This window comes from Numenius arquata, chromosome 5 (genome assembly GCF_964106895.1).
Source record: "Numenius arquata chromosome 5, bNumArq3.hap1.1, whole genome shotgun sequence".
NCBI lineage: Eukaryota > Metazoa > Chordata > Aves > Charadriiformes > Scolopacidae > Numenius > Numenius arquata.
Window position 1 is genome coordinate 61,452,859 of NC_133580.1, and position 144,179 is coordinate 61,597,037.

A 144,179-nucleotide genomic window follows, 5' to 3' on the forward strand; every position below is an offset into this window, starting at 1 on the left:
TCCGGTTCGCTCCACAGACCTAAGGGGATGCGAGACCCTTGTAAAACACACTGATTTTCACCTCCTTTCGTCCTTCCTTATTTCACTTTCTCTTCCGTGCTCCCCTCCCGATGTCCTGTTCAGGGAATACTGTTTCATCCCTGCTTCTCTAAGGCACCACTATCATCTTACTTACGCCTCTCGTGGAAATCCTCTTGGGACAGAACATTTGCAAGGAGTGAGTTCATGTTCACTTTCATACTGGGAAAGAAACTACCACCTTCTGCATCACTGGGGGTCTGTGCTTTTACTGACCTTTCTGTGGCCCCCTCCACTCTGCTTGTCCTATTTATTCGTCCCGATGAGGCTGCCAAGGCTTGCTGAAAGGAGGCTTGACATTTACTTGTCTTTGGCATTCCTTACGTAGTTCGAGGTGTTACAAAAATCAGCAGCGAGGACACCTTCCAGAGCCACTGAGTCTGCACTCACCTTATTTATTTATTCTTGATGAATCAACGTCATATCCGAACAGAAGAAAAAAGTTTTCAGACGTCAGGTTACTGAAAAATAGTGGGTTTTAAAGCTTTTGAATTACTATTCCATTGTTCCACTCTAAAAGTGACTCTTAGCCTTACTGAAGATATGTATCTTCAATACCCAGTGCAAGCAGAGATTGCAGTTTTACTGCATAAACTGCTCGGGATAACTAGTTGGGGTTTTTTTCGGATGTGGTATTCGCTTAGTTAATGAAACTAAAGAGCAGCAAGTTGAAAACATATGCAAACAAACATTAAGGGAAAAATAAACCAAATTCAATAATCTCTCTTGTGTATAATAAAAGATCACAAAACTCAGCTGTGAATACCTTGCATTCGTATTTACAGGATGATGAAAACAAGGAACAAATAAAGAACAATCATCCGAGCCTGCCAAGGCAAACCCCGCTTGCTTACCGAAAGGATTATGGTTAAAAACTTCCTTTATGAGCTAATTCTTACTGAATTGTCTCCTACAGAGCTTCCTACGCTTTTTGCAGAGCCTACGATGGGGACCACTGAGGGGACTCAAGCAGTGTCACGAAGAGAGGAGACTGTTACCTCTCTTAGGAAGAGATGACACTGTTAGGAATAGACTAGACTAGACTAGACTAGAATCATTTCAGTTGGAAGGGACCTGCAACGATCAGCTAGTCCAACAGCCTGACCACTTCAGGGCTGACAGCCTGATCTGCCATTCCAAAAGCGAGGCTTCAGTTCTGAGCAAAACCCTCCCAAAAGTTTCCATCATTTTTCGGAAAACAGGATCAGAAAAATTCAGATTATCTGCTTAAAATATTGCTTCCCAGTGAAGGCTTTGGTCAGAGCACCGCATTTCTCAGGTCTTTCAGAACTGTAGTCCTAACTGAGGTGTGTTGCAAACGCCCTTTCTTGGAGTCAACCTGTTAAAGACACACACTTGGTAAGCAATTATTAACACTTATATTAATAATTTGTAGTTAACCATTATTCTGACATTGCATAGCTTCTTTGTTTACATTTTGAGATTTGAGTCTTATTTTATGTTGACTTTTGGCTAAGGATTGCCCCATTTGGAGAGGGGAATGAGGAACTACCTTCCCCCTTGCAGAGAACGCTTAATGCTTCGTTAGGTGATTGCACACAGCCTCAGCCACCCACAATTCACACGCTAGTCCTAGAAATTCATGTGACAACTACTCCAAGCCTATCTGCAAGGGAGAGAAATAAAATACCCCATTGTGTGATGATGAGTTGAACTGAGTTGAACGGTATTTTGATGACTACTGCAAACTTCCTGATTGCATTTGGTAAAGTCGGATTCAACACCTATCGTTTAAAAACAAGTTAATTTAGAGAAAACAGACGGGGCTCATCTGAATTCAGCTTTTTCTCACGCATTAGCTGGAGCACGTCGCTGCAATGGGATCTTTATCTGAAAAAAGGCTTTGGGAGTTTTACAAGTAATTTCCTGAAATTCACTTTTGTGAGTTTGTCCCTGAATTAAACTTCGCAAAGTTTAACTCGGGGGGTGGGGGGGTGGCCAAGCGAGAAGCAGAAGGCAGCCGGCAGCGAGGCTCCCGTCTTCCCGAGTCGAGCCCCGAAAAACCATTGTTTGGCTTTAAAAACGACTGGATTGGCCCGAGCCCGCTGGGAAGGGGGGGTGAGGGGGATGGAAAGTCCCTGCTCTGGACTAACCGGCCAGTCCCATCCCCGGTTCCCCCCGCAGCCGAGCGCTCCCCGCCGGGGCGGCTCCGGGGCGGGCGGGGGGTCAGCCCGGGGCGGAGGAGGAGGAGGAGGAGGATGGGGGAGGCGCAGGGTGGCACGTTGTAACGCTATTTATTTTCTCTTTTGCGCCGGGAGAGCAGTTGCAGCTGCTCTTCGCCGAGTCCCCCGCAGGATGCCGTTCCAGCAGGGCTCTGCCCGGACGCGGCAGCGCACCGTCCTTCTGGTGGGGATCGTGGTCCTCCTGGTCGCCCTCGTCCTCGCCGTCGTGCTGGCCTCTCTCCTGACTCACGGAAAGCCAGAGGTCAGTCCCAAAATGATGAAGTGGAAGGACAGGGGGACCACTAAGAACCTGCAAGAAGTCATCCTGGGGAGATGCTACAACTACGTCATGGCGCGGTACCCTGAGCTGGGGTGAGTAGAAGGCCTGGTCATGCATCAGGTGTGTGAAGTGAACGGAAGAGAGCTGCCTCGCGCCTCCACCCGGGCCTGTCCACCAGGTTTGAGGTGCCAGAGAGAAATCAGGGGGGTGAGACCCCCTCCTCTATAGAAAAACGTACAAATTCAGACAGCAAATGTCGGTGGCCCAGAGGTGGCTTTTTAAAGAATCTACCTGCGGAGCCAATAAAAGTAATACTAATCCTAGGTCAAAGCGTCATCATAAATGGATTTTGCAACTTCCTTAAAGTCAGCTGAAATAAGAGCTGGATTCTAACAGGTCTGAGGTGGAGGTGAAGCAATTTGCTGTAAAGCTGATCTGCCAAAAATCCTGTAACGTGTGACACTGCATTCATGGAACCGAAACTACACTGGAGGGAGGAAAAGAGGCACAGATTTATAGGACGGACAAAGATGTTAGAAAAGCATTGAGAAGTATCTTGGGGCTATCCAAACCAGATGTTTTTAGTGTGTGGGTAAGACGTTGCACAGACAGCTTGCGTGGAGGGGTACAGACAGGGCCAGCACGGCAGTCTCGGGCAAAATCTTCACCCAGTGGTGGTCCCTGCTCAGCCCATCACAGCAGGCAGCACTACAACACCCTGAGCAGCCCGCCGCTCCTCTGCTGCAGAAGAGGGCTCCCCAGGCCCAGTCTGCAATAGCATATTAGCGCTGAGAACCGATTTTCTCATCCCTGGCCCCATAGGGAAAAGCAGAGTACAATATAAGGAGTGTCCCGGCTCCCCCTGCGGGTATTGGGGACACCCAGCTCCTCAGGACAGGATCCAGGGCAGCCAGAATCTCTCAGCAGGGACCCATCCATCACTTCTGTGGCACAAGCCACCTTGTGTCCTCAGGAAGCCTCTGGCAGACACTTCCACCACCCCGGGCAGAGCGCCATGGGGCTGCCCCGCACCTCATCCAGGGGACAGAACCATCCTGCTCTTTGTCTTCAAAAAGACAATTGCCACCTCTCGTTCCCATGACACTGAGCTGACGAGAACAAAGCTGCACATAGTTTGCTTGCATTTGGATTTCTCTCGGCCTCGGATGTTTGGTGCTGGATGAAAAAGCTGATTTGCAGCATTTGAAGGGAAATGAGCACGAGGAAAATCATGGCCTGAGTGTGCAGAGAGTTAAGTTCATGCTTTACATTACCCACGAAGCGGGTTTAGTGAAGAGAAGGGGGATTCTCTTACAGATAAAATTTCAATGCTCCTGAATCTTTTGCAAAATCATGTACATGTTTCTAAAAGAACACATTAATTTATTAATGAAGTATACATTCAATATTTAAATCTGAAATGATTTTGAAGCCTAATAGCCTTTATTACTTATGCTTGTTTTGTTCAAATTGGGGTGCTGAAGATGTAAAAACCACTTTTGTGTGAATATGTGTCCAGTCAATCTCACATATGTTTTCATTCACAACACAGTCCGAATCTCAGCTGGGAGTATCTTTATAAGCACTTATTTCAAGGACACTTTTTAAAAAAATCACAAATTCGTGATTCCATAAGTTTTCTAAAAGGTTTTTTTTACAAGGCATAACATTTTGTGCTATTCTTAATCCGACAATGTTTAATAGCTTCATGGCTGTGAGCTCATCTTCTTCCAGAGGAAATGACTTCTGTACAGTAGGACCCTTTTACGTTTTATTTTATGCCAGAAAGAATATGAAAGTTATCCAAGGCTGAGCATACCGAAAAAGGAGAAATATGTTCATTTACCTGAAATGTTCAGGAGGTTCCTGAACAGAGAATTAAACCTGGGTGCTTTCCTGGGAATCCAGCCTGAGATAACTCGTTTCTGATCCGGCTGAGCTCGGTGCAGTTTGTGGTGTAACCAACCGCTTCTGTCGCTGGCACTTTCTGATAACGAAGCGGGTGCCTTCAGGACACATCAGGGTGCCCTGTGTCTTTCATCCTGTGCTCTTTCGTCATTAATGTAGGTCTTGGATCTTGCGTCGCGTGAGTTCTTTGGTGCGCTTTGTCAAAGAAAAGGAGCAGGAATGGGGAACTGCAAAAACTCGGGCAGGCTTATGAGCTGAGCAAGCACTGTCCTGTACTCAGTTAGGACCTTTGTTTCCACTACTCCCACCATGGGAACCTTGCCTCTTTGGTTAGAAATCTTTTCATTTCCTCATAAATTTGTCCATAGTCTGCTCTTGCCCTTTTAACCTCAGAGCAGCACGTTGCATTTGTTTAAAAAGCCTTGCTTTTTGTAAACTCATGGCCATTTCCTCGTATTTTTACTTTTTTGTATCAGAGCCACTAAGTTCGGTCTTCAACAATATTTTTCCTTTTTTTGAAACTAGCAATCTATTCGCTGCAGTAGTTAGTGAGTGTGACTACTTACTACATTTTGGCATGCTGTACTTCAAATCGGAATAGCTGGCAGGTTTTGGAAAAAGGGGGGATTGTTGACATACGAATATGGACTTTATAATGTTTCCAGATATCACAGATGGATTTAACAGGGGCCACAAGCCCCCATTTAGCTCTGCTTTTGCAACTGCCTGCTGTAAATCATGTGAGAAGGCTGCGGACGTGCTAATGTACACCTTCACCATCACGGCTGCTTCTTACCCAAGAGGGTACCTCCTTGTGCTCTCCTTCCTTTCGCTGGAGCCCGTACGCAGGCAGCACTCCTGGTCACGCTCTCATCTTTCCCAGTACGAACTGTGGGCTGAACCCAAGCCCAGCCAGGCCACCGGAGAGACTTCTGCTGCCTGCGGTGGAGTTTTGCAAGCGCCTCATGCCGTCAGGGTTTATCCAGTTGATTTGCTCATTCTCCAAAATCATGAAAATGTTCAGGTGCTGTATGGAGCTCGCTCGCTAAAGAACAGTTCTCAGGTACCGTATGCAGCAGCTGCTGGTAATAATTCTCTTTAACCGCCTGTGTGCAGTACAATCCGTGGTTTTATTTCTGCTGCTGGCTGGATGACTCTTATCATTTTTACACGTACGGTTTCCTCAGTTAGTCTTCCACGTAGGACTATCATCATGCCAATTTTGAGGAGAAACAAGCAGGGAATACCAAATGCTTCAAATAATGTCTTTTCAATATTAGCCCCATTTTTAGGAAAAGATGCGGATGATGTAACAGCTGGCTTTAGGGGTTTCATTCCCTGCACCCCATCCCTAGATGCACACATTAAAGAGTAGTATTTCATTTTGGCTTCCCTGGAAAGTACTGGCTGTTGCCAGAAGGCACAGCTGAAGCAATAGAGCAATAGTTTGTCACAGCTCAGTAGTATTTTCCTTTTTTTCTTTTTCTTTTTTTCTTTTTCTTTTTTCTTTTTCTTTTTTTCTTTTTCTTTTTTTCTTTTTCTTTTTTCTTTTTCTTTTTCTCTTTTTTTTTCTTTTTTCTTTTTTCTTTTTTTCTTTTTTCTTTCTTCTTTTTCTTTTTTTTTTCTTTTTTCTTTTTCTTTTTTTCTTTCTCTTTCTCTTTTTCTTTCCCAATATTAACAAAAGCTGCAAGTTCTGCTTTCACTAGCCTTGCAAAAATTCCGTACTCATCAACCACGGCCATTAGTATGCATTGCAGTTTTGTCTGAATAAATAAAGGTCAAAGGCAGTTTGGGCTGAAGGAAGGATTTGACCTCGAATTACTTCGTCACCTCTTTCCCAGGAATACGGCCTCCCTCTTGTGGCTAAAGAAGCACTTGCAATTCTCATCCTCTAGGCCTCATGCAATGGCAAATTGAAGTTTAGGAGAGGTTATCCCTGGTATAATCAGAGGAGGGCAGTGGGATGGGGAGTGCAGAGCCAGGCTTGTGCAGGGCCAGGTCAGTGCCAGCTCTTTCAGGAAAGCAACGCTGGTCAAGACCAGCTGCGGAGACCCGATAATTTAGCAGTCGCTTGGAGGATGTTGTTTATGATGGTTTTGCACCTTGATTGATGCCTGCTGGGGAAGAACAGGTAGTAACAGATGTAGCATGAAACCTGTTGATACGAAGGTGACTGGTTTAGTTTTCCTCTTCACCATCTTCGACTTGGGAGGCTGAGGTCAGATATGATCAACACTTTGTCACCTGGGGAAGGAAGGGAAAAGACACAGTATCTAAAAGATCATAATTACTGGTCCCCAAAACACAACAGTGCTTTTTTTTTTTTCAATCAACATTTTCCATGCAGTGTTGTGTCAACATGCAACGTAGATTTCCCCCTTAAATACAATTGGACCAAGTAATGTTATTTCTATTTAGTGGCAAATTCCCATTATAACAGATGTTAAGTCTATAGTTCCATTAAATTTAGTAAAAGTTGGTGCACATTCAGGAGAGCTTTGTCTCCTGACTTCATGAGCATGAATGTATTTTGTCTTTCCACTCCTTTGCAGCCTGTGGGGATGGAGATGTGTTTTGTCAAAAAGAACATATGGAACGTGATTTTATGTGAGATACTATTGTACTTGCAGCATAATTTCTTCCGGAAAGAAATTTGGGAGTTTGTTGTTGTATGCTTACTTTTGCGTTTTGCCTTCATGCTTTGCTAGACATTTTTAATTTCATTTCCTTGTATTTGTTCACTGATTGTTAACACCTTCACATCAAGCATAGCACTAAACAACTGCCATGATTTGTTTCAGTGTCACAAAAACCTTAGCTTTATTTTATATATCCATGACTATGCTCAAACTTATCTGAGATATGTGTTTTTGGGAGGAAAAAATGCCTTGCATAAGAGAAACTTTTACTGAATCACAGTCTTCTGAAGAGTATGGTGTTACTACCAAATGATAACGGAATTATAATGGAATTGTTACACCACCTCTTGTGGTTCCAGAGCAAACAAATGGCTTTATTTGCACTATCTATCTCTGGAAAAAGTCATGGGGGCCAGGTGGACAAACTGAACATGAGCCACCAGTGTGCCCTTGCGGCAAAGGCCAATGGTATCTTGGGCTGCACAAGGAGTGTTGGCAGCAGGTGGAAGGAGGTGATTCTGCTTCTCTTCTCGGCACTGGTGAGACACATCCGGAGTGCTGGCTCCAATTCTGAGCTCCCCAGTACAAGGGAGTCATGGACATACTTGGGGCACATCTAGTGAAGGGCCACAAAGGTGATTGATGTGGCTGACATACAGGGGAGGCTGAGAGAGCTGAGACTGCCCAGCCTTGAGAAGAGATGGCTCAGGAGGATCTTATCAGTGTGTATAAATACCTTACTGGGGGAGTAAAGAGGAGCATTTCTCAGTGGTATCCAGTTGCAGGACAAGAGGCATTGGGCACTGAATAAAATATAGGAAATTCCATTTAAACATAAGAAAAAAATCACTTTTTTTTTAATGTGGGGGTGATCAAAAAGTGGAACGGGTTGCCTGGAGAGGTTGTGGTCGCTTCATCCTTGGAGATATTAAAAACCTGACTGCTTATGGCCCTGAGCAACCTGCTCTGAGCCGAGGGCTGGGCTAGATGATCTCCAGACGTGTCTTCCTATTCTTCCATTTCCTAGAAAATGCTTTTAGACTTGCAAGAGGTCCTTTGGGTAGCTAGGTAACTGGGTCACTAGGATAAACTGTGATGCAGAAACTTTTTGGCTTATCTGGAGCGGCAATGGTGTTGATATCTGTTCCTATGTTCTGTTTGTCTTTTGGTATTAAGATGGGCACTGTACCACTGTACCACTAAGCACACACTGCTTATTAAAATGCCCATTTGTTGCAATGCTTCAGTGCATACTCTTAGTATTTCCCTCCACGTTTCATGTGCCAACGTGTTGACTTTTAATACCTTTTCTGTATTAGCCTTTAATATAGGAAACATGTATAGTTCTGGTTTTCATTTCTTCTGCACTTCAATATTTATAACAAGATTTTCTTTTACGATTGTTGTTCCCTAACTTGTATATGAGTAACTTTGACCATTCTTGTAATTTCTTCATAACTAAGATATAATAATTATAAACATTAACAGTTGTTTGAGTCTTACTCAGAGGTGTGCTTCCACTGAAATATGCGGTGCTGAGCTTTGAAAAGGAACTGGAATATAACATTTAGTAGGCACAAATAGTTATTAGCACTTTAGAATGTAGAGGCAGGGCTACTGGTTCTATAGTTAGTCCTTCAAATGAGTCCTCATGCTGTTTAAGTCAGGTTCCCATAACTATTCTGGGCTATAAGATAGGGCTCCATTTGTGTTTTATTGCCATCTTTTTCTAGAAGCAGTTCATTATAAAGAAAGAATTTTCTCTTTAGCAAGAGATAGGTTCATATGGCAGTGAGTAGCTATTGTTTATTTGTCCTTGAAATAATTAATCGCCAACATATTTATTTCTGCTCTTCTTGGGTATGAACATCAATGCTAGACTGTGAACGGCCATCCAATTCTGTGCAAAGCTCATACTCGGTTCTGTGCAGAAAGTTTACCCTCCCAGGCTGTAACTCCGCTGACAACAGCAACCCAAAGGCTGAGAGTGTCTGAAGATTTAAGGGGGTGATGTCAAAAGGTGCATTGTCTTTCCTCCATGGCCAACATCAATGTACTTCTGAGGGACAGAAATGCTGTTGACATCTGAATTTATCCCTCACTTTGGCAGCTATATGTCAGCTTGTCTGTCTGTTTTCTATATTGAGTCATAATCATATAAAAATTGTTATGAAATGACTATATATTTCTCATATACTCAAACTTCTTACATTTATTTAACAGCAGTTAGATATTTAATGGTTCTTACTGCGAGATTATGTAGGAATTCAAATAATTTTTCACATTTGGGTTAGCCTATGTGTACTGCATCCTGATTACACTACCATCATATATTAAAATCTCCTTGCAGTGAAAGTCTTAATCCCAGACACCAGAGAGAATATCATTCTGTCCATATTGGTCTTCTACACATTAATCAGAAGTATTTGTCAATGAAATACAGTTGAACTTAGTTTTCTACTGCAATTTTATGCAGTCATGCACAGTCAGTTAGCTGCCTGTTCTTTGCCTTCTCTCTTGCTTATTGGCTTTATAGAATTGGCTATACAGAACCATGGCTGGTGGCTCTCTTAAGTTATAGTACCACCCTAGGGCTGAAATCTAAGAGCCTCTTGTTGCTGAAAGGGAGAATCCTGTTCCCTCCCACCTCTCCCTGCTTCAGTTCTTGTGTAACATCTGTGGAGATGTCCGTGCTCAGAGGTGGCTCGCTGATGGTGCCGCTCAGCTGTCATCTCTTGCTAAGGTATGGTGAAAGTTAGAGAACTGTTTAACAGCCCAGAACACCGTGGGGAAATACCACTTTGCTTATCCATACGGATAGGAGGAATAGATCCTTTTTCCCTCTAGGACCTAATGAAAATCTCCCTCAAGTGTCCAAGGGTAAAAACAGATGCAGTCTATCATCCCAGGAGACGACACCAAAATAAGGTATTAGCAAGGAGCTCACTCACAGTCATACTAAATCTCCGGTCTGTTCCCTTGTCCTTGTCCTGCTGCCACCTGCCACCCTTGAAGCAGGGACTTCTCCTGACTTCCTGCATTTATGCCACATCCCAGCAGTTTTAGTTCTACAATGTACTGCAAATTCATGTTCTGGGGAAAAAAAAATATCTGCAGCTGCACTAAGCCATTGAGCAATAACATACTTTCATTTAGATCATTCTTCTAGAAGTGTTTTTCCAAGTTTAATATTAAAAAGAAAACAATACTAAAAATACACTTTCTAATCAAAGGGTAAGATGCCAGCTTAAATTGGTTCACTCTGTTGAAGACATGGCTCTCACTTGGAAGCTTACACTGTACAGCAACTATGAACCCTCTGTCAAAACGCAGTCCAGGTGAGACTGCTGCCCTTCTAGAGGCTGTGTCCCACTTACAGACCGTCGCTGAAAACACCATCTGCTTAAGCAGCTTGGTTTTTCACCCGGGAAAGCTGAAATCCAGCCAGCAAAAAAATCTGCTTACACAGGTGAACTCTTCCCTGGTTTATAGCTGCCACCTCTTGGCTCAGCCCTTCCAGGAAGGGTGATAAGGCTTAGTGTTTTCCTGGAGCACCGATTTGTAACTCACATAAAATACTCCAGGAGCTATAAACCAAAGCCACAGATACAACTGCCCTTATAATCCTCTCATGCCTGCCAAGGAAGAAGGACTGGTGTGACAAGGAGCTATCGTCTGTTCCAGGTCATCCCTCGTACATGAACACACACAGCCCTGAATTGCACCCAGGGGAAACCTCACCTTGTACTTCTTTTTCCAGACCTCCAGACTCCTCACCTCTGACGTGGGGAATTTAATTGCTCTGCCTACAGGCAACCTTTGCAAAAGTCATCTTCCTCTGAGGCAGAGATCTCTGTCTCTGTCAGTTCCTGTGATGCTTTCCTTACTGGCTTTTGAACTATTTAATTAACAGAGAGCAGTACTTACAAAATCAAGCTGCCAAAAAACCCAAGTATGTCATTCTCATATTGAGAAAAAGTCAGTTACCATAAATGTTATGGTGGCAGACACTTTGCAATAATTAAACTAAGTGGGTAGTGAGAGGCTAGTGCTCATTGAAGGCGTTGAGATTGACAGCTCTTCCACGATTTTTTTACTTCATCCTTTCACTTGGTAATTTTTCCCCTCTCTATTATCCTAATGCTAAAAGCAGCAGACAGTAGTCTCCTCAAATCCTCATGGATGACAGTATATTGGCCGACCTCTCTTAATTCACATCCCTCTGATTTTTAGCACAAAGATACCTGATGGGAGGTTTTAGGTGCCTGAATCATAGGACCGAAGCCGCACGTACCCATTTTCTGACTCAGTGGTCTGGAGATGGGTCGGGCCATCAGCCGGCATGAAGAACTGTACGCCTTTGGGGTTGACCTCAGCTGCTGCTCCTGAGAAGTCCCTTCTCCCGCCTGATGGCAGTGTTCTCCTCGGGTTCCTCTCCTCCAGCCCGCTGCTCTCCTTTACTGCAGACGATTCCAACTACAGCTGCCCGGGCTGGGCTTGGCAGCGGCTCCAAAAAAGCTGCTCCAAAACAGCAGGGAGACACGGCGAGGCTGGAAGAAGGGAAAGGGCAGCAGAAGGAAGCCCAAAAATATTTAGGGTGAAAACGTAGCAAAAGGATTCAGGGTTGCAGAGGGCTTCCCCTCAGCACAGGCATAAAGGTTATTGTTCATTGCATAATTTTTTCACAATGTAAAGGAATGGCTACTCATAAGCTCACATGAAAAAAACCAAATTGAATATGGATGTATAAATTGCACTGCTGCTTGCAGCCATCAGAGTGTACCTAAAAGAGGCAGATAAACTGATACACAGGCAAACATGGGTCTGTTAGATGCAGGAACATCGCCACACCATTCCGATCCTTTGATATGCATTCTTCTTCTGAGACTCTGGTCCTTCGCAGGTCCAGAGAATGACTTAGACACCCAGCAGAGTGTGAATTGGTCTTACGCCTTCAAGGAGCTTTGTTATAACCACAAACTTCTCACTGACTTTTTAAAGGCCCAGATTTCTGAGCGCGTTGGCGCATATCCGCATTACTGTTTTGGCTAACGGTGGGAGCAAACGAGAAGGATTTTCTTATATAAATTGCAACCGCTGCCGAGGTTTGATCCCTGCAAAGGCCAGTTACATAGAGGGCTCTGGGGACTGTTTCCAGCTCTAACTTCAGAGCCCCACCACAGAGCCACAATTAAAATCTCAGTGTGGCATTGTCATGTTTTAGAAAGAAAACTTGGGAGCTTGGAAAAGCCACTATTGACTGCAGGGGAGACCACGTCTCTGCTTGGTAGAGTGATTTGAACAAGATGGGCAGAGTTGACTGAGTTCTCCAGGACGAAGCCTGTAAATCCTTTTTGCTTGCAAATCTAAAACGGGTGCCATACTTGAAGCACCTCTCTCAAATTTCTGAGTAAAAAAGCTAGAGGCAACACGGCCCGAGGAAATGCTGCCCTTCTTAAGATGTTTTTAGCATCCAACGTCAGTCCAGTGCCAAACTGAAAGCAAGATATTGTTCATGGTGTAACTGAAATCAGCAGGGAGGAAACTTGTCCTTGATATTATACCAATTAAGTCCATTTCAATTGGGGATGAATTTGCTCCGTCATGTCCAGATAAAGAAAAAAAAAAAAAGAATTACGAAGTAAAGAAAAAGAAGATTTATATTAGTAGTGATTTTCCAGGTAGCTCAATGCCATCCCATTCCTTTAAGTGAGAGGATACTCTTTTCAAGGTTAGCCAGACCAGTGTACTGATGTGCAAGAGAAGCTGTCCATTTTTCTAATATGCACATTAAAGTTTGGCTGCTAGGATTGCTGCTAATGGAAATACTCTTGGCCCCGGCTTCCGTTTGATAGATTCATGTGATATTCATAAAAAAGGTAAATGGATAGAAATACTCAAATTCATTGGCAAATGCAACTTCTACCCAAACATAAGGACAAATGCAGGATATGCTTTGCAGTGTCTATAATATTTGGATTTAATAAGGAAATGTAGTTTGAATGGTTGTTTGTATCCCAGCCCTTATTCGATGCTATACTGTATGCAGTATATATAGTCTCTGTCTCCAGATGGTCATAAGGCGAGCTCTGCAACCCTCGCTTTCCAGAGAAAGGGTGGCAGGTTCAGTTCCTGTGTTTACAGCATGTTTCACAGCATTCCTTCTAGTCTGTTAGTTGCTATTTCACATTTAACAGCATTTCCCAAACTCTATTCCATTTAAAAAAAAAAAAAAAAGGGTTGAAAAAGTTAAACGTAAAATTAGAGTATATTTATTTTACGTGTCACTGAATTTGGGTTAAATATTTCAGATTCTGTAGTAGAATAAAAGGCCTTAAATATTTCAGCATAAACAAAGTTAGCCTCAAAGGAGGAAATCCATTGTGCATAAAGGTGTGATAATTGCAGATACAATGCAGAATTAATCCGCAGCCCAAAAAAAACCCAGAAAAGGAGAGCACAGGAGGCCCACAGCAGTGTGATACATAAGCCTATTCACCATGGACTTTGACTTTTGATACTGTCCTTTGACAGTGGCTTTTGATGCTGTCTCCCCTCACAGCCCTATGTGAGGGGATGGAGTCTCCTTCTCTGGAGATACTCAAAACCCACCTGGACACGTTCCTGTCCAACCTGCTCTAGGTGAACCTGCTTTAGCAGGGAGGTTGGTCTAGGTGATCTCTGAAGGTCTTTCCCAACCCTTACCATTCTGTCATTCCGTGATTCAGTGACTTCCGTATATGAATTAGATAAATTTAACTGGTAGACTGAGGATCTCTTTCTCTCCCTTCCTTCTGTAAATGAGCAAAGAAAACAAACATTCTGTGACTGAGAACTTCCCAATAAGAAGTTTGGAGCAGACTTAGGAGGACAGTTTGTTTCTCAGGCCTTTTTTGGCAAGGCATATGTGCTTGTTTCAACCTGAAACTGTTCTTGCTGGAATTTTTACCATACCAAGTGCCAGCGAACTTCTCATATTGTTCTCAGGAGGCCCAGAGCTACAGCACCTCTCTGCCACTACTTCAGCTCCATGTGAGTTGAATGCTGCACATCAGACAAATGTTTTCTTGTTGTGCTGGAAAAAGGGACAGATGAAACTTTATTACTAGTGCCTACCTCAACAGTAAGGCTGGAAGGAGTGGCGTATCTTCCTGGAGCTGGGATTAAAAAGTGCTAAAGTTTTTTCACTGCTTATTTTTTCATATATCAACCAAAATTAAAGTTCTGTGTGACTGGTAACCTCTTTGAGATGTGAGGCAAAAACCTGTATTTCACAGAGAAATATTTCATATCAGAGAAATAGCTTTCCAATGGCAAATCAATGAATTATTTTTATTCAGTTGTAAAAATATACATGTTGATAGGTGAGGAAAGCAAAAATGAAATAGTGTTTAGCTTTTGCAGTTATTTTTTTACATTGAAGGTCTGTATTGTGATTTCTAACATGCTGCTGAAATTGCCCAGTTTCTATAAAAGCCCCTCTTCATGCCTTATAATTCTTCTGTGCGGTGCAACTAAAAGTACCACATTGATTACCAGCTGTAGAAGAGCTTCCCCCATTTGAAGGCCACTTCTATGACGTTAAACATATAGTTCTGCTCAGCTCCGCCAGGACTGTGGATGAAGACTGTTCTCTCAGATAGAAGAGACATCCATGCACATCATCAAGTGCTGAGCTTGGTGTCTTGAGATGCCAGAAGGCTGATGCTTTGAATTCGTGGCTCAGCAAGCTGTCTCGGCAGGATTCTGAATCACCTCGGTGGTTGTTGGTTCGTACTTCTCGTGGCCGTGACTTGAGTCCAGCAGCAGAAATGCTTTGTACTGTGTCTGTCACTTACCTCTCTGCTTTGGGAATAAAACCTAAGGTTTTCTTCTGATTCCTTGAAAAATATTTTTGTCTTCTGAGAGCAAGCTTAAACACTTTGCAATATGAAAGGATAAATGAGCAGGTAACCAATTGTCACCTATGGCTGTTAACATTGCTATATATATAACAGATTTCAGGAGCAGCTCACAAAAAATAAAAATGAAAAAAAAAAAGAATCCTGCCAGGAGGACAAATCTTTGGACAGATTAAAAACTGTGAGCCATATAAACGTCTTTGAGATGTATTGATGCTTACAGCCAAGCCCTACAAATTCTCTTTATGATACCGTTGACTGTGCAAAGCCAAGGGGACATCTGCACTGCTCTTTTTAAGGGACAAAAACATAGAGGGCATTCAGATATTGCAATTAACAGTAATTTAAAATGCAGGAGAGAGAAAGAGATATGTTTTAGAATGCTTATTCCTCAGTTTGTGTTCAATTTGCTGAAGATACTCTGCATTTTGTAATGGATAATGTATTTTGGTGCCTGAGCATGGTCAGAACTCTTTTAAAATCTGATCTCTAGTGGTTGACCATAACAGGAGATCCTTTCACTGTCATAAATATTCATAAATACTAACTAGCTATGTTTTAATCTTTCGGCAGAGATAAGGATTGCCTAAAAATATGGGAATCACTAAAACATGCGTTCATTTACAAGAATCCCTGTAACAGTACCTCAGAAGATTATCAGCCTTTAATGGAGTTAGCGAGCCATCCTATACCCTGTAACAAGGTAACCCCACAGCGCACGGTGGGCTGCGTGGGGCGGATTGTGGTGGGACTGTGTGTCTGTGCAGTGCTCCCAGTGATGGATATTGTCCCTAGTCACTTGTGAGTGTCTGTAGGTCGACGAGGATGATATTTTGCTCTGTTCTTACTGCAAAAGCATTATCACCTTTGGACCCCAGTGGCCCTGTTTGTTCTCTGTGGCTGGAAATCATCCCTGTGTAAAGTTTGCCTCAGACCTCAGTCCTGGGATTGTGCTGGTGAAGTGATGGAGATGTCCCTGTTCCCTGAGCATACAGCTCTCTGTAAGGAGCATGCTGTCGTGGAGTTAGAGGCACAGTGCTTCCAAGAAGCTGCTCTTCCATGTGCAGTTGAAAAGCACGCAGCAAATTAGGTATATATCCTATGAGAACTAGTCAAAACCTTTCTTTCAAAATGGTGTACAGGCTGAAGATGTCCATTCCCACAAAAAATAACCACCCAAAAATATTTCGGAAATGGGACTGTGGGCTGCAGAAATAATAACTGACCCACTAAAACTCAGACTCCCTCATTATCATGAAAAATTTTTGCTTTTCTCCAGGAAAATTTCCTGACCAGCTCTAGTATAAGTATCACTTATTAGATGTTCTACCTTATTTCACAGTCACTGTTTTGGAGCAAGACAAAGGACCTGGCTCATCGTTACACAAAATCCAATCAAAATTTCCTTACCTTGGAGGACACCTTGTTGGGTTATATGGCTGATACGGTTTCATGGTGTGGAGACCCCTCTGCCCCAGGTAATAAGTCCTATTTTTTGCAAAACAAATCAGAACACTGGAATTTCAGTTTATTCTTTTCTCTTGTATATCTAGACCTAAAAACAGCCCTTTTCACTTATTCTTTTCTTTAAATTAGTTTAAAACCTTAACTATATTTCTGTCCCATGTTACAGAAGAATGAAAATAATACTTATATCTCAGATTAATTTTAAAACCCACAATTTTTTGGCTACTATTAAAACAGCAGCTTGCTTCTTGGACTAATGGTCGTATCTCACCTTCGTTATCGAGGTTACTTGGTTCCTTCCTGTGACTTCTGCAGGACAAATTGCAAAATAAGAATGCCATTCAAGAAGGTCCTGGCCATAGGCCAGTCAAAGTGGCGGGGGCGATATGTAGGTATCCTGGGGTTATTGATGCCCCCAGGGCTGCTGGGTTGGTGCTTAAAGCTAGCAACCTCTCAAATGGGCTGGAATTACTGCAAACGTTGGGCGAAGTTTAATTTTTCAATGCAGTCAGACAGCATTGTCAAGAGCCAACCTGTTTCTTACCTTTAGGACTACATGTTTTCTCTTCTTAGTTTTCTGAGAATTATTTGCATACAGGGCCTGGAGCTGCCTCCCTGTAACGTGTGTCAGCAAACAGGAAAACCTGCGAACACGTTGTCCTGGGTTGAGAGACACAGGACTAACTTTTCTTTTAATGCTGGGGAAAATTACACTTTTAGAAGACTCTAGTGTCTGAATTTGTGAAAATATTTACTTTATAGCCAGCCAGGCTCTGTGGGATTCAAGGTTAGTGTTTTCAAGCCTTGCCAGGTGCAGGGACAAGGAGGAGCAAGGCCTGGGCATTTGGCCCAGGCTGGCCAACAGGAGTATTTCATACCATGAACGTCATATCCAATATAAATTAGAAAAGTTTGCTGCGTAGCGGGCTCTCTCCCTGATGGCGGCGGTCCAGACAACTCCTTGCGCCGGTGCCGGAGCCCTGAGGCCTTCCCTTCCTCCTGAAGCCATTGCGCTCCCAGTGTCCGACATTTGCTGTCCACTGCTGGGAGTGCACGGCTTCTTACTGATATAATCGGCTGAGTATAATTCCTGTATATCTTATATCAGTATCGGGATTAATACTGGTTCTTTAGTATTATTGTTAATTATTTAGTCTTAGTCTATTAAATCTATTTACACTTCAACCCTTGTGTTTTCTTTGTGTTCCCCGATTCCCCTTTCCGGGTGGGGAGGGGTCATCAGGTGATAGAATAATTGTCTAACGACAATAGATTGTTATGGGTTCTCTCAAACCATAACACACATGCAGATTCCTTTTCCTCTTAGAACCCTTTCCTCATGTAGCCTTTTGCTTTGGCAGGAGGCAAATCTTTTTGACATCATTAATCGGCTGTCAAAGACACATTAACATTGCAACAATATTCACTCTAACCTTAGCAGATCTATAAAATTTATTTCTTCTCAGGAATCAACTATGAATCTTGTCCAAAACGAAGCGAATGTGAGAGCAACCCTACCTCTGTGTTCTGGAAAATGGCATCCAAGATGGTAAGAGCTAGAATAAACCTCCCTGAATCCGAGAATGTTGGAAGGCACTAAGTTCCTGACACTGCCAAAATGCGAGCTTGAAGATTGGACTTAAAACAAGGAATAGCAAAAGTTCGCACAAGTTTTAGCCTTAGGTGCTAAAAGTCGTGGGTTTGGAAATTTGTATTTGTACAATATTTAATGTCACTGTAGTTTGGGCATTCTTATTTGTGGACAGAGACTGTGTGCCAGTGTCTAGAACAACCCTTGGCAGGCAGCTGGAGCTTTGCAAATGGTATTTACAGTAATAATAATCACCACCTTGATTAAATCACAGGACTGAAATTGTTAAAAATAAAATACATTTTAGTATGTTAACGTTGAGAGCAGTGCCCAAATTAGCACAGAAATTTTCCAAGCAGCTGAGAACCCCCTTGCACCTTCCCGGCATAACCCTGAAGAGCACATCCTGCCACCACGGTATCTGGTGAGGTTCCTACGAGATACCCACCCATACGCACATGCCAACTCCCAGCACATGAATGAGAGACCCTGCTGGTTCAAGTTAAGCAGTTAGCCTGGCTTTACTGAATCAGCACTTTACAGGAAAAAAAAAAAGCAAGCCAGAAAAAACCCTGCTCTCCTGTATCAGTTTAATTTTACATGTCTCAAGACGAGTATTAGTAGGTGATTGCCCAGGTGGAAAATAAGCATTCCTGTACGCTTCAGCTTCAGTATGTAAGAAAAAGCTTACTGACCATAAAAAAAATTGTTTTGTGGGTAAGCTAGTGTACATAAATTTTCCAAGCTCAAAACAGTTTCGGTGTTTTTATTGATCCCCCCAGTTCCAGGGACTGGGAGGGATAAACCGCCGCAGAGTCAGGCTTGCTCGACTGCAGGCTTTCTAGTCCTAATAAATTTAAGATCTACTAAAACTCATGCTTATTGCATTAGAAAGTTACACCTAATGAATGTGTCCTGCAACTTCACAGCTCTCGAGAGCTGAGTTTGAGCCACATTTTTTAGACGTAAGAGGACTTGGAAGATCTGTTAAGTACAGTCATCTGTGGTAAGCTTTTTAGAAATTCTTTGTTTTACCGATGGATTATATAACTAGAGTGGGTACTTTATCTTGTAACCTTAGTAGCCTTCAAATATTTGGACAAGAGCAGTGGTTACACGGTCCAGAAATTTAAAAATCAAATCAAACAAAACTCAGTGATGAGTTTCACTAAAACCACCGAGGAGAAAAAAAAAAAAAGCCACAAAAGAACACAGAATATGAGTCACAAGGTAACGAATACGCGATGGTTTGCGTGTCCTTAAGCTTGGGGTACCTCTCTTCTGGCTCGTCCTCACCACCTGAGTTAAAGCAGTCTGAGGGTTACGCCAAGTTGACTGAGGGAGGGAGCAGCCCCATCAGAGAGCTGTAGCTGCTGGGGCTCTGGGAAGTTGCATCCCCCTGCGAAAAGAGCATCCCCCTGTGAAAGCTGAAAACAGCAGTGGCAGCAAAGTTTCTATACCAATCCCATCGAACCTCCAACTGCCAATTGATAGCTGGCTATTGCAGCTTTATGACAGTTTTGTCGTAGCCTTTAGAGGCTTTTGTTTTGCACTGACGTGTTTTGTTAGAATGTTGGCCAGATCCTCTGCTTGTGTAAGTCAGTCCTGGTGACATCAAAGAAGTCACAGTGATTTCTACTAGCCCCGAGTCTGACGTGGCACGGCGTGTAGTGTATATATACAGAGTATATACACAGAGTATAACGCCCATTTGTTTTGTTCAGTTTGCAGAAGCAGCCTGTGGTGTGGTTCAGGTGATGCTCAATGGATCCATAGAAGCTGGAGCTTTCAGGAGCAGCAGGTATCTACAGAGCACGCTACCACCGCTGTTTGTGTGCGGCCTGCATGCTGGTGAACGTGTCTTTGCCAGTGAGTCCCAGTGCAGAATGGATTTTGGTAAACTCATGTAGAAGTCTAAACCATTTGGTGTAGAAGAGAGGATTCTCTTAACTCCTCCTAGATTGTGACTGCAATTTAAATCCTTCTGAGGGTATGAGGGTGGGATATCTGGCTATCCAGTATGCTCTTACTGCATAAAGTAAATTTATTATTACAGTTTATTTATTCACTATACATGAATGACACGTTTCTAATTGTTGATGGAGCTGACTGGATTTTCCCCCCTCCAGACTGCGCTTCCTTGCGTTACCCGGTTGGAAGTGCAGTCTTGAATAATATTGAAAGATGAAGAATGTGCTGCTTGGGAGGACAGACACCTTCATTTCCCTTGCACCAAATCAAACCAGTAGCCAGTAAACCAAACAGGAGAAAAGGCACTAAGTATGGAAAAACTTCAACTTGTTTCAGTCTGCAGGCAGTTTCAAAAGTTCTTGTGAAAGTGATATAAGAACGGGGAGAAGATCTTTTGCCACAAGGTAATCAGATAGTCTGTGAAAATCCATTGGCAAGATAACATTCTTACAGTGAGAATAATAGCAGCACTAATAAGCACTGGTATTTGGGGAACATACTCTGTATATCTTACTTAGATAATTAAGAATGTTTTGCTTTTTCATGTCCCATTCCTACAGCATTTTTGGAAGTATTGAGGTCTTTAACTTAAATCCAGACAAAGTCTCTGCAGTACACATTTGGCTTATGCATGACATCGGTGGGCCTCAAAGGTAAGTCACGCTGGTAAAAAAACCAATAATTGGTGTGTAGAAGGCAGAGGGTGCAGCTCCGTTCTGACCAGTGACTGGCTAACAGCGACACTCTCTTAAACCTGCTCACGAAACCTGCTCCACGTTCACTCTCCTAGTTGCTTACTTTACTGGAACAAATAACGTTTTTACTGTTGTTTTCTTCGGTATGTTTTGTAGGTGCTGCTGAACAGTTATAGCTAAGACATAATGACATTTTCTTTGCTTTCAAGAGGTCTCATGACCTTTAAATTCCTCCCAGACCCACTGAGCTCTACAGGCCCTCATTATGGGTGCAGCACTGAAGTCACAGAGCAGGCTGCGTGTGCAAGGGTGAAGAGCTGGAAAATATGTTTTTCCACAGGAATAGGAGGCCTCAGCCTTTCTGAGTGAGCTTTTCCATCCCGATCAGATTTCTTTGCTGACCTATCGCATTTCAAGCATTGAGCATGAGGGTCAATGCCTTTGACCCCTATCTTCAGAGCCAGTTCACATGGTTATAATGCATTGCCATGGTTTCTCCCGTTCCTAAGGAGCCCACACGCCAGAGGCAGCAGCTTTGATGCTCTGGGTCAGGAAGGAGACCGTGATGATGCAGTGCAACTCAGGAATGAGTGTGAACCCAGCAGAGACCCTTGCTCAGACAGCCTCACTCTCTGACACAGTGCCAGCTCCAGTGTTCCAACCCCTCCTCTAGCCCTGACACTCAGAAATGTCTTTTTACCACGTAAAGAGACATATTTCACTGAATTTCACTGAATTTTTTTTAGAGTTGGAAGGGACCATATAGATCATCTAGTCCAACTCCCCTGCTGAAGCAGGATTGCTTAGAGAATGATATTAGACAATATCTACCACAGCTCACAGGCATGCATCTACCCTGTGGTCAGCATGCCAGACATATTCTTGTCCCCATTGCATAGAGGTTTGCTGAAAAAAAAAGGACGTTGGGCAATCCGTACATTACTTCCCCCAAACAAGGCACTTGATCTTTTCTCCCATGATTTCCCAACATCAGAAAAGCCATTGTGTTCCTCCTCAACATCTTCAACAACCTGGTGCCCTGCCAGCCTTCCTGACACATCCTTCTCCTGTGCCAAGTTCACACCAGTTTCCTTTTTATTTTCTACTTGCTTCCAAGGAGAAAGAGGAAGGGCAGCTCCGATATGTATTCCTTTTATCTTCTGATTTGTATCCCATGTTGAATCATTGATAACATCTGGTAAGTCTTGTGAACAAGGAAGAGCTGGCTTTGCTTCCCACTAATGCCATATGTTAGGAACTGGATTTGCCCTCATGTGTGTCCCATGCTCTGAACCAGGAGATGATTTTTATCCCGAGGTAACAAGTCTTTTGCAGTGCCTGTGTCTCTGAGATTTGTCAATCCTCTCACTATAGCTTTGGGGACCCTTGGGCAATTTTAGGTAAATTGAGCACAGAGATAAAGTTCTCAAAGGTATGACATTGCTACTTGCTTCATGAAACCATTAGCTACATGGAAAATAAATGTAAAAGTTAGGGCTTCTACTAATGGAAAAGTGATTGAAACAGCCCCTTGTCAAAACAGAGTAGCAGTAGCCACAGACTGAGTCAAACAGATAGGAGATGCTTATACTCTGCTTCCTCCTGTGTTTTCCGTCTGCTTCCTATTGTATGTCCAACCTGTTTCCATGGTTGGCCCTTTCTTATCACACAGAGGACTTGATCACTTTGTCCTTCCACAGATTTGAATGAGCCTTATACCATGCTCCTGTGAATGGAGGCAACCAGCGGCTCTGGAGCAATTCTAGAGCACATTGAACTGTGAATGGAATTGAGTTAATTCCTACAGACACCTTCCTGCACAAAGTTCTTGTGCAAGATACACAGTTGAACATCACATAATTTCTACCAGCAAAGGCCCAACCCATAGCCAAAACTCCCCAAACCCAGTGGACTTTACAGCACATCAGCAAACAAGCTTTTAAAGAATCTTACCTGAAATAAGGCAAAGTGACACAGTGTGGAATTTAGCTGAGCTGCTTGTACGCACAGGGAACACAAGTAATGAAAGACTTTTCTTTCTAGTGAATCCTGCTCAGGTCATTCCATAATGAGGTTAAAAAGCATCTTAGAAGAGCGAAACTTTACTTTCACCTGTGAAGACAATTACAGGTAATTACCTGCTTTTATTGGTGTCAACTTGCTAACATAAAACTAATAGTGCACCTCCCTCTTGATTTAATATAAGTTTCCTGGTTTAGAGCAGACTCCCCTCTTATTGCCATCACATCCCTTCGATGTGGCTGTGTGCTTCTTGGGGGCTTCCATCCATGTTGGCTGGATCTGGGGCTTGCCCTCTGCCCAGCAGTCCAGGAGGTCACCTCCATTGCACGTGTTCAGTTGCCTTCAGGGAAGGAGGAATCCAGCCTCTCTCAGCAGATTTTTAATCTGACCGGGATTTTACCTACGATAATCACGGTCAATAGGCAGCTCCCCTCCCAGCTGCACGCAGATAACGCAGTATATCAGGGATGGTCCTTACTTCCTTCACTATAGTTTGAACTTACTTTCCATCCAGCTGCTTTGTCAGGGAGTGAGGCATGAGAAATAAGTATTATGAATTACTATAATTCCCCATTGTCATGATAAAAACAAGAGTCTGGGAAGCGTAACAGCCCAAGTTCTGACTTGCCTGAAATCTCTATCTGCCTGCTGAGGAGATAAGAAAAGCCTGAGACCCATTATCCCCCTGTGTGGGTTCAGAGACCTTCACACAGAGCAAAAGTGTTCTTTAGTGACATTAAAAAAGCAACAAGGGTTCAATATTACTCATATCTTATCTGTCAGGAACAGCTTTTCAGAGTGAAGGACTCATACTGGGATAAGTAAACATTTCTATGAACTACTGAGTTTGTGACATTAGTTTTAAATAAGGAAAAGTTGGTCTGCAAAGGAGAGAAATACCTTATCTGTTGCTAGGATTTTCATCTTGAAGGCAGAGCAATATATTGCTGTTTAGATATTGCTAAAACTGATGAATGGGTACTCTGCAGATTGTGAAGAAATTAACACTGGTGTGGTGAATAAATCTGCCAAATGGTGATGCTCGTGTTCTTGCTTTCTCTTTGGGAAACTGCAGCCTTTAACCAATACTGCCAGGACCTGTAAGTAGGGACGAGTTATTTCAGCCTATGGCGAAATAAGCTAAGGGGCCGGGAGGGAAGGGGAAATAGGTAGTAGCTTAGATCCCTCCTGGCTCAGCACAAGGAGAAACCTGTAACAACATCATGAAGGGTTGTTGACTTGCTCATTGCTGTTAGCTGACTAAGATAGATAACAAGTGGGGCTCAACTAACACATACATAAATGACTGTGTGATTAATTTAAATGTTTTATATACAGAGAAATTAAGCGATTTACATGCGCAGTAAAACTCTTGAGGGTAGACCCTGTGAGCTAGCTTCGCTCCCCTGAAGTCGCTGCAGACAGAACTCTGTGGGTCTGTACCAGTGGAGCATCTGGCTTTTCATGCCATGTAGCAATTGATGCTGATCATTTTCTCCTGCTTTGGTCAGCAGTGTCTTCCAGAGGTAACTGATTCACTGGATGTACTTCTAGCAAAAAAATGTAATAACATCTGACATTATTAGCAACAGCTTTACGTTGTAGCTGGAGGGGTTACCCCTGGGTGAGCAAGATGGGTGAGCTCCAGCACGGCAGCAGCTCTGTCGTCAGCGCAAGAGATCGCACTTCTTTTTCATAATTAGTTTTGTTATCACAGAGGAGCTGACATGCTGCGAGTTCACATCCTACTTTATTTCGTACTCACTTGCTCTTGTCCCAAACCCCTATAAACATCAAAGCTATCTTTCTGTGGGAATATCTAATAAAAAATTATCCTAAGAAAAGACATCCGCTTGATAAGCGCAGGTGTAACATGCACTTTGACTTTGACATTGCATTTGCTAACTGTGGATTTTTATTCTGTTGTACTTGCCAAGTGATTACTAAATATTTGTTTGGTTTTCTGCCTTACCACAGGCCAGTTCAGCTCCTTCAGTGTGTGCAGAACCCTGACCACACGGACTGCTGGCCCTGCACCAACACCACGGCAGCTCCGTGAAGCGCAGCGCTCGGCGCCATGGAAGACTTGCCTTGTTTGTGTGTAAAGCTGGAAAAGACGTGGCTGCCTAGCTTAGAGTGATAAAAGAGTAGCGTGGTGTGTGCTGAGTCCATAACCACAAACCCTTGCTGTGATACTAACAGCCAAGGAGCGGGAGATGGTGTTTTAGGTGTGAGAACTGTACACACACACACACGTGCGCGCACTCAAACATATTATTTCAGAGGGGCCAGGGGCATGTTCAGTGGTTGAGGGCAGAGTCTTTGCCCTGGTTTGCTCCTCCTATACAGCTCCCCTTGTGTCCAGAGCATCAGAGCAGCGATTCCCAGGGCCTGCAGAGAAAAGAAAGGGACTTTCCAGGGGAGGGAGGACTTGCCTGGATCAGCGCTCGGCTTCCTCCCTGCTGGAAGGCTGGATGGGAAACGACCAGGGCACGCTGCTCTCCTTGCATCCCAGTGCAAGTGCCCAGTGGCACATGATATAAATTGTGTTTCTCCCAGGGACTGTGGCATCTCTGAGCAGGTAAAGCAAGTGATGGAGGAGGCGGAGCGGTTCTTACCTTTTAATGGGCATCGCAGTAAGCGGCTGGTGGGGAAATGGCTGAGCTGAGCCAAGACCAGAAACCGCTCAGAGGGTTGCCAGCATCTGTATGAACGTGTCGAGTGTGTAGCTGGGGAGATAAAATAGCCATACTGACTCAGCCAGCCCCATTAAAATCCTACTGGAAACACCACTGCAGTTCAGATTACATTTAATTCTTAATATAGCAGTAAGTGTAAGCCTTCCAGCTTTCATGAAAGGTCCCTCAGGCCACAACTTGGCCATCCACTGGAGCAGAGACAAACATCAAAAGTTTGCCACAATAAGGAGCCTCCCCTGAACCGCCATCTCTGAGGTGAAATGTGGTGCCTCGCTGTGTGTAACCCACAAGTGCGGACATGCGTGGTGCACCGAAGCAGCAGGTTTCATTGATTCCCTTTGATTTCCACTTTGCCGGTCTCATACGCATATTCAAGCGCGGTGTTTATAACAAAATAAAGATCTGAGGCCAGCTTGTGGCCTCCGCTGTAGTGCCTCTGTGCGGTGCCATCGACACTACGAGAGCAAGCAGGTTGTGCTACAGATGACGCTCCTGGGTGTCACAGAGCCAGCGTAACCAGCCATGGCCAATCCATGGGGCAGACCCAGGTTTCCATGGCCCAGAAGGTTATAGCCCTGTAGGTTTTAGCAGTGACAAGCCAGAGTGCAAAGCGTCCTTATGGAGCAACACAAGCGCGTGTAATTTCGAGCATCTTTAGATGAACCTTTGCTCTGTAACGCATAGGCCTGCACTGAGCACAGTTGGACCACATCCAAGACCTCACCCAAAATGTTTACATTAAGTGAAATGTATTTTTATTTGCAGCCTGTTATGTAAGTACTTAGATGCGTCAAAGCAGATACATACCAACACTTTCAAATAGGGTATTTCTGACTATAGGTCAAGAACTTGTCTTCACGCTTGCTTTTGTACCTCTTCTTTTGTAATATAAAACGTTGGCTGTAACATCGAGAGCTATAATAAAATTGCTGATGGCAAACGTTGTTAATTCTGTTTCACATTCTACTTAACCTTAGACTGAACACAAAAATAAGCCACTTCCTAAAAATAATTTAGAAATTCATTCAACGTATGAAACTCCGCATATACCCACCCAGGAAAGCAGAGGAAGGTCACAGCACCTATCTGCCCAGGGAAGTGGCTGAGGCACCATCCCTGGAGGTATTTAAAAGATGGGTAGACATAATGCTTAGTGACACGGTTTAGTGATGTTTTTTTATCAGAGTTAGGTTGATGGTTGGACTAGATGATCTTAAAGGTCCCTTCCAACCTAGACAATTCTATGATTCTATGATCTTCCTCAGACCGTACTCGTCCCACTTCACTCTCTGTCTTCTATAGAAAAGTCATCATCTCTGTAGGTGGCTGGAAGTGGCACATCCTGTCTTTATCTTGAATGCAGACATGCAGATATGTATGTTGTTGTCAGCCGTATTAGTCAAGAAAGATGACTCTTCTTATCAGCAGTTACATAGTAAAATGCTATAGAAGGAAACCTGTGTTTTTGAAAGCTGAGGTGCACACTTAATACAGGTGACTCTGCTGGAGTAAATGACAGCTCTGTAACACAGATGCTTTGCATGAACATTGCCCCAGAAAAAAAGACTTAATTTTAAAGATATGTAAAAATGACAGACCTTTATAGGGAAACTTGGCAATAATCACAGTAAACATTAGGGAAATTATTTAACTTGTCATTGCGTGGTTTCATTCTGACCAGTTACTCTGCTGCCAAGAAGGGCTGCAAGTTTTCTGGATCTGCAGGTGGATGTGCTGTGGGCAGGGGGGGTGCAGGACACTCATTTGCTTTTCCCCTCATTAGCACTTGTTGCAAAGGGAGAAGAGGCAGCACAGGTACTGTGGCTGTCATACACTCTGGATGCGCCTCAGGCCCTTTTCCCAACACTGCTCTCGAAGTCCACAGCATGGTGTCATCTACTGTGTCCTGCTGCTAGCCCTTAAGGAGGGACCATTAACATTGTCCCCTAATGTGAGGGTCTGTGAGGGTGGTGAGACACTGGAACAGGTTGCCCAGAGAAGTTGTGGATGCCCCATCCCTGGAGGTGTTCAAGACCAGGTTGGATGGGGCTTTGAGCAAGCTGATCTGGTGGGAGGTGTCCCTGCCCATGGCAGGGGGGATGGAACTCGATGGTCTTTAAGGTCCTTTCCAACTCTAACCATTCTATGATTCTAATAAATACTATTTATTCGTACAGATGCACTGTAGGTGTACATCTGGCCCACTAACGCAGATTCAGGTCTGTGCTGCCCAAATTACATACATAACTAGAACCTGACTGAACCCGACCTAATTTCCAACAAGCGAGGAGAAGCATTTTTTGCTATCCATGATCACACATTTGACATGCCATGCAGACATGCCCCACCAGACATGTATGATTCCAAATCTTATTGCTCTGCTGAAAATTTATAAACCAAAAAAAACCTCCCAGATCAATACGAAATCCCAAATTCACAGAAAAATGAAAAAAAAAGACAACTCTGTGTGGTTTTTTTCACTACATGGAAGAAATGTTTCTTATACAGTTTGAAACACGCTGGGTTTAAAAATAGACTTTCAGTCTGATGGAGCTAACCTCTGCCATGAGTTGTTCAAGATAAATGGGCTAGTTTGTGCCCCAGGCCCATAGCAAACACCGCCGAAGAGCACTGCTCAGAAACCCAACAGGAATCTGAGTTATTGTGTGATAAGGTGATATCAACATCATGCACTTCCAGAGCCACACGGCGCTGGGAAAGCTACTTCTATGACCCTGTTATCACAGTATCACTGCTCCCCCAGGCTTTGATGTACTTAACCTGACGAGAGCCTGCAATTATTAAACTTATTTTTGAGATTAGGAAACGGAAAGATTTGTTCTCCTTGCAAGCCATCTCTTGGCCTTGCGTGTTTACCACGAATCACAGTGTTTGATTTAAAACGCCAGCCTCTCCTAGGGTCAGGAGGCTGAGTATACAAACAGCCTGGGTTCCACGTAGGTCCCTGCACATCGTGTTTCTTCTTGGCTGCCCCCACATGTCACTTTGGTCTCCGAATCTCCCTGCGGTCACCCTTCAGTGGCCACTAGCTCTCTCTGTTGCTTATGTGTAGGGTTGTGGGTGAAATTGATGACTGTAACTTCAGGCTTTCATTTAAAATAAAAAGCCTTATGATCCTAGAGGAAAATGTGCAGACTAGAAACAAAGATTTAAACTTGTGAAGGGCAACAAACCTTACCCTCAGCATCTTTTTTTTTTTTTTTAATTGCTTTTTTAAGCTATTGCACTGCTTTTTTTTTTTTTTTTTGGAGTCCAAAATTCTTAGTGCAGCGCCCACAACATAATCTATGGGGAAAAGTCTTCAGCGAGGGGGTTTCGATTCTGTTTATGTGTGTATTGGCAGCGTGTAATGCAGTGGATCTGGGTCCCACAGGACACTGGTAGTAGTGGGGTGGGTTTGGATGGGTCTCGACGTAGATGCAGCACTGCAGAGTCTATCAGGCAGAGGCAGAGGTTTCACCTTGCTTGATTCGGGCTGCCCCTCATGCGTGCACCTGGGAAGACGTCCCCTGATGCTCCAAACTCAGACAGTGTACTGCATAAACCAGCCCAGTAGAAAGAACAGAAAAGTAAGATGAGGTGGGAAGCCCTGCAAACAGGCTGCATCGCAGAATCCCTTTCTTAATAACAATGTCATTTACAGGCTTAAGATAACAATTAAATGCTGTAAGAGGCTGATCCTCCCTATTAAATGGTTTGAAAGGAGTAGTGTACTGGCTAATCCAAAGAAAACACTTTGCCTGTAAAACATGAAGGCTGGTGAAAAGATAAAAAACAAACAGCATGGCTGAATGACAGAGGTAAAAACACCGGCAGTGCAACAGGAGCTGCAGTAGTGGAAGAAAAAGACATATAAAAGATCTAGCAATGTAGTTGGATCATACCTGTGACCACGGGATGTATGTCTACTTGTCCTCAAAATCAAAGGGCTGGAGTAAGTCCAGTTGAAGAGGCTTAAGCTGTCCCCATGCAGCCTTTCCAGTTCGCTCCTGTATCTTGCAGAAGCATCATCCCTCTGTTCTGCCAGCACAAATGTGTCCTGAAACTCCTCATCAACCAGGACAGGCACATGGTTTGGAACAATATTTTTTTTTCCCTGCTTGGAAAAATAAAAACTTAAATCTAGCTGGAAAAATGTGAATCAATGGGAGTTTTTTTTGTTTCGAACCGTAGGTTTATTCTCGTCACTGTTTTGTGCAGAGTAGAGTGGAGATGGTTAAAATCCATACTAAATACTTTAGATAGGAGTCATATCATTTAAGGTTAGTCACCTGAGGGTGGAGGCTTTATCTATAGTCAAAGGGACAAACTGGGCACTTCCTGAAAGTGGTTATCCCACTCTGCTTTCTGTCTGTAAGACAGAAAGGAGGGTGTGCACTCTATTATCTCTCTCCACTGACTGTGAAAGTTACCTAGATCATTAGCTCAAATTTATAAAATTAGCCTCCAGGTGGCTAAAGTTGCATAAAATGAATCCCAAACATAAAACGTTTCCCTGTGAGGAATATTGCTAAACAGAAAAGGACATTTAAACATCCTTTCACATAAAGTAGATGAAAGGTTTTTGCAAAATATTTAAAATTCTAATTTCACAATTCATTTTCTGAGTATGTAGAGCCACGGTTCCAAAATCTGCTGACCATTTCAGGAGCTGACTGTGTGATACCGCAGTCTTTCAAGCACATCGGAGGCTGTCAGTTAGGAAATCCAGTCTAGTGCCAGGAAAAAAAATGCTGTTATTATTCTGCTGCCTCCATTTCATAGGTTGAGTTCTGTTAGCTGCCTCCGTTTTCAAACTGAGACCACATCTGCTTGCTTTGGGGCTTTCTTTTCATGCGTATACCATACTTAGATTTTTTTTTTTGCCAATTTAGTTACAGAAGCACAGCCGTAGTTGCTTTATGCCACAATGGCAAAAAGCTTACAATTTCTTTCCTATTTCCTAATGGAGTAAAAATGCAGCAGGTATAAATTATATTTACACCTTAGTTTAAAGGGTAGCTTAAATGTTTTTTTCTCTTATTGAAATTGAAAATCTAGAAATAAGTTAATATAGGAGACTTACACTAATGGTTTGCATGGGACTGGGACAAACTCCAGGGCAAAACTTTTTTCCATTCCTACCTTTAGAATCATAGAATGGTTAGAGTTGGAAGGGACCTTAAAGATCATCGAGTTCCAAACTCCTTCTTCTTGAAATACTAATCAAATTAACAGCACTGCATTGCAATTAGACCTGGGACTTCTGCAACTGAAGTCTGAACCTTAGGAGCTTGGGCAAAAGGTCTCCTCTCTGAGAACATTACCAAAATTACATTCTCTGTGGGTCAGACCCCGAGGGGATGTATAATTCACTAAGCAGTCAGTTGGAGCTGCACTGGGAGAGCTAATAAACTTCTTGATGACGAGGCCCTATGCAGAGCCATATTTTTGTGCTATAATATGCTACGTAGAACATTGGGTGACCAGAAGGAGCCAGCTCTGCTTCCCCTGAAGTCAGGCTTTCAACAATGTCAGTATGTGGCTGTGTGTTTGGCTTACAGAGGGAAAACATTAAGAAAAGACTAAGAAGTGACCTAGACAGACATAAATTACGGAAATAAACAAAATAGTAGTATGGATAATATAGCTCATTCCTTATACTAAGATTATTACTAAAAACAGGACGCAGGAAGACAGTGAAAGTTTACACAATTTTTTATCAGAGGCTCATAACTTTCATGAGTAATATCAGACATTTCTGATATGTGATATGTGGAGCTGCCTCACATGAAGAAGTAAAAGAGTAACATGTGGCCTGATAAGTTTAAAGAAGTCCTGGGATGCTCGAATCCTTTTGACATTAATCAACTACATTTTTCTTTGAGCTGTAGCTGTATTTTTTTTTTAAGGTTGGACTGGATGATCTTAAGGGTCCCTTCCAACCTAGGCGATTCTGTGATTCTGTATTGAATGCATTGTATAGGTAGGGATTCATTTCTAGGTCCACTAGGAACTCGCTATGTGAGACTGGGCAAACAATTTAATCTCCAAATTTGAGATTTCTTGCCTGAATGGGAGGGACAATAAGTTGATATGTTAAAATGTTAAGATCATAAGCATGTTCTAGCAACTTGTTCTTCTTCTTGTATCCTGTGCTAAATCTCTTTTGTCATGTAGGGAAGGGTAGGTTCTCCTCCTGAAAGAAATCCTTAATCCAGCCACTTCTTGCTCTCTGTTGTTGGTGAATTATAGACATCAAGCTTTGTAAACATTTCAGGGTGATACACATGCTAGAATCTGTGACTTTTTACCTCACCCCTCCCATTTTTTATTATTCTTGTAGTGCAGACATCTTATATCCTCTGTGGCATGTTGATTGTAGGATGATTGACATAGTTAGACTGAAATTCAATCCCTGCTTTTATTGTGTTTATCGCTGATGAGTCATAGTAAAATGATTTCAGAAAGGACTCACAGGTTTGTTGGAGCAAAGTCAAGAGGCAGATTCTCTACTACTGAAAATCAACTCAGTTGTTACTCTAACAAGCAGAAGTGGGTGGACATTGTGGTCAAAATACTTAGCTGCAAGAAAGTTTTTCATTTAACCTATTTTACATATCATTTTTCATAACATAACATCATGGCATTAATTAACAAACTACGGTAGGCAAGATTTTTTTCAGACTTTCACCAAAATACTTTCTTATCATTCTACCATGGTTAATTGATTACAACATGAGCTTTTCCTTTAATTATTAGCCCAAACATTCTATCTTCACAGAACTATAACAAGTTGATTTTTCTTTTCTAGTCCAGTAAGTGGCACAGAGACGATGTACTGGGAGATGGCTGATTTTGATCTGGGGATGTACAGCATGACAAATTGCGTCAGTGCAAAAGTAATTGCTTTATAATTACAATGTCAAAAATTATAGAGTCTCACAGCAGAAATATACCATTCTGCATTTCTTAAATTGCCACTCTTTTCATTGACATTATGTTCAATTAGCTCAGGCAAGGTTACTCTGGCCAAGTCTCAGCATGATAAAACTTGACGCAGTAAATTAAAAACGGATAGGAAATTGTTTCTGTATCTCCTCCAGTACTATTTTCAGGAGTGGGTGAGTTGTACTAAATATTAATGTCAGCAAAAGCAGAAAGCACCTGGGCTGTCCCATGAGTTGACAGGCACCTACGGGTCAATAAACCCATGGTTAGGGTCTGTTGCAAAACGTCCCTGGCCAGAGATAAGAACGCCGTTATTATTACCTGCATTCAGTTGACAGTCTGCTTAGTATTGACAGGGATATTCCAGTTAATCATTACTGAGACAGAACCCAGCCTTTTGTGCAGCTTTGTCCCCACTTCTGAGTCCAACCAGGAAAGAGTCCAGCTCCCACATGTGTGGATGGAGTGGGATCTTTGATGCAGTGACTGTGCTACCAGAGTTCCTGATGGACACCATGTCGAAGACCGGTGCTTGCAGTGGCAGACTACCCAGAGGAGGAGAACATTAGGTGTTCCCTGGGCCTGCTCAAGCATCTCAGACCTGAGGAAGGGCAAACAGGGATCTCCGCAGGGAAAAATTCCCCCAGGGGCTGGGTAGGAGCTCTGTGACCAGACACCCAACATTTCCCAGAAACAAAATGCTGGAGGAAAAATGAAGAAATACGATGCATCATTGATAGTGGTGAATTTTTCTTCCTGGTGTGATTGTCAGGATTTCCAGTTACCTCTAAGAATACGTTAGCCTCAGAAAAGGTTAATGCTTGGAAAAGAGTATGTAATCTCTGGAAGGTTTCACGCTGCAGCCGTAACTGCAGTCAGAAGAGAGTGGGATTAGCCAGCTTCTCTGACTACTTTCCCATTTAGCACCCAGTGATGCCCTCCGAACACCCACATTTTCGTGAGGCTCAGCAAACTGGCAGATGCACAGAATTTAAATCCAAAATCAGTCCTTGAATGAAATATTACAGATTTATTGGTAATATGCAATCATTACCCATTATGATGACAGAATAGCATAATCAAGATATAAAGAAATTGTATTATGGTAATTATAGCTTTCCCTGGATATAGTACCTCAACACAGGTCTCAACAAAACTACAGCTCTTGTTACCAACTGAAAAAGAACAAACTGTTCCCTTACAGAAAACATTTTTTATTGGGATATTTCTGCCTGTAAAATTCATAAGATAGCCTCAGGTAAGGGCTCTTTTCCGGCAAATACCGCCAGCAATTTTCTGGCAATAGTACTAAGCAAGTAAAGGGTGAGTGATGTTGGATTTTGACCTGTCAGCTTCAGCTTTAACTTCTTAATTTTCTGCAGGCAGTATCAACATCAGCAGGCTCTGTGCACAATATTCTGCTTTTAAGCCATGGGGTTATTTTAAGTGCTTTGGGTAAGTCTTTTATGGACATAGCACAGGAATAACAGAAACTTGATCTGTGACCTATAGGACCTTGCACACATCAAAGGTACGTGCCTAAATTGCAAGTAGCACAAATAAGATTAGCATTGCTGTCACAGATTCCTGAAGCCGCTTCAGGCTTGTCACTACTCTCTAATAAATAAGTTTCCTCTAATAAAACTTCCGTACTTGACTCTGGTTGCAGACAGCATGTGAAATGACACCAGTACGTCCAGAATTTATTAAGATACTGTGCATGTGCTGTTTTCCTGAGGCTCTGTTTAAACTACTAGATGTCCAGAATCCTAGGTAAATGCCTGAAGTCCTCAGAGAAATCCAGGACAACACTTGATAAAAAAAGAGATGAAGTTCAGACATGGCCATGCACATTGCTTTTTAGTTTATTTCCCCAAAGGAAAATCAGACTGCAACATATATTTCTTTTCCCCTAACTCCATAGTATTTATTATAACAGGTTTCTGCTCTGTTCCTAGTGAATAAGGTATTCACCATCATCATATAGCCCTTGTGGTTGAGAATGTCCGTGCAGGATTGCTGGTGACTAAAACACATGCCTTCCTCAACGCTGCTCAGCATCACCATTGCTGTAGCTCTGCTGCTGCTGCTGGTTATTTATTTCCCACCTTATTCCTGTCCTGGCTCCTGCCACTGCTGATCCAAAATGGCAACAACTTTCCCGAGCAGGGTGCTCTGTACGGCCGCTTGTAACTAAGCACTGCAAAGATTTGGTTAGTGCGTTACATGCAGTCAAACACGTCCCTCATATCCTGAGGCACTTTGTCTTTCCTCATTACCAGATGATTTATAATGAATGAATAATGAATAAGGATAGGCTTTTTGACTAAACTGAAGTCTTAGGCATGACTCTGTGAATATTTCATTCCACGTTTGATCCACCTCTTCATATGAATGGCCATTAAATAAAATGTCTAGCAACAGGTACCATTACAGGATCTTATTTTTGTATTATTACTGCTTTCTGCTTTTTCCAAGATTTTGGGCAAAGGCTGAATTTTTCATATGTACAATTTTGTCATAACTGTGGCGTATTCCAACAACATTTAACCTGAATTCGTGTCTTCCCCACAGTGGCAAGCATGAGTAAAGTTGAGCTCCAAGGCATATACAGGGCCTCACCTCCATCTGCGGGAGCTTCCTTGGGGTGTTTTGTCTCTAGGGCAGGATGGACACTGCAGACCTGCTCAGCTTGGAGCATTGTCTAGAAGTCTAAAGCAATGGTGGGGCCAAGGAATTAATTTCTTTGGTGCAACATACAGATTTGAGTGATTTAAATGTGGATGTAGAAGACAAAACTTTTTGAGTTGTGCATAAAATTCAAGGCATTGCATGTGCATTTTAAAAGTCTTCACACAATGGTGGCCAGCTTGTTTCATCTGTTGCACCTATTGCCCGTAGATTTTGAGATGCTGACCACAAAAGAGGCACGCAAATTTCCTCGTGGGTGAAAAAGAGTATTTTTCAAACTCTTTTCCAAGCTGAATCTTACCTGGCAGCTCACCAGTAATGATGCCTTCATCAGATAGACTTCACTGCATGCTAGCATCTCAGTGGGAGGTCTTCTCAAATCTTAGTGAAGCAAACTGGTTTCTGGAAAGAGCAAAGAAAGCATTGTTCGTATGTGCTGCTTGTTGCCAGACAGATGCATATCCAACACGCAATAAATCAACTTGGTACAAAAGGAGCACTGGTAGTTGCTTTTCTACAATGATTTTCAAAGGAGATTTCTTTTATACTTCCAGTCTGGAGCCCCTGAGGCCCCTGAATGGTCTGCACTGCACTGCACTGCACCACTCAGGTTGTGCCCATCATTTGCTGTTTCCTGTGCCCCAGCAGTATGTCTCTTTGGTGATTTAGTACCGTACGACAAAACAGCACACAGTAGAAAGAAAGAGCGCTACACATCCTCCACCACAGCTCTGAAGCATAATTCAGCTACCTCTAACTCATCCGATGAGATGAGTTAGATCTAACTGATCCGATGAATCAAACCCAAAGACTCCCCCATTCCATGAAAATATCTTCTCTGATGACATTCGGAGTTCAGAGGTCAAGTTTTAGATGCTGTTGATTGACTTCTGAGGACCAGAGGCATTTGGAAACACTTATCGCCCCAAAAAAGGAGAGAAAACAGGACCATAAGATTGTCTGGGCTCAAAGATGTTTCTAACAAACAGCAGATACACTGCAGTCTCTTGCAGGTCTGCAATTGGTAGATGAAATCTGAGGTGACTGTGACGAGCAGTAACTCATCATAGTGGGTTGCAGTAACGAGAACATTTAAACTAGTAGGAACACGCCTAAAGAAAACAAACATTTCAAGCATTACTACAAACAGTGAAGTCTGTTTCTTTCTGTACACAAAATTAGGAAGGATATTGTGACATAATAGCAGCCACTGGGTGAGACTGTTGCTCACTACCCACCGTCGGCGTGAGCTCTGGGTTACAAGGGAACGGCACCCTTAAGAACTTCCTCTCATCAACAAAAAGCAGGAGCAACCAGCCCGAGCGAGGGAATAACACTCCATGATAACTGGGTGTCCCAGTCACAATATCAGCCAGAATGAATACAATTGGATGTTTTTAGGCACACCAGCACTTTATGTAATGTATATGGTTTATGTGAGCACATAGTTTTAAGTCGCCTTTTTCCATACATTTCTATTCACATGACTGGTTATACAATATAATATAATATAATATAATATAATATAATATAATATAATATAATATAATATAATATAATATAATATAATATAATATAATATAATATAATAAAAATGTTTTTAAGATGCCCAGAATTTTAAGGTGATTTCTTTTTCTTATAAATTAAATCTATTTGGTTGATTTAGTGAATAGAGTAGATTGTCCACTAGACTGACAATTTTACCAGGGGAGTTGGATTAAGTTTATAAAGTGGCTTTGCATTACATACCAGTTCTTCCAGAATCTAGGAACTGGCTGGATTCCCACCTCATGATTGTTCATATTCCTTATATTCAGTCATACACCCACATAAACACTTCCAGTTTCTGGAGGAACTGAGAAGCCGCTGCAAGTGTTGACATTTTGAGCTCTTGGAGAGTGTAGGTGCAGGTGGAAGTCATCAAGGATTTAGAAGAGTGCTGTTACATTCAGTCAGACTAATCAGAAGTTACAGTGACATTGCTAGCTCCTGGTGACTTGGCATCATGGTGTTCCCAAGTACCATTCTCTGGTGACCCAAAGCAATGAACACTCAATCCGTAAATTCTGAAGTCAAATTAATACTTATGATAAATCCAGAAACTTGAACACACTTGAACTAGGAACAGATTTAGCTTACAGATTCTACCAGTACATTGACATACAGTCTGAGTTATTTCAGTCTTCTGTCTCCACTCTCCTATTTGTAAAACAGAAACAATCTCAGTAATATACAAGTAACCACTCATTAATCAGCTCTGCCCTCTGTTCTCCAAAAATGCAAATTCTTCCTTCTGAACCATGCAACTACGAAAGCAAGAAAAATCTATCTATCTACTGAATAAAAGACTTCTAGAATATAATTTTAACAAGATGTGTGACACTGTAAAACTTTTAATTGTGTGATTTTTTTTTTCCCCTCAACTCTAGCTTCAAGTACGTTCAGTCCTGCATGAATACATAAATGCATCTGTCGCACTTGTAAGAGTCAAAGAAATAGATAAACTTGTTATTTTTTCTGCCTGTATACCACATTACATTAATTTCTATGTTGATTACTGGATTTTGCTAATCATAAGTTTTCATGTCTACACAGAGGATGAGTTCTCATCTACCTGACTTAGTGTCAGTGGTGAGTATTTCAATAATTCAGACTTAAAGAAAACTACCCAGACCAGCCTTTCAACGTCCTCCCAAACAGAATGCAAAAGCAAAAGGGTTTATAATCATAGAATCATCATTTGGGTTGGAAGGGACCTCCCAAGATCACCTAGTCCAGCCCCCCTGCAATGAGCAGGGACATCTTCAAATAGATCAGGTTGCTTATTCTGAAGGTCTTAAGATGGACTCATTGAGCTGGGCCTTTTCTCGTTTCCCTGCACAGAGGTGGATTTCTCTCCATATGAATGAAAGTCTTCGGCATTGTTTTGTTTCTTTTGCATTCTGCTGACTTCAACTAATGGTAGTAAAGCAGAAAAAATATTTAATTGCAGCACCTGGCTAGCATTCTGCAGATATGTGAAACGTGGCTAGTTTTTGTTTAGAACGTTCTAAGAAAGCAAATCTTTCTGATTTGATATGTAGCAGAACCTATTTCAGCTCTACAGGAATCATGAAAGGCAATTATCTTTAGAACTGCCAAGGACACTTACAGACACATGATGGCTTCATCTGCTTTCCAGGGTTTTGATCTTGTCTGTTGCTTATATCACACCCTGAAGAGCTCTCAACTTTCTCAAAAGTTGTAGTTCCATAATCAGAAGGCATAAAGAGGATATTGGTCAGTTCTCTTGCGCTTGCATGGCCCCCCACCCCCTCAAAGTCCCCGAACTGTTCCCATTGTCCAAACTTGAGCAATAAAGAGGTTTCTATTGTTCATGCAGCAATGCCCATTTTCTCTTTCTCCACTCATCTTGCTATTTCAACTCATAATGACAGAGCCTTTACCTTTCTCTTAAATTTCCTCACACGTTTATTGCCAGGAAAAGTAACACTGTGCTATTTATCTGAGCAGATCAAAGCTAGTGACTATACAAATACTGTTCTCAATTAATTCCACAAATTGTTTGGATGAAAAGCTAAGAGTAACTCCTTGTGTCACACAACTATCTAACAAGAAAATATTAGGAAGTCAATATTACATACTGTATGGACCAGCAATGCTCTCAAACCAGATATTTCAGGCAAATATAATGGAGAAAGGTATGCTCAAAACCAATCATCGTTTGATATTGCATCATCAAAGCATATGTATTGCCTAGTAGAAGTACTTCTCAATATGCTGGCAGCCACCGTGAAGAGACATGAGCTGTATATTCTTGGTAACTGAAGAACTTTCATATCCTTCCCTCTAGGTACCTTCCCTCTGGGTATCAACTGCTGAACTCATGCAGTAGTTGTGTCTTGTATTCATGAAGAAGCCTAAAAGAGTGTGGAAAGAGAGAGCTGCTGATAGAGATTGTTTGTGTCTTTGCTACTTTCTCCTTTGGTCCTGTTTTCAGAGAGAGATTGATTGTGTCTTTGCTACTTTCTCCTTTGGTCCTGTTTTCAGTTGTTCAATTAATTCTATTTGCAAGCAGTTAATTATTTTGCCACCTCTGACTTAATAGTAGTAAATTACAGTAGCTATTTCAAAGAATCCAATTAATCCTAATGATAGGCTATTAGCCAATTTGACTTCTGAGTAGTACTTATGTAAGTCCGGAGGAGCCCCATTAGTATTAGACATGTGTCCCTGAAAACAGTGTTCTTCTGTAAACGGGTGGATCTCAGGAGAAAAACCCAGGGCCTCTCAAGAAATGCAAAGCCAAAGTTTTCAAATGCAAAGGAGAAGCCAAATTAAATATTCATTTGGCAAGAGATAGGAAGGGTGATATGAAGACTAGTGCTCTGTAAGAAGGTGAGTTAGTTTTCAACTCTAAGTAAATCTTACCCTGCTTTCCAAAGACGGAAGCCAATATACTAAAAGAAATGTTACCTATGCTCTTGCCAGAACTGTCTACAGGAGCAAGTATGGGACAAATTCAGATGAACCACGCAGGCATGATCTAGTATCACCAGCTCTTAATAAAAGCTTAAATCCAGGCATTTAGGTGACTTCAGCGCTGCTGGGTACAAAACCAACCAACCAACCAAAAAATTAGGAAAAAGAAATGCCTACAGTTTTTAAGGGGAAGGGCTCAAAAGGCCAATAAGCACATGCCAGTTCAGGAGTTTATAATGACTCACCAAGCCTCATTAAATCTGCTCTAATACAATTCTGGTTTGGGGTTGGGGTTTTTACTTTATTTTTTTTCATGTGCCCCTGACTCATACTTCATCTCTTCTTCTTAGAGAGGAAGGAGACATAAAATTGTGTGATGTGCTTCTGGAGCGATCCTGGTTTGTGTCACAAAGGGCTATAAAACATGTTGGTACTTGAATATGCAGCTGAAGATAAGGGGTAGGCTCATAATGTCAAGCAAGAAATATTACATGTGATGGCAGTGGCATCCAGCTAAGCATTGCCAGCTTTTGAAGAGGGAAACTCTATTGGAACTTTGCTTGAAAATGTACTCCAGCTGGTTGAGAAAAAACTACATACTCATGTTCTGAGAAGACTTTTTAATACCATGACAGGTCTTTGTTTTACTTTTGGTAGTAAAATTATTGTATGTTAAAATAGGTCTTTTTTATTTTTCTGCATAATGTAGCAACATACACTATTCTTCAAAGTCTTTTAATTATGGGGATAGAACTTTTTAAAATATAATTTTATGAGCCTCCCCTATACTCTGAATAAAATACATTGAAATCAAAGCAGACATAAATTACCAGTCTCTGATTTCTGTGAATTATGTTTTTATTCATCACTAAGCATCACACCTACAGAATCTCATGTAATCGTTTCTTTTTGCATGTACATTTTCTCTCCTTTTAGTTTGAGAAAACAAGTCAACTTTACAAATGCAATTTCTATTAATCCTGCTCCCATTTCACTGCCTGGAACCTCTCCCTCCATTTTACCAATTTGAAGCACTCAAAGGTCATGGCTCACCCTTAGGAGATTAGGTTAGCATGCAATTTTTAAGCAAGTAATAAATAGGGAACTCTTTGTATTTTGCATTTGACTTTCGAACTGCTGATGAGGACTTGTCTATGTTTTTAACCCTTACTCATACCGGGAGGGCTAAGGTACGCACATTTTCAGAGGATTCTGTGGATTGTAGGATAATAGAAACATCAAGCACAAGGACATTCAAGATAAAAACACTGAATTTGAAGACTTCGATTCTATCTGTTAATAATAAATCTGCCTCTCTGAAAATAGCAGTTCTCCTGCTTTTGTTTGGACTCCCTCACTTTTAGTTTTTGTTTTGCCTTCTCTCTAAATTACAGTTGGAAATTGCCTTAACAACTGATTCTCCTTCAGACTTGGGGGACTTCAGTAAATATTCTCCCAGCCCCCTGCCTAAGTAAAACCAGCCACACCAAAATATTAGTGATCAGAGCACGAAGTGGTTTAAGATGGTGAAGAAAGCCACGTCTGATTGACCTTCTGAGAAGAGTCTGGGCAGCAGAGTGTAATTACCCAGCTGGACACTGGCCAGGACATCATCACCTAACATCTTTACTCTTAAAACAATAGTGACCCGGGAGCTCTAAGGACTCTGTACAACCAGCAGCCTGATTGTTAGCCCAAGTGGAGTGTCGTTATCCCAAACACCACATCTGCAGCAGCACACGCAACCCCTAATGCTTTGTGTGAGGATTTTTTCAGAGACAAGATTTCATCTGAAATCACACACAAACCACTGTCCCTAATGCCCCAACTTTTTCTCTGTCCACAAACTGGCCTCTTTAGCCCACTTCTGTGTCATTTGCACATGTGAGTGAGGAATACAGAGTCTCTGCGATCAACACTTAACTGGAGTCCTCCCTATAGGACACTAGGGACTATAGGCTGCCACACATACAGAGCAAAGACAATGTTCATGCCCGTAGGCATAAGAGACAGGACACAAAATTCCTTGGAAGCTTGCACTGCAGGGAAAAACTGCAGCCATCCTTTGGAAAGCCCTTTGGAACAAGGAGTAGGAACAGAGCTGCCATGGCACGTACATCTGTAGGGATTCAGCTGCTGTGGAATAGCCCAAAAGCATTCCAAGATTTTCCAGGGAATCACACCACCTCTACAGTGACTCTGGAAACCACGTTACCTTCAGGCTACAGATGAAAAGGAAACAATATTATTTAAATAATATTCTATTATCTCAGCACACTCATTACATATAATTAGGGCACATATTATGGATGTATAGAATACATTCCTGCTACATATAATATTGTAATTCCTGGATTTTAAGATTCATCTTAACATCAAACTTTCTGGCTGGCTGGAACAACTCTCCTCTTCCTTGGCATATACAAAGCACCAGAGAGTGATTATATGCGCACACTTGCAGACAGTTTTGAACATGTTGCAGGCTCTCATTATATAAAAAAATCCCTTTGATGTGTCTGATTCCTGCCTGGAAATCAGCGTGAGACTCCTATGGTCCACTGGAAGTCTCAGGTTAATTAAGTCTACCATTTCTACATGGGGCCTGCTATGACCAGTGACTGAGGCAGCCAGGTAGCAACAACTTGATGGGAAGTCTTCACAGTTCTTCTGCCTACTCACTATCACTTCTTTGTCTTAAAACAGCTGTTTCAAGTGGGATCGATAAGCAACTTTGGAAGAAGTTCTAGCAGCTGAATAAAACACATATTTTACATGGATAGGAGCATGTTTCCAGAGAAACTTGTTATGTGAATCCTCGTTAAAGAGATAACCTGGACCTCATGCATCCTTTTGTGCTTGTAATAGCTTTACAAACGGGTAAAAAGCTTTGTGACATGGCCAGTCCCCTCTCTTTATGCGTGACCCTGCATTGTCTCACTGCGGCACCGGCAACGGAAGGAACAAGTGAGGCACCTGGTTATCCTTTTGAAACCTCAAGGTGTTCAGTGTCTGATAACTCGAATCCTACTAAGATTCTTGCACTCTGCCTTCTCCTCTCTGGACCTTTGAAGTGAGGTGATGACTGCAGCTGGGGTTCAAAGTTCCCCTGTTCCTTCAAGGGAGGGAGAGGAAAGAAGCTTGAAGATGGTAGAATATAGGAATACCTACAGTGGTCTTGAGCTCCACAGGATTTGTTACACCGTTTACAGTGCTAACAGGCAGGAGCCATGCATGCCCCAGCCAGGGATGGGATGATACCACCACCTTAGTGACAAGATTGCAAGGAACCTCTGCAGGCTGGAACCTGTTGGATTTCCCATCCTTGAAGCTGGATTTTTCCATTTGATCAATTCCCGGTGTGGTATCAGTCTTGGAAATAGCCTGGAGGAGCAAACAATATAATATCTTGAAATGGAATGAGAACCAGGCAAAGGCACGGGTGAGGTGCAGCAGCTACCAACAAGTATTGAGCTGCCTTGCTCAGGGCAGCACCAGAAAAAACCAAGGTAAAGGTGGAAAAGGGAGTGGAATTTATTATCTGGGTTCAGCTATGTCTACACGGATTGAGCACAGCAGTGTAAAATGTGTCTTGTCTGAACACTCAGCTGCCACTACGGTTGGTCAAATTCAGGTGAGGTGATATCAGGCGGTAGGTACTCATTGGCCCCCTCAGGGGAAGAGGAGGGTAGGGCTCTCCTGGAAGCAGGGAGGTTGAGTCACTCAGCTCGGTTCTCCTACAAGCAGTCATTCAACATGTGAGATTAGATATGTAATCTGTACTGTTGCCAAAACGGTAAATGAATAAAGGAGGTTGCAAAAGGAGCGGAAACTCATTCGGATGAAATTGTGTGTGAAAGCGGGTAGAAAATACACCGCAGAAAATAACAAAAGAACAAAAATTTTCAAGTTAAAGGAGCTGAAATTTTACAGATTCTTAAGTAGTACTGCATTGCCAGAACTATTTCCTGGGCATTAACAATGTCTCCTCATTTCCCAGTAAATACAAGGATACATCTAAAATTTGCTAGGTAAGACTGTCATATATAAAAAAAAAAAAAAACAAAAAAAAACCAAACAAAACAACCAACTCTTAGCTTCCAAATTTTTCTCTCCCTCTTTTTAAAAAATCCATTTTTTTGGCTCTCTGAAGTGTGGTGAGAGTTTGAGAATTCATGGGAGTATGTGGGAGTTGGGTCTGCCTAAAAAGATCATCCACAGTATAAGGCAGTTACCAAATGTGTAAGTATTCCATATTGCAAGAGCAGGGAAACTCCCTGAAAATTCTTTCTCTCTGAAGCTAGAACAAGTTTCCTATCTTCAAAAGCCTTATCCTTCTTTCAAAGTAAATATTCAAATTATAATACCCAGGGTTGTCTGGAGAAACAAACTACATTGCCTAGAAAGTAAGCTACTTTTTCCCAAAGGTATTCCTAATAATTTCAAAATACCTAGAAGTTAGCTGGATATTTTCAAGAATAAGTACATTTAGTTCTTGTGCAGAATGATCTAGTCATGAGGCATGAGAAGGGGACCACTAGAACTCTGAAGCCTCTGATTTTCACCCCGTTTCCTCTCAAGGTCATTCAGTCTTCCTATATCCCATTTCTCCAGGTGTAAAATGGGGCTGATTTTTCTATAACTCAGGTTGATGCTAAGAAGGCAGAGACCCTTATGTTTCCAACATGGTAGGACAGAGGACATGGGCTGCACAGGCATAATTTAAATCCATTCATTGTTTTCCTTCAATGTGTTCCTGCCTGCCCTGCTATAGAAGGTGCTAGAAGAGTCACTACCACCATTATTCCAAGTTATGCAAACATGAAGTTCTGGCGCAATGACAACTGGTGCACCTGGGGAAGAGAGGTACAGAATCAGGCTCAGCTGTGAACGTTTTCATAATGACCACAGATCCTAAGATGAAGAATGCCAGGAAATGTTTTATTTGACCGAACCAGCTTGACTCCAGAAGCACCAAAGTTATACTGACCTAACTGGCGCTGTAAGTGCCCAGAAGAAAGCAACTCATACGTAACTGCTGTCAAGCGACCACTTTGTAGATGTAGGACTGAAACACAAGGCTTGGTGAGCGCAATGAGATGCACTCAGATGCACTTAGCCATAGACCTGTGGTCTGTGCAGTCATGGAAAAGGCTGTTCATGAAGTTAGACCCAGATATATGTGCCTCAGACCCTGCTATTCTGAAATGTGTCCTTCTGAAGAGTAGCCAAAACTACATACCCATGGAAGTTAAAAATCCATCCTTTGGCTGAGACAGTTTTGAGATCTGCACTCTCACATTAGCCCACCTTCCAAGGAAAAAGGCTGCACAGAAATCTCCTGTTTCTCCTGATGCTCCGTGCTGTCCTTGTAGGATACTGGCACAACTGCATGCATCGCAGATGAAATGCACCCAGGAACTGTTGAGATCGAGCATGTTTTCCTCCTGTACAGGGTCACACGTGAAGATAAAAGTCAGTCCTGAAAAAACAAGAAAAAAACCCAAGAAAACGAGGCAACAAAATTATGATGCATCCCGGGAGAGGAGCACACAGCTCTATACCGTAGGTCCAGGTGCTGACAGTCCTGCACACGGAGATGGAACTCGCAGCTCTGGAATCCCGGGCTGGAATTTGCTCTGGGATATGTCCCTGGCTCGGTGTGCCTGGCTGGCCGGCAGCCACAGGGCGAGCGGTGCCTCCTGGTGACTCGGAGCAGGGCGGATTGTGCTTCGGGCAACAAAGTACTTATGGCAGTAGTCATGGGGGCAACAGCAGGTACGGGCAGTTAGGATTGGACATTTTCCAAAACATCTGGAGCAACTGAGCCTCTTAAGCCAGCCCTGCCCAGTGCCCTGTTTGTGATCTGGGACTATTATGCAGGTGTCTGGGTACCGGATTAGCTATTCATAATTACTTACTACAGCGTCTGATTGCCTGAGCCAAACGTACGCTCCTAATCCTTCCGCTGCATCTTTTGACTTTCTTATCTCAACGATCTTCCAGTGCAAAGTGGTGTAGGCCAACACACGGTGTCTAGCAGCTGGAACTCACCTGCGCATTTAATACGTAACATATCTACCTTAATAATAAGGAACCGGTAGCTGGTTTTCCACCCTGCTTCGCACCAGAATGGCTGTGTCTTCCAGGCTCCACAGGAGTTAGTACTGATGCCCTTTTTTACTGGAATTTTGCTTTGCTGTGGGCATCAGTCCAGCAGAAATTATCCTGCACAGCCTGGTAATGCCCGGTGTTTCTGTGGGACATGCAGAGGCTGGAACTACAGTAAGAAGAACCTGTTTCTTTTTCGCCTCTCAGACTTGGCAAAATACAGCTGAATCCTTCTCAAAACCAGTTTGCCTGACTAATAGCAGCATTCCACATTTAAGGTATTAGTCAAATAGACATCACAATATTGTAAGTAGCAAAAAAATGTAAGTGAATACCATATGAGAGCCTTCAGAATACTGTCCTCTTTAAAACGCTGCAGCTAATGCCTGAGCTGATGCCTTGCCTTCTTCCCGACTGCCAAAAATCATTTCAGCCCTGTGTAAGAAGGCTTGATCCCCACTAACAAGGCAAAAAAAAAAACAAAACCCACAAGCTGTGCATTTAGTAGCACTTTCCTCTTTTATTGAAGACTTCCATCTAAATTTAAGTATTTTTTGCTAAGTTAATTCTTCATTGTAAAGAAAATACTAACTGATATTAAATAATGGCATGGGCCTTTATTGCTGTAGCAACAAGAAAGAGTAGCATTAAAATGCCCTCCCCAGATGTGGTCATTTAAATACTAAGTGAGTATATATGACAATGAATAGAAAGAAGGAAGTGGCAGGAGGTGAGTTACTCATAGCTACCCTTCTTAAAAATATTCTCTCAAATATTCTAGCAAGGAGATAATTACAGAAGGAAACAGGCTGTATTTTCTCAAGAAACAGAAATAATAGTTTAATTTGCTAGAAATGCTCAGGGAAATTGTATTTAATGAAAGTTCAAGTTTCTGTATGTGGACCATTATCGCAGAAGGCCATCCTTCCAAGCCCACAGCCACTGGAAATGTGTAGCTTGTGTATTATGTTTCTTCCAGATGGAGTTTCAAAAATCAGCAGAGGTCAGTTGTCATTACTTAGCTTCACGTTTTCTAAAATGTCTGTTCTTGTAGAGTTTGGATTTCCCTGTTTTTAAAAATACAGATGAAGTTTAATGAATAGAAAAGTATTTATTAGTGTTGTCCATACATAAGGATAACAGAAAATGGAACTTCAAAAGAACATACAGGCAGTGTTGAGCTGCTTTAGCTGCTTGAGTAAGGAGTCCAGTCCTGGGCCCATGTACGAACTTCTATAAGTCATTTTATCTCTGTGTCTCTGTTCACCTGCCAGAAAATCAGTAAGATGTGCTTCATACTACAGGAAAAAAGACAGAATTGAAGTTTGCAAAGTTTTCTGACATCTTTTGATGAGATTGGAAAGCTGAAGCTTTGCAAAACTATGGAAAAATCTGAAAATCTTGTTGCCCTTCATTATCATGATGATTAAAAACTGATAATAATGTAGTTCTCTATCAAAATCTTGTTTGTACTGGCTGAGAAAGATAAGGTTTGAAAAGCTGCAGAAGTATTTTTAAAACTGCTTTATAAGTAACACTTTGTCTAGATCCTGTGAAAGATGAAACTTTGAAGCACTTAACGGAGAAATCTAGTTAAACATAGAAAGAGAAAATATTTTGAGTATATTTTGAAGTTTATTTTTATTAATAATTTTTAGGTCAAAAGTATTGTACATAAGCAAGAAGTGCATAGCACTGAATTCATCGCTTTGGCTAGCACAGCTCAAAGAGGGGCAAGGAGACTACTTATATGCTTCCGTGCAGAGTATGTAACATCCATAAGTAACACCTCTCTAGCAATCTACATGCAAATAAAATCTATAACTTCTTCAACCATGTCAAGTGTAGTCTGTTTTGTCTGTACAAAATCAGAAAAATATATTCCTTTTTTTCTTATATACACTATACAACATGAGAATAAAACCTGGAATAGTTTGCAGTAACTTAGATGAGATCAGGCTCTCATGATACAGAGCTTTAGAAACACTTCCTCAGCATTTTTTGTCTTGGACCATTGTGATGAAAAAGTTGCAGAAAGAAAGCAAGCTTTCTGGGCAGTACTCCTCAGCCACCTTCTTCTGATCAATATAATCTATGTCTTCAACACAGTCTTGAGGATGGTTTTCTTGCTTTTTTTCAGTCACAGAGGTGGCTGCTGGAGCCTGAAGGACTTCTTTTGCATGATGACCTCTTGCAGGACCTACTGACGTTAGTAGGCTTGAACGGGTCAACCTGAAATGAGCGCTTTGCGGCCCTTTCCTACATACTTTAGATTTTAGGACACTTTTGGGGTCTTGACAGATCTGCTTCTGCTTCTTTAGGGATCGGGAGACTTGTTTCCAGTAGGATCTCTGGTTTGCTGCATACTGTGGGCAGGTGGAAGGGTCTCCAGAGAACTCACACCAGAACTCGCTGTCTCCGTGCTTGCACCCTACGTGCACAGTGGCAGCATTCATGTCGGTCACTGCCCAGGTGCACTCAGCATTTTCTTTGGTTTTAAACTTGCCTTTAGGAGATGCTTTTCCTCCTTTTGACTTCCTCCCTTTTTCATGTTCTGGGTTAGATTCAGTTTGTTTTTTTCCACCCTCTTCTATGCCGTGTCTTCCTTTTTTTCTTTCCTTCTGTCGTTCACAGTTGGCTAGAAGCATCTGGGAGACCAGAATCAACACACAAAGGAGTCCAACGCTTTTGATCCTCATGGTCTCAGTTTTGCTTATTATCTGCGTTCAAAACAAACAAAAAACCAAAACATATAAAACCATTTTCACTTAATGCTGGGCTCCATTTGGCAGTTGCAGTATTTCAGACATGGTATTGCACTGCTCTTTGATACCTATTAAAATGATGTTATCAGCAAAATCCTCTGCCCTTTGTGTGAATAATACCTGATCTCTAGAATCATTACCTATTATCCTTGAGAACTGTAGATGGCTATGGAGTAAGTCCTTCTGATCCAATATCTTAATTAGCTATGCAATGTGGAACAGAAGAGAGTCACTCCCAGGTCATGCTACTGCCCAGTGACTGCGGTACCTAAACTGAAAATCTCTTCTGCAGTCAGAGAAGGAATCTGAACCTGGGATTTGTCAATCTCAGATGGATATCTTAAGTTATAACTTATAAAGCCCTTGTTGTTCCCATGATCTCCCATTTTGTAAATGGCACATAAGTGATTTTGACTCCAGCCTCTGGCTATTCTTCAAAAACATGCCAGACAGAAAGGAAACCATTTTTTCAAGTTGGGCTGTGTCTAAAGCTACCAACTTCAAGGGATAAATACACAACTTCAGTTTTGAAATGTAGCTAGTTAGCAAATAATTATCTAGCTGATTCCTGTGTCTGTGCAGAGCACATTTATTTCTGTAGGTGTTTCTCTTTATGAAGCAGCTTTCAGGATCAGAGCACACCATAATAGTAGAGGATTTAAATCTGACATTTAGCTGATTAAATCCCTAAATGTATTTTTCAGATGCTTCCACCATAGCTGTCTCTGTAGACAAGTTTCCATGTTAGAAAGCAGAAACTCACGTGTAGGCATGCTAGTAAGGAAGCTATTTCAACATTTAACTCTCTGCAAATATCTTTAGCTACATGAATTGAGAATCTAGAATACATAGGTAGCAGCAGATGTGAGCAGGTCCTACTTTTGCACAGCTCTTACTTAGAATCATAGAATTGCCTAGGTTGGAAGGGACCTTTAAGATCATCTAGTCCAACCAGCAACCTAACTCTGATAACAACCATCACTAAACCATGTCTCTAAGCTCTATGTCAACCCGTCTTTTAAGTATCTCCAGGGATGGTGCCTCAACCACTTCCCTGGGCAGCCCATTCCAATGCTTAATAGCCTTTCCAGCGTAAAAATTTTTCCTAATATGCAATCTGATCCTCCCCTGGCACAACTTGAGGCCATTTCCTCTTGCCCTATCTCCTGTGACTTTGGAGAAGAGACTGACCCCCACCTCTCTACACCCTCCTTTCAGGGAATTGTAGAGAGCAATAAGGTCTCCCCTCAGCCTCCTTTTCTCCAGGCTGAACAACCCCAGCTCCTTCAGCCTCGTCTCATAAGGCTTGACTTGCTTCATGCCTTTTACTATACAGAGAGATTTTTCACTCTGTAAAACCCTCTTTAGAGAAAATCATGTAGTATTTATAGTTCTGTTGCAAATACAGCAACTAATGACATTAAAACGAATAATGCTGTGACAGTAAGCTTCTGTCGCAAGTGGAACAGTGCAAAAGTAAGATAACTAAAAGACATACCTCGCAGAGGGCTTAGAGACACCCAAACGCAGCTCCTGATGCGACTCGTTTCTTTCAAAAGCGCGAGAGCTCGCGGTGAAAGCAGGGTGGTATTTATAAAGGCGGAGACACACCTTCAGGTCTCCAGCAAGGCTTGTTACAACACAATAGGATATTTCAGTGCCATGTTCCTTTACTGCTGACACACCTCCTTGGAAAAATGCCAGTTCTCATTCTTAGCACACACCAACAAAAAAAAAAAAAAAAAAAACAACAAAAAAAACCAAAAAACCAAACCAACCACCCAGCTATGGTGGGGTGACAAGGTGTGTTTGCGTAAATTAGATGTTACTGTAGCCAAGTCCTTCCCTCGCCATGAACAATGATAAGAACTTTATTAGATCATGAGCTTCTCTAAACGAGCTTTTCCCAGCCATTGAGGGAAGTATCCTGCAACGCCCTCAACAAGTTGCACTGCTATTGTGTTTAGCAGAATTTGGGGAGCGCTCAGTGATTCTTTGGGAAATGAAAACCATTCCACAAAGCATTTCAAAGCTGCCTTCAGAACATTTCATTACCTCCTGCCACAAAAACGTATCAGAGAACATTTAAAAATCAGAATAAGTAATTATTCTGCAATAAGGACAGCATTCATTATGGTGAGATGGTCATAAGCACAAAGCTTAGAAAAAAATACAAGCTCCCTCAGAATTAGTGACTGTATGGGGTCTAAGAGCAGGGATCAGTCACCCAGCACTGATCCATGCTCCTCCATCTCTACCAGCTTTTGTCTATGTAAAGAAGTAGGTTACATCATGAGATTTCATTATGGGACCACGTCTAATGCATATTAACCTGAAAAAAGATGATGACAGTGAAAGAACAAGCACTAGACATATAAAAATGCATTCAGAGTTGGGAATAGGTGCCCCTTAAAGAATGGATAGAGCAACTACTGCCTTTGCAGCTCAGTTGCTTCAGGTGGTTTTACTGGAGAAAAAGTGAGTGGGACATTTGTAATATGTGCTTGGGAAATACAGGCATGAAACGTGGGATTCAAGAAGAGATAACAGTAGAAATTGTCTCATTCCGTTTATATCTAATGGGAAAGAGTCAAAGAGGAAGACCTGCGTATATCTTATAACAAAGAGACAAAGCTATAAGCAAGGCATCGTCTGGGCTGGTGATAAGAAGACTTTCTTTAAATAAAACAGAGGCCAAAGAAGTAAGGAAAAGTGTAATTCTGCAATGAGGGCAGGACAGAAATTTGGGGAATGGGGTTCATTTATTTGAAATACTCAGGGGCTGATCGGTGTGCCGGGACTGTCTCCTAATCTGTGTATGCATGTTCGGCTACCTTTGATGCTTCCTGATCGACTTCAGCTATCAGATCTGCCTTGTGCACCTTTGATTGGCATGAGTTAGTACGAAAGTGTTTGCAACACTCAACTAAATGTGAAAGATTTGTGGTTAGCCCTGGCGAGGGCTAATGAATAGGGGTAAAGATAAGTCATGGATCAGAAAAAGTTTGACAGTGTCAGGCTGGATGGGAATTAAAGAATGAGGATAATGTAAGAGAGAAGTAAGGGAGGAACTGTCTTGCTCAGGAATCCTAAACTAACACCACACAGTATCTACAGTATCATCTGGAGTATTAGTATTTAGGTTTATGATATTAGGTATTAGTATCAGGTTTATGGTTGGACTTGATGATCTTAAAGGTCTTTTCCAACCTAAATGATTCTGTGATTCTATTTAGTGTGGATCCTCAAAACTATGCAGCTGCATTAGTGTGGCTATGTGCCCCAGCTAATGAGCCTCTCACTAGGGCTAATTACTTTGGTGACAGCATCAAGCCAAAGTAGCTACGCTACCTCAGGTTCTGGCACTAATTCAGGTGTGTCTGTACCATGCATGCCCCATTGCCCTTTGTAAGCATATTATAAATTGATTTTGGTGTGACTGATTAGGGGGTTGGTTCAGGCATATCACCAAAAAACCCTGCCACCAAAGTACCAACACACACCTCTCTGCTGTGGCTGAACAACTTCTACAAATAGGAAGAGAGGACAGTTACAAAGAAATATGTATATGTAAGGAACCACAGACAACAGGACCAAGCACAGGGTTTATGGTAACGAGCTGCACATTCCTGTCCCAGCTCTGCTGCAGATTTTCTCAGACATAGTCAATAGGAGGTGCCAGATGTTCTTTACCTGGAAAGGGAATATAATATTTACTCTTGTAGATGATGTTTGGGTTTTTTGTTAGTGTTTACAAAATAACATTTACCAGTGAAACTAATCACAATGTACTGAAAATATTTAAGCCCTCCACCATTCAACACTTCCAAAATTGCCTATTTCGACAGCTTTGCCCAACAAATTAGGTTTCAACGTCAGTCACAGTTCAGCTGCCCCGTTGGTGATGGGACATACCAGCACAGTCTTCCTACTTGATAAATAATGGGGGAGACAGGGAAAGAAAAGGCCATGCAAGAGAAGGTTTGCCTTTCTGCTGCTTTGGTATTCCCTGCCTGAGGTCGTGGCAAACTGGGCAAATGTTAGCTCTTCCCATCTTTAGCATATAGAAACTTCTGGAGGGAATTCTGTAGGCGAGCATGTGTTGATAGAGGCAATTACATTGAGATGCTCCATCTTGACCCAGCTGGACCTCCTGCCTAACCTGCTTAGATGATTTTGAAATCCCGGTAAACCAAGATTTACTTATTTAGGTGCACAAAATACAGTCTCAGTCTCTGGAGGCTGGCCTGGATACCCTGCAGTTTTATTGCTATACCACCAGAATATTGTTCTGTTTTGTTTTAATTAGACGTGAACTGATGTTTTATGGATGTCTTTTACCTACCTGGGCATATAGTGCATATTCATACTGTACCCCAATAATCCTGCTGGGAGCTGCCTCCTCACTATCTCCAGGTGATCAGAACATTTGTTTTCTTCAACTTTCATCTTGAAAAGAAAGTACACAAAATTAAAGCAGGACCTCAATTTCTCAGGTGTTTAATTAGCACCTAATTGTCAGTAAAAAAAATGCTGCAAAAACTTGTTTATAATCTGATTTCCAAGAAAGTTTTTTTTCCTTTCTGTCATGTATATTTTAAAATATACCTTAGTTTTGCCCTTTGCTGAGCTGAAACGCAGTTTCCTTGTAAACTACAGGCACAGTTTTGCCTCAGAACGGAGTACAGACTAGTAATCGAAAGACAATTTGATCCATGCAACATATGGCAAATCTAAACAGCTAATTTGGCAGGATGAGACTTATGGGGATAACTGTTTAGTTATTAAAATAGAAAGGCACAGAAAACATTTGGCAACAGTAGCCAATAAAAGTAATAATTGAGAATTAAAAACACGGATGCCCAAATCCCAATGTGAGTTTTCTATACAAAAATCTTAATCCAGACGTATTCCTGCTGCCTTTTGCCTGAAAATTGGGACAGTTAATCAGCATTTTAAAGTTTTCATTAGAACTGTTGTAATTAAATCTATCTGGTGTCTTTCTGCTCTTCAAGCAAAGAAAGAGAGATTTTATCCTTATTCCTAATTATGATTCATTGACATGGAAGAAGTGCTGTATTTTCTAAGTTAGTCCTTGTTGCCGCTTATATATTATCCACAAATATATGTATTTTTGTATAGGAAATTATTATCGTTTGAATTATTATTTGCATTGGTGCATTATTTGCAAACTGCAATTTGCTTGTGGTGTCATCTATGTGACATTGTGAGACTCCTGTTCATTTTTTTTTTTACCCCCACAGAATAAGAGTCAATTTTATGTACAAACAGTAAAAAGTTAATTTAATTTAAAAATAGCTGATCGATATAAAATCGATCGATATAAAAATAACTGATCGATAAATTTCCTTGACCACCTACAAATATGGCACCATATAAGAATATCAGCTATTCGTCAGTTATACGTGTAGACATCAGGATGTTGTTCTCCGTGCAAATGCTCAGGCAGAGTGAATTAAAATAGATCCAGCATCAGTGAACACCTGCTTACATTTCAAATTAGTGTCTGTGAATGTGGTTTCTGCAGCATTCAAGCGCTCCTGATGATGGAGAGTGCCTCGCTGCATCAGGTAATGTTCCAAGGATATAAAAGGAGGACTTGATTTTAATGGGATTCCAGGGACGTGTGTGTCATGGTTTCGGCCGAATTTACCAAAACCAGACTGACAGATGGCCCTTCCCTTCCCCTCCCCCCCCAAAAGAGGAGAGAGGAGGAGAAAGAGATAAGGAGATTTAGAAGTTTAGAATGAACTAAACTACTTTAATGAAGAATTAATATTAAAATAAAAATAAAGAAGAAAATAATGAAATAGATACAATAGCTACAAAACCGTATGAAGCTCCCGGGATGACAGTCACGTCACCGGCAGGCACTGGGGAAGTCCCAGACTGGACTCAGTGACGGATGGGAACTGGATTCCAGCTCTGGAGTCAGGAACACACAGATTGGGATCAAAGGCAGATGAACAGACAGAGTCCTCTCTGGATGCTGGCCATTGCAGGAAGGGGCTGACCCTTTGATCCCTCAGCTTTTATACTGAGCATGGGGCAGATGGGATGGAATACCCCAGTTGGTCAGGTTTGGGTCACCTCTCCTGTCCACTCCTTCCCACCGATGTGACCCCTTTACGTTTTTTCCGTTTCCAACCCTCTAAGGGGGCAAATAACGAAATGGGCTGCCCTTGGTTGTTACAGCAATAAGTATAAGCAAGGGCCTCCCTGCATATCGTTCCTTGGCATGGAGCACAAACATTGGGCTTATCATTCTGAGAACGAGCAGTTTTCTCCACAATATGCCGTTAATTTCAGAGAGTTAGAGGAGGCCTAGCTAGGATGTAAAGTTACAGAACAGAAAATTGGTTCAGTTTTACTTCAAACCAGGACAGTGTGTGGAATCAGTCCCTCTGTCACAATTTTCCTTTTAGCGTAAACAGTTTGCGCACAGGCTTACTTGAAAACTGTGTCACCCGGAACACCGTACCTCAGTGATTCTCCAGAATAAGTTTGCAAACTTGGTTAGAAGAACAGGGCCTGGCACATGTATTACAAACCTCACTTTCCACTTTCACAAATACACTAGAAGTGAATATATATTTGCTGCAAGACCTGAAGAAATACATACATTAAGCACTCTACATCTAGAGTTCCTTTAAAAATGGCTAAATGGCTGATGTAAAGCTGCAGTTAGTTTGAGGGGCTGGGGTGTGGGGGTGGCTGTGGATTTTTTCTGTTTTGTTTTTAATGTGACTAGCATTCCAGGTGTTCCCTGCAAGTAAATGAATACCATCAGTGTATGTAAATCAGACATTTTCAGTGTATAGTTACGCACATTATTAATTAAAACAGACTAGCCTGTTCATGTGTTGTTTACTAATGAAATATAATAATGTACAGGCTGTAGGTGTACACCATTTTCCTGAAAATACCTGCTGGAAGACTAAATATGTTAACAAATGTGGGAGTCATGCCCCTACCTCCAAGTGCTTTTTATTGTGGCAGTGGGTTGTTCTCTGGCACCTCGTTTCCACCCCTAGGTAAACAAGCTTCAGGCAAGGAACTCCTAACTTTATTTCCTTTTTTAATTTTGTGAATCTAGTATCTACAAAAGACAGTAGATACTGACAGCCCTAAATGCTGAAGCCTTCTTACATAGCAACAAAAAAGTTGTCACACGGGCAGTGGCACCGATGCCAGCTTTTCTGCATCTCACCACCTGTGACCAACACTTCAGAAGAATATTCCATAGCCTACTGCCATTGCTCTGGACGTCAATTTAAAATGTGGTGATGGTTTCAGTGCACTGAGATCCGTCTACTAGCTGTTCTACGTGGAGGCATAATCATTGGAAAGAAGGTTGAAGGAGACTCATCAGTCAACAATAATTTTCAGTTACTTCTGACCTGGAGTTAAATTTATATTAGTTAAATAAGTATGAAAAAAAAGGCACCAGATTATGTCTTCACTGTCTTTGACAGAATCCAATTATTTCACAAACCAGCCAAAACCAACAAGTGAATTTGGCAGAGCACCATCCAGGTGAAAACTGGTATCATGAAACCCAAGTAAGAAACAAACAAAAACTAGCTAATTCAAACAAGTGGTAACTTCAAGTTAATAAGAGCAACAGAAACTGAATGACTGCTCTATATTAATTATAAGCTAATAAAAAGAAGGGCACCTTACAAGACTAAACGGTAAAGTTATTTTATAGCAAATTCCAGTTCATGTTGAGGTTCCCAATTGCAGATGCTCAGGCATTTCCATTAAGAACTAAATTCCTGAAGCACTAGTAAATTAAGCGAGCTCAGCTCCTTCATACAGTGGTTATCTGTGAGTGAAACTAACAGCTTAATCATTTTATCTGTCATTTGTAGCCCTCATATTACTGATTACCTTCCTCATCTATGAATTCAGTAGCTCTTACTTGCAATGTTATTCTTCATTTTCTTGCTGCATTATGTTGGCAATATTTTGATTAAAATAGCCTGAAATTCATTACTGCCAAGGTGTTTTTTCTCTTCAGCAAAGCTCTAACCCTCTTGGCTCATACCTGGCAGTCAGCAGTTGTTCACCTATTGCCTCACTGCTTACTGAACACACTCTCACATGCAGTCCGAAAAGGGAGAGTTTGTTTCCAGACCTGCAGAGCATTACTTATCTTGATAGGCAAGGACAGTCATGTTTTCAGAAAAATAGAAGTGGTTTTAATTAACCCAAGGAGATCCAAGCCAGTGATGGAGCACGACCATTAGGAATGTGTTTCTGAAATGATGAGGAAATCCCTCGTTTCATGAGATAATACAGAGGAAAATTCTGTGGACCACATGTATACAGGAGACAGAAAACTTTGATGCCAAGTGGGGTTGACAGGGTGTTTTGCCTTGGCAGGAGGAGGCTTTCCAAACTCAAACAAGGATAGGAAAATTTTAGATGCCACTTCTCCCTTAATTTTATTGCGAAGGTGTCTTGAACCAACCTTAAAGTTTCCCTTGATTTTGAAACAATTTAAAGACAAAGAAGCATAGATAATTACCATTGCTAACTAAACATGATTACCCTCTTCTATACAGGATGTTAAATGCTGATACCATGATAAAGATGATTGATAATATACAAGAGTTAGTGGAAAACATATCCTAATCTAAGTGGATCCTAAGATCTTGGTCCCTGCTTATTTGCATCCAATAATGCTACATGGTCACCAAAGAGGAGATGGGATTAGATACATACAAAAAAAATCTAGTTTTTCCTCATCTTTAGTATTTAGCTTTCACAAAATACAAAGACTATATTTTATAAAGAAAAAAAAAACTTGGAAGAAAAAGAATGTGAAATAGAGGAATACTATACTGAAATGTGTTTCATACTGATTTTCCCAATATCAGGAAGAATTTAACCTCAAAAATCTGATTTTTTTTAACATATTTTCATTTAATTTTGACTCTATTGGAAGTTACCACTTCTCTATCCCAAATCACAGCTAAGGACTCTCCAAGCACAATCTTTTCATTGTCCCATGATTTTATTTGAGCAGGCTGCCCGCTTGATTTGTTAGCATAGATTTATTGATTTCACTATATTCAGGGCATGCTCAAGTTGTTTTGGCAGCCAGGGGAAACAACGATTGCCTAATTGCCATCTGAACTATTTAGCCTGCTAAGATTGTTATAGCTTAGAGCAATGCAAGAGCCTGTCTGTCTGACCAGAACAGCTTCAGAAATACAATCAGACAAAGGATTGCTCTCTTACAGAAAGATAAAACGAGTAAACTAATAAAAAGATGCCATTGTAAATTACTGCCTGCCATTGGACTGGAGTTTACTCAGGGTAGCGGCAAGTCACGCGTATCTACAAGAAGGAAGAATTTAACATGTTACATGAAAACATCAGACACATATTGCTAGAACACAAGGGACTGTCTTATGAGCAGTGCTGTTTACCATAAACACTGGGCTCCTACCAAAAAATTCTTTCAGCTGTCATGAATACCTTATCTCTTGTCATAGCACTGCAGTAAAAAATTCCCCATATGCTTATTCAGATGAAGAGCTGAAAAAAAGCCTTTGCATTAAGGCAATACTGGTGGAATTACTGAAGGCAGACGAGGGTAATACATGAGATTCAGCCCTTTTCTAATTCTAATCCACCTTCTCATAAAGGTAAGATCTTTTTATCTTAGTTGGAATATGAAATGACTTTAGGCACTTGTTTCAGCTTTTCCCTGATGTATACACAGCGGTCTCAACTGAATTAGCTCCTTTACAGGCAGCAAAAATACAAATTGATCCTACATAGGCGAAGGGAAACAAGGTCAGTTGAGGGTCAGAGTGTGGTTTGGAACACTTCAAATATTGACCAGAGCAGTGGGGAAATTCTTCCACACCTTGGCGTGGTTGCAGAGTGATACAGGATGAATGGAGCTGAAGACAGAGTATGTACAGGCCAAGATGTGGTATATTAGAGAGACATTCTTTCCTAGCTGCTGACCAGAGTTTTTGAGGTTGTGTCTGGGCTTCTGCAAACTGCATCTGATCTCAACTGATGTAATCAACAGTATTTTTTTCAAGGAAGATGCAACAATTATCGTTTCTACCTTTTACTGTAAAAAATCAAAGCAACACAGATTTCCTTTCTAGTTTTTCTCTAATGCAATCCTGGTCAGAATAGATGGACTTTCAGAAGTCTGGTCTTTATTTCAGTGACAACTCTGGTCTTTGTCTGTTCTTAGGATCTGTTCTGCAAATAAATTAAGCTGTACCGATAAATACACAGGTGCATATATACACAGATGTATATATAATATAATATAATGTAATAAGCGTTGAGTAGTTTTCCCCCTTCCATTATATTTCATTAATATTTGTGGTTTTATTTGTATATTTGTTGAAATAAGGGGTGTGTATGTATGTGTGGAGAGAGAAGAATAGATGGATCTACCCTGACTAAGAAAGTATATTGCATGAACTCTTATGAGTTTATCAGCGCCGGGTAATTTTGTGGTTTTTTACACTGGTTCCAAGCACAGCAAGATGCTTCTAGCACTTGCTACGAAATAAACATTCATTTCAAGCACACTTTTAAAATACAGTGGAAAAATGGAAACAGAAACCAAGAAGTTGTTCCAGGAACCAGGAATGGAAAACCAGGGACTTTACGGTGTGGGAGGCTGTGCTGGGTCTGGCTGAGATGGAAATAATTTTTTATAGCAGCCCATATGGTGGTGTGTCTTAAATTTGTGACTAGGACATTGCTCATAGCACACCGATATTTCAACTATTGCTAAGCAGTGTCAAGGCCTTCTCTGTTTCTCACTCTGTCCTCTCTCCAGCAAGAATGCTCAGGGTGGGCAAGAGATTGGGTAGGAGACACAGCCAGGACAGCTGGCCCCAGCTGACCAAAGGGACCTACAGGATATTCCATACCATAAGAGGTTGCACACAGCAATAAAACTGGAGTAGGCATTGCTTGGAGACTGGCTGGGCATCAGCCTGCTAGTAAGAGGTGTAGGGTGAATGTCTTTGCATCACTTTGTGGGTTCCCCCCGCCCCTTACCTTCACTTATTAGGCTGTCTTTATCCTGACCCACGTTTTTTTCTCTCTTTTGCTCTTCTGATTCTCTCCTCCATCCCACTGGGGAGGGGGAGTGAAAGGCTGGTGGATGCTTCATTGCTGTCTGGGGTCAACCCACCACAGAGACTTTAATCCTGCAAATATCTAACAGAATTTTTTATTCCAGTGGATTCCAGTTGGAAAGAGAGTTCAGTCCATGTGCAGAACTTCCCCTTTGCTAAAAATACTGATGGCCAAGCTACACTGACACCGCCATGGGTCCATGCCTCTAAACCATCACAGTTATCACAGCAAAGACAACAAGAAGGCTCAGGCACAGTTATGACAGCTCCTTTGCTGGTTTAGATTACTACATTTGAAGAAACTGTTTCAGCTACACGGAAAAAGTGATCTTGGGCTAACACAAACTATGCCTCCACAAGTCACATCAGCCACCATAGCCTGACCTACACACTGACAGGATTAGGCATAAGGTTTATCCTCCATCATCTTTGGGTTATCCTTGAAACATAGTATAAGCAACCCCTAAATGCAGTTGGGCTGTAAGGCTCAAGAGCTCACCTCTGGAAGGGGCTCTGTAAAGTCCTGCTGAAAGCTCAGCGAGTCAGAAGAATGACGATAAAGGTCTGCACTTCACACCTACTGTGTGGGCTGGTCGCTTTCAGCATTTTCACATCTGACATAAGCCCCTGAACGCACAGAGAAAGGACAAATGGAATGGATAAACCTTATTTGCCATTTTGCTTTTACTGAGATCAGCATGTTTGGGTACACAGTGAATAGAAGCCATTAACAAAGAAAAAGGTTTCTTGACCCATCTTTCCAAGTTCTACTGCAACTTGTTATGGTTAGCAAAGGCTGAAAGACACACATCCCTCAACATTTATGATAGGTTTGGGGTTTGCTCAGTTAACCAAGAGAAGATATGATGTCTCTGACTATATTGTCCTTTCAAAACTTAGTGGTTTTTCTTGGATCATTTCTAACTCTACAGCTCCTCCATGTGGAGATCATTAACAAACAAGAAATTAATAATCCTAAACACTAGGTATTAATACTTTTTTTTATGGGTTTGCATAGGACTAGCAGTATTCTAAATATTTATGACATTTTCGGGGGTATTCAACCTTGTTCAGCCAGAAACACATTTTCTGAAAATGGGTAAAAAGGAGCGCAGTAATTCCATATATCAGAATGCCACTGCTAATGCTGCAGTGTTACAGTTCCAATTCTAGTTTAAATTACCTTCTTTCCTCTGTTATCACATGAATTACACAAACTAACTTTTTACTCATGTTTAATTATATTTGTTCCTGCGCACCTCTATAGGAATCTCACATCTACATCCTACTTCATGCTACCAGGGAATTTGGGGATTTTTCTCCTGTTTGTTGGTAGAGACACCTGAATCCTGGTTAAATAACCTGCTGGTTGGGAACGGGCCTGAAGGCTGTATCTGGTAAAGAACAGCCTTCCCATAAGCACTTCCCACACTGCCTGTCCACAGCCTTCAGAAACTGAGTCCTGGATTATTTAATGCAATATTTAAAACAATTGTTTAATAGACAGTGGATATTGTATGCATGTTGGTGATGACACAGTCTAAATGACTTCACGAAACACTAATAAGCATTAGGCTTGGGGCAAACTGAACAGATAAGAAAAGAGAATCACCTGACACTCCATAGGGATTTTGGAGATCAGGCGCTGGCACTCGCCATTCCCTCGCATCCCTCCAGGCGGAACAAATGTGGTGTGAAGAGAGACTGTACCTCCCCTGCCCCTTCTCACAGCTGATCCAGAAACGGCCAGTGTTCTGAAAAGTTGTTCAGGTAGCTTTCAGTCATCACAAGGACATCTGATGTATGCCTGGAACTTAGAAAAGGTTATCTTTTAACACTTTGGATTGGAGGTTTGAGGCTGAATAGGACATTGAAGAAAATACGGAAAGAGGAGAGACTTCAGGTGCTGCTAGATTTGGCCCGCAAACCACACTTTTAATAAATGTCCAGTGGTCTGCACTCACATTCGCTATTAATTAGTACAAGAGTGCATCTCACACATGGTAAAGCAGTCTTTCCCAATGCTTTTATTAAGTGTTTCCTTAAGCCAGACCTCAGAATAGGTAGGGAAGGTTGTGGGATTCTTTCTGTTAGCTCTGGTCAGGTTTTGACCTCAAATCTTAAAATAAATTGGAGCTAGACAATTCCTTTTGAGAACAGGACTTTATAGCTTTTTGAAGGACAGTCCAGCAAAGAAACCTTAGTCCTTCCTCGTTTCAGCATCACTAAAAGCCCAAAGCTGCTCTGAACTAGGATAAGCTGCTGACTGAAGCGTTCTGTTACAGTCTACAGCGCAAAAAGTCCCGATGGCTGCCCCACCACCATGGCAGGGAGTGAGATGGGGTGCACCAGACAGGTTGCTTTCTCTCCAGCATTGGGCTGAAATCAAGAAGAAAAAGAATAACCTTTGGACACTTTCTGCTCTGAAAGAACAAAAAGAGATTTTTGAAGACGAACAAAATTTGTGACATGATCTCGCAAAATCACTTAAAAACCCTAGTTTATTTTAGGGATGGCATAAAATTGAATGACTTCAAAGGGCAAAAGTGGCATTTTTCATTGCTGTCTTCTCACCATATAGACACTTGTAAATTTTAGTTTTGGAATAGTCGATGAAATCTTGGCATTCTCAAGGGCCCTTTCCTGTTAACCCATCAATAAGCACTCTGTTCCTCCAGCTACCCAAGATCAGTTGTTTACTATTTGCACAAAGGTGTTTTTTTTTTTAAATATAAAAACACAGGCTAGGTTTTAAATATTATTTTTGTTCCTCTCCTTATCAGCTCTTCTTCCCTTCTCTGAATCATTATATTTAAGGTAATGAACAGAAAGAACCAAAGAGTAATGGTTTTAATTAAGTATAAACATAACTAGACCAGAGAAACACTGTTGCATTCAGATGGAAGATTTACATTAAACTACCTGCTGGCAGACATTGGCAGGTCTGTATTCACCAGACACGCTATATATATTAACCTGTACTTTGTAGCACGACAGATTTATAGTTGGAAGAACTAGTGTGATGTGGACAAACAGATATGCAAGCAGGTAAAATTGTAAGCAGCAAAACCTGAGATAGAATTTGCAGTGCAGAATTCCATTATTGTATCTATATGCATAACCTACTGATTACAGCCAAACAAAGCTGTGTAACCAGCTGGCTCTGTTTGAGAGCCCTCACTGCACGTTCAGGGCCCAACGCTGGGGCATGTGAGGGATAGGCTTTGTTCCCATGTGTATAATCATCTAGTAGAATTACTAAAATGTGTGTTAAATTTTTGTTTCTGCTTAAATACACACCTAGTACTGTGTAACACGCTAGCTTCTGTCAAAACATCTGCTATCAGAGGCCCCCTTACACGTCTCTCTTTCCTAAGCTTTTAAAGGTGGATAATGATACTTGTCTATGTCAGAGAGACGCAAGAAAGTTACCTTTATATTTCTTTTTTTTTTTTTTTGGTAAATATCCCGAAATGTACAAATAGAAGGCAATGTGGAAATCAAATTCAGTTTTCCTTTCCAGGTCTACAGGCTGAGAAGTGATGCACTTGCACAAAGGTGTTGTAGAAAGCACACTAGCAATTAAATTATTATACGTCTCTTAAAATAGCAACAATTATTTTTGGTTTTAATAACTTTTAGATAACACAGGAGAAAACAGACATGAGCATGACGTGGAAAATTCATTACCTGAGGATTTCCTTTTTGGATGGATTTCTTCCCCTTTCTCAGATATTTACAGTGTGCCTTTCTTCTCACAATTGTTGAAGGCAGTCAGTTTTCTACACTGCTTTCTAGTCAGTTTTCTACACTTTCTAGTCCTTGACAGTACATTTTCTTTGCTCAAGTGAATTATGCTGAAGCTGCAAAGTAGCCATATACTGCTCTTTGCTATTCGAGTTCAACTAAAATGTAGATGTTTAAAAAGGACCATGATATACTCAGAAGAATAATTTGTCTGGTGGTAAGGAGTTAAGGTAATCTTTAATTTTGGGTCCTGGACTCTTTCCAAGCCAGGAACACTTATGACACAATCCTCCACACAAAAGAAAAAAAAAAAAAAAAAAAAGATTAATAGTGAGGAAGAAAAAAAAAAGTAAAAAAGTTTGCCCATTCCATCAAATCACTGTGATTGATCTATTGTACTTCAAATGAAGTATGTTCCTGCCAGAGGACATTGCTGCTGCTGAGGTGAAATATGTAGTGTTTATTAAAAGTTTTACAGTTCCCTAAGGAGCAGGAAAGCAGTGTTTCTGATTTCTTTCAGTTGTTATCTCACCCTGAGCCAAGAAGATGCCCAGACGTCATGCGATCAGTATGAAGCAAAACCAAAGGCTATCGAATCGATTTCAACTACGTAAAAGATTTCAGGCCCAAGAAAACAGGAGAAGGAGATGGCTACAGATGATGTTCCTTGTTGGTGCTACTCAATGGCTCTTACCTCTTCTTGTTTGCAATACTGTGAAATATATCTCCTGTTGTCCTGGCATAGCTTACCTTCATAGCAGACACAACGTGGACTTCTATGGACAGGTTTTAACAACACGTCTTGGAACATCTTTCTGATGAGAGAAAGTGGTGCAGGGTTGGTCGTGGGGGACAGCAGTATTTGATGCAAGTCTTGAGGAAAGACGGAGACCTTGTCTTGATGAACCATGACTCCACAGCCTGCTCCAGCATCCACCCTACAGGCAAGCCCATGAGTCCATGGCCCAAGCTCACCAGCATGACATGAAAGACATTGGTGTCTCTCCCACTCTGGCCTCCAGCCCCTGGCAAGTTCCTGCCAGCCACGTCTCCTGAGCACTGCTGCTCCCAGCCAGACCCTGCAGAGCAGCAGAAACACCTACATCTGCCAGCAAACCACCCTCCTCAGCACTGCTGGGGGCCCCAGAGCCACAACCCAAGCCCAACACTGTAACATGGCCCCACAACACAACAGAACGCAGTGACCCTGCACAGCCTGTTCACACCTGGGCCATGGGCAGCCCACTCAGGAGTTGACCCTCATGGAGGCCATGCAACTCCCTCCCCACCCAAAAACCAGTGCTGCTCAAACACTTGAGCTTCAGCTTCATTTTGGGCCATCTGAGGCACCGAAGAGACATGATGGTCTCAGGTAACGTTTTCTGCAGGCAGGTGTAGAAACCCTACTCCACTCTTCCCTCCTGTCACCTTCCCACACCGGTCAGGTTTCCCACCTTATTGTGAGGGGCATCAGATAACCTTCCCCAGCTGCAAACACGAATCTGTGCATTCCCACATTAAATTTCTGGAGTGTAGAAGACAGGGGAGCATCTCAGTACCTTGGTGACAGCACCCATGTGGCCCGTGCCTCCTCAAAGGGGGATGAGAGGGGAGAAGGATGGGCAGCACTCCCACTCTGTTTTGGCAGAGGAAACGTGGAGGCCCCTCTGTCAGAGTTCAGAGCCTGCGTTTTGCTCACCATTTCCTTCGGCGGGAAGCTTCTAGCCCTCTTCAGTTCCTAGGCAAATTCTTAATTTTATTACAGCCACCTTTGTGGGGAGGGCCCTCCCCCCCCGCCCCCGGCACACCACATTACGCTGGTAAGGCAAATAAAGGGGCAACCAATTTCACCATTTGCACGTTAATTTTTACGGGCGGCAGCGACAGAGTAACGCAGTTCTTTACGTCCGCAGCCAGCAGACCTAAAAGGCCGCCTCTGTTCCCCCTCCTGACTGCAGCCATTGTGTAGGGCCGGAGGCGGTGGGAGCTGATTGGGAGAATGAATGGTTAAAGGTCGTTAGTGTAGATTTAGTACAGCTTGGCAAAGAACAGAGCTCAGAGCCCAGGAGCCCAGCATTCCAAGATAAGGAACTGGCCTTGTGTGTAAGATAGCAGGAACAGCCTGCATGCTAAGGAGGAACCCAATTGTCTGGGTAAAGTGTCCATCTGGTCGGGACCAGTTTCGCGGTTTGGGGTCCAGCCAGCCCAGCATTCTAAGCCAAAGGTAAAAGTACACGGTGAAGAAGACTATGAGCCTTCCTCCAGAAGACCCCGGCCCACGACCACCGGGCGGCAGTACGCATGCGGCAAGGGGAGGAGACTTATGATAATGAGTTCCTAGAAATAATTAGAATAGTAACGCCTTTTCTTAGAATTAATTATAATAACCCAGCCCGCATCAATGAACATGTATGCTTTTTATCATAAATAGATGCTTGTTTTACGAGCCGGTGTGCAAGTTAGGAGGAGAAATCCCCCTTGCACCCGGCGCCGCAATAAACATACCTGCCTTATACCTCCACTCGAGTTGTAGGGTTTGTTTCCGCGCGTCAGAGCGCACCACGGGCTGGGTGCCGACGGAGAGCAGCTTTATAAAGCTTATAAAGCACCCACAGCTTTATAACCCGCCGAGGAGAGGGAGGACGAGGGGGTGAGGGGAACATGAATTTCCACTCCCGGTCAGACACCGGCTTCATATTTATTTTTTTTTTTCTTGCTCTGTACGCACTGCCATAGATCTACTCGGGGAACTCAGCACCGGGCCTCCTGCCTAACGTTTATGCGGTTAACTTTGTATACAAGACACGAAAGTGAAATAAAATAGATTCTCGGTACGTCTGAGATGACAAGTCCGTGAGTCCAAGGCCAATGTCTTGTCGCCGTACTGACTGCGTTTCTTCCGCTTGGTTTTCTTATTCCTGTTTTCGCGTACGTATCCCACGCTTTCTGTCACTGTAAAGTGCTCTGTGAAGCCTGATGAGAGCAACTCTCTTGCTCGCAAGGGGAAAAGCAGAGAGAGCCAAAAGAAATCTCCTGTGCTGCGTCTGGCTCCTCTTCAGAGAAGGAAGCAGAGGTTGGGAAAACCAACAGCAAGAGAGACAGAAAAAAGAAATCGACAACTATAAAGCTCCTAAAGAAGCAGGAACCGCAACGGGCAAGTTTGGGAAATTTTAGTTTTTCCTTTATCTTCTTCTTTTTCTGGAAGAATTCTGTCCCTAAAATATAGCCATATCAGCTACAACACCAACTGAAAAATCAAGAATGCAAACCATACAAGAATGCCCAGGCAACACACCTCAACAGTTCTCTCAGAAAACACCAGAGTGCACTACTGCATAGTTGGGATGACTTATGGGCAGACAAAGCAACATTGTTATTGAGGCGTGGATTTGGTCTACGTTAACACAAGTAACCTACACGCTGAAAACGGCAATTTTCTTAGTTTTGGATACTTGATTTTAAGGTAAACGAACCTGATGTTCGGTGCTCCTTAACACCTAAATTTCTTGTTGATTTTCTCTGCTGTCAAAATGAGGCTACATAAAAATATGTACCATGGGACAGAGGCACCGAACATGAAGTTATCCAAGACAACACACTCAACTTAATGATGGGATCTGCCACCAGAACATACTTAAGAAAATTGTCTCTTGTCAATTGGATATAGTTAGAAAGTTTGATCCACGCACATTTTTTACATTTTAAGTAGACACAGATGCTGACAGAGGTGTTCGTTATTAAATAACCAGAACTTTTAAGCTTTCTTCTGTGTTTCCATTGTAAATCACAGAATCAGTCAGGCCAGAAGGCACCTTGAGAATTTTCTAGTCCAACTTCCTGACCAAAGCAGGGCCACTGTAAATTCAGACCATGTTGCTTAAACGCTATTCAGTTGGACTTGAGGAGAAGGTCCACAGATGGAGATACCCGAGCTGCTGCACCTGTGTTTATTCTCCTTACAGTGAATGTTTTTCTTTACACCAGGTCAGAACCTCACTTGTATCAATCTCCTACCACACGAGTCAGTGAAGAGCCATATTCTCTATAGCCTCCTCATATGTACTGGGGGGTGGCTATCAGGTCACCCCTAAAGCCTTCTCCAGGCTGAACAAGACCTGTTCCCTTGGCCTTCCCTCACAGGAGTGTGCTCCAGTCCCAACCGTTTTGGTGGTTCTCCATTACGTGTCTTTCTTGGATCTTAACTATGCGTGTTAAATACACATCCTTTTATACATGGGTTCTCCAAACGCATCATTTTGCTTTTCTTGGAGGCTTACCTTGCCAAAGTAGCAAATAATCATGCTGCTTCTGTGGGAATCTAAGGGCGAGGATCTTGAGGCAGGTGGACTACCTCACGTTGCCCTGAATTAGGAGCAGAAGCAGTGGGCCTGGATATCAGGGGTCTCCCGGGCTGCAGGAATCCAGACAAACATTTTGCTTGCTGTTCCTCTGACAAGAAAATAAAGACAAATTCCATCTCCACTTGAGCGGATTTCCTGAGGCGCTTACGTATGTGGGGACTAACAGGTTGACCTAAAATGAATGAAACAGCAGGTCTCATTCATTCACGAGGTACTTGAAGGCTGCATTAAACTCACCGCAAACACTTCTCAATTCATCCTTTCATCAATGAATAGCACTTTCATACCAAGAAGGCAACTGAAACGTCACGACTGTAGGTTTCTAGTGCTAAACAATTAAATGGTAATGTAGCTGATACAATCACGGCACTGTTACACTAAGGGGAGGTATTTCAGTGAACATTCAATTTTTAAACATTTTGAAGGCAAGATCATTATATTTAACTGACTTGCTCAGGACGCGTAGTGCTGCCTAATGAAATGCAGTCCAAGCCACGCATCACCTTGGTACCGAAATCTTCGCTTTTTCATCAAATTTAGTGCTTAACTATGTATTTTGGATCCTGGATATTTTACCAAAAGCATTTCATGAAAGAAGGGCCTTTGGTGCAAGACTATTAGATTTCTAGTTTCCACTTCAACAGTGAAGCTTCGGGTGGTGACTCCAGACAACGCAGCGTCGAGCACCGAGTCCTGTGCAGCAGGGCTCTGCCGAATTGAAACGAGATATGAATTCCCTGGGAACCAGTGCACTAGCAAGTATGTGACATTTGTCCTCTACTAAGCAGAGTCAATGATGGCCACATATTTTAGACTGTATCATCAAAAAGAGTTCTACAAAGCGCCAGGCAACTCTGCTGCCTTCTGCACCCAGTGCATCTACCCAGAAGAGAGCATAAAGGGGAAAGATTTTCTTCCAGTGAACTGATGAAACCTTCTCTCTTCTCCTGCTAACGGTATGGTGGGTGACTGATCCTCCAAGACTTCTCTCGATGCAAGACACAGTCTCGTTTTTGAGGTCATTACTGTTGTAGCGGATCCTACTGCGAAATACTCAACTCTGCAGTGCAGATTTTGCGTCATACAAAAGAGCAGTTTTAAAATATTTAAAAAACACACCTCAAGAAAAACCTCAACCTCTCCTTAACATTTCCAAATAGTTCCCAAATATCACTTTGATGCATTTTATACATTTCCAAATCAATTATATTCATTTCTATGACAGAAAGAAGCGAGTAGGTGTACTACTACATTTTTTACTCACAGCACAAGGGCCTGGCAAAGGTAATTGAAGTTACAAATGAAGATTAACCACATCAGATTTATAGCAGACAAAAACACAGATTTGCTTGAGCTTGCATTTGATCAGCAATCAAGCTATACTTCTGCTTTTCACATACAACCTTCTGCACCGATCCCACGTTCATTATTGCTGTTCTTTCCCACTTCAAGAGGTTTGAGGACAGAAAACTATTTCAAGGTGGGTTTTTTTGGTACAAGACACAAAGTTTAGAGATTGGACAGTCACGATCTGGAATTATGAAGTGAGAATTACGAATCTGTGAGTAAAGCTGGAGAAGTACTTAAGTGTAACAACGCCTTGCAGAAACTGTTTAACAGCAAATATAGAACTCCAGCAATTTCTGTGGTACAATGTTTTTTGAGTTATATCCCTGCTGCAAAGCTATCTTGGGAACAAAAGGAATCATAGTTCACAAATATTCTGAATATACATGTGTTGTAATCTCTGTCAACAGGCTGTTAGGTCTCGCTTTGTGTTTTGATGAGATTTATGCAAGTGCCCAAGTGCATAGATACGAGTTACCTTTCAGAGTATTTACCGAACCCAAACATTAATTTTACCACTGACAGATCCTAATAACACTGAACTCCGCAGATGCGTCACAGATGAACGCTTCTAATCTGTTATGCTTGGAAATGTATTCTTACATTCCTCTCATTTCTCCAATCATTTTTTCCCTGCTGGCTGAAACTTACAATTGTAATATAAACACAGTAACATTGAAAATATTAATATTAATGAAAATATGTTCACAGTGGGAAAGTAATGACTCAGACCTGTAACTCCTCTTACACGTTCTACCAACAATCTCTTAAGAAAGAAGTATCAAATACCATGACTTTATACAAATAGCACCATTTAAAATTTTAAGAAAGCACACTGAATACATTTTCAAAAATCTTATTTTTATTGTTTGCACTAACTGTAGCATCATTTACAGCTTTCACCTCTAACAAACTGAAGCAAATCAGCACACACACTCTTAAAAGTGGAACCTGGGCTACATAAATGCAGTGTGCCTTGGTGTGTAACAGACCTACAGACAGTTAGTTCATCCTAACACTTTAATTTTAAGTACAGTCACTCCCATTTCATGCGTTTTTCAGGACAGTTAAAAAGTTTGAATTTTAGGGGTGCAAAGAGAAAACAGCTACAAGATTTATAGAGATGACTTGTTTTTAAACCAAAATTCTTACATCTAAATTACTAAACTACAGCAAGGACCTTTCTTCAGCTGTAAAAACTTTGCTCTGCAAAACAAAAAAGAAAAAAAATTAGTCACTCTGCTGTCTTAAGCACAAGTAAGATCATTAGCAGCCTAAACGCTTGCTGGCTCATGCTGTATATATGTGTGTATATACATATATAAATTGATTATATTATATATATAATCACGAGCTCCTGGCTTTCTCTCCAAGACAAAATAGAAGTGAGTATAAAACCAATCTGTGAGGGCTTTGCCTTTTTAAATCCTGGCTGAAAGGCGCCTGCATGCGATCCCCTGGCGCCTCACAGAAATATATCCACAAACCAAGACAGTCTGCTTGGTTTTACTAATTTCTGCACGAGTTGTTTGTGAACTAATTTTTAAAATTAAAATGGTTAATCATTAACTAGCAGTTTTGATGGACAAGCTTTATCCTCTCAATTTCTGAATGTAGTTTTAAATTGTTCCAGCTGATGCATTTGTTACTGATCTTACTTCACCGGCTTAAATCCAGAAGTCAGCACAAGAGGGAAGGAATGACAGAAGGCAGAAAACAAGCCCAATACAAACAGTTCAAACTGAAATACTGCAAGATTAATAACAGACAGGACAAACATCTCAGCACATACTGAAGACCTCACAGGAGGCTGTCAGGGGGTCCTGAACTAGTAGCCATCACCGGGAGTTTAAGCTGTCCAGCCCCTCAGAAGCCACAGTAGAGGCTTTGCCACATTAGATTTTAGTGAGCGAGCCCAGAACCTCCTTGTCTGCACCCCTGAGAGACCCCCAAGATCAAAATAAAACAAAACTACAACGGCATTACTCTTAGGTATATTCTGCTGTGCTTAAAGATGGGAGTTTTACCTGAAGCAAATCCTTAACCTCTAAAGATGCCAATAATGTAGGAGCAGAAACCATGCAGGGATTCCCAGCAATGTTCCCGTGCCAGTTTCATTGCTTCCGTTTCATTTTCAGACCCTTGACCACGATGGGTTGGTCTTGCAAGAGGTACCATTGGAAGTTTCCCTATTTTCTTAACAGGGCTTTTCCCTGCTCCCCTCATAGAAGTGGAAGTTTTCTGGACTGATTTGTCCTGGTTTGCTAGATCTTCTGGCTCCATACCAGCAGCTATTTGCTTCATGAGAGCCTCTGCGGGAGCCTTTTGGCACATGGTGGTCTTCAGCACTTGTGTGGATTCACAAGCGTGCGGGAGCTTTCTAAGTTCTGCGGCGATCTGGTTCCAGTAAATCTTTGGATTGTTTCTGAAAGCACGACAGACCGACGGCTTGCCAGTGAATTCACACCAGTAGGACATGTCTTGGCTTTTGCATTCGATTCTAAGTTTCATCTCCTCGTCCCCACTCATGCTCATTGTGCAAACATCTTTGGTTTTAGTCCGAAATTTGATTTCTTCACCATTGCTTCTTTTCTTTGGCTTCAGCTTTTGTCCCAATCCTCCCACGCCACAGACCACCACCAGGAAAAGAAGAGCAAAACTCTTCATGGTGAGAGGAGCCGACTGAGATCCTTGAGCAACACGATCCGAAAAAGCGAAAGCAATAACTAAGTGCCTGCTCACAATTTAAAGGCTTGGTGCACAAAGAAGCCTCTTTCCAGCGAAATGTGGGATGTAAGGTGGGTTTTTTTAAATAAAAATAATAAATCACACTTCAGTAGGCATGTGCACATAATTTATAGCCCAAGGGAGTGTCGAATAACCTGTGAACTCCTAAGAAGGTAACAAGACAAATCTTGTAAACGCAGTTAAATACAGAACGATAGTTGTATAACCAAGAAGCACATTCCTATCCAGGATGAACATGTCATATTTGATTTTTAACAGATATTTTCCATTCTCCAGCTGCTTTATAGCTATCTTCATGCCAGAGCTTGTAAGAGCATATTGAAGTAAAAAAAAAAATAATTTAAAAGTGCCAAAGCAATCTATGCAGCTACATCTGGATGGTTATAAATGTGTCCTACTAACAAAGTCTGATTTGTGGAATGGGTTTTCTGCGGATTTGCACAGTAAGAATGCAACTTTAGTACTTTATTTTGTCAGCAAATGACATGCAGTGGGGACACATGGAAGAATCAACTGCACATTCTTTGAGCCATGGAAGATTTTTAGACTTGCAATATTTAAGTAAGATAAGGAATAAAGCTTTAGCAAAATAAGGTATTACAGGACTAAACATAAACCAAACATTTGAAAGTCTTACCACCATTGTCACACCATGGCTTAGTTTCAGTCCACAGAGCAAGACAACAGAACTAGGTTATCATGGGTCACAGCAGCGGGAATAGAGCCCAGAGGATGTCAGATAGATATTGGTGCTTCGTCACCTTTCACTTTTTTAAAAAAAAAAAAAAAAAATTCCTGTTCATAATAAACGAGCTGTAAAAATACCATAAAACAAAGGCAAGAGAATAGAGATATTTTAGCGCAGAATCCTGTATTAGCAGTTTCCGCTGCAGTAACTAAAAGCAGAGCTAAGAAAAATCCTAGTAACTCCCCTAGCATTCAGGAAGCCATGAAGAAAAATCCCTCCCACGCTATTGCAAGCCACAGGACTTTTCCAGCTAGTAAGACCCCACTGGGCACTTCTTTCAAAGACACATGTGCTACACCCAGCCTGACCTGAACAGCTTCTGGAAGGAGTATCGTATTATTTAGGGTATGCTTGAATAACCGTCGGGTGCTGGAAACCCTGGGTTTAAGAATAGTTATACATAATGGAATGGAATACCATTTTGTATATCTAGCCGCTCAGTAGATATCACTACAGAAAATACCAAAGTAAAAACATTAATTTAACACAGACAGTGAAGCAGAACGAAAAAATAAAATTGCAAAAAATGCAAAGCGGTGTGGCTCGCCAGCCAAGTCTTAGGAGAAACTGCAATGGCACAAGCCTACTGAAGGTTTACAATTCATTCTTCTGTTGTCTTCCGGGGAGTCTTCTCACCCGTCACCCAGCCAGACAGAAGAATCTTGTTGCCCACGTCACGCTTCATTTCAAGGACTTCAAATCCCTACTGCAAGCACTCAAAGGCCTCCTAATATTTGACAAACAAATGTATTATTTAAACTCAGTTATGCACAACAGCACTGACAGCTCCTAGATTAGAAACTAATGGCATTTGTCTCTCTTGTTCTAATAATTGTTAAAGAGTTCGAAACTACTTAAAAGTTACTTTATCCCAGTTTCAGACCTCTCGTTCTGAAAGTTTTCAAAGTGTAATCACGAAAACAAATCAGACTAGAAGGATAAGCACAAATACCAAAGCTTGGACTCAAGAGCCTTGGTATTTTTATGTATTACAGTTAATATGTTACTGCCAAGTGTTTGTCTCACTCCCACCCGCCATTTGTGTCCTCTGTGCTTCAGATGAAACAGCTCGTGCTCTCTTATATCAGTGGAAAACAATTGTCCTTTTAGAAATTAAGCTAGGATTCACAAATTAGCAGTGAACCATGGGACCTAAAGAACTGGGAAACATTTAATTTCTGCTACAGAAACAACGGAGGGAAGCAGTAATACCTTGAGCACTTGCAGGGTACGTGGATAAACCTCCACAACTCATTAGCTCAAATCCTACCATCTTTGCATAAATCACATCCTTTGTGGAAGTTGGAAGATCCCTCACCCAGAGTCAATGTTCTCTCAGTCCTTCCTGCTCCAATTCTTGGTCTCTTACCTTGCTTAAGGTAAAGTCATCAATAAAAGTCAAATATAGCACCAATTTTTAATCAGGGTAAAACCAAAAAAGATTTTTAATTCAGTGCAACTCTTCTGAGACAGGTCTACACAACAAAATAATTGAGAAGCAAACATCAGGTAGTTAAGCAAGTTCTTTTTTATTTAAATGAATTTGGAACATTTTCTCAAATTAAAAATAGAAACTTTTAAAAATCTGCAGTTCTGAACATTACATATACACATATGCTACATACTGTCAATTAGAAATGTTTCCATTTATGACCTAAAAATGAAAAATTTAAGGTTATTCCAGATTAAAGACCGGTACCACTTTTCAGCATTTCTTTAAAATTATATGAATGATTTACAGGATTATCGCTACTTCAAGCCAATGAACCTCGTTGCAAACAAAGTTAACAACACTGATATATGAAGAGACACTATTTAGCTCAATATACCCAATGACTTCACCTGTGGAAATGTTTTACAGTAGTAACATAGATACTTTTGGCCCTGTTGATTAATTCTGCTGTTAATGAATTCAGCGATCCAACTGTATGCCTAAATTCAAGGCAATAACGTTAACAGTAGAAATGTTAACCCCAATTGCTAAACACATTTGAATTTCAATATTGGAAATCATATTTTGAAATTATTTACCAAAATAGCATCACTGCCCCCTGAAAGAGCCACAGCTTAACAGTGATACTATTAAGGACATGACAGAAGTGAATGTGAATGAAGAAAAGGGAGACAGAAAATGTAAAGCATTCTAAAAATCACCAACATAGGACATCTCTCATGCTCTTTTTGAGTACTACTGAACGCTAGAAAGCTTAGCTTTTTTGCTATATTACGCATCACGCACATTCCCAACCCTCCCACCCAAAGAGTTTCAAAACAAACTTCTCCAAAAAGTCCCTTTTAGGTCTATACTGCAAAAACCACTAAATATTAAATAATTAAAAAAAAAGGGGGGGGGGGGAGAAAGCAAAACTGCAACAGAACTTTTCAGAGACATAAGGAGACACTGTGGATCCCATTACACTTCAAATTTAGTCCAAAGTGGTCATTCAAGAGCACCAAATAGCAACACTGATCATGCTGGTAAATTCAATTGTGAAGAGTATTATACAATATTAAAATCTTAACTAAACACTTATAAGTTTTAAGAAAAATGTATATACAAAAGTCTCTGTATACAAAATGTAATTTTATGTAAACTTGTATGTACTGTGTTTAACACAAATCAACAATTTAAGATAAGAAGTTGACCAATTGTCAGAGGATTGCTAGGCAAAGGCTATTAATCTAATTAATTTATATACTGTGATGTAAGGTAGAAAGCCCAGTGTAAAAAAGTAAAAAACAAAAACCGTTTTAATTCAAGCCTTGAACAGTGGTATTTGAGAGGCAGTGCCCTGATCGCAAAATATTCTTACAGTAGTTTATGGCATAACATTCAATAGTACATTTGGGATTTACAGTACGGGTGACATAAAACAAGTGGCTCAGAATTGAGAAGATGAATGCAAATGCCAATACACTTGGAAGAATAATGATATATTCCTGTAGAAGAATCTTGAGCCTCATTTTTATAGCCTGGAAATAATCACAAAAACAATTCAGGAAAATTTGATGAAGACAGAATTATAATGTAATTTAAGCAGAACGAAGCCATAGATTTTCATATGAACATCAATATGGTTCAATAATTATTTTTTGTTTTTTATTTTTAAACCTTGCAGCACATTTTATAGAAATAATTGACTTAAAAAGGTTATTACTTACCCCTTAATGTTTCCAGTATGTTACCACTGTTCCACAGAGCTATACAAGAAAAAACAAAAACAAACCAGCATTTTCTTTTGCCCACAAATGCAGCAGAAATACCATGTCTAACTAAGGTGAGACAAGCTCAGTTGGCACAGACTGTTCTCCAACTTTTACCCAATTAATTAAGAATTTTTCAAACAGGAGGAAATAGACTCATGGTTTTCTCCACCAACCTTTCTGGTTATCTTTGTTTCATGATAGGAAGAAGTGCTTGGATTACCTATTCAACACCACTCTTTGAGAACTTAATCCAGCCTCCAATTTTGCTCTCACAAAAATGGTGGCTGCATTTGAGGTTATTTGTATCTTCGACATGTATATAAAAACACCTGCGTGAGATATCTATACAAATATAAATATATCTCATGTAGATCTCATACTTGTATTAACATAACTTATATTTATAAAGAAAGATATTTGCATCTCTTTCCAGCAAAACAATCCAGCTGATTTCAAAGGACAAACCCCCCAAACCTATGGGATTCTTTACACCTGCAAAAGCACAGGTGTACAGAGATCTATCCAAAGTCATATCTCTCAAAGTCTTTCTCAAAATAATTTGTAAGAAATGAGAAAAAGCAAGGATAGCATAAAAGCAAAGAGTTTGCTGAAATGAAAAAAAGACTCTATTGCTATGGGAATCCCAGACTGAGAAATTCAAATCATGTATCTCATATAATTAGCAGTTTTTCAAATTACCTCAGTTAGCACATCAGAAGACAGCACTGCTTCAACCTGAATCCTTCTATTTTATTATGGAAACCCATTTTGAGTAACTTAAAATTTAGGAAAAGGAAGTCAACACTGAACTAGTGGGTTTTTGTTTAAGACTATTTTATGTTAGTGATTTTTAGATTATTCAGGAATTCTGCATTAAACTATTAATCAATCACTGAAGTATCACAGAAAACATGCTATGAACCTCAAGAGTATTAACATTCATATTAAAGATTCAAAGATCAGAGAGGGACTTCTAAGGCCTGAGCAATTATTAGTTTCCTCTTATGTAAAATATTGAAAGTCCTTAAAACTGAGTGTCCTTAGATACGCCAGTGGAGAGTACTTTTGAATTAAATGACTCGTAGGTTAATTTAGGGAGTGCCCTTAAGCTGCAGAACAGACCATGACAATCATGATGATAAATATCACTAAAGACATTGTTATATATAAATACTTCCTTCAGAAGGAAATGTGGAATCAAGATTTGGTCAGTAAATAATTATTGTAAAATACAGTTCTAATAAATAATAATATACAACCGATGCAGCCATAAAATCTGGCAAGACTTCCAAACTTTGACTTCTCTTGGTATTTACCCATTACTGAAAGAATGGTGATATCTAACTTCTCTGCCAATATTTAATCTATACTTTCAGTCATGAAGTTGCAAGTTAAGGCACAGTGAGCTACAGATTTCAATCACAAATCAGATCTTGCCTTAAGCAACTTGGATATTTTGGAAACCCAAATATTGAAGTTGTGGGACACCCTATGTTATCCCTATGGAAACTGAAAGTCTCACAACTAGCTAAGGTTTTACAGCACAAAAGTTATAGAGACAGAAAAGAACCCAAATCTCCTCTTTTTCAAACTTTAGCCAAACTTCTTGTTTTGGGATTTTACACTAGTTCTACCTATGCAGAAACACCCATTTTCTCTGTTCATGCTTTCTGCATACCCTGGATCACCTGCCCCGTGCACAGGAAAAGCTTTTCTCCTCACCATCAAAAAAATAAACCAACTTAAGAGTAAGATTGCATCCCATCCGATCACTTTCAACTGCTAACGGAGTATTTTAATAAGTTTATCAATTTAGGACCACCCACTGCACTAGATACCTAGTTACCTGGATTTTAAGATAAATTTAGGCAATTGCTTTTTAAATTGCTGGAAATCACTAGAAAACCTGCTGTTATGTAAAGAATATTTGAGAAATATAAATCATACAGCATTTGCTATAGTGAGTCATGCAAAAAAAAAACATAAATAGAGAATTAAGTGATTCACTTTAAAGCGTGCAGAAAATCGGATAGGTGATTAATATAGTAGATTAAGTAAGGACACATGAAGGCATGCAGTTTCAGACTCGGTTTACCTTGTAAAAACAGGATTGTGAATACCATATAAATGCTCTTTATGATAACCATTATTACCATTTTCTGTACTGTAATAAAATAAATACACCAAGAAAGACCATGTTAACTATAAGATGCACTATGTACAGTATGGCTTCTAAGACATGTACATGGATGATGGTATTATATGCAAAGATAAACTGTGTCTGTACAATAGAAGATAACTTTTCCTTTGTAACATTCAAGACATAGCATAGTTATAATTTTACATTTTTAATATTTTTATATTCTCCAAAAATTAATTAATTGTTTTGCTATTCTTCTTGAGTTGTATACTCTAATATAAACTATAAAGTCTGTTGAAACAGAACATGTTACCTCTTCTGAAGTAACATGTTACATAAAAAATATAAACCCTCCCACACCTGAATAAAATAATTTTAAAAAATACCAGCAAAAATGTCTTACGTTTTCATGGGTATAGTTTCGACGCTACAAAAACACAGAAAAGGAGGAGTAATTAACTAGACATTAATAAGTGAGCAATTTTAGCTGTACATGCTTGTTTCTGCTCTCCTGACTTGTGAATGTGTAATGAAAAATGAGCAGTGTGAAATTTGAGAAATGCAGTGCACAGGCTAACTGAACAATGAGCAAAACAAAGAGGAGAAAAGAAAACAGCAAAACCAAAACCGATGGGAAAATATGTAAGAACAGTTATCATAAAGTAAAATGCCAAGTCCCTGAGACAGAGGAACTGCAATTGAAAAAGGAAAGACTGGTTAGGAACAACTGAGACAGTAAGAAAGCAAATAATTAATTCAAGGAGATTACAAAGCAGGCAGAATTCACCTAAACAGGTCACTTAGCAAAGCTAATCACTTGCACATTGGGAAGTTATTTATATTTATATAAATGCTGTACACAAAGCTCTGAAGACCTCATTCTGAATTAAGCTTCTCGAAGTCAGAGCTGGCACTATCTGCACAGAGTCACGGCAAGTCAGGGCAACCAAAGCCCACCTGCGTGAAGCAATTTGCAGGCACCAACCCAAACCCGCAGTATTTCACAGGAACATGCAGTTCTAATCTGACAGCACAGAAGGTTCAAGGATTACAGCGCCTTCGTGTGAGACACTAGAAAAAAACCACTTCGACCCATTTGCCATTCAGCTTATTTAGGAGTACATACTTACTCATCATACACATCCTCTGTATCCATTCTACGGTAGTATTTGGAGAGTTTTACAGCAAAAATTATGGCAGGAATTAAAAATATTGAAGAGCCTCCCAAACCAAACCAGAAGGCATTCTGAAACAAAGCAAAATCCAGGGGAAAAAAAGATCACAGAGAAAATTTATCAGAAAAGTACTGAATCCTTGCGTGATATTCTAAGCATTGTTACCACAAGAAAACAGTAGAAATTAGTGGCACTGGCCTTGTGGACTATCTGAGGCTCCTTATACTGCTGTGGAACAGGGCATGTTGAGCATGCTCCACTGTCAATGTGAGCTAAAGCAAGGACACCACTGTCTTACAAATGTAACCAAACAGGAATATGACCAAAGCTGCTCAAAGCTACACAGCCATAGGGCCCTAAGAAGTTATTTCAATGTAGTCAGCCTTGGGCTAGAAAGTAATTTTGTGTCTCAGCATTAATTGACTAGCCACATCATTTCTTTTTCCTTTCTTGATATTTTAAACTAGTTGTCTTGACTAGTTGTCAACTATTTTGACTAGTTGTCAAAATCTGAGTTTCCAGCACTTTGTCAAGGTAATTTTGAACTTGCTAACTGCAGCCTGTTTGTGTAACTAATTTCATTACCATACAGTTGAACTGAGTTATCACCAGGTGTTAAAATGAGATTTTTCAAATTTGACTTGTATTGGCTGGAGGCATTTTGACTTATAGGTGACTCAGCTAAGTTTTATCATGAGGAAAAACGTGGTCCATCTACCACCAGATGGTTAATGGCTACACAAAGGAGAAGAAAAGCTCTCTTACTTATGAGATAATCAATGAGTACAATGTGATTCTGGCAGGTTAGGAGATTTCATGGTTGAGCATTATCAAGGTTAGAGTGCTTTGGCTTTGATTAATTACATGCATTTACTGTTGGTATGAGTAGGACCTGGCTAAAAGTGCAATAAAGTTAAGTAATAGCTATGGGATGTCTTAGGTGGTTTCCAGGCATATGGCTGCTTATTCTATTTTTAATACATGCTGTCCTCTTTCCAAGCTCTTTTCAAGATGAAAAAGCCAATATTACCCTTATATACTGCTACCAGTCACACTCAAATTCTCCACTATACAGAAATGAATTAAGATCTGTCTGATACAAGTCAAATGATAAAGAGTTCCTTTATCTCAATGAGGTTTTCTAGATTCCAGGAAAGACACATGAGAAAGTCTTTCATTGGTGTTTCTCACTCATGTTCTGCCCCATCCCCTTAGGTTAGAAAGAGTTACAGCTGAAACTTCAGATCTTTATGCTTTTCCATTTCAGGGGGGTTCAGAATCAAGCAATCAAAATGAAATCCACCCTTTCCAGAGTTTTTATTCCAAGCTAGTATTACTTTGCAATTCAAGTTGGAAGAATTTTACTACGAACAGTTAATTTTACAGAATTCTTGCTAATAGAAAGCTTAAGTTTAATGGGAACCTAAAACAAGTCCAGCACTGCTTTGGCATCGGACTTGATCCAGATCAGAATGCTTTTCCCTTCCATAACTTTGGATGTGATACTTTATTATCATACTTCAGAATAGTCTAGCCAGAATAATTAAATGCAGATTTATGTTCAAAGCATTCCCCACTTGATGGCCCAATTTTGAGTAACAGAAAATATTTCTTACCACAGAATCAGTTATATAGCTGCATAAAAAAATATCTACTGCTGTATCTATCACATTGGCAATAGGCTTGCATGCTGCTACCTCCATGGCAATCTGAAAGACAGATTAAAAAAAATAGTTTGAAGTATCTAACAGAATAAAATAAGAATCTCAAAACTTGCTTACAATTACAGATACAGTTTACTAAATTGTTATCTCTCACCCTACCCAAATTCAAAATAAATTCCAGTGGGATATGCTATCAACTGAACATACACATCTTTAAAACATCAGCTTTCTTTTTCAAAGGCTGCAGCTGACAAAAGAAAAATAAAACAAGATGCTAATGACGTTAATTTGAACTAAGCAAGGTCAGGCTCAGTGCAATATTAGCACAAATGGTAGATTTAAGGCAAGCCCTGGAAAAATGATGCTGTGTTAAATTTGCATTTTATTCCAATCAACACAACTCATCATTTTGATTCTACTTCAAACACAACAGACCTATTTATAGGAGACAAATTTTCACCTTCATAGAAAGTACAAATATCTTACAAACTAAATTATACAAACTAAAACATACTAACAATGTAACACTTTTTACTATTACTATTATTTAGTTTTTTAATGTCTTTTATATGCAGCTTCTCTCAATAAAGCAAATGCACCTTACCGACTCCTTGACCCACTCAATGTACTGCTCAAAGTAGCCAACTATGGTATCCATGTACTTTTTTGTCTCCTAGGAACAGACAAAAGTAAGTGAGCCTCTATCTCCATGACATCATAAATTAATGTATTTTAATCAAATAAAGCTTACCTGGACAATAACGAGAGAAGCATTGTTATTTATGAGAAGCTGGGCAGCATTAACAGCACTAATGACATTTTTCACTTTAACCTGGAGAGGAAGAGAAGGCATTTAAACAAATAAACCCCTGTCAGGCTGTTAGAATGGCTCTGCAGCCCTTGTCAGTAACATATTGTCTTCATAAACCAGCATCACTGTCCTGTCAAAACTTCACAAAACATGCAATTCCAGACAGAATATGAGCCTGCCTAAGGATTCACGATCATCGGACAAATTCTCTCACTACTAAAAAAGTAAGGTACCAGTGGTTATGAGTGTTATCTTTTCCTGGCACCCATGTAACTAATTTATGTACTAGATCAGCTTTCTCTTCCATTCTCTTTCCTTTCCTTAAGTGTAGAGATACTTTCATCGATGTATGCGTATACACTAGGGACACACACAGTGCATAGGAAGAAAACAGCAGGCCATATACTCTCACTACTCTTGACTACCAGCAGAACGTGCTGCTAATCAACATCCGAAAGGATTGAGACACTTCTTCAATATATGTACAATCCCATAAAGTCTCTCAAAGAATACACACAAAGAATAATGCACATACAGCCTCAAACTGTAGAGGTGTTACTTAAACATACTTAAGGATGAATCATCATCCTTTTTTTTTAATCAACACCTTATTCCATGGCTTCCTACCAGAAGCCATGAACATCCAGGTTCAAACCACGGATTCTAAAAATAATCTAGCTGGTCTGCTGCTGTGGATGGGTGAAAACCTTAATGGGAAGAACCGGGTTAGGTATGGCCCATCACGCTGTCGTGACTATGACTCTTAAGTGCCAATTAGTGTGTCTGGATTCAAGCTACCACTTGCTGCCACAGCGGGGCCGATGCTGCAGAGGCAGGAAGGTAACGAGTACAATGCTAAAGAAACAGGCCCCAGTGGGAGCTGGACATCGGACAAGAGGTGGTTAAGGATGTGAATCACAAAGCTCTCTTTTTGCAGTTGTATTTTTCTGTTTTGCTTCTTGGTTGTCATCCCCCCAAGTTTTGCATTCAATGACTCCAGAAAAAACAACCATATTTTTAGGAACATAACGCAATATATGGAACTGTACTGAAGTCTGTTTTATCATGTGGCAATTAAGTTAACAATCCGTACTTTAAAAAATATCCCAAACATTGCTTTTTCTTTCCTTTTTTCCTCCTCTATAAGGAAGGGAAAGCCAGGGTAGAAAAAGCTGTGCAGAAAAGATATCTAAATCCCTGTTACAACCTCAGTGCATTACAATCTCTTCCCATAACAGAACAGCTAGAAATAGAAAAAGCTGTACTGAAAATATATGCCCTGCCTATGGTGGTGGATGGATTTAAAACACATACAAATGTTCCTGTTGCCAGAAAGAAAAGCTCACCATAAGTTCAGATGATGTCCTCTTCAGTAATCTAATGCTCTGATTTAAAGTGCTCTATTAGAAAGAAGGGGGAAAAAAACCGATTCAAGTCATTACTAAAGGAAAAGATCTCACTTGTTTTAACATTATATGCATGCTTTGATCTTCTATAGATTATTTTGTTTCTAATACAACATATCACATTATAAATAGTAACAACAGTTGCATTAAATCTAATATATTGTGGGTTTAATCGTTGAATCAGTATTTCACCAACAACACTAAGTAGTTATGAATTGTGCACTAAAGACTTCAGATTTAACTCAAGTTAGTAGCAATAAATTGAGTAAGATTTATTTGGAGGGAAGAGAGAACAGTTAAAATCAGAACCAAGTGTTCAGAGAATTCTACAATTCTCCAATTTCAGAAGGGAAAAAGCACTTACCCTAGCTTTAACATATTTCTTGACAGTCAGTTTTGTAAAAGGAAAAAGAGATGAACATAATTAGGAGTTAATTAGGAAAGAACAGCATAGCATCAGAGTGGAACAGAAGACCTAACGCTTTTCTACAAGAGGGCTTTGATAGAGGCAGAAATACTGTATCTGCTGCTAGGATAAACTAAAAGTCTTCACGTTATGTAGAGGGAAAAAACCAACACCTAGGCATGTATGAGATTCACAGCTTGGTACTATACAAATCAGTGCAGAAGCAGCCCTTTCACATCTTTTACAGCATCAATGAAAAAGATTTTTCTTTGGCTCTAAATACTACTGTCAGGAGTTTCCAATTCCAACACTGTCAGGAGATCACTAACTCCAAGAAACACAGTGTGAAAGTGATAACTTCTTTCATTACTGAAGACAAATGGTAAGCGAAAAAGAAAAATGAGTGATGTAGGGTTAGAATTTTGTGAAGTTCTTCTCTGCTTCCTCTTTCATTCATACATAATCACAAATAGATACAGAAAAAAATGGGGAAGAAAAAGGTCATGGTTTTAGACAGTACCGAGTACTGGCAGTACTGTAACCAGGAAAACTCTTAAACACATACTTTCACCAGGTTACTCTTCAGTGACACAATGCAAATGTAATCTTTGCTTATATAATAGCAAAAATCCAGGTTTCTAGACCATATTTAAGAGATTTAGAGATTCATATTTTCTACAAATAAGTCTAACATTGCTTTAATATTTTACCATAGCTTGCTCTAGTGGAACGACTTGCTGGTTGTGAATCACTCGGATGTTGTTTGCATGTCCCTTTAAGGCATTTTCCAGTGCTCCTTTTGGCTGCAAAAAAAAATGCCATTATGTGGTATTGTTCGGTAGCCTCAAAGCTTTCCAGCAAACACGAAACAATGAAAGTTGCACAGTAAACTCATCCGCTGCACAACAGCTGGTGCTAACAGCGGTGTACGGCAAATTGAACTCCCCAACACGAGGAGGGGAAAAAAAAACACAACACCTCACCCCATTAATAATTCAAACCTCAGCAACCAAACCAGAACACACTCTATACTGCTTTTCTGGCTATAACCTTATCAGCACAGATTTAACCGAAGTGACTTTTCACACGAGCGCATCCCCCTCTCACCCGCCACAAGCCAGACCTCGGCGCAGGAACCCAGCAGCTCGGTGCCCCAGCTGGGACGAGCATTTCCCTGTCACGGGAACTTGCTCTTGTTTTGGGCACTCTTCTGAGGGGCACAGAAGTTTACATATTTTCAAGACAGTAACTTGGAAAAGCGCCTGCGAAGGGTATTTTTCATTATAGCGGCTCCCGACTTTTATTTTTTTTAATTGATTGTTTTTGTAAACTTTAAGAGCTATCATGAATAACAAAGCAGGATTATAAAATATCCTTGGAAACCAGTATCAATTTTGAAAAAAATCTGATTTTTGTAATACGTCACATTGTTGTGGGGCTTGTTTGTTTTTGTTTTTTGGGTTTTTTTTAGACATTTCATAGATTCCACTAAATAGCATCACAAGGAAGAAATAAAAACATACACTGCGACAGTGAACACATTTAATATTGTATTTTTCACAGAATCACAGAGTGATACGGGGCTGGAAGGGACCTCTGGAGATCATCTAGTCCAACCCTTCTGCCAAAGCAGGTCCACCTAGAGCAGGTTGCACAGGAACGTGTCCAGGCGGGTTTTGAATGTCTCCAGAGATGGAGACTCCACCACCTCTCTGGGCATTTTTCGTTGTCTTTTATGTGAAAAAATTACTCTGCCTGATCTATTCTCAGTTCTAATGCTTCCCTTAGATTCTATTACAAAAAATAATGAAAAACCACTCTACCAGCACGATGTATTTTCCTTTATGGAGCTAGGCAGAATACACCATTAAGCAGACATCTCAGAGGCAATTCTGTGTAAGATATAACATGTTTGAACAACCTCAACTTCCACTTTGAAAACAGCCCCAAAACAACAGCAAAAGCTCCTCACCTGTATTACCTTCAAAATAGCACAGTGAAAATTGAAAATGGAAGTGAAGCGTGGGCAAAGTTACTGGTGTCTGTCCAAGTTAGCAGACATCCTACACAGAATCATCATAGAATGGTTTGGGTTGGAAGGGACCTTAAAGATCATCGAGTTCCAACCCCCCTGCCATGGGCAGGGACACCTCCCAGAGGAGCGAACAGGCCACGTGTGGCTCACAGTGCTTGGAGAGGATGCGAACGACGATACAAAAAACTGACGAGCAGCCTGACCTTGCCAGGTATGCAAAAAGAAAAAAAAAGATAAGATAACGCAACGGGTGTGATCAAATTATGCAAAAAGTTGGAGTAAACACACCAGGAGCCTCTACCGGTGCCCTCCTCTCCCTGGAGGAAGTATGGATATTTGATAAATTCCAAATGGAACGGTTTCACACCGCTGTGTGTGTCCTTTAGAGACCCGAGCAACTGTCCTACGTGCACAGCGTAACTCCTTCTCCCACATCCCAGCGCAGAAATCTGTCTTGGGCCAGCGTCCAATCTAGTGGCTAAACTATGACTCTCATTTTGAAAAGTAAATAGACAGTGACCTCGACGTGCATACAAACGTATCAACTGAATATTCTCTCTCTGTTAACACAGCCCTGTCATTCTGCAGGTTCATTTGCGGCCGATGTTGTAGCTCTACCCTCTGACCGTTGACTGTGTGTCCGCATTCAGAAAGCCCTCCAGAGCAGACAGCATCTCTTTTGTGCACCCTCCCTCCACAATGGAGCCCCAGTTCCCATCAGAGCCCTTATGAGCTGCCACGGTGTTAATTTTATGGCTAATTGCAAAATCTTCTGCTCACAAACTGAAAGAAAATTAATTCCCATCATCTTTCCCATCATGATCTAACCCATTTTTCTTCCAACCGGGACCCTAAAATGTAGACATTATCACAGGAAATACTCAGAGTATTCCCCTCATTTCTAAAGCAAACAGTGGAATTTAAGAAATTACACTTCCAAAGCACAAATTGTACAAGTTAGCATACAAAAACCAATAATTAGCAATATTTAAAATACAGCTCTCATGCAACGTGTTCTCAAAAGCTTTTCCTTATGTGACAATGTACCATATATGTGTCTGAAGTACAAGAATTTGCCCATAGGAAGTCTAAATACTTGGCTCTGTATTTATATAGTATATAAACAATATATTTTATGTATTATTGTGTTAGTGTATTAAACTTACCAGCTGGTCTGCTCTTGCTTCTAAGTCATTAGCAAATGACAGAAGATCAACCTTGGTAACACTCTTATTGATCTGAAACAAGACGTGAACAGTAGGGAAAGAAAACGAGTATTATTGCATATACAGATGGCTTGCACTTAACCACACCACCTACTTTGTCGACCCTTTATTTCTTTTACTGTTTATTGACATTAATTTTTGCAGTGCTTTTGCTCCAAATTTTGCCATTCTTCAAAACACAAAAGCAGATTTTTCTCCATTTTGTCCATTGTTAAAGAAACATTTCATTTTATGTTTTGTCCCAGTCGCGTCTCCAGTTTACTACAGTCTCACCTCTGTCAAATATGCTGCAAAGTTTATCCCTTCTATTCCTGAAGAGCTGAAATTCAGAAGATTCTCCTTCCCAATTTCATCCAGCAGAATGATTTTGCTGAGGTTTATCTGAATGTGTTCAATTTTAAGTGCTACATCTTCTGTATACTGAGAGGGAAACAAAATAAAGCACAAAAGCAGTTTGCACCCAGTGCATATTCCTCCGTAGCCACTCCCCTCTCAAAAAGCATCTTATTTTTGCTGACTCGCCACTTCCATGACGAAGCACACATTGATTTTTGCTTACAACAGTTTAATTCAATTAGCTTTGATAGAATCTACCAGGTAATGTTCTTCCCTGATCTGCAGCATCCTCACAGCCTGGCCATGCCGTGTTCTAACCTACCTACGCATCTTTCATACCAATGAACTGCTTGCCTTCCATTACATTTTAAGCAGGCATCTCTGAATAGATGTTAGATCCTCCTAAGAGGAGACAAAGATAGAACTCTCTTTCCCTTCCAGGAAATGTTATCCTTTAAAAATGTAAGTTATATTCCTGGCCCGAATCAGGGAAACCCAGAGAATTCACTATCTCACCTGTGGCCAGGACAGACACTGCTGTATTAGCCACAGGACTGGATGAGACTCCTCTAAAGATGTTTAATGGTGAGTGCAGACGACTTGCTTAGTGTTACCCGAAGCCTTCTTGCACTACACTCAAATCTAAAATGTCACCTGTCCTGCACAGGCAGCAGAGCGATAGATTGCCTTCCTTCCCAGCCTCCACCATTACTCTGCTGCGGAAACTCAAAATTATTTTCCCCTCTTAGTGAATCTTCCCTGTTCATTTTAATTGTGTATTACTGGGGGCAAGGACTGTATCTATTAAGCGTGGGTACAGTTCCTGGCAGCTCAGAATACGGATCCCCTAGGGGTTGCTGTAGTGAAGATGAGTATTACAGGCGACCCCAAAATTAGTAGAGTTGTGTAATGACAGTGCAGTCGTGTACTATTAAAGTTTAACTGAAAAGATTTTATTTTATCCCGACCCCTTCCCACCAAAACCAGAACCATTCTTAAGAGCAAAGCGTATTATATCCTGGACCAACATAAATTTGACTGGAATCAGAAGGGAACAAACCAAAAAAGGCATTTTTATAAAAAACAAGACTCTCATTAAACACTGTAAACAGCCTTTGGAGGATGCTAGATTTGAATCTTTTACAGAAGTTTCAAAATTAAAACTAATATTATTATCAGCGGCCATAAAAAAGGCACACCAGAAAACCTTCCACAGTCCACTGAGACTGGTAAAAAATATCTTATTTGTAAATAGCTTTCTTTTTTTCAAATTAGTTGGAGAGTTCTTGCCTCCTTGCAGGATGTATCATATATAAAACCAAACTCCCATAAAACCCAGCCATGCTATACTGTGTTCAAGAGCAAACACCTCTCCAGCCATCAAAAATAATCATGAGCTCACTCATACTTTCTTTACTTACCATACTAACATTTAGAAATTCATTGATATTGAACAGGTGTTCTAGGTGAAGGGAAGTATAAATTCCTTTGTTTTCCTTGCAATCACTATAAAAATAAAAATACATACTTCAGCCTAAAAACTACCCTGAGGATCAAGTGTTAAGAGAATGATTAACAATGTTTTCATATTCTAAGAAAATCAGCCCTTAAAAAAAAAGAAGTTCTGGCTATATTTTTTGAAGCTCAGTCTATAAGAAAGCAAGTCATTAACAATTTCTGCTAGTCTTAAAGACATAAAATATTTTTTCAAAGAGCTCAAGTAGTATCTTTATACAATATTACTCTAAGGCTCTCTCTAATAACTCATATATAGAATAAAATTGCTTTTGCTAGTGATTCACTAGAAAATCAGGATGTCTTCTGGAATGCATGCAATTTCTGCGCATGCTTGAAATATGAAGTGTGCAAGATACCACAAAACCAATATGTATAAATTGAATTAAACCTTAACCACAACTTTAATACCTGTACACTTTCTCAAAAGTCAAGTTAATATTTGGATTTTTAAACAGGAGGCCAGAAAGGTAGTTTTTCCAGTGTTGATTTAGTAAGTAGGGAGTATCCAAAACCTGGAAGAAAAAAAATCAGCAATATTACTATAATTCTGAGTTTTCAATTAATGAATTTATTCATATGCAATCTTTTGACACATACCCACATCTAAGCTTATCACCCAATAATGGAAATACAGGCAAAACAGCAAATTCAACATCTCTGATGCAGAAAGTGAATATTAAAGCTCCATGTCACCAAGAAATGCTAAATCACAGAAAAAATTATCTTCAAAGAAAGACAGGCATGCAGGATTCACTGCAAAGCAAATTAAACCCAGGAAGGATGAATGTCTCTATTCGGTGTATAAGGGGAAAGTAAAACCAGATCCAAACTGACTTGAAGTGTCCCATAAAAAATAATAAGCTATACATAACTGACAAGACCATCGGGACTCATGGGGATTCTCTTCATTGTTTAATAACTTGAATAACTTTACCTTGAATAAAGTTTTATCTTCAAAGGGCTCACAGACCAGTTTTTCTACGTTTCCACCTGTGACAAAAGTGAGCACCACTACAATCATCAGCACCCAGGAGAACAGAAAACTGAATCCAACACCACTGAAAAAGAAGTAAGTCGAGTAAGTTTTTGCGTTTTAAGAACAAAATACTTCTACTTCAGGCAACAGTGAAGCCAACAGCAGATATAACAGAGAGATAAAAACTGATAGATGGCTAAAACACTTGCTTTCCAAATATTTCCTCTGAAATATCTTATACGTTTCAGTACGGTAAAGTCTTCAGCTAAAGTGCATCTAAAATGCCCACATTTACATTGGATGTGCAAAGTCTTTCAAGAGATAAGTTTAAGAGCACAAAGAGCACAAAAGCACACAATTTTCCTCTTTGAATTCAATTCTCCAGCCGTGTGCTACCAAAACAGTTTTGGGCAGACTTCGGACACAATTTTCTCTTACACCCAACAGAAATGACATTAAATCACTACTAGGAACTTCCAAGAACAACCCCAAACCTCCTGAAGTGTTCTGAGAAAGTCAACTTTTTCTTGACTCCTCGCATGGCTTTTTTTCCTTTTGAGCAAGTGCTCAAGTGTACTAAAAAGCTAAAAATTACCTTTATATTTTCAATTATCTGTTCCCAGTTTTTGCAATTTCCAAATGGGCTTACACAGAAATTCATTAGATACATCACTCGCCTTAAAAGAGTAGATTCAGAGGTTTTCTCCTTCAGCTATGATCCTCAATGAAAGAACAACCCAAAATCCCCAAGTCCCCCAGTGGATATACGTGAGGTTAATATTTATTTTTGGTCTATTTTTTTCAGCACACGTAGAGAGGTAACGAAACAAATTCTTTTCATACATATGACCTTCAAAATCATTAAAAACAGCCTTCTACAACTACCTTTATTTTATTTTTCACCAATAAGCGAAACTTACGCCATAAGAAAATTTCCTCCCGTGTTGGAGATGCAGCCTCTGGTTGTTGGAGAAGCATGTTTATCGTAACCACAGGTGCCACAGAGCAGTCCAAGATAGAAGAAGACCAGAATCAGGACCAGCACACAGCACAGAATAAGACAACCGAGCCACCTAAGGAATAAAAGCCGAAGTGCTTGGTTATTCACACACAAAGAACACCCTGGAGACCTGCAGGATACATCAGGCAAAACCGCGTTCCCAGCTGGCCCGCTCTTGGTTCTGTTTGAGCAACAAATGTTAGCCATGAAAAAACCGCTTTTCCTACATTAGCAGGTATTTTGGGCCAGAAGATAATCGCTGTTTGTTTATAGACAGCTGCTACTGAAGGGTTGGGGAACAAACATCACAAGAACAAGGTGTTCCCAACTCCAGTTACTGCAGGTGGACTGTACCGAAGCGTCAACGTGCGCCAAGCGGAGCAAACAATGACTCAGAGGAGGCAGAGGCTCAAACAGTCATTTATTCAAGAAGCAAGCAGAAATTTATGGATGTGGACTGGCCATTGGTCATGAAGTCGGTAATCGTTCTTACTGTAAGGCTTACTATTTTTGCACACAGTGTGTTAGCCTTGCAATTGTAAATAACTGTATTTAAAGCTACTAAAACCTAGGCTTTGTGTGTCTGTGCTGGAATGCTCTCAACGTATGGAGCAGTTAAAGGAACTTGATCAGGTGAAAGATCCTGGATAGGAATTGAACTTTCGTTTTTATTAATTAAATCGCATAACAGTTCTATCTGTCCACGTATTTGGAGCACATCCATTTATTCACACATTTTGTATCTCATTCTAGCCTTTCACCCTCTCCTCTTCCTTTTCCCTTTTGCCACTTCTACCAGCTTATATTTCTTAAGTTCCCTTTTCTCCTCCCTGTAGCTTTGTGGAGAGAAAGCAGGAACCAGAAAAAATCAGAGAAAGGATTATCATAATGAATATGCACAGCCAATAAAGAGAAAGAAAAACATTAATGCTGACAGTCACATTCATAAAAGAATACTTATTAAGAACTACAAATAACACGCCTGTAATTAAGAAAGGGATAGATGGAAAATAATTTGGACAACTACGGGCTTGTTGGTTTTATTTGTACTTCAAGTACTACTATGTCAGGTTTGATGAGAATGGGTATTTAAGTGCCATGTAGATAAGATATGTTTCTCCACTTTTTCAAATAGAAATACAAGATTAGCAGAGGTATACTGTAGCAGAATGAAGCAATATATTTATTTGGTTAAATGCAATCTGAGCTTCAAAGAAAATATGGATAAATTTGTCAAATTAAGGCTCACCACAAAAGCTGCCAGGTAAGGAATGGGCTAAAGGTGAGGTTATAAGTAAGGTTCTTAAAGTTCAGTCTTCTGCACACTTCTATTTAACGTTGCACAATAGCCACTAGCACACGTATTCTGTAGCAGTGAAACTGATTATGACCCAAAGACAGAAGCAATTATCGATACAGGATCAACTGTGAAGTGTCAAAATGCAGGGAGAACTTGATGAGCTTGAGGACTGAACTGACTAAAACTGCACAAAGCTAAACGGTATGAAATGAAAAGCTTTATGCTTAAGAAAAAAAAAAAAAAGATATTACTCAAATACAGGAGTCACACAGGTCTCAAATAGGAAGAATATGTTTTTCTCAAGGTACCCATGCATTCACAAGGACAAGTACTACCCCAGTAGGAGCAAGCATGGAGGTGCAAAGATTTACAAGGTGTGAAGCAGAATCTGTGCTACTCCTCCTCTGTGGGAGAAAGATAAAAAGGGATTGGCTTCAAGGCCTCTCTGGTCCTACGCTCTCGCAACTTACCTGCAACTCAACAAAAACAAGCCCTAAATAAGAAGTTGCCCTGGTGGTGTGAAACAATCCGCTCCTTTGTGCATTACATCTTCGACATCTACCTACGTCTGTCCTTCCTGCAACAGGCCTGAAGGCAGAGTAAGAACCGCCTCTTGCCCTGTGGTGGAACAGCACCCAGTTGTTGATTAACCACAGCTTTGGCTTTTACCAAATTGCCAGTAACAAAGAGTTGCCCCACAGCATCTTTGTTTCACTGCGTTCATCATTAAAAAGTTTAACTGACTTTACAGAACTTCAGAATATTACAAAGTGCTAACAACAGGCAGCACTTCACTCCCGCCTCATTTCCCGTACATACCTGTAGAAATCGTACTGCTCCACTAATGGAAAATAATCCTGAACGTATGCTTCACTCTGGGTAAGATAGATGGTCAAATCTGCTAAAATCTTCTGAACAGGGAGCGTTTTCGTGAAGGTAGTGATATTTGAACCAACGGATTCCAGCACGTTTTTGATATCTAAAAGAATAAACAAATTGTACCATTACAGATTCATAGAAGAAATTTACATTCCATGTATGCTTTATGAAACACTATTAAAAGCCATTTGCCACATGTAACGAGCAAGCCATGAAGAAAAGCGTGAAGAAGAGACAAGCAGGCAACAAAAACACTGAGCTTCAAAGTAACACAATGGCATTTTAAAATGCAGACTTTATTTTTAGCATTCGGTTTAACGATGAAAGATGTAGATGTTGAGCCAGAGTTCTCTCTTTCCTTTCGTTATAATGAATGTGTCACTTTTTTATCTAGCCAGCTTAAATCTTGCTTTTCATGCAGTATTGCAAATGGTAACACTGAGCAAGACAATTAGCCACTAAGTTTACGAAGGAGAAGATCAAAATCTATTTAAGCTCCGTCCCTTGGGAATACAACACTGTGAAAAAAATTAGACTGCCTATATCGAGAATCTATACTAGTTATTTTCAATCTTATTAAAAAAATTACTTAAATTCATTCCAATTAGTTAGCAACACTCTTGAAATAATGATCAATTAAGCTTTTTTTTCCCTCAAATTATGAATGAACATGCTACCCTATACGTACAGTTTAGATACACACTATCTAGATACACAAAGACATGATTAATTCACTTATTATATGTATTGTCTATTTGTAAAATGCAGTTTCTGTTTACTCTTCTCCTTCTTTCCACTTGGAACATACTTGGAACAGCAGGATGTAGAACCGTAGGTTGCTACTTGGTAGTAGGCAACACCTCCCTTTTCCTCAAACAACTGGACAAGTTTTTGGCTGTTTGTTTTGGTGTTTACTCTTCTAAATTCAACCAGGTGCCAAACTGGTAAAACTAGAATTTTTTTTTTCATTGGATTTGTAACTCAAACTCCATTTTTATAAAAACAAAACCCCAACAAGTTATAAATAGATAAATTAAGATGAGCTGTCTGTGTTTACACTTATCAGCAGATAGATACCGAATATGAGTAAATCTGCACTAGATTTCCTAATAAAAAGCATAACATCGGTTTTCGAAAACTGGCTCATTTTAGGCAAATTCACACAGTATACTATACTTGAATACATACTGTGTTTCATTTTGCCCAGAAAAAAAAAAAAAAAGAAAAACTTACAAGGAACAGCTGTTTATATATGCAGAACAGGTCCACAATGCAAGAACAAAAATTAAAACAGATTAGTATACATACAGTATTACTACATTTTATTCAAATGTCAAGTGTCCAGGTACTGTCAAAGAGTAACAGTTTAAAGCTCAAGTAACAAAACAATTAAGACAGACATTTACATTATCCTTAAGGCATATTTTTACCTCTCCTTCACTATCCACTACATTTGAATGCAGCATCAGGCAGGTTTTGGGTTTTTTTAACATCACACTCCAAATACATCACAGACACATCAGTCAAAGAAAATTAGCTTTTCAACCAAATAAAGATAAAGGATCAGCGTGCAGTTGAGATGCTAAGATTTCTCATTACTTGAGCAGTAAAAAGCCTAACAAATAAAACCACTCCAATAAAATACCATACGGTCTATTTTTAGATTTAATTTTGGGTCCTCATTAAGACAGTTGCTTTCTATGGTTTTTTTTTTTTTTTTGCGGTATCAAATTTAAAAGAAAAAAAAAAATAGGTTTGATATTTCCATTTTTAATGATCTTTAGCCCAGAAAATATATTATCAATAAAATAAAACAAAAACATCAGTAAGTGATGTAAAAATATAAACATTAAACAATCAAAGTGAAAAGACAGATTGTCCTCACCTGATAAAATGTTCCTGGTTTGATTCACCACTAAGTCTGGAGTATCATTAAATGCTGCATAACCCTAAGAATAAAAGTTGGAAAAACTATAGTAAGTTTCTCATTGCAAAATTTCTTGCTATTTTTTTCTGTTTATACAAGAAGTATAGACACACTAGAATGTATGTGGTAATGTTATGAAAAATACATTTTTATCACTGTACATTAGAAGAGGTCAAAGCAAAATAGGAACTCAAATATATTTCAGATTTGGTTTGCTCTCCAGGATATTTCTTGAAAAAAAAATAAAAAAAAAAATCTACACGTAAATACACATGCACCAGTCACAATCATCTCAAACTTTATAGTACTGTTGCCTGCCAGACCTACCTTATACAAAACTGAGAAGGCACGTATGAAGACTCACTCAGTGAAAGGAGTTACCACGTACCAAATACCTCCCCTCTTTGCAATTCTGTGCCTTCTCTAACATGAAACTCATGTTACAAGCAGCGAAATCCAACTGCCTCTGAAGACGCTGCAGTGCTTTTTCTAGTGAGAAGGGGAAAGGCAGGGTCTAAACCTGCCTTTTTTAAACTGCTCAAACTAAGACATTTTTTCCTAGGAGAAAATCATGATGTTTTGTGGACAGTCTTGCAAAAATACTAACAGTAATTACATTAAGTCCATTGCACCAGATTTAATATCAAATGCGCACATAAAGAATTCAGAATTTGAAAGACATACTTCAAAATAGCTGGAATTCAACACAACTAATTAGGCGAGTGGGGATTTTTTTCCCTTTAGTTTGAATCAAAAAATATAGAGCATGCGAGTAGATCCATGTTTCTACCTTTTTGTTTTTTAAGGATTGTTCTTTCAAGCAGACAATTAGCAATACATTTTTGATCTGTAGTATACTGGAGATATAAAGCACTACATTCATACTTTCAAGTATTAAATCTTGGCCAAACAATGAAATAATAAGGAGAGATATCCAGCATGAGGCTGCATACGGCGGGAACAAGAGAACTCTGCTTGAGAAAGCCAAGGGAAAACAAGAGAATCATAAGTAACCCAGTTTATTAATTAACAGTTTACAAGCCTGTCAAGAAACATACCTTTTGAACCAGACTAGAAAGGTCTATTTTAAGGACATCGTTGACCTTGGCAAGCTGTGAGCTCACTCCCGGCAACTAGGAAGCAAAAAACATTCTTGAGTCATATCAAAGTAGTAATCTTGCTAATTTACTGAATATTTCAAAGATAGGAGAGAGGGCAAAGAAACTAGAAAGACAATTTGTAGCAGTAGAATCTTTCTAGCACGCTCCTGAAACCTTTGCTGTACAAAAGCAAAGCTTAACCTCAGAGTTTTTTGGGGGGGCAGATTATTTCAGTGCCCAGAGCGGCACTTTAATGCAGCCGCTTGACACACACTTTATCCACTGCTACACAGAAGATGAAAACAGTGACTGGAATTACCCGGGAACACAGAATAAGGGAAGGTCACTTATCTCACAAGTGACAGCACACACCATCGCAGAGATACTACTGGGCTTATTCAAGGCAATCGCACTGTAAGAGTCTGCAAAATGTTCCCTTACCCCGCTAAAATTGGCATTGATGTTCAGTTGACTTAATGAATTCCTGATGATATTGCAAGTTGAGGCAGCCTGAGCCGCAGAGCATGCGGAATCATTGAGGGTGTTGCTCAGATGCGTTTTAACTTCTGTCAAGTTTGAATGAAGCCTCTCTGTTCCCTCCTGCAAAACCTCTACAGAGACGCTCACATTTTCCAGTGCTTCCTTTGTTTCTCTGATGGCTGCAAGGATGTAAAGTTGTTTGTTTTTTTTTTAAAAAAAAAGTAGTTAGAAACAAGTCTATAGATACAGATATGGGGAGAAAGTGCACAGGTGTAAATGCTATGATATTCTTAACAATACTGATTTTAACAACTGTGCCTCCCTCCCAGAAAAACCCTCTAACACAGAATATGTATTTATTGCACATAAAAAATCACTTGTTTGGAGGAAAACATAAGTGATGCCACTTATGTTTTCCTACAAACAAATGTATACGCTCAGGTTACTTTTATTGAGATTCTATCCACTTCCCCGACAACTTTTCTCACCCTTTCCCTTCCTCTCCTTACCCAGGGATTTCAGTAAAGAACTTTAACCCTTGGCCATTAGAAATGAAAAGAAAGCCCGCAAAACAGTATTTTGGGTATAACCCAACTCACAAAGTATGTGGCTGCAAGATGGAAGGGAAAGAGATCATGTTGCATCAGCAAACATTACAGAGTGTTCGACACTGTCTGGCTTGAGATTTCATCCCAATCACACCAAACCAAAAAACAACCACTGAACAGGTATTTAGTAGACAAAAAACCCACACAGATACAACTAAAAATACACTAGTTACAAAAATAAAGTGCACTTGACACAACACAAGGTTTTACTGTATTTTTTACCTTTGATAGCCCTTTCCACTTTGACTTCAAGACAAATAAGAGAAATAAAGCAAAAAAAAAAAAAGGACAATGATGACGAATGAATGAGAAAGAATTAATGGGTAAAAAAACCCAAGGTGACTCCAGCTCACCGATGCCTTTCCGTTTGCTTTATAAGCTGTATCTGATTCCTGAAAAAAACCCTTAAATGGAATAAATAATAAAAGGCGATTTTCTTTAAAGGGAGACAGAACTAAGCATGAGCGATGCTAAACTCAGAGACCCAAGAAACGATGGTTACCACTCTCATAACAGGCTTGGAAGCGTATAGGACAGGACCACTGAATGTTCATTCCCTGACCTGTTGAGGGCTAACCTGCAAAGCCCTATGGACAGCTCTTAAAGCAGTTCTCGTCGTCTTCCTAATATTCAATGGAAAGGGACAACCACCTGGAGCAGGGAATTTGGATTTCATCTCTCTTCAATGATTGGCACATAAATCTTTACTTAGTTTTTAAATAGATTTATAAACTCAAAATATCTGAAATCCTCAGTTTGAAAGCAACATCAAGGCACGTAGAAAAATGGCAAGGTTGAATCATCGTACTGCACAAAGCCATCCCAAGCTGTGCATTAGAAAGGTGATGCCTGTCTTACCATGGCAACAGAAGATTAATACAACAACTTGTACATCTTTACCTCCTGCCATTGTCAGAGCCGCATCAAGTGCAGGACGCACTTCTTTTCCCAGCTGTTCTTGAACTCTGCTTCCAAGCAATGGTCCAACATCTGTAGGAGGGAGAGACCAAAAAAACCATTACACACTAGTTCAATTTAAACTATCTCTTAGCATAGGTGCTGTCAGACCCTGACTTAACAAACTATACATATAGTATTAAAATTTCTCTAAGGCCTGACAGTTAGTACTTAATGACAGAAGATAACACAGGAACACAGTTCTCCTTTAGCAAGCTACAGGCCTATAAATGGAAGCAGTAAATCAAAATATGGCAGAGAACATTCACTAGCACTTGACCATACAGGTAAAGACACAACATTTCAACAAACTCCAAAACACACATTTCATTGTATTTAGTGCTGTTTTGGAAACAGATTTTTTCTTTTTTCCCCACAATCTATCCTAAAGAGGTCCAACATCTGGATGGGAATTTTGTGGCATACTCTCTCGCCACTCACTATGTTTCCATAGCGCAAGAGCAACAAGAAAATGAACTCTTTACCTTTCTCCTGTTCCTCATGCCTCCAGCAATGTCAAGGTCACCCACCAGACCTGCCAGCCGCCCCTGCTGAAATCCCTTAAGCGTGTTAAGCACGATGTCTGCCGGTCCCTGCCCTCCTCCCCGCCCCCATCCTGCCCCGCAGGACATTTAGCATGGATGCTTGCAGTACTGGCATCATGCCCACCCACCGCTACCCCCTCCACCAAACCCTCCTGCCTCTCCACCCACTAAGAGAGATGAAGCTTTGGTTCAGACAGACAGACAGAGGCCGAGCAGAGTTTGGTGAAGCATCTTCACGTAATACATCCTTTAGGTAGTTGATGGGTCCCCTCCATTTCCAGATCATAGAATGGTTAGAGTTGGAAGGGACCTTAAAGATCATCGAGCTCCAACCCCCCTGCCATGGGCAGGGACACCTCCCACTAGACCAGGTTGCTCAAAGCCCCATCCAGCCTGGCCTTGAACGCCTCCAGGGATGGGGCATCCACAGCTTCTCTGGGCAACCTGTTCCAGTGCCTCACCACCCTCACAGGAAGAATTTCTTTCTAGCATCTAATCTAAATCTCCCCTCTTTCAGTTTAAAACCATTATCCCATATCCTATCACTACATTCCCTGATAAAGAGTCCCTCCCCATCTCTCCTGATCACAATGAACAGCTTTTTGAGGGTTTTTTTTTTTTGCTCTTGATAAGGCAATAATACCGCACAGTACAGAAGCATCCATTACTGTCAGCATTGTCATGTCTGGCTTGGGATAGAAATTTTTATCAAGCAGAAAACGCTTTTCAGCGTCTCCTTAGGGCGGGCAAACTGAACTCATCTACATTTCTCTCGAGGTTTATGCTACTGTTGATTCCCTTAGAATGAAATCCTTTTGTCCCCAGGTGTCACACACTTAATTCTGGTATTTCAAGAAAATAAAAGCTATCTTTATTTATTGATGAGCACTCTCATCCCAGATCCAGCTAGGTTCCCAGTAACTAACATATTAAATTGGCACTGAGAACAAATAAATATTTAATTTGAGATTTTATTTGAAGCGCCTGGGAAGCAACAAGCTAGTACTTGAAATGCAGATGTCAATTCATTATTATTATTATTGACTTAAAGATGATACACACTTTTTTATACCAGAGTGTTCCTGCCTAGAATTAAGTAGGAAGGCTACTACTACTTTCGCAACCACATTCAATGAGCTTTAGTTACCTCATACAGCCAAGACACACTGACTCCAGGGTATGCCAAGCTGGCTGCATTGAAAATTACCTTTAAAATAGATTTTAAACCTAGACAGAAGCATAGATTCTGGGCACGATAAGCCAATTTGCGATAAGTGGCACGCTGCCACAGTTGCATAGTTTGATCCCAGCAACAATCTTATTTAAAATAAGTTTTAGAATCATAGAATGGTTACAGTTGGAAGGGACCTTAAAGATCGAGTTCCAATCCCCCTGCCATGGGCAGGGACACCTCCACTAGACCAGGTTGCTCAAAGTCCCATCCAACCTGGCCTTGAACACTTCCAGGGATGGGGCATCCACAACTTCCCTGGGCAACCTGTTCCAGTGCTTCACTACCCTCACAGTAAAGAATTTCCTCCTAATATCTAATCTAAATCTCCCCTCTTCCAATTTAAAACTATTACCCCTTGTCCTGTCACTACATTGCATTTTTTTGTATTTTGTATTTATGTATTTCACTTCAGTCTCAAATGCAGACCTGTACACATTTACTAACACCTGTTAACAGTGCATCTTGAGTTCTAATCTGCACTGAATGCAGTCAGCCCTTTCTATTATTATTATTATTAGTTTTGGAAAGTGATGCTTAAATTAAAAAAAAAAGAAAAACCAAAACCAGGGGGTTTGTTGCTTCTGTTTACTGAGAGCTTTAAAAGGTGACGCTTCCCACTGTAACTGTGCTGAAGGGGAAAGTGCAGCAGTTGTATTTCAAGTTTTATCTCCTGCTCTTCAACTGCTTGTTCTAAAATGGTAAATACCTTAAGCAGCTTTAGAAAGAAGATAAGCTTATACCTCAACTTCTAGCTGAGTAGGGGACAAAGGTACAGCAACAAAAATAAACAAATAGAGAGATCTTTTGCTCGCTGGAACCATCAAAACAGCTAGTAGCTCTGTTCCTTGACCTTTGGCTCCACCATTAATAACTGAGGAATAATATTCTAAAAAAGCATTAAGTATTAGTGGCTACTGAACTATAGAAAGGAAAATAAAATATTAGCCTGACTTATTGTATAAGCAATTTAATAAAAGATTTTTATTTCAAGGTATAATATACATTACAACTGCTCCGAGACATTTTATGTGAGGAGAATTTTAGGTTTTAGTCTCAATTACCACTAAGAACAGCACTTCTGCTTGAAAACCATATTCTTACAAATAAAATTTCACTTTGCATTATAAGCTATTTATATCATCCCATTGAAGTCTTTAAATACACATTGCTAACTCCCTTTAAATCAAAAAGTAGTACTTACTGTTTAGGTCAGAGAGTGCTTTATCTTTAGTTGTGTTGTACTGGCTCACCAAGTAGTCAATTTGCTGAAAAGATGATGATGAAAAAAACCTATTAAAATCACTGGAAAAAAGTAATGTTTTTAAATAATGAGACAAAGCGCCACTTTGAAACAATCAAAATATTTGTGCGAACCCCCAGAATCCTGACACTCTACTGTTTTCATTTAACTAAGTATTTTAAAACCTTGCTTGGCAGAACTGCACGTCATAAAAGATGTGTTTAATTGAGAAATCTGCTTAATTGGAACATCAGTGGGGTAAATGATTCAGCTTAAAAGTGTTAAGTAGCAGGAACTCTGGCCTTATGAAGGCTTCAAGCTGGTGAGGCCAATAAGGTTTTGCATGTTTTCAGCTCTGTTATTTGATTTTCTAGTGGCATTAATTCCTCCTTTATGGAGAGACACGTGGCCAAGTTGATGGGGTGGTAATTTGGAAGCAATTCACCAACCAGATGGGCTTGTATCTGGGCAGCTTCTCAGAGCTTCTCCTGCTGAAAGGGGCTGGCTGCCCCGTCTTAATGCAAAGGGTTTTCCTTACCCCCGGCAGGATCTGGCCCAGTCACAACTTGGGCTCTTCCAAGGCTCCGGAACGATAAGCAGCAGCAACTTAATTATCACCAGATCCTGGGTTTGGACAAAAGGCTACCAAAGAACCATCCCAAGTGGAAATCTTACTGTACTAAATTTGAAAAGACATTAAATAACCTCCATTGATTTCTGCATGTTTAAGATAACTCATTATGAATCCTACTCCAATTGAGTTAAAGTAAAGGTTAACACACTTGACAAATGGGGTTACAATTTTAAACGTGACTCAAATGTGTACCAAAGCCTATCTGACTTGCAATCTCAAACTTTCCATGGAATAAAGAAAAAATAACAGAAGAAAAACCACCCTCAAACCAACCTATCGATCATACAGCAGTGGACATAATTAAATGACACAGTATGAGGCAGACCTCCTTTTTCTAAAAAAGAGGGCAAAAATTGAGTTTCCTACCAAGAAGGATGTAGGTATATTTTTGTTTGTTTTGTCTTCCGAGGCTAACCTGAGGACAAAAATTTTGCAGGGCTAGAGGTTTTGCATTGTCTCCAGCAATGTCAGAGACAAAAGGCGATTCCATGGAAGTAATAGTGTTACCGCTCAGTACTCACAGTCTGCAAATCTTTTATGACACGACCTCTTAACATGTGACTTCTTTTTACAAATCCTCTTATGTGCTGTACACCTCATACTGATGAGTCAAGGACATCAATTAGGATTTCAGAGCCAATTAGTTGGGTTCTATGACTTTTTTAAGAAGCTGAAGTCCTTCTCCTATCCTTATAAAATTCTTACACATGTGTGTGGGCACATGATACCCATGTACCTTGTCTGTCAAAATGACTGAGAAGATATATCTGATAACTGCATCATCAAGTATCATCAAATCTAAAAAAAGAAAAATTAATAATCCTGCAAAGAAACTAAAAACCTACTTCCCAACTGAGACTTTGAGGGACCCCCGGCACAAATGTTCAAGTCCTGACACTTTTAAATTCAATAATTCAGGCGTTTTTATTAACTTTTTAGCTAGTGTCTATTTTTTTTCTTTATTAACATAGTTACTTCTACTTAATGGATTTTCTACCCTGACATTTCCAGCTGTCAGCACTCAGCGTGCTGCGAAGGGGAGTCCAGTGGTTTCTGATGCAACTGGATTACATCCTTCTGCGCCCTGCGTCAGCTCCAGGCCGACAAAGGCACTCTGTTTTAAGAGAGATTGTTGGCACGACCTCCACTTCCTGCCATAGACCTCCATCACCAGACTGTCAGCACACCATGGGCAAACAAATAATTGTACAGGGAACAACTCCGGATATGGAAACATTCAATGGCATCCTGTTCTCATACAGTTCTGCCAGCAGAAAAACAGCTCGTCGGTTATGGGAGCCCAGAGTTACTGTGACTGGGATGCCACCACACTCGTGGATCCCACATAATTGTATGAACTCCACCTATTTCTAATTTATCAGTCACGTGCAAGTAAAACAGGCAAATTAAATTAAATTAACTAAAAAGAGGGGTAGACATAGCACTTGGGGATACGGTTTAGTGATGGTTTTTGTCAGGGTTAGGTTGATGGTTGGACTAGATGATCTGAAAGGTCCCTTCCAACCAAGGCAGCTCTATGATTCTATGAAAATTAATGAAAGCCAAGATAATAGGACTGTTGGACTTTTTTTCCCCTCCTAATCCCTAAAGAACTGAAATTTGTACATGGGAAAGTTTGCAAGTCTTCCTTATTAGCATTTCTTTTTTTCTTTCAATGCAGAGGACTGCTTTTGGTACTTTAAGGGAAGTTTGAAAGTAGAAAGGAGAGAATGTTTTCTGTTCAGCGTGGCACAGTATGACACTGGTCTAAAGAAAAAACAGTCAAAAATACTTCTGGAAAAGAACTTATTGTAGTTCACTCCCAGAGCGCATACAAGTTAAGTTCAAAATACAAGGAAACAGGAAAGTGCAACAAGGAATCCAAGTCTTCATGTAATATCTTTTTTTTTTATAAGTATTCCTTCTAAAAATGTATTTTTTCCAAATGATTCACCTTCTCCTAGAGATCTACACTAGTTCAGTAGGAGGAAAAGGGCCTACAAGCATCATCGCAGCACACTCCCAGCTCAAAAGTTGGTCAAAGAATGCAGATCCATCAGGATAATTCCCAAACACCTACTGCTATGTGAAAATGTCTTACCTTGCATCACTTACTCTACTTCATGAGACTGACACACAAAGAATAAACAAAATACTCTAGGTGTGATTTATAACAAATAGAAAGAAACAGTTATTTTCTGCAATACCTCTTACTTACACCTCTTCCCTCCCACCCCCATTCCCCATAAACAAATAATTCTTTACCGCTGGAGTGTCGTTAAGGAAAACTTTCAGATCTTTAAAGTTACTGTTAACCAGTTTCTTTGCTCCTCGGACTTGGTTAGTTAAATGCTGGTTGGCAGCATATGCACAGAGCACTCCAACACTACAAAAAACACAGATAACAGATATTTCTTTATTACTGTAAATGCCCATTCTGACATAAAACAGAACCAAAAAACTACAGCAAAAAAAGTCAACGTTATCAAAATGAAGGTCTTCATAAATATACACTTTCTTTTTTTCTTACTACAAGTTCTCACATGCACCACGAGGCGGAGCAGAGAAATTAGCCATAAGGGCTGATATTGTACTACTAATTCAAAAAAAAGAAGGGAAAAGACTCAGAAGTCTTCAGACGTTATTAACATACAGCTACCTATCCATTTGCATTGATACTGCCAGAAAACGTATACAGCCTAGGTAAATTGTGTAAGACTCAGAAATGTTAGGCTCTTTTACAAGTATCATTAACCTTAACACAGCTACAAGCAAATGCTCATAAAATAACTGTAAAAAGCAATATTTTACATTTGAAAACTTCAGCAACATGTACTAATAATGGCCCAATTTATTTACATAATTGCATAGATCTTTTAAAAGCACAAGAATAGTCCTTATTAATGCTACAATAATATATAAGCATTTCCTGATAGTAAAATAAAAGGTGAAAAGTGAGCTAGTCTTGCAGTCAGCACTGCTGCTGATTATTTTCTATTTGATCATTCCCCTCTGTAAAACTCTAATTACAGCCTGGCAGATCTGCACAAACAGTAAGTAAAAAGGCAATTAAAAGTCTCATGGGAAGCTTCAAAATCTCTCTCATCATCCTTAGCTTGTTGTTTAGCTTAGATGTAAAATAGACTTAAACAGAAGGATGACTTTTTGGGTTTAAACATGTCGCATTCACAACAGCTTATCTTTCAGACAAGCAGCAGAAAAATCAAGAGTAGCCACCAGAGCTCAAAGGCACGCTGACTACAAACCCACCGGATGGGTTAAGCACTAACTTTCCGCAGATTTAACAGGTACAGTCAGCACAGATCCACCCAACACAGACACGACACGTCCCCAAAGGGCAAACACTGCCCAGAGGCCGCAGTCAAGTCCGCTACAGGGAATTCCTGGATGGCACGTGGATGGCAAGTAAAATTCTTGCTCCAAAGAATGTATTTTCAGAGGAAGCCATAATCCAGTCACATAAATGAGAAATGAGACAGTGGAGAGCAAACAGATACCTAAAATAACAAGATTTCCATATCCTGGCCAGCGTACCCTGGCAAGACAGGAGCAAACACCCTGATGATGCTCATCTCTTCTTATCAGTGATCCAAAACCAAACCTTCAGCTTTATTTTGCTTTTCCTGTTTTAACTTTCCCAAACAAAGTAAAGGCTTGTTCTCCCAGTAAAACTGGTCTCAAGTACAAGGATTTTTGCTGCTCTGACAAATACCCTCAGTGGGAAAATTCCGATTTCAGAGAATGATACAGGGAAAGATGGCAAGACTATGCACCACAGGTGCTGATGTGTTAGGATTCCTTCACTAACATTTTTCTCAATATCAAAAAAAAAAATCGGAACAGGATGGCAGAATTTGACATAAAGAGGTTGCTTCTCTACCCAAAGTTTCACAGCTATGTCTTGAGAACTGGCTATTAACTACCTTCCCAGTAGTCACTAATGAACAAAGGGACACCAACATTTATCTTACTACTTATTTAACTAACAGCAAATGCCATAGTCTTATTTCCACTATGACCAACACTCAAGCAGCCATTAACATCAGCTACCACTCATGGAACGAGAACTCAGAACGCATAAAATGCCAAGAAACTGAGTAACTTTCAGCATAAGCAGAAGCAAGTAGTTTTCAGCAGTTTCACACGCAATATATTATTTCTTTTCACTCTACAGTGATGGTAATTGCTTTTAAAGCTTTTTCTTTTTTTTAATCAGAAGACAAGCTATCTCACGCTACCAGGAAAAGTAAACATTTGTACATCACTGAGGTTCGGAGTTTATAACAACATCCTTGTTCTTTGAACAGCCATCATTTTTATGCCCTTTCCATGTTATGCTCACAGAGCAGAAAGGTCAACTGGAAGCTAACAAAACAGTACTTCTGCAAGACTTGAGCACAATCATTTTTCTCTTCAGTCTCCTAAATGGAAGGAGTGGGAGGAAACAAGATAGCGGAGATGCTTTAAGCAGACAAGGCACTCGGAACAACTGCGACTACACTCTGAATGTAACTAAACAAATACCCAGCGTAAGTGAGGAAAAATCTATTTATTGCATAACTGAGCCTTGAGTCAACATTCAATAAGCAGCTACAAGGAGAGAGGCATAAAGCACGAATGAAAAGGACAAGCCTTTTCTGTAACAGATTAGAGAACTGTTTAAACGGTCTCTTCGGGAGACACATATTCCACACTCAATTTCTTGTCAGGTTTCACAGGCTGATATAAATGTTACTAATCAAATTGCAAGCTTTTCCTTCAGCTGAGCTTGCAAAAAATTTCAAGTCACAGAACAGAAACTCTGAACAGATTCACATACTGGGGAAACGCCGCCTTCCTCACTACTAGCTAATGAATTTAAGAAAATAATGGGCTAGAAATTTCTGTACCAACTTTTTCACCAATTCTTGCAGATAATGTTGGTTCCCAGGCTCTGAACAAGAAGCATTACCAACCTCACAAAGCCAAGAGGGCTTCTACGAAGGCTGCATGAGGTACTTGCCAAGATACCAAGTACCATTCCCTTCCTCCAGACTTGAATTTCTTCAGCTTCATACAGAACAACCCAAGTTCCTTCTTGAAGCTGTAGATAACACAAACTCTCTTGGAAGAACAGAAAACTGACTACGTATTTTTCTATCTAATAGCCAGGACACTTTCTATTACCAGTATTACATTTGGAATTGCAATGTATGCTTTCTTAAAAATCCAGTGTCTCTTCCTTGTCTTTATGATGTCGAGGAATTAATGAAATTGCATTTCTTTCACAGAGAAAACGTGTGTTTGCCTAACCTTGCAGATGAGTAGGAAATAAAATGAAATAGCAGCTCTATGTCCCTGAACTCTCAGTTAACCTTTGAAGAAAAGCACATTGTTGTTTTAATGATAAATTTGGAATATCAAACCTACTCAGCTACCTATTGGACCGATTATTTTTACACCCTTACTTTGTATGACAACAGTCTTGTATAAAACCTGTGAATTACCGAAATACTACATGTATTTCTCACTCAATCTACCAGAAGAAACATATCAAACACAAAAATGCATCTACTGGAAATGACACACTCAAGGCTTATTCATTTTAAGATAAACAATTTTGTATGTAATCACAAGGCTTCTGACTCGCTGCTTCTATCTCTCCTGGAGGAAAGCAGACTTCCCACATACGCCTGCCTCATCTTCAGAGAGCACACGTAGGTTAGGTAAAATTTCTTTTTTAATAAAAAAACCTGTCATCTTTGTGTTTCATTTACATATTATTCCAGTAAACTTCACCCTAATTACTAGAGCACTGTATCAGTGGAAAAGTGAGAAGAAATTATGTCCCTCACGAGTAAAATCTACTAGCTGTAATCTAAAGTCTGCATTACCAGCATACACATGTCAGTGTGAACTTGCGTGCTGACACACAGAAAAGCCACCCCCTTGTTACTGGAGTTTTCAAGAGTTGTCACCTATATGTACACATAATCTACCGCAAGCTCTGTGTTCCACGTCTTTCCCCTACTAATACTCTACCATGCCTGTGACCTGTCTTTCCCAGCCAAGGAAAGGTAGCTTAGACCTGTTTAAGTCCATACCAAGGACTGAAAAAATTAATTAATTAATTAATTAAAAATTAGTCATGTTTCCTGCTTGTTAAAGTTCTGATCCATTGACTGAGAGAATCCCAGAACAGCTGGTACTGCAAGAGAGATGGAGAGAAGATGCAGAACATACACTTAGATGGTATCTCCTGAAGAAGTCTACACCCTGGAAATCCTTCCCGTTCCCTCCACACACAGATTCTGCTGGAGGGCCTTTAAGGCAAAGCTCCACAGGCAGAGATGTGTGTTCAGGGTACTCTGATGGCTGTATGCCTTGCTAAACGCATCTTCTGAAGCGGCACAGCACTTGGTGAAGGAGTCTATGGCATTCCAGTCACCTGGAAAAGGGTTTGGAAGACCTATACTCCCAAGGGATGCCCCCAGTGCTGCGTGAATTTCAAACTATACCCAAAAAATGGGAGGGCCCACCTTAGCGATTTCACGGCACGTCTTGATGTAACCCTGTACCAGCAGAGATCATTCAAGTTTTTGCACTTTTGGCTCTGTCTGCAAGTAGCCATTAAGAATTTTACTTGCATAAGGCCTAAACTCTTTTGGTTATTGTCACAGCTTATGTATGCAGCTGTGGCACTTGAGATGTGTGGGTTTGGGAAGAACCTCTACAGATACACCTTCCACCTAAGATGAAGTTGCATGGTAACTTGGGGGGAAAAGTAGAGAATAAAACCACAAGGAGACTTAGTCCGAGCACAGTGTAAGAAACAGTTGTGAGTAAATCTCAGGCTTTCTCTGTTTTTTTTTTTGTTGTTGAGGCAATACCAATTGGGCTACCAATAAGACCATACTTCTGTGTTTCAGCATAGCAGCAAACAAGCTGACGTGGGCTTAAACAGATCCAGGCATGGCATCCTGTCTTCCCTGGTGAAAGACGATTCAGGAAGGGCAGCAAAATCCTGCTTGTACGGAGGCGTTCTGGAGACCTGAGCACTGCGTCAGGCAGGGGTCAGCAGCATTAGCCCTGTAAAGTCCTGTCTTGCCTTGCGCAGCACCCGCAGCATTAGAGACTGAGCCGGGGAGTCGTATGAGATTATCTCCACCTATGGAAACCTGCAAACAGAGCTCAGGCCGATTCCTTCCTTAGGGCAAGCATCTGATACTCCTGAGGTCTTATACAAAAGGGGAAAAAAAAAAAAAAAAAAAAAAAAAAAAAAGATAAATCAAAGAGGCGGTTTCCCTAGTCCTGGAAAGCATGTTACTAGGGATCACTGATCTCCCAGACGTGACCTGGGAAGAAGCATTTGCCAATGCTGGGTACGCTTAATGCCACGAGAATAGCTGGCAGCAAAGGCACAAGTTAAAGAGACCAACAAGGGGGACGATCTCCTCATTCCTCTGCTGACAGGCAACATTCCTCAGCCATTATAACCAGAACGTAGCACCCTGCAACGCAGTGTAAAGAGAGCTGGCATGCTCTGTGAGCTACCTTCAGTTTTGGCATGCTGAGAGGTAATTTAATAACTTTTTTTCTTTGAGGCACCACTGTACTCTGAAGAACTTTTGTCCTGTCAGCACGGCAGGGATGCACCTATCACCTACAATACCATTCAGCTTTCCGGCCTTCAGAATACTTAAGTGTCATGTTTGTTAGTGATGCCTGGGAGAAAAGAGCGTGCTCCCATACCTGATACCAGCGTGCTGTCCATTTGAGCAAAGGCAAGGTCTCAGTTTGTTGTGACAAACAGTAGTAAAAGAAAAAAATTTCTAGATTACCGTGAAGTGACAAAGTAAATCCCCCTTGACTGAACACAAAGTATAAATTTATTTTTTTTATTAAACATAACCACAAAATAAGGACAGTAGGCAGGTGAAAATATGAAGAAGTTGAAGGAAAATAAAAAACCTGAAAGCAAACAGTGTATTTTGAAAGCATCTACAGGGAAAAGAGAAGTCTGGATTGTGGTCCCTCATCGCCCTTTACACACCCGGCACAGACCAGGAGAATGCTGCTAACACTAACAGAGCTAAAACGTCTCCAAACTCCAGGATTATACAGTGAGTGCATGCATGGTTTAAACAACCCAGTGCCCATGAGAAAACCCATTATTTTGAACTAATAAGAAAACATGGAGGACAGCAAATACCGAAGAGGGTCATACAATGGGTTTTCTCACCACTTCTATGCTACCAAGAGCTAAGCAGTATGTTGTACCTCAAGTTCTGTATAGCCGGTAATTGAACATAGGACACAGTTATCGTATGTTTCTAAGTTCAATGTAACATTCTGCAATTGCCATTTCGAGACTGGCAAAAACTTCATTTGCCAAATTCGAGCTTAATTTTTTTTTTTTTTTTTTTGTTTCACACCTACATTCTTCTCAAGTGAGTACATAATGACCTGTGGATAGCAACGGTAGCAGCATTTTTATAATGCAGTCAAATTTTCTTTAATAAGCAATAACAGCAGTCTAATAAAATCATTTCTGCACCTGTAGGCTAACACAGTAACATTATTTGTCTTATGACACCGCAAAATTAGCGCTATACCAAGCTTCATATTGTTCTCTTTATTACACTTGCCTTATTATTAAAGAAGCAACAAAAAGAAATGTTGCAAAACAGCTCCTCTGACAGTCAGCATTTTTCTTCTGTCTTTGATGCATTTCCCCACCACAGTTGTCACAGCAACGACACATACAGAAGCAAAGTCCCACAAGAGGCAGTAACAAAATAAATAGCAATCCCAAGGCTGCGGAGACTATAAAACCGATTTCATAGTAGATGGCCTGTAATTCAGACAAAAATAGTGGTAATAGCAGATATCACACAGTAACTGCAATCAATATAGAGCAAATAATTAAAAAGCAAACTACAGACTAAACCATCTACTAAGTTACCGAGGTTACGGACTTGGTGTATTTTGTCAATAATTGACAACTTTTCTAACAAAAAGATACATAACATTGTAGATAGTGACAGCTAATAGTTATTTAGCTAGAATATTAACTAGGCAAACTACAGGAGTGAGTGCCAAGAGAGAAATACGCTCACAAGAAACGAATGTTATATTCGTTATATATAGAGAGAGAGGTTATAAATATATATTGAAATTTCAATATATATTGAAATAGGTTATAAATGAACACATTTGATTTCCTGGACCACGTATTTACTGTTCCTCACATCTGTTTCCAAAAAGGCTCCCCAAATGCCAGCAAGGCTGACTAGATCAACACTTTAGGAGGGAGGGAAGGAGGGAGGGAGGCTTGGCTTGTTCTCCTTTTTAATCAATTGTGAGTGTAAAGATCTGTATGAACCGCAAAGGGAAGTACTTTGCTGGATGATCGATTGCCAAAGGCAGAGGTTTCTCCAAACTGCTGAAGTAAAAACTGCTTAGGGACCCAACAACGCGAAGGAGCGGAATTTCAAGCTCCCTCAGGTAAAGACATTTATTCTGCTGCTAAACAGCAAAGCAGCAGCAACTAAAAGGACGCCTTCGAAAGCTGGAAGGAGTGAAAGGGAACGATGCAACGCAATACCCTGGGCTAGCTGTAACGCTGGAAGCGGTGCCAGCGCCCCAGGGACCCTGCACAGCTCCACACAAGGGGATGTGGCTTCCAGGGGACGAGCTGCGAGCTGGCCACCCTGTTTGCCCTCGCCTGCCGACACAAGCCAACGCGTCCCGACGCGGATGGGGCAGGTGTGGGCAGCCAGAGGTAGACAGCACGGTGAGGCCATGCCCCGGTGGTCTTTCCTCCCTGAAAAATCTCTTCTCTCCTTTCCCTTCCCAATTTTAGGAGAGCTAATTCTCACGCTAGTGCTCTGAGTCCTCTTCTGTTTTACTAATCCGCCAGCACCAGGGCGACTTGGCAGTAAAAGGAGGAAATTGAGGCCCGTGTATTGTCCTGCAAAACAAGTTACAACTTCTCACAAGCTATCAATCATGCTCCAGTTCCAGCTTTGCTGATGCCCTTCCTCACAATCCCTAATCACCAGCTGATCCAAATACAGCAACCATCACCCATTAACAGAGTTGCAAACTTCTGACCTAATTACCAATTCCAGGATGAAGCCTATTTTATTATTATTAGCCGCTGGTTAAAAGCTGTTATCCCTCCTGAAAAACACAAACTAGGTGCCTGCAAGAAGAACTTGGCTAGAATTTGCAAAAGAATTACCGTTTTGTAGTGAGCTGAACACTTCAGAAATTATTTGATAACATAAATTTTAAAATAGGTTAGATGGAAAAACACATTTTAAATAACATGAAAAATAGTTATGCATGTTTTAATAGAAGTAGTGCATACAGACACGGTTAGTTGCTTTTCAAAGCTGTACATCTACCATAAGACATTACCTGAAGAGTCAGGACAACATTTTCTGGCTGTGGAAGTCAAAACAAATGGAGAATGTGTATAACGCACAGGCAGCATGCACAAAAACAAATCACGTGAATAATGAATAATTAACCATGACCAAAACAAATAACAACACAGAAACAATAATAAAAAGCAACTAAAGTAAAACAATGCATAGAAGCAACATTAAATAATTATGGAAAATTATTTACAGTAAAATACATAGAAGATAATTTCTGGTTTCCTTGGTAAATGAGAGGAATTTAGGATTTGTCCAACAAATATTTCCATCTTGAAACAACAACAGATCAGTTATTTCTACACTGAGCATCTGTTTCATTTAATTCCTAACACATCTCACTGATTAGAAGGCCAGGGATTGCATTACTTTGTGGTTTAGCGATTTATTCACAAATTCCACCTGTCATAACTGACCTATGATATTCCTAACTAACTTTTTCAATGCTAATTTTATTTTGGCATAAAAGCAGCAGTTTTAGTAGCAGTTCTGGGACCTTAACACACTACACAGAAAATTCACCCTCACTTTAATATGTAGAGGTTTATTTTAAATTATTCAAAAGTAAAAAAGAAAAGGCATTCAAGAAAGACTGAAGATGTCTATTTATCAGGTTCTTAACTGATTTCTTATCTATATTTTCAGAAAAAACCCTAAATATTCAATGACAGGATTTTCAGAAGAACCCGATTTCCCCTTTGTTTCCACAGTGGAAATAGTATTTCTTGTATTTAGAATCATAGAATGGTTCAGGTTGGAAGGGATCTTAAAGACCATCGAGTTCCAACCCCCCTGCCATGGGCAGGGACACCTCCACCAGACCAGGTTGCTCAAAGCCCCATCCAGCCTGGCCTTGAACACCTCCAGGGATGGGGCATCCACAGCTTCTCTGGGCAACCTGTTCCAGTGTCTCACCACCCTCACACTAAAGAATTTCTTTCTAATATCTAATCTAAATCTCCCCTCTTTCAGTTTAAAACCATTAGCCCTTGTCCTACTGCTACACTCCCTGATAAAAAGTCCCTCCCCATCTCTCCTGTAGGCCCCCTTTATCCCTGTATGACAAGTTCGCAGCTGGTAACGCCTTCCCCTTCCTCGTAAGTAGAAAAGAAAAGGGAAGTGGACAAGCTAAAGACAGCAAGATCCTTCAACCCAAAGTCTGACGTGTGAGAATCAGAAATGTTCTTAAGTTTTAGGAACTTTTTTTTTTTAAGCACCACGCACATCTTTATGAAACTTCTACTGTACAATGTGCTTAAAAAGTTCAAAATCATATTTGGAACTATACTTCCAATGGAAGGAAAACAAATGCTTACCCTCCCTTAAAAATCTGGTACCAAGTACGATTTTTAATGTTTTAAGCAAGCCCATCTCCCAGCAGAAGTAAAGCAGCGAGCTGGCTCCCCCTGAGCAGGGACGGCAGCCGTGCTCAGCCGCTGGGCTGGCCCGGCAGATTGCTGTCCCTGACAGGGGACAGGGACGATGTCGATGGTTAGAGTCCAACTGGGAACACAGGGACACACGGCACAGAAGCCGGAAGGGCCTCCTGGGTCACTAACACATTCTACAAATAGGTTTTAAAAAAAAAGTTAATAAAAAAGATAGAGAGAAACAACAGTAGAAATTTAACAGGATAAATATCAGAACCAAATTTCCTGTTCTCGCTACTGAAGGAGTGTTCCCAACGCTTGGTGAACTACTAAGTCTTACATGGATGTACACGTGGCCCATTTCTGCCCCTTCGCTTCTGTGATAGCACCTTCTTTTGCCCATTTAGCAGTTTTTTCTTCCTGGTCTTTTCTCTCCACACATACTTATAAGAAGTAATCAATTACCAATTATTTTGCTAAGCTAAGCAAACTCTTCCAGTCTCCTCTGAAGACCTGTGTGTTTCCCAGATCATCCTCATGCTCACTTGCTGCACCCATCCTACTCCGAGTGCATTCTCCCTGAATCTGAGCGATCCACAGGCAACATTTCTAACTACTTACCTGCACCCTTCAGTGACATTCGCACTTCCCTGACCCCACTGGAAACTCCTCCAGGGCACATCTACAGCCACGCTGGCCTCTTCACAGCTACCTCTCTCATTGATGCTTCTGTCTTCTGAGGGACTCTCTACTTATCTGGACAGATTTTCCTTTCCCAGATTTGTTTTAAATGTTTACATTGTATTCAGGTCAAAATAAGGACTTATAAATGGCCTATATCTGTGTTACTTCCTAAGCACACCTAATATTGTATTTGCCACCCTATAACCAAACCGTATCTTAACAAGTGTCTCCACTACGCAGCTGTCATCAGTCTCAAATTTCTCATGACTTGCATAGCAGTTACTAAATACTCACATTTCTGCATACCACCCATGGTCTAATGGTTTTGTTCCAAAACCTCTGCCAACCAATTCCACCCTAGGCTCCTCCCTGGGTGTGCAGGCACAATCTGTGATGCACCACTCTCTGGGAGCCCCACCAGGCACATGGGATCGGTACGTGTCGCTTGACGCACCACAACGGCAATACTCACACACTGGGATGCCCTGCAGAGGTTATCAAGCTACCGGAGCAATAGCTTCGTTCAGGAACTCATGGAAGCACAAGGCTTTCCCCCTTCACATCTCAAGATCATTCAGGTCATCCTGACTGAAGGCAATAGCTCAGCGCCTGTTTGCCAAGTTCCATACTCATCTTCCTGACAGGTACACCACACGGCAGGGACTACCAGCAAGTGGCTCACATGAAGTAACACGTCCATTGTGTGGGCCTGGTTAAGGTTCCTACCGCACTCAACCTGTGACATTGCCTCAAAGATGGGGTACTGTCCCTGAGAACAGCCTAAAATAAGACCCACTCTACATTCTATCCTCTCTTGCTACCAAGTACCCCGCGGATTTCAGGATAATCAGCAACCTAAAGAGAGAATGGAAAATACCCTTGACGTGATCAGCACACTACGTAAATTAAAATGTACTTTATAATCAGGCTGTGGAAACTTCATTTTACAAAGGCACCAGACCAAGCACATAAATTCAGCTTTTTGAGGACAATAGCTAAAGTTAACATGAGCTGAGCACTAATGGTTCTAAGTGTTTTTAAATAAAAGCGGTATTTTTAAATACAAAGAGCCTTCAATCTTTGTGCAACAGACACCACAATCACATTACAGCTGGAATTGATAAGTGAGCCTTAACTATATGTAGCTTCTTTACAGTGACTTATGAAATTTTCTTTGTAATATTTTTTGAAAGGTTTTGGTCCCAAATTTTGCATGAAACCATCATACACATCATTCACAAATTTCATTCTTGCATCCTGTTGTTAAGCTTTAAAATCCTATTTCCTATTTTAGAAAGAAAACTGAATTTCAAAGTCATTGTTTTCAATACTTTATGCAGATACACATAGACAATTTACCTTTTGATAATCTCCCTGTGTATTTCCAAACTTCTGCTGTGCTAGTTTTCTGATGAGATCTGAAAATAAGCAAGAATATTCCAGAGTTTTAAACAACATAAATAATAAAAACGGGAGGGGTAAGAAGATGGTATGAATTCTACTGTTAGGTAGGCAAGTTGAAATTAAGAACAGACATCATCAGGACAGGCAATCGCGTAAGTGCTTCCATAAAGCTGTCTAGTAACAACATTTTTAATCAACTGTGTATTTTATGAGCTCACAGGAAGATACCCAGGTTATCTATCATTTAATCAATATCCGCTGAAATATAGTGAAGGTTTTCCCGAGGTCACCCTCTGTACCACAGCATCATTATTAAAAGCAAATCCCAAACTTATCAATTACTTGGACGAAGTTCAGGTATCAGCTTTGCTTCATGTTTACGACAAGTACAAACACGGATGTGTGTGTAAATATATAGAAACACACATATACAGAATCAGGTAGATAATGTGCAAAATAAGCATGTTAACGATGACTTCTTGATTGGATGGTACAAGGAAGGTGGTCCTTATTCTTGCCAACATTATCCCAATCTTCTTTTTTTTGGTCCCTGGACCAACAGACTTTGGTATGAGAGTATGCAATGCCACCAAAACAAAACAGAAAGCCTAATACATGCCAACTTACTGTGTGTGCAGCTCCAGCACACTAATTTCTAACAATATAGACAAAATATAGCAACCACCAAAAAAAGAAAGTAGGAATTTAACACAAATAGTGCAGCTTAACATTACAAATATCATTTCACCACACCAGTTTCTTTCAGTAAACACCAGGAGCTGCAATGAATGGACCTACCATCCTTATGGAGGTTTTGCCAACCCTGTGGGAACTCTGCTGGGAACTGTGGCCCCTGGCCATTTCAGTGACCCCCTGCCCTTGAAGAGGGGCACCTCAAGCTCTGCAGACCCTCTGCCTCAGACGGACATCAGTGGCTCTGGGTATGCTCCATGCCAGGTTGTGTAAAAGCAGCAGCGTCTGGATGTTTGGGAGAAATGACTGACCAAACTTTTGGTCTCCTCTGACGAAGGGGAAACACATTAGGAAGGAGCACTCTGCCCCACATGTTCATACAGAGCTGCACTTCATGGTACTACTGCCCCATCATTAGTCTCCCCATCTGCAACTAAACATACTTGAGAAAAACCTCCAGCAAGTTACCTATCCTGTGGATCAATAAAAGATCTGTAGGTTCAAGCCTGACCGTTCACCTCCCCAAAAAATCCAAGCCCCCTCAGAATTTATCCCAGGGGCTGGGATCTTACTCCTCTCTAATCCTGCATGTAGCTCAGGAGAAGAAACTCCTAAGCTAACAGCACCCATAGTCCTCCCTCCCCAACACCCTGCAGAAGGAGCATGGACCCGGCTGATGTGCAAGCTGAAGAGATCACAGAATGATATGGGGTTGGAAGGGACCTCTGGAGATCATCTAGTCCAAAGCCCCTACCAGAGCAGGTCTACCTAGAGCAGGTTACATAGGAACATGTCCACGTGGGTTTTGAAAGTCTCCAGAGATGGAGACTCCACCACCTCTCTGGGCAGTCTCTTCCAGTGCTCTGCCACCCTCAAAGTAAAGATGTTTTTCCTTATGGTCAGACAGAATTTCCTGTGTTCCAGTTTGTGCCCGTTGCCCCTTGTCCTGTCGCTGGGCAACACTGAGAGGAGTCTGGCCCCATCCTCTTGACACCCGCCCTTTAGATATTTCTAAGCGTTGATGAGGTCCCCTCTCAGTCTTCTCTTCTCCAGGCTGAACAGACCCAGGCGTCTCAGCCCTTCCTCATAAGAGAGATGCTCCATTTCCCCGATCATTTTTGTAGCCCTTTGCTGTACCCTCTCCAGCAGTTCCCTGTCCTTCTTGAACTGGGGGGCCCAGAACCGGACACAGTACTCCAGATGGGGCCTCACCAGGGCAGAGTAGAGAGGGAGGATGACCTCCCTCGACCTGAAATGGTACAGAACATCTGCAGGCAGGTGGCCAAACAAGGGAGCCGACTGCCCAGGACCCTGTGGCCCCATCCTCCTTGCTGCTACTCCAAAGCCGAGCAGGAGAGCCCCCAAGCAACTGGCCCTCACTTCCAGGCTGCTCCTAACCCGGAGGCTCATCTTACTTTGGAAAAGAGTTGGACCCGATGACCTCCAGAGGTTCCTTCTGATCTAAATTATTCCAAAGTTACCGTACAATCTTGCTGACTTTTTATTATAAATTACTTAATGGAGGAGTGAAAGCACTGCCAGGAAGCACGTAAGAAAGCTAAATTTTATTATTGACAAAAATGTCCTTTGATACATTTCCTACCATTGGGAATCAGTACAGAATAAAATTTTTAAAGCTTTAGCTTTTCCTGTTAAATAAAAGTTGAAAGGTTTTACCAGTTCTTCTACTTGAGTGTCTGTCCCTGTCATAAATTAAAATGAAAATTAAACAAAAAAAAAAAACCCACAACATTTTACATCGAGTTTTACATACATCTATACATACATATATATTTATGGACATCTGTATGCGTATGTGTGTGCATACATAAAACTACTCAAGAGAAACCGAGGGTGGTTGAGGCTGAAAGGGACCCCCCCCCAAGATGACCCAGTCTGACCCACCAGATCAGCACAGAGTCACCCACCACAGGTTACTCAGGGACACAGTCAGGTTTTGAGTATCTCCAAGGTCAACATCCAATACTTCAAGAAAACAAAACAAACAAACAAACAAAAAAAAACCAACCCCAAACCGTCTGATTACTTGCTCAGAATGTTCCTGATTCACAATTTTTATTTATACTGTTTCCATAATTTATAGCCTGTCAGTCAAAAAAAAAAAAAGAGACAGAAATCAACCTGAATACATGATGACAAACTGATGCAGAAAACAGCAGTTTCAATATGTTTTTGAAATTTAGAGGCTCTAAAGCCTGTTCATCAGAAACTAAAACACCTTTAGGTTTATAATCAACAAGAAAGCCTGAAAATAGATAGAAAAAGTTCCCACGTGGATTGAGTAAGTTAAATAGCGAGAATAATACAGGTTTCATGCATAACACAATAGTCGGTATTACACAGCATATTTTTGCCTTGGTTTTCCAGGATGTGAGACTTCCCTGATGAATAAAAACTTGCTACTTATGTTACTTTCTAATGTGGGTTTTTTGGTTTTTTTTGAAGAAACGTGAAGCTTCAGGGTGTTTTTCTCACCAGGTAGCAGACAGTGATTGACCAGTCTTTGCCACGAATCTACTAATTCAATAGCCTTCAGTATCAACTGGATGAGAGATATTCCCAGTTAGTTCATTTCAAATGAAACGTGGAAGTCAGGTATATATTCCCATAAAAAATTCTTTTGGCTTTAAATGAATGTGAGATCACCTGCAGTTACTCACCCACATATCTATAAGCACAAGCTTGCCTTAGCGGTTTTGCAGAATCAAGAATCTCCCTGTTAGGTTTTCTGCATATTGACAGTAATCACAGTTACCACTGTGATTAAGGGTTAAGCAGGGGAACGTCCTGTGCCAGGTACTGCATCTTCTACAGCATCGGCTGTAGAAGAAACACCATCTTCTCAGCTACGGCGACACTGCTCGCTGGAGCACTGTGAAGAGACACCTCAGCTCACATTTAATTCACTCTGTGATTTTGGTTTGCTTTCCCGAAGCACCTTTCCTCCCTAGCTAGAACACCTCATCTCTAGCATTCAAATAAGTTTTTATTTTAAACTGAACTCAGGTGACTCCATGGGACTCTCTGCTGCATTATTGGTAAAGTACAAATCACCCTGAAGCTGATTTCTCTTTCAAATATAGAATCACAGGATTGTCCAGGTTGGAAGGGACCTTTAAGATCACCTAGTCCAACCATCAACCTAACTCTGATAACAACCATCACTAAACCATGTCACTAAGCACTATGTCAACCCGTCTTTTAAATACCTCCAGGGATGGTGCCTCAACCACCTCCCTGGGCAGACCATTCCAATGCTTAATTAACCCTTCAGTGGAAAAATTTTTCCTAATATCCAATCTGATCCTCCCCTGGCACAACTTGAGGCCATTTCCTCTTGTCCTGTCGCCTGTGACTTGGGAGAAGAGACCGACCCCCGCTTCCCTACACCCTCCTTTCAGGGAGTTGTAGAGAGCCAGAAGGTCTCCCCTCAGCCTCCTTTTCTCCAGGCTGAACAACCCCAGCTCCCTCAGCCTCTCCTCATAAGACTTGTGCTCCAGACCCCTCGCCAGCCTTGTTGCTCTTCTCTGGACCCGCTCCAGCACCTCAATGTCTTTTTTTGTGGTAAGGGGCCCAAAAATGGACACAGAACTCGAGGTGGGGCCTCACCAGTGCCCAGTACAGGGGGACGCTCACCTCCCGAGTCCTGCTCACCACGTTGTTCCTGAAATAAAAACGTGCTGGGAAGGTGTGATAAAAAGCAGTGTCCTCTATTTTCAAATTAATGGGATTACTTCTGAAATCTCAGCCTGACCAGCTGCACACATTGTTTCACAGGACCAATAATCCAAGGCTTTAGCAGAGAACACATTTTATCACTGGGGTTAAAGAGATTTACCTTGTGTGGCTCGTATACACGGCTAATTACATTACTGCTTTGCTCTGTCTCCTTCCTGCTCTCATCACACATGCAAAATGCCATCTGCCCGAGTAAATCTAACTAGCCAGATGAACTGCTAGTTTACCGATGCAATTTGTGATGAAATATTAAGCACCTCGGAGGAGCCCCGGTTAAGAAAACATGATCACCAACTCCTGCATTGCACGCGTATTGTATACATACGCTCAGTGTCTCATTACCCACACAAGGAAATGAGGTTAGCACTAGGCTTGCTTCTTAAAACCGCTCTACAGAAAGGGAGAGCAAAAATAATAGAGGTTTAAAAATAAGCTCTCTGGCTATGAAGTACCAACATAAATTAGTTAGAAATTCTTCTGCCAAGAAAGCTTTTCAAATCTAGGTGACAGGAAAACAGTTGGAGTTAAAACCTTTGGGAACGCTAATGCTTCATCTTCACTCGAACAATTCCATTGAGCCCGTTCAGTTATAGTGCAACTCCAGCATTAATCAAATTATGCCAGAAATTAATTTATCTTTTTATGCATAATATAACATATTAGGCTTCTATTCTGGAAAGGACTTCAAGCAAACCAATAAGAACCATGACTGAAGCATTCATGTTGTACTGAATGGAGACTTTTCAGAACAACAGGGGAGGATTACATAGATAATATACATGATAAATTAATAACTGCTTTAATGCTATCTCATTCTAATGCATATCATAGTATTTCACCCCATTCCCCTTCATCATAGAGGCAATGGACTGCACACACACTGAACAATTCAGCATCTCTCTGAATACGAGTCAGTTTGACCACATTTAGTGTCATAAGTAGCAATAATTAATCTGAAATTAGTGAATTAAAATTACTTCAAGATTGTTTTTTTTCCACTCTAATTATGACTCAGACTAATGAATAACTCTTGCAAGTCCAATAAAACCAGGAAAGCTATATTAGCCTTGCAGACTTAATATCAGAGATAAAAATCTTTTGGGTATCTTATAGCAAGTTTTACTGCAAGTTCACTGTATCAACATTTTAAAATACTTGTTTTGACTTGAGTGGGGCTTTGGTTGCTTCCCCAAAGTCAGAAGGCCCCTAGCCATTAGTCTTTACAGTCAGATTCATCTCCCGTTGAAGAGGTCTCCTTCAGCAGGTAACCCAGTGTCCTCCTCTTCACTGCCACACAGCTACCCACCCAACAGCTCTGCTCACTCCTACTGCAATCACTTGGCTCTGGTTCCACCGCAGAGTGAGGTGGGAGCTCAGTGATGTTGGTGGCCGAAGAATCCACCATGCATGTTGGTGCAGAGACTGCAGAGAGGGTCCTGCCGTGTCGCTCGCCCTGTGCGGAAGACACTCTTTCCACAGAGCAAGAAGAAAACTCACTCTGTGGGCCAAGTGGGAAGTCTCGGAGGTGAGATCTTCCCACTTCCCACCACTGTAGTCCATAGATGAGGAGTCTAATCCATGTGTTGTTGACTCAGTCTAGACTGCTCCTTTCCAACCCCAGATTTAGCAGGTTCACTCCCCACCCTCTTCACATCTCCCTCAGACAGACTTGGGCCAAAACCCTTGTCCCCAAACTAAGAAAAACCCCAGCCTTGTCAGACATGCAGAATGAAGCCCTAGAACCTGTTATGCTACTACGGCTGGAAGAATTTGTTTGAATGGAAGCAGAAAACGGCAAATACATACTAAATCACTTAAGTATTTTAACTTCTCATCTGCTAAGGCAGTCTTCCTTTTCACCCCCTTCTGCCCTCAGTATGCCGTTTCCCCCCATCTACATGACCATCATCCATTCTCATTCTCTGACTCTGCATTCTTTAATTACATGTTGATCAAAAGCAAGAGAAATGCATTTCTCCTACAGTACTCCGGCTTGGTCTCAAAATCCAGCAACGCACAATGTGACACAAGCAAAAACACAATAAATGCATTTTTAAGGTCTCAGCAGACTTGTAAAACACACACTGCTTTATTCATAGCTGAAAGGATAAGCTACTAGACCACCTAGGAACGAGTCTTAGCTTACACTGGATGCGGCGAGGGACAATGTGAGAGGGGGTAGAGCTGCAATAAGAAGTAGGTAATGAAGAGATGAAGAACTACGAGCAGAATTGAAGCTCCAGGAGTGGTCTAAACAGGGTGAGCTTTAACCAGAGCACAGGTAAGACTAAGCATGGTGCAACTGCTGAAGATGAGGAATTGCAGAGCAGCACCAGCTGCTGAACGAGCAGGCTGCAGTAACCGGAACATGAAATTAAGGACACCCAAAAGCATTAGGACTTCCCAACAGAAAACACCACTGATCCACTGAAGAAACTATAGAGCAGTGGATCAGATAATAATAACAGTCAATCAACTTCATTCATGCATCCAAAAAGTTCCCTAATTTTAAAAAAATCTGGATGAAACTATGGAAGTTTTATGAATTTAGCTTCCTCAAGGTCGTTACTCATCAGGAAGACCAAATGGGTAATTTAAGTCTTCCACAGAAAATAACAGAATCATAGAATTTTCTAGGTTGGAAGGGACCTTTAAGATCATCTTGTCCAACCATCAACCTAACTCTAATAACAGCCATCACTAAACCATGTCACTAAGCACTAAATCCTGACACCTTACCGCTTATTCCTTCAGTGCAGCCACATTTTCTGTTCCGGCACGTTCTGCTTTCTATCAACACTGACAACGTTCAAGAGCCTGGTCAGGAAAAGGTTTAAAGGAAAAAAGAAATTGCTACAACATTGACTGTCACAGGACACCTAGAATGAAAGGCTTCTCCTTTGAAAGTAACCTTTGCAGGCACTTTCTAGTTGTTCTTTGCTACAAAGAAAGTTCTGTTCCTGCAGAAGTTTTGGGAAAAGAACAAAAAAAGAGAGTAGCCTTTAGAAAAATCTTTGCTTAGGAGGCTGCAATAAATTTGCATACATCACACAGACACAAGGTCAAGTAGAAAGCTTGGAAGAAGTATTCCACGCAGAAACTGCATTCTCTCACTTTCTGAAGGCAACAAAAGTTGTGTAGCACATTGTAGGTGCCACGGCAGCTATTTTTTTTGCCACGTACTTTGTTTGCAGGAGCTACCTAAAGTTCTCTCTAGGCCACCATCTGTTAAGGATTTACAACAGATTACGGGCAAAGATTTAACTTGGTGCACTGTATATGCTCATCTGTTTTAGCACACTGCAGAGACTGAGCAACTTCTTGATAGTGTGGGTTGTGTAGACATATTGGACTTGTAACTTTGATCAAAATAGTAAATATTTAGACTGTATGAACAACAGGATTTTTCCTACTGCTTTCTCTCCTCAGAAGATGCTGTAAACCGAGGAAAGCACAGAAAATCCTCTCTCATATTGCATAACTTGAATTATTGGAAATATGAACACAGATAATTGGGAATGACACGCTGGAGCCCTGCTGGTACCAGCTGTTAATTACCTCAGTGAGTGGTGTTCTGGCAGCCTCACTGAGATTCCTCAGAATTCCCTCTCTCCATTTTCCCATTTCTGCAAGGGACACAATTTTCCACATATATTTGATAACTGAGGCACACGTATTGGTTCGAAGTACTACAGAGATCACTACTTCACTCAAAAATCAAAGCAAAAATAAAGGTCAATACTGTGAAGGCCTACTAACTAGGCCTTGAATTTGTATTTATTCTGTACAAGTACACCCAGGCATCTTTCAGCTGAGTTAAACAGCCAAGGCAACACTTAGTAAGAATATTCACATTCACAAGTGTAATCAATGTTTAAAGTTCACAAAAATAAAACAATTTGCATATTTTCAGAGAAAAGAAAGATCTTGGCTATGTTACGATGTCATACAGGTCATAATTTAGTCACAGAACTGGTTTTAGATGAGAAAAAAATTTATCTGCATATTGCAAAAAAGTGTTAAACCAGGTTTGTGGTTTGTTTTTTTTTTTTTTTTTGTAACTGGTAGGCTTACACTAAGGTGTATATATTGATAGATTACTCAGCTTGAACTGCAATAGCTGACATTAATGGTAGCTGGTTTCCCCTCTAACAAGAAGATAACTTGCTCGTGGAAAAGGAAGAAGTATACTCAAAAGCTTTAATACCAATCTGGAAAGATTTAATACTGTTGAAAGGAAGACAAACCCTACTAAAACTAATACTTATACATTTATTTTGCTCCAGCAACTTTTGAATAGTGCATATTCACTTTGAAAAAAGCATCACTTTTGTTAACATCTAGAAGTTATACAAAGCATTTTGAGGGAAAAAAAAAAGTGAGAAAAAGGGAAAGGAAAAAATTTGAGTTCTTGTAATTTTCAAGACATTGAATATGAGGACTGTGGAAAGAAGATTTGCTGCAAAAATCTATCAAATTCTTATTACTTTGGCTGACATTCCAGAAAAAGCCATCATTGAACAAGACCTAGGAGTTTGTTGGTCTGTAAACAACAACCTAAGCAAATTGTCAGACAAAAAATGAGACGGCTAAGCTACTGTTACCTAATTATGATGGGTCTATAACAAAAAGAGAAAGTCAAATGACTGCTTTTCTGATTACAGGCAGTATCCGTACAGTATCTCACATGATTAACTCAAAATGCTTCATAACAGCCAAGATGACAAAGGAATCGAGAGGTCCCTTAGTGAAAACATTATCCCAGTAAATTCAGTGACATCCCCCCTCTCTCTCCCCATCAGCTCCATGAACTACAAGTTAGAAAAGAGAATGAGGCTCAACACTATGTGGATAGAAAAGCCTGTAAAAATTAAATGGAGGGGGAGGATGGACAGGAGAGGAAAATCATGGAGCCTCAGCAGAGCGGCCTGAAAACCTGTAAGGATTCTGTAGTCATAGATGATTTTTGAAGAGGTTCACACGTGATTCATGTTACCAGAGAATGTGGCTGATTCCATCCCACTTCTCGCCATACAAGATGCTGCAGGTACACTTTACAAGTCTCAAATCAGCTTTCATGCTTTCAGTGGTTTAGATTTCCTGTTAACAGAGGGAGGGACACAAAGAACTGCCTTCTTCACGTGGTGTACTCTGACTGTGGTTGTGAGCTGGCATCTGAAAAGGCAAAACTTAGGCTTTGACCAAGTTGATGCCCAAATTGCTTATCTCTTTGCTATGAGATACTAAATGGGATGGCTAATCTTTTAGAAAAGTTAAGAAAAACAAATGCATGCAGAGGTTTAATTCAGTGTTTTACTGTAATTGTACACAGACACCGTGCTACATTCCATGGTAATCTAACGTTACCACCCCCACCACCAATACACACACCACACAGTAGTACTAATTATCTACATACATGCATTTTTAGGACATGGTACATAGACAAACAGAATAGGGTCAGGACAGGCTCAAGCACTCGCCTGGCACTGCCCATGCTGTAACTATTAGCAGGTTTCCTGAGCCAACTCAGCACCTTGCCCAGAAAACGCCCAACCCACTCACCAGGAAACCTTCCCAACAGACAGAAAGAACAAAGCTGTCTGATTAGCTTTGGGAAATAGAAGCTGAGTCTCAATACCACACAACCGCAGGGCCATTTTCTTAATTATTATAATCTAGCCTCCAAGAGGTACTACTTGAGGTGCCCTCCAGCCTGTCACCACAGCCATCTGTGGTAACCCCACTTCTGAACATCCTCCCCACAGAAAGTAACCCAGCTCCCCCAAACTCCACTTGAGGTTCATTTTCATTAGTTTCTCCCTTCTGCCCTGGTAGTGTTGAAATTGTGAAACTGGATTGTCATTTTCCAATTGCTGTCAAGGGATGTTTTTTCTCCTAGGCACAGCTGGCACGCAGTATTAAACCAGATCAGGGCAAGCATTGAGGATACTGTAGAGAAAGGATTCCAGATGTGTGTATAGTGTAAGATTTTCAGATGATCAGCTATGCTATGCTGATTAAAAAATGACTTGCATATTTTCCACATAATACCTGCCTGCAAAATAGATCCCTTGTTTATGCAATCCAGAAGAAGTGGGCAGGAGGACATCAGAGAAGCATTAATGTCTGCAACTGTAGTTTTCTGTGGTAGCCTCTAGCAGATAATCTGTATTAAGCCTCCCCTCCCTAAAACCTCTGTCTCTCCTCCCTGTTCACAAAAAAATCCTTTTGACAAGCAATCTGCTAGATAGTCTGCAGTTTGGAATAGTTTAGGGAAAAAGCAATTACTCTTCTGATGCCTAAGAAAATAAAAAAAAAAGAAAATCTGCTTCAGAAACATTCTCAGAATGCTCCTTGTTTACACGGGGATGCCATCAAGTGAAGCATCTCTTCAACTTCCCAGCATGAAATGAGCAACGCTTTTTTTAAACACTATTTCCGTAAATGTATACGAGTGGGCAGAGAAAAGAAGAGGTTAATTTATCTTGTACCTTCCTGCTGCTCCATCTTCCCCAGTATTTCCAATGTTAGACACATGACATTTCTTTCAATGTAGACACCATATCACCGAAGGGGCACTTCACGTCCCCCTTCTTATCCCAGTTCTACCCGAAATACACCACCATTACTTGCTTGTCACTGAGACCTGCCTTTTTGACATATACGCTCCAGCTACTACTCTAAATTCACATCACAGCTCCAGCCACCGTGCTGCAAAACCAGTTACAGGGATGTGGTGAAGGCACTGACTCCCCAGTTTACTGAAATTGTCATTTCGCAACAGAGCTTAGCCAATCTAACAGCTAATTTACTAAAGAGCAGGTCTCTTGCTCTTCTTCCCTTCTTCTCGCTTCCTGCCCCAGCAATTTCATCTTGTGTTCCCAACACAGCTCCAGGACACCAGCTTTAAGAAACCTGTAGGCACGCTAGCTCAAAAAAAATGAAGTCTATCGCATGAGTGCAGTTTCACACCCAAACTGAAACCGAGATTTTGCACAACTGGAAAAAGGATATTGTAATTTCGGGTTTCATAAAAGGTCATAATTGCTTGGGGTACCCAAGCAGCATCTTCTGTCGCCGAACTGTAGCATCTGCACGTAAGTCAGAGCCGGAGTGTGGGCTTTTCACCGCATGCTGGTGTGGATGTGGAAGGCATTCCAGGGAAAGTCTCAAGTTTAAAACCAAAAAGGCATTACCAGCTACACATAGCTGAGTTCCGCTCCAATGCTGCAACCTCCAGGCACATGCATTTTTTTGTTTCGTAGGGGAGCCATGGAAGATTTGTTACTAACAGGAAGCAAAACTAAAGTAGAAATGGAGAGCCAAGTACTAAATAGTTAGAAAAGCAAAGAAGTTAGTTTCACACACACAAAAAAACCCACCAAAAAACCCAATCCTGACTTACTGAGTTTTTAACTGAGGGGGTAATGAAGTGTTTTGATTATTTTCTTTAGAACCTCATATCCAACACAGCTAATCTATAAGAAAAAAAACCCCAATACCCTAGGATGTCAAACCTACCTAAAACAACAGGGTTTTGCATATGTATTTTCTATTACAGTTATACTAGCTAGAGATAACTTGATGTGGAAATAAACAGTGTATGTGACATTTTTTTAAATGTTAAAATGTTTTAATTGCTGAATAGACTCATGTGGGAGATTAATTGCAGAGATAGGGTACACAAGACAAACTTGCTGAACTCCATAATTTGCAGCTGCTTTAAAGGTGACCAGGTGAGGAGAAAGGAAGACCAGAAGGGGTCAGAAACAGGATTTCGCATTAAAATAGTCAAGCTCTGATCCTCAGCCTTATTCTCTAAGTTCTCAATAAGTGAGACTCCACAAGCAGAAAGAGTTGAGAGCTGTAGTCCAGGTCTAAAAACCAGTTTGCTCTTGTTCCCCACAGGCAAACAGTACATTTAACTCTTCATACTATGTTTTGACCAGAAAGTACCTGTGATTTTGATGTTAAAAGTTTTATTCCTGCTTCAGCAGAAATGGGGTGATACAGAATAAAAAGCAGAAGCTGGAACAAGCTTGGAACTTAACATAAGTTGGAACTTAACATAAGTAGCACACTTGTCCTGCAGTATGGTCAGGTAGAGTCGAGCAAGGTAAAAAGGCCTGTAAGTTTTTATCTTATTTCACCTAAAAAAAAAAAGGAGCAGATTTATTCCCAGCTTCCTTTGTGAACTCTTCACATTTCTGTTACAAGACACAAGCTGTGAAGCTGAAGATTTGTTGTGCGCATCCTGCTGGCAAGTGGAATCTCACATTAGCATCGTCTTACTGGAACTAACAACTGGTTTCCACAGGAACAAAGACAAAGCCACGGTAAGATATTCCGAGCAGCCAGAGGATCATACTGACCATGCCCTGTCTGCACCAAGTTCACATCTGAAGGTCTCCAACACAACAGGTGACATGCACCATGTCACAACCGTGAAGTGACTTTACTTTATTAATAAATTAACGCTTCAGCTTATGACAAATTCTAAGAGAAAAACATGACAATTCGTTTTGTTAGATGTCCTCTCAGCTGAGTGAGAGAAGGAACTTGTAGTTTTCCTATCATCATCTATTTATTGTAAATGGTGCTATTAAAAGGAAGGAATAACGATGCTCTTTCCTACACAGTCCTCAACAAAAGGAGTAGTAGCACCATCATCTCCATTTTACAGATGGAGAAACCAAGGTACAGCAAGATTAGAGACCTACCGAGCCCCAGGCAGGAACCAGTGACCAAACATGGTCTCTTCCACTCCAGTGTATCATTAACCCAAAGTGGAGGCTGCTTCCCTGCACAACAGTTTCTGCTTGGCAGTAAATTCACTCCCATTTACATCAGGACATCATCCAGCAAGAACAAAAGGATTTGACTGGTGGGGCTGAAAGCAGGATCCATTTACACTCACTGAAGCACTGCAATCAGATATCCTAATTCACTTTTTTAAACTACTTTATTAGCATATCCAAAGAGCACAGAGCTGGTCTTACCAATTCAGCAATTAAAAAAAAAAAAAAAACAACAAACAAAAAAACCCCCACACTTAAGGAGTTTCAGTTCCTTGCTCTGGTTCCGTTACTGTGCTTTATGTGAGCGCTATATTTATTCCCATTAATAACTTACCTATTAAATCTAAACTTAGACAAAGCTGCATGTCCACAAACCGGGTGACAAGAATAAATCTAGAAGCGAGTAAATAATTACTCACTTAGATTTAACCCCTTAAAGAAACTTAGAAAAATATTTCTTGACTGATTTTTTTTCCTTTAAATGAAGCGATCCTTCTCAACTTTTAAGTAACATAAGAACATTTAAATAAATGTTAGGGCTTAGCAGCATGCAAATACTTTATGAACAGAGCTACCCAAAGACTCTGAAGTACGTCATACTTTGTTTTATCATACTTTCTTCCTGTCCTGGTTTCAGCTGGGATAGAGTTAATGTTCCTCCTAGTAGCTGCTGTGTTTTGGATATAGCATGAAAATAAATGTCTATAACACATTTTGTTTTAGTTGTTGCTAAGTAATGGTTATATTAAGTCATGGATTTTTTCAGCTTCCCATAGAAGCTGAGAGGGACCATAGACAGGACAAGGTGGCTAAAGGAATATTCCATACCATAGACGTCATGCTCAATAGATGGATGGGAGTTGGCCAAGGCTGGGAGGAATCTGTCAGCGCTGCTGGGGATGGCTGGGCAATCGATCATTGGGTAGCGAGAGAAATTCTACTGCATCACTTATTTTGTATGTTCTTTTACCATTATTATTATTATTTTCTCTTCCATTAATGTTTTATTAACCTGTATTTATCTCAACCTATGATATTTCCTTTTTCCCCCCCTCCAATTCTCTTCCCCTATCCCACTGGGAGAAGAATGGCTGTGTGGTCCTGGCTGCTGGTTAGGGTTCAACCATGACACTTCCTAAAAGGCATCCTTGGGACTGAAGGAGTGTGAATGCTCTACTGTAACATTCAGCTCCATCAGAGCACTACTGCAAGCACAACAACAATTTGCAAAGGCAGGAATATCCACATGCAATTAGACAATCCCGTCACTTTTTTTCCTCCCAGCTAAAAGCACTGGAAGTAGCTTGGAAAACCAAACATCAAGTATTAGAAAAAAAAAATAGGACTACTAAAATCAAAGGTCTAAGCGTCTGATGCCAGAGTTCTGCCCGCGAATCACACTTCTCTATGTTATGGTTATATGCAATACACTGGGGCATCAACCTGGAGCTAACTCTTCTAAAGCACCAGCCCAATGAGAATGATGAAGTTTTGAGCTAGAAACATCAAAAGGCTTGCTTTCTGTGCCCATTTGTGATTATGTTTATTTTCATCTCCGAATCAGAATTAAGTCTATTTCAAGTTTGCAGTTTAAAAAAAAAAAAAGCATTCCAAATATGTAACTACACCATTAATACACTGAATGTGAAAACAGAACAGCATATGGCAAAAGAGATTATGGGGATTAACCAATTAAATGGTATGACTCAAACCGACATGATCCGTCAAATCTGTATTTTGCAGTGAGGTACGTGGGGGCACGGGAAAAGGACTTCACCTCATGCAAATAATGAAAGCCAGACTCCTAAAAATGACTGATTTGGCAAAAAGTATCTCCAAGGAAGGAAGGAGAGGTATGAGATGTTCGAAGCTTACAAGCTAAGAGCAAGTGATTTACTTCTGAATGTCTCCTTTCGCTTTAATGCTGAATTTCGTAACACCTACTTGATGCAAAACTTACAACAAGCAGTCCCACAGGACTATAATCTTGATCATAAATTCTATACTCAATAATTACTTATATACTTCGGACACATAATATTAAATTTGACATACAAGGTTACAGGCCAAATTCCTGTTAATATAAAGACACAGTAAACATCCCGCTGAAATCAAGTTTCCTCAGTCGTTAAGAGAATCAAACATTCAAGCAGGGCTTTAGGCAGGATGAAGGCCTCTTCCTAAGAGTCCAATGTAGATGACAATCCCACCATATCAGCTCTCACAGGGAGGCAAACAGCTCATCTGCATATTTAATGGCAGGAAAGAGGCCACAAAAGCAGAGGTATCTGGAAACAGTTCCTCCAAAAGGTGACATAACTGTCACCTTCATGCAATTGCCCTCATTACACCTTGTGTAAGACCTGCTCAGAAGACAGACCCTTCAGGGAATACGCTGGGTTTTTCCTCTCCAGGTTAACACCTGGAACTCCAAGCACTTGTCTGAATAGAATTCATTCATTCAAGTTCATTTGAGCTCGTTCTTTTACAGGTATTGAAGAGATGTCAAAAATACAAGCAAATAATAGTTCGCAGGTATCATACTGGTATGCGACCAAAGAATTTATTTAAGAATTTAAACTACTAAAGGTTTTAAAATGTAAATTGAAAGATGTACTCCAGAATAATATAAATATTTTCTATACACAGTTACAGCTAAGTCACCAGAAGGAATCAATAACAAACCAAAGCCATTCTTAGATTTTATTAAAGCTTCACCTCAATATAAATTTAAATGCAAATCTTATACAAGCACATTAGCATTTCATTTTAAGAACTAAATGTAAGAAAAAGCACGTTGGAAAGTTAAGTTGATACAGCTACCACATCCACAAACACACAAGAGTTCCCCAAAACACCTTTTAATCGATGCAACCTCAATAAGCACACACTCCTCTCATACCTTAACTTTTCCTTTAGAAAAAGAGACATCTTAGAAGAAAGGAATGGAAAAAAACCCAAAAAACTCAATAAAACAAATTCTGAATGCAGTCACAAGTGTTTACACAGCCACATGCAACTTCTTGTTCCTTGGTAAGCTGAAGTTATGGAACTGCCCTTATATAAAACTTGACTAGTTTGCATAAATGTGGAAACGAATGAAATTTATTTCAAGTTGCTACATTTCCATTTCCTAGGCTAAATCTCATAGTATTATAATCACCTGACTGTTTATCATAATATGCAAATCTCAAGAGCTGTCTCTTACGGATTTAATACTAAATACAAAGCAGTTTATGCTTTAATCCTATATCCCATGCTTCTGGGCATACATAAGAAAAAGTTTCAGTTAAGAAAAAAGAAGCCTCAAATGCATCAGTGACAGCTTTGAGATACGTAAGCAGAGTCCTGCGAAGTTTCATCAACATTTCGTTTTAATTAACAACCCCCTACACACACTATGCTTAGCAGAAAAACATTAGTTCATATGCAACTGTACACAGTTCCAGGGCATAACACGTGCTACTAACAAAGCCCTTCATATCATTCAGTTCCAGAGGATGGTCTTGGTATCTACAATAGGAGGAATGCATCACTAAAATATTTAAAAAAAAAAAAAAAAAAAAAAGATGTGTATCTACTTACCTTGAGGAAAAGGATTTGGCTGCACTAAGTACAGGAATGCATGGACTATTTTAAACAAAATTCCTATTGGCCCAGGTTCATGGTATGCACCTGTATCATACGTCTTGGCTGGTACAAACCCAAAATCCAAAGTCCCAGGAGGTGGCTTGTATATAGGCTGCACCTCTGAAATAGTACTTCCACAGAAGAGCAGCAGCAGCAGCAAACAGAGTTCCACAGCCATAGCTAGCAGTATTCATAAAATTGGAGGTAGAGATAATTGTCCCACCAAGTCTAGAAATCTTCAGTACATTCACTCAGGGGTTAGCTTTCTAGCCAGGAACACACTGGTGCACCCCCACACCTTTTATTCTTTAATGTATTCTTGCTTCACAGTGGTACAGAAGCCTCTCGTGGAGATGATTCAGCGCACCATCTCTGGCAAAAAACAAGAAAGAGCTCATTAAGGTGTGCGCAAGCAAACAGGAAAGTGAATGGAAAGATAACCTGCAATCTTCTGTGGATATCGCACGTATCAATAGTTGTAAAAGCAAGCCAGATAGGATAGAAAAGAAAAAAAAAAAAAAGATTGAAGTTTGTGAATAATATGGTCTACTACATACAATGTACTTGAAAGAGTGGAGAAAAAACAATATTGTGTAGTTCCAGGTCAGTGAGTTTTCAAAGACAAACAAAGCAGAGCACTGGGACTGCTCCAAGGGAAAGAGAACTAAAGGAACAGCGTATGAATTGCACTTCTGACTAAGTACAATATGTCATGTCACAACAGCTACACAAAGCATTTAATCAGCCACCTGATGTTACTGTAGTTGATGGCAATTATTACAAGCCATATCCTGTAGCTTCCTTAACCTTCCCAACACCAGCTACTCCTAACCGTTCTCCAAGAATGAGGAAAGAAATTATTCGCCACTGAAAAGTTAACAAAAACAAAAAAAACCACCAACAAAACTTCACACAGGTGACGAGTGTCAGTAATTACTTTCTATTAACTCCAATTATCTCAAGGCTCTCCTTAGGAACTGGAGATGTCAACTCAACAATATTTATTCGTAGCTTGCTAAAGCTGACTGACATTAAGATGCCTTTGGACACTTGCACGTGTTCAAGAACATTCTGAATCTACAAAATCACAGCAGTTTAATCAACTTAATTGCTTAAGAGTTGTAAACTGACACACACTCCTCCCCCACCGGGTTTCCAACAAAACACCTTCATCTACCTGGGGCTAGGTAAGATTCCTTCACTTCAGCATGGGCCATGGTGGCCTCCAAGGAAACAGACCAAAAATAACAAATAAAAGGCAACAGAAAGACTTCTGCCCCTTTCTGACTTTGGAAGTCGCGTCCACAGTGGGCCAGCGATCATCACACAGACTTTACCACCCACCAGACTGGCTTATCTTTGAAATGGCTTTGGTGATCTACACCAGAGTGCCACTGGTGGAAACGCCTGGGACAAGCCGCCCACTTCCAACTGGGGAGCACCCAGCACAAACTGCCCTTGCTCAGCACATTTGCTTCTCTCTTGTCTTTTTCAGCAGCACTATCTATACAGAACCGTTGTTAATCTCCACCCTGGTGTTCAGACCATCCACTTGCAAGAATGACACCAAAATAACACAAACATCTTATGGCCTCCATCAGCCCAATCCTACACCAATACCTTGACTTCCAAGGTGCTTCCAGGTCAAAGAGATGCTGTAGGCAAAAGACTTAAAAATTGGTACTAAGGTGAGACTTAAGTGTCTCCCATGTTTTTCAGTCTCTGGTAAGATACAGGCTAGCCTTCTGAAAACCATTATTGACTTGCAAGAAACCATACTGCAGGCTTGTTTAGTGGTCTGTGCTGCATTCAAAGCATAGGTCAAGATCAAGAAAAATAAGCAACAAAGGAATACAAGACCATATCAGAGAACTAGAGACAGTTTTGTTTCCCTGAAGTCCAATGGAGTTAAGATTAGCCACTCATGGCTACTGAAAACCAAGAAGCATGAGCAGTAACAACGCTGTAAATAGCAGAATTATACAAACATTACTCAAAAAGACGATGTCAGCAACCACTCTGAAATACGACATTCAACACAGGAATACAAGAACTTAGAACACGTCATACCATGAGTATTTTCCTACCTGGAAAAGAATATTTTGTTAAAGAATAATGAAAGGGAGGGATAAAAAAGTCCAGCTTCAAAAATCTTATTTTTCCTCCCTTAATTTTTTCTTAGGCTGAAGAAAACTAGTCTCAAAAGACATTTTTCAGTGGAATTATCTTTTATGCACCTACTACTTCAGGGCTGAACACAGAAATGGTCAGAAACTGAAAATTGCTTAGGCTGCAGTTTATTAAAAAGTCTACAGAAACTCTACAGGTCAAAACATCAAAAGACCAGAACTATGTGAAGGAAATAAAAAAAAGTATTCTGCCTTAATGACAAAACAGTGAAGATTGTGCAAGCTTGAAATAATACATCCCAACTTGGTTTTTCCTTAAAAAAATTAATTTGAACACTTTTTCTAAGTTCAGCTTTTCTGGAGTTTTCCCAAGCACAGCTGCAACACTTCAACGAGTCAGGAGAAAAAGCTGGTGACTGATGGTGACTGAGCCCCGATTCCAAGAGTTAAGGAAATAGATAAAAAAGCATATAGTATAGGTAAACATTAGGTGCGTTTGTGAAAGATGAAATGGAGAGGAAGACCGCCTCCCTAACTGGTGTCTTAAGGCAAAGCTAGAAGACAGGGCTTGTTCTCTGTAGTGCTTTCTGCTACACTAGAGAGAGGGCAGAAGAAAAGAAAGTATGTACAACTTTTTTAGTCAGATTTTAGGTTAAAGGCAATTTAAAGTGTATCGAATTGTACCAATAGGCAAAAAAAGCACTATCAAAATGCCCTCCCATTATAGGAAAATAATCACTATGCCTGCTAAAAATGTGAAGTCACGTATTAACCAAGACAGAGTTGGCAGCTTTAAGTCAAGGACACTACTGAAATTGCAAGGACACTACCTGTACTGCAGGTACAAACAACACCCTGCTAAATGGAGACACATAACCACCTTCCGATTCCAAAGACACTACTGAAGTCCTCAACTCTACAGAATTTTCAGTTAAACTTCCATGAAGTTCAGAATTTTTCAGCAAAGCAGGTGGGTTTCTTGCAAATCAAAGCGTCTGCAGAATTCTGACCATACCCTCTTCCTCTCCTTTTGTTGGCAAATACATCACGAGAAACATGGTATATATGATCTCTCTGGGCAATTCCTCCAGGCTGACACCATGTCTTCTCTATTCTGCATAAACCACAACTATATTTTCAAAGTTACATTAATAAGGATCAGGAACTTGCAGAAACACTATTAAACCTATAACACAGGATACCTCTGAGCATTCAGTATGTATTCAACCTACCTAAAAATAACTCGGATGCAAAAAAGCTCCCAGCAGTTATCCTCATCTTGGTATCTAGAAGCAACTTAGCTGGGAGCATGTTAGTAGTTAAATACGCTAGACAAACAGTATTAAGAAGAAAACAAAAAAAAAAAAATCTATCCAAGAAAGTTGTTATTGTGAGAGCTACAAGCGTGACACACGCACGAGTGATATATATATAAAGAGAATTACACAGCAGTTTGTGGTACTCCTCATTGCAGCATGTGGCCATCTCATTTCCTCAGAAGCAGCGTGGCACCGCTGCAGTCAGCGAGCTACAGGAACTGCCAGAACAACGCGACCCAAGTTCAAGTAAACAGTGAATGAAAAGAAGCTGTGTGAACCTTTGAAGTGCTTAGATTAATTACCAAATAAGATAGCCGTTTCAATTAAAAAAAAAAAAAACACAAACAAACCACCAAAACACTAACCCTGCTAAGTAGTTAATATCATAGAATCATAGCATAGTTTGGGTTGGAAGGGACCTTTAAAGGTCATCTAGTCCAACCCCCCCCTTGCAATGAGCAGGGACATCTTCAACCAGATCAGGTTGCTCCAAGCCCCGTCCAACCTGACCTTGAATGTTTGCAGGGATGGGGGATCTACCACCTCCCTGGGCAACCTGTGCCAGCGTATCACCACCCTCAGTGTAAAAAATTATTTCATTATATCTCGTTTACATCTTCCCTCTTTTAGTTTAAAGCCATTTACCCTTGTCCTATTGCAACAGGCCCTGCTAAAAAGTTTGTCCCCATCTTTCCTGTAGGCCCCCTTAAAGTACTGAAATGCTGCTATGAGGTCTCCCTGGAGCCTTCTCTTCTCCAGGCTGAACAACCCCAACTCTCTCAGCCTGTCCTAACAGGAGAGGAGCTCCATCCCTCTAATGATTTTTGTAGCCCTCCTCTGGACTGTACTAGTATCAGGGCTTGCCCCAACCCAGTTGCAGGACCTACACTTGGCTTGGCCTCGTTGAACCTCATGAGGTTCACACAGGCCCACTTCTCGAGCCTGTCCAGGTCCCTCTGGATAGCATCCCGTCCCTCAGGCGTGTCAAATGCACCACTCAGCTTGATGTGGTCTGCAAACTTGCTGAGGGTGCACTCAATCCCACCATCTGTGTCACTGATGAAGATATTGAACAGAAGAGGTCCCAATACGGACCCCTGAGGGACACCACTTCTCACCGATCTCCATCTGGACATTGAGCCGTTGACCACTACACTCTGGATGAGACCATCCAACCAATTCCTCATCCACCAAACAGTCCACCCATTCTCCACCAATTTAGAGAGAAGAGTGTTGTGGAGGACCATGTCAAAGGCCTTACAGTAGTCCAGATAGACAATATCCGTCGCTCTTCCCTTGTCTACTGCTGTAGTCACTCCATCATAAAAGGCCACTAGGTTGGTCCGGCAGGACTTGTCCTTAGTGAAGCCATGCTGGCTGTCTCAAATCACTTGCCTGTCCTCCATGTACCTTAGGATAGCTTCAAGGAGGATCTATTCCATGATCTTCCCAGGCACAGAGGTCAGGCTGACAGGTTGGTAGTTCTGAGGGTCCTCCTTTCTACCCTTTTTAAAAATGGGTGCAATGTTTCCCTTTTTCCAGTCATTGGGGACTTCACCCAACTGCCATGACCGTTCAAATATCATGGAGAGTGGCTTGGCAACTGCATCAGCCAATTCCCTCAGGACTCTAGGATGCATCTCGTCAGGTCCCATAGACTTCTCTATGTTCAGGTTCCTCAGGTGGTCATGAACCTGTTCTTCTCTTACAGAGGGAGGGACTTTGCTCCCCCAGTCCCTGCCTTGTGGTCCATCCACTCAAGAGGTGCAGGGAGAGAAGTTGCCAGTGAAGACTGAAGCAAAAAACATTGTTGAGCACCTCAGCCTTCTCTTAGTCCGATGTTACCAGTTTGCCAGTCTACGCTTTCTTTGACCCTCCTTTTCCGGCTGACATATATAATAATGAAAGCATTTAATTTATTTTCCATGTGGTTTGCAAGTATCCATCTTTAAAAGACTAGAGCTTTTGGTTTTTATCCTGCAGTTGTCACTAATATTCTACACACACAAGTCACCAAACATAATTACTGTGGTTTTAATCACTGTCTGTGGAGAACATCACCCCCCGTTTACCAAGTATGCTGCTGTATTATCACGTCTCCGATATATGTTACTTATTATTAAAAATATGGTAATATTTTCCAAAACCAATAAAGCATCAGCAACTCCACGGTAAGTTTAAAAAGGGGGAGAGGATTCGGAGTGAGAGATGCAGAAATTCAGCCACTGCTTCCATGACACATCAACTCTAAAACAGCAGAGCTCAGAAACAGCATGATGTCCAGCTCTTTTGTTTCAACAGGGCTGGCCTCCTTCTGTTTAACACTGCCATCCATGCAAATACAACGCTGCGGTGCAGTGATGCAACAATGATTAACCCTGTGAACTGAAATTCAGTCAACCGGGGGCTAGATTGCTAAAGCTCAGCGTGGGAGCCTGCTGGCAGCGAACCACCATGGGATGGTGGAAGAGGCGGTTGTCCATAGCAAGCCCACACAAAGGATCTGGCTACGTTTGTGACAACTTTTAACTAGTCATTTGAAAATCCCCATCCATAATCCTCTTCAGTGAGGTTGGTCCAGTAAAAGCAACGACCAGAAGTGTGAAATGCATCAAACCAGCCACAAAACAGATAGATACAGGTAGACTACAACTCCTAAGTATTTATAAAAAAAAAAAACCCAACCCACAAACAACAATGTCCCATTCAAGAGACATAACACAGCTAAACGCTGGCAAGTTAAAAAGGTACAGTTTTCTGCTAAAAAATCTGTCCTAAGCCTACCAGCAATTACCACCTGTTGCCATAGGAGGAGTAGGAAGCAAATGAACCAAGCGAGCACTAAAGACTGCAAAATAGAGTCTGGCAGCACCACCAGAAAGCAAACAAATAGAATCTTCCACACAAGGTAGCCTCGGTATCCATCTGACGTGCTTGCTATAGGCTCAAAATGAGTAAATGCTCAAGTCAGGAAAAAAATGGATATTCAGAACCCAGTTCGCTCTGAGCAGCCACTTAAAAATTTGAAAATAAACAAACAAAAAAGAAGCAACGCCAAAAAATCCTGCTGTTTTGCAAGTTACAGCCATTTGCAAACAACAGCAGAAACAGACCTGTAAAAAGTCTAAGAGAGACATCCTCCCCAGAACATCAGCCGGCCTGATTTTTAGCTGATTGCCTAAGTGTTTAACGTATAGTCTCACCAACCGAACCGAGATAAATAAATAAATATATATATTTAACTTGATTTTAAGTGGTGCATCTACCTTAGCGTTCATAGCGCCTTCCTTGCGAGAGCACTTCTCAGCATCACATAGAAAATTTTAAAACACAGCAAAGCCAGCCCATAAACAGCTAGTTTTTTGGTGACCTGATGAAGGCTGAGGACGTGAACCATTACCAAGGTACCGGAACGACAAGAACACACACACACACATACACACACACACACACACCCCCGTACTCCCACTGGCAGCTGAGATCAAGCCTTTCCTTCGCCTACTAAACCTGTAGAGACCTCCTCTTCCCTCTTCCTCGCTGCTTCGTCCTTGATCTGCAAACTGCACAGGGCAGCGCGGCTCTGCCTCTGCTGGAATTACCGACCGACCCGGCAGTTCCTGCAGTTTCTCCCCCGCATGTGTGTGCGGAGGAAGGCACAGCCCGTCTTTTCACCGCCAACAACCCCCCCCCTTTTCCCCCCCCTTCTCCGGCTCCCGGGTGAGGTCCCCAGCTCGCAGCAGAGCTCACCCCTGCCGAGAAACAGGGTTTGTGTGTCGTGTCGTGTCCCCCCCCCCCCCCCCGCCAACGAGGCGGGCTGGCGGGACCTGCCCAGGTACATACTGAGCATCAACCCACCCCCAGCACCGCCTCGCTCAACTCCTGCGGGGCGGCATCCTCCGCATGGCGCTGCCGTACCCAGCAGGGACCCCCGGCGGCAGCGGGCGGGCTCCTCTCCCCGCTCACACCCACCCTTCCGCCGCAGCCCCGAGGCAGGGGGTCGCCTCCCTGCCGCCTCCTCCGCCCCTGACCAGCCGATTTCGAGGCCACCACGGCGTCCCCGTCCCTCCGCGTCCCCGTCCCTCCGCCTCCCCCTCCCCGCTGCCGCTCAGACCCCACCGCCCGCTCCCCCCCCCCCCTTCCCCCGGGCAGGTGCCTTCAGCGGGCGCCCTTCTCCCCGCGGAGCGGCTCCCCGGAGATCCCCGGGGCTCCCCCCCGCCGCTCCTCCTCTCTCTTTAGCGGCCAGGGACTCACAGCCGGCCTTCCCGACCCCTCCTCAGCCATCCCCGCGGGGAAGGGAACCCGCTCGGCCGGCAGCGGCCGCGCCCGCCGCCCCGCTCTCTTCGGCGGGCGGATCCGCCGCGGCTCCCCGCGCACCGGCACACACCGCCCCTCCGCGCCGCAGCCCCTTCCCCTCCCTCCCGCGAAGCCCCTGCCCGCTCCCCCGGCTCCCCTCAGCGCTCACCTGCCCGCCGGCCGGCCCCTCTGCCCACGCTGAGCCGGGGCTGCCTCCCTCCCTCCGCTCCTCCATCCCGCCGGTCGCCCTCCCAGCCCCGGGGCATCCCCACCGACCCCCTCCCCGCAGGCAGCCCCGCTCCCCCGAACACCCGCCTTCCTCGACGGCCAGCCGTCCTCCCCCCGCAGCCCCTCACCCGGCTTCCCACACCTCTCCTCCCGCGGGGGAAGGGGCCGCGCTCTCCCCTCCAGGACCTCCTGCCGCCCGCAGCGGGAGCAGGGCCGGGGATGGCGGAGGAGCCCCCCCCGGCCCCGCCGCGGGCGGAGCGTTACCCCGGGACACCCCCCCCCCCTTCCAGCACTTACCGGCCGAGCGGGGGAAGCGGAGTCGGAGGCGCCGGGGCACGGCTGGGCACGGCCCGCTCCGCTCCGCCTGCCGCCTCCCAGCGCCGCGGCGGTGGCGGTGGTGCCGCCCGCGCATGGACTATGGAGGGCGGGCTCTGCCCCGGGCCGGGGCTGCGGGACCACCCCGGCAGGCTGGGGCTGAGGAAGAGGAGGAGCGTGAGGGGTTTAACCCCGGAGGGACCCGCCGGGCGAGAGGGGAGGGGGGAAGGGCTTTGTGCCGCGGTTATTTAAGGGCGGCTGAGGTGGGTCGGGCTGAACCTGCAGCCGTGCGGGGAGGCGGGTCGGGGTGTGCAGCCACCGGGGACCTGTTGCTTCCCCGGGACGGGTTGGCTCCGAGGCGAGACCTGGTCCCTGCCGGGAAGGTGTCCCCGAACGCCGGGACCAAGGGCCGGCCTCCGCCGAGGGACATGTTTCCCTGGGCCGTTTCTGCCAGGGCTTGATTTGGGTTCAGGCGGGTTCGCTTTTCCTTATCAAGGTGACTTACCCCATTAGCTTTCAGGAAAACATCTTGTTTTACCCTTCCCGAGGGGTGTCTTATTTCCTGATGAGGTGATCGTTTCTCTTAGGGCTGGTGTCCGTGTTCCTAAGTGGGTTTTGTTTCTGAGAGCCAGTGGTTTATTGGTAAGACAAGAAGCGCTTTTCCTACAGGTCGCAATACAGTAACAAACACTGCACTTTCCTCCTTCTGCCTTTTGTGATTCTTATTTGCAGCTTTGATACTTTAATATGGTTCCCCCATCACAATATTAAAACATAAACGTGACTCTTACCTCTCCTACTAGACCTTCCATTATTCAGCATCGCGTGTCAAGGCAAAGTAAGAATTTGCACTGGAGATCCAAGGTCGTGCTGATTCTTTGGAAGTCCTTAAAACACTTAAAGAAGGGAGAAGGTGCTTAGTCTCTCTTCTGGCTTTGTGCATCGGCAGGCAGAAGTCAAGGCTATGGCTATGGCGGTGGTCTGCTTTGCTAATGCAAGTTTGGCCAAACATCGAACAGTTTTCCCACAAGCGGTGTGTGGTGTTGCTGAACTTTACCTGTATTTCAGCCCAGGGCATTCAAAGAACAGGTTGCCACATTGGCTGCACATAGAAAGGACGACTCTTCTGACCGGTCCTAATCTTGGATTTATTCAGCAGGAGGTTATGTAGCGATACAACCCAAAATGGAGTGGCACCGAGCTCAAAGAAAGGCTCTTGACCTAGTTCTTTTTATAGTTCTCATATGCACCCTAAGCCAAAGAGAGGCAATGCCGTAGTCTTGGGGAAAACACAGAACGTCTTGACAAAAAGATGAGTGTATTACATCAGCCAGATAGTCCCCAAATTCAGAAATTCATCTCCCGTCTTAAGCTTTGGATCAAAATTGTTCTAAATGCAAGAGAATATTCCTTCCAAATAATGTGCTGTGAGTGCCCAACACTATTAACCAGATGATCTGGGGGATTTGATTCCCTTGCTTCTATACAGGGTTAAAACAGAAAAGCCAAATCTCACTGGCCGCATTGACGCATTGACTGATTTTAAACTGCAGAGTGAAGGCAGTGATAAATAACCTCAAGGGTGGAACCTGTAGGAGCTTGGAACTGTAGGAACTTGAAGAGAATGTGGAAATGTGGAAGAGAACAGCATGGAATGAAGTTTCGGGAAATCTAGCCTCACTGGAGCCGAAGGCACTAAGCTTTTCTTTTGGATTACTAATTAATACAAGTTACAAGTTTACCACCATTTATTCTAGGCTACCACAGGACTTCTAGGTGAGAAATGTCTGTAATTTGCATAAACAAGCACATGCAACTGGAGTCACAGGAAAAAGATAATTGCTTTCAGAGAAGAATTGAAACTAAATCAAGCCCAACACTATTAGTGGAGGCATTTCTTCAATAGGCTAAGCCCACACCCATTTTCTGATTAGTATTATCCAGGTGTAACAGCTTTCCTGCTTTTTTACGGATGGTACCATCGATACAAGAAAGCTTTCCAGTCACGTCTGAGTTTCCTCGTACTATTGGTATCCAGCCTGAGACAAGGAGTTTGCCTAAGGTCTCTGGAAGTGGCCGAGTTAGGATGATTTATACCGTATGAGGTACTGAAAATGTGTTCCCCGAGTAGCACCTAGTTAAGCTGTCAGAGCTTGTCACTCTGAGACGGTAAATGGAAGCCTGACCTCTTCAGCTGCCTCCCATTACATTGCTGGCAACCCCAAGCCTACGTCTGACCTGAAAGTGCTCCGAGCAGCTGCTGACCTTTCCTTGATGTTTCCTCTCCGCTAACTGCCTGTCAGGTAGGGGCGGACCCCGGCAGAGTGGGAAATACCACACCGGTTTGCAGCCCTTTCCTTCACACAGATCACGACCGTGTCCGGGCTGGCTTCCCTGCACGCTTTCCTGCTTGACGTTGGGCTCTGGGCACTGCCAACAACGTGCTGGTGCGTGGTTTGCACGCACGGTGTAACACGGGCTCGTCGGAGAAGCAGAATGTGTGAAAAAAGGAGTTGGAGCCTTAGCAGGCTCAGGGAGCATCAAGAAGAGTCATCCTCCAGGGACTGCACCATCTTTTATCTGTGGTCCTTCGTGCCGTAGGGTGACTGGGCTAAAATTAATCAGGATGCCTTCTAGCTTTATGCTTTGTGGCTAAAACTTTTAAATGATCTCAGCGCTCAGAGCAGCGGTCAGGTTCCCAAGACGGCAAAACCCCTAATTGCTCACATAAATGAGGAAGCAGTCTTTAAATCCACAGCGCAGTAGGTGCTCAGGCCTTTGAAAACCTGCTTTATAAGCAGCCGAAACAGGAACAGCTGGATGAAAAAAAAAACCTGGCCCATACTCGGTGCTGAGCATTTGAAAATCTGGCTGCGTATCAATCATCTCTGTTATCTCAGAGGAAAATCCTCAGATAACAGGGAGATACATGAGATTTAGAGCTTAACTATAATGGTTGTATCATGCAATTGATTTTTAAGTAGAGCTCGTGATTAAAGGTCTATTAGATAAATAGCCTTTTTCATTAGTTGGAGCTAAGCTAGGCATAGCGTTGCCTGAAGAAATCTAAAATCATAACTCCAACCTTTCCACCTCCCAAAAAGAAAAAGGTCGAGGTACCAAACCCTCTTATGTTGTGTTTAGCCTTCCTCTGGCTGTTCCCTGAGCACGTGGGCCGGGAGAGAAGCGTACCTGGGAGAGGGGGAGAGGAGCAGCGTGCCGTCCCTGCACCAGGGCTATAGAGAAAAGTGATTTACACCCTTTGCCAAGAACATGCTGAAGAGTGAATTCTGCCAACACCCCAAAATCCAAGCAGTCTACCTATCCCTCTTGTCAGCTCCACCCCTTACCCCAATGCATGCCCATCTTCTGTGGGTTATAATCTTCAAGTCCTTCCCTGCCCTCCGCCACCATGCAGACTCTGTTGTCCTTCCCGCCACCCAATGCCACACTTTGGGTCTGGTTTAGCTCTTCGGATTCTACCAGCCCCCCCAATTAGCTAATGCCACCCAGCAGCACCAATCAGCTACCCTGCATACCCCATGCCCTCCTTCTGCTTGGCTCCCCGTCCGGCAGAGTTTCTCCCCTCTCCGACATCCCCAGCTGCATCCCGCCTCGTCCTTAATTCTCCTGTGGGATGCGAGGCTTAAGGGATTAAAGGCTGCACGAGTTCACAGCCCAGACTCCAAGCTGTGAACTCTTCCAGGCTGGAGCCAGGCAAGCCCAGGCTGGGAGAGCAGGGAAACGGGGGTTATAGCAGGCAGGAGGAA

General features: G+C 41.3%; 4 protein-coding genes across 7 annotated transcripts; 1 reads left to right on the forward strand and 3 right to left on the reverse strand.

The window, feature by feature from the left end:
- The first annotated feature begins 2,289 nt into the window (after positions 1-2,289).
- On the forward strand, positions 2,290-26,381 carry CD38 (CD38 molecule). The gene is made up of 8 exons (XM_074147987.1): positions 2,290-2,633; positions 15,563-15,692; positions 16,332-16,467; positions 17,923-18,005; positions 19,772-19,848; positions 20,579-20,671; positions 22,757-22,843; positions 24,713-26,381. Exons 1-8 carry the CDS (start codon positions 2,395-2,397, stop codon positions 24,792-24,794), a joined length of 927 nt encoding a protein of 308 aa, XP_074004088.1. The 5' UTR covers positions 2,290-2,394; the 3' UTR covers positions 24,795-26,381.
- Positions 26,382-47,657: 21,276 nt separating this feature from the next.
- FGFBP1 (fibroblast growth factor binding protein 1) lies at positions 47,658-48,365 on the reverse strand. Its single transcript, XM_074148218.1, has one exon. It carries the CDS (start codon positions 48,363-48,365, stop codon positions 47,658-47,660), a length of 708 nt encoding a protein of 235 aa, XP_074004319.1.
- Positions 48,366-71,079: 22,714 nt separating this feature from the next.
- On the reverse strand, positions 71,080-71,706 carry FGFBP2 (fibroblast growth factor binding protein 2). Its single transcript, XM_074148165.1, has one exon. It carries the CDS (start codon positions 71,704-71,706, stop codon positions 71,080-71,082), a length of 627 nt encoding a protein of 208 aa, XP_074004266.1.
- Positions 71,707-75,717: 4,011 nt separating this feature from the next.
- On the reverse strand, positions 75,718-132,303 carry PROM1 (prominin 1). Of its 4 annotated transcripts, XM_074147350.1 has the most exons (26): positions 132,081-132,303; positions 115,198-115,256; positions 111,765-111,791; positions 109,988-110,193; positions 103,605-103,725; positions 100,667-100,730; positions 97,630-97,719; positions 96,083-96,300; positions 95,600-95,674; positions 94,500-94,563; positions 93,848-93,856; positions 92,555-92,714; positions 90,356-90,508; positions 89,394-89,517; positions 88,868-88,971; positions 88,363-88,447; positions 86,879-87,025; positions 86,546-86,617; positions 84,055-84,147; positions 82,879-82,932; positions 81,473-81,553; positions 81,326-81,394; positions 80,674-80,766; positions 79,013-79,128; positions 77,838-77,906; positions 75,718-75,736 (listed from the first exon to the last, which is right to left on the reverse strand). In XM_074147350.1, exons 1-26 carry the CDS (start codon positions 132,301-132,303, stop codon positions 75,718-75,720), a joined length of 2,595 nt encoding a protein of 864 aa, XP_074003451.1. The 4 variants fall into 4 exon arrangements, with proteins under 4 accessions (XP_074003451.1, XP_074003452.1, XP_074003453.1 ...); XM_074147351.1 differs by lacking the exons at positions 93,848-93,856; positions 111,765-111,791; XM_074147352.1 differs by lacking the exons at positions 77,838-77,906; positions 93,848-93,856.
- Positions 132,304-144,179: the final 11,876 nt, after the last annotated feature.

Coding starts and splice junctions, on each gene's coding strand:
- FGFBP2 (XM_074148165.1), bottom strand. CDS start 71,706: ATGAAGAGTTTTGCTCTTCTTTTCCTGGTGGTGGTCTGTGGCGTGGGA.
- CD38 (XM_074147987.1), top strand. CDS start 2,395: ATGCCGTTCCAGCAGGGCTCTGCCCGGACGCGGCAGCGCACCGTCCTT. Junction 15,693..16,331: donor ATCCTATACCCTGTAACAAG/GTAACCCCACAG, acceptor CTTATTTCACAG/TCACTGTTTTGGAGCAAGAC. Junction 16,468..17,922: donor TGGAGACCCCTCTGCCCCAG/GTAATAAGTCCT, acceptor ATTTCTTCTCAG/GAATCAACTATGAATCTTGT.
- PROM1 (XM_074147350.1), bottom strand. CDS start 132,303: ATGGCTGTGGAACTCTGTTTGCTGCTGCTGCTGCTCTTCTGTGGAAGT. Junction 100,731..103,604: donor TCCTTAACGACACTCCAGCG/GTAAAGAATTAT, acceptor TCATCTTTTCAG/CAAATTGACTACTTGGTGAG. Junction 79,129..80,673: donor GCTATATAACTGATTCTGTG/GTAAGAAATATT, acceptor GCTTTGTTTCAG/AATGCCTTCTGGTTTGGTTT.
- FGFBP1 (XM_074148218.1), bottom strand. CDS start 48,365: ATGAGGATCAAAAGCGTTGGACTCCTTTGTGTGTTGATTCTGGTCTCC.